Genomic DNA, 144,179 nt, shown 5'->3' on the forward strand with positions numbered 1-144,179 from the left:
TTATCAAAAAATTTGGCCTAGAAAACTCTAAACCAATGGGAACACCAATGCATCCTAACACTAAACTTGAAAAAGATGATGAAGGAAAAGATGTGGATGAAACACGGTATAGAGGAATGATTGGTTCACTGATGTATCTTACATCTTCTAGACCGGATATTGTTCAAAGTGTGGGTGTATGTTCAAGATTTCAATCTCACCCAAAAGAATCCCATCTTTCGGCTGTTAAGCGCATCATTAGATACATTAAGGGAACATGTGATTATGGCTTATGGTATCCAAAATCTGATGATTTTTGTGCAGTAGAGTTTTGTGATGCAGATTATGCAGGAGATAGAGTGGATAGAAGGAGCACCTCCGGCATGTGTTGCTTCCTTGGAAGCTCACTCAACATGTGGTCAAGCAAAAAATAAGCCACAGTAGCTCTATCCACAGCTGAAGCTGAATACATATCCGCTTCTGCATGTTGCTCTCAATTAATTTGGTTAAAAACACAGTTGGAAGATTACAAATTAAAAATCAATAGTATACCATTATTTTGTGATAACATGAGTGCTATAAATATTTCAAAAAATCTTGTTTTGCATTCAAGAACAAAGCACATTGAAATCAAATATCATTTTATTAGAGAACATGTGCAAAAGGGTACTATTGATATTCAATTTGTAAAATTTGAAGATCAACTTGCTGACATTTTTACAAAACCCCTCTGTGAAGACAGATTCTGCTCTCTAAGAAAAAGCTTGAGAATGTTTGATCTAAGTTCTGTTGAAAATCTGTGAAATCCTAATTCTGTCTGGTTTTGTCTCGTAGGAAAGCAGGAGACAAATTTCAGGATGTGTTGAACGGGCCATGATACAGGGGGAGACTGAACTGAAGTTAATTATTTTGGGCCCACCAAATCTCTTTTACCTCACTCTGACCCGTTCCTCATTTTTTTAAATTATACTTTTGGGAAGTTGTCAAATCAAATCTTTATTCTAGGAACTATTTTCACTTGTCTTGAATTAGTATGGACAGCATTGTTTTTTCCTCATCTTTTGCAGGGTCCTTCCTTGATGACAAAAGGGGGAGGAGAAAAAAAAAAGGCTGAATTGAAACTGTTATGTTTCAGGCTGAATTGAAACTGTTATGTTTCATTGATTTGTTGTGCTGTTTTGCAGACCTTTTTTCTCTGTTTTATGCTTTGATCTGGCTCTGTTTTGAGCATTTTGTGTTAGTGGATTGATTTCGAGTTGAGCTTTGATTGTCATTTGCTCAAATGCATGTGTGCTGACTGGACCATTGTGTTTTGGTGAAAAATAAATACTTTGCCTTTTGTATGTTGTTTTCATTTATTTTGCTATGCCCCTTGATGCCAAAAGGGGGAGAAAGTGCTAAAAATTGAAATTAACAAAACAGGAAAATTGAAATTAACAAAACAGGGATGAAATTCTTGTTTGGATTCATGACCTTCCTCGTTTTAAGTTTCAATATTTTGTTATGTGTTTGATGTTAATAACGCATCTGATTGATGCTTGCTGTTTTGAGTTGATAATTGAAGCTTTGAAGTTTGAAATTTAATTTTATCTTGGTAAAATGTTTACTGTGTTGAATTTGACTTACCTTGATAAAATGATTGCTGTTTTGAGTTGTCCTTGGCAGTTCCTTTACATTGTAATATAAACATGAAGTTTGAAAATTGTTATGGTTTGAAAGGATCAAGCTTTATTGAAAATAATTTCCTTACCATAATTACTTTGCTCTGATTTGTTGATTGGAAAATGTTTTTAAAACATATTGAACAGCAATTTATTTTTCAAAAATATTTTGGTTGATTGTTTTTGTGTGATTGAGCAGAAAATCAAATTAATGATAACAAATGAGTTTTGATTATCATCCAACTCTGCTCATAAATCAAGCATTCAACATTTCAAAATTAATATGTTGAATAACATTATTACTTCAAGCTTGATTTCAAAATTGTTACAGGTTAGTACTTCCCTTGGTAAAAATAGCATATATTAAGGGGGAGCTATGTGACAATTAGAAAGGAGGAGAAATTCAAGTATTCAAAGGGAGTATTCTTTACTCAAAATCTTAAATTTCTTTCCATTTCAATTTTAATAATGTTTGCCATCAAGGTAGAGATTGATGAGTTTGGAAAACTCTAAACTAATTTGATGATGATCAAATATTATTAAAATAATTAATTACAAAATTATCAATTTAATCTTCAAAGCTATATTTGCTGATTAATAATTTTGTTATTTTACAGGATATGTATATTGGGCTAAAAGAAAAATTTATAAGCCCAATGTGAAGTTAAAATTCAGCTTTGGTACAAAAATGGTTTAATATATGTAGGTGAATTTATGATGTGTTAATTGAGTCAGAATTATGTTAAACAAGCCCAAAATAATTGCTGCACCAAGTCCATTAAGGCTTGGATGAAAAGAGAAAGCAAATCTGCATGCTTTGTTCCGTTACCTCTCTTTCTCTTTAGTTGGAATTCAAATTTTTATGAAATAGCCTTAATTGCCTGATAAACCCCGTTTTGACGGTTTATCTTGTATTGATTTTAAGAGATTTTATCACCTTTTACCCACATTTATTCAATGAAATAGCATGGTTTTGTGATTGTCTCCTTATTTGTGCTTAGATGTGAAAACATGCTTTTTAGGCCTTTAACTTGATGATTTTGATTCACCTTTGATTCCACTAGATACCTTGATGTGTTTGTTAGTGATTTCAGATTGAAAAGACTAGGAATGGATCAAAGGAGTGAAGAGGAAAGCATGCAAAGTAGAGAAATCATGAAAAGGCAAAGAAGTTGAACTCGCCCATGGACGCGCGCGCGCACCTGGCGCTTGCGCGCACCTTGCGAATCACCCCATGGACGCGTACGCGTCGGTGCTGGTTTATGATTTTTTAATGAAAACATGACCAACGAATTCTCAAGGGTTGTGGGGCCCAATCCCAACCAACTTTGGCGCCAAAGATGCTATTTAAAGCCAAGGATTGAAGAGCAAAGGGAGATTAGTTCATTCCCACTCATTAGGATGAGTTTAGAGTAGTTTCTAGAGAGAGAAGCTCTCACTTCTCTCTAGAATTAGGATTAGGATTAGGTTTAGTTCTTAGATCTAGGTTTTAATCTTTGCTTTTTTCCACTTCTATCTCTCAATTCTTTGTTGCTACATTCATCTTCTTCTATTCTTTTGTTGTAATTTCCTTTATGATGTTCTTATACTTTGTTGTAGATCTACTATTGTTCCTTCCATTTTCTTTCAATTCAATAAGAGGTAATTCATAATAATTGTTCTTCTTTGCTTTTCTATTGTTGATCTCTTGCCTTTGTAGTTAGATCTCTCTTTAATTCTTGCAATTTATGTTGTTTACTTTTATTGCCTTTTATGTGTTTGTTGAAATGCCTCTTCTAGATATAGTATAGATTTTGTTCCTCTTGGCCTAGGTAGAGTAATTAATGACACTTGAGTTATCTAATTCCTTTGTTGATTGGTAATTGAAGAGATTGCTAATTGGTTTGGAGTGCACTAAAGCTAGTCTTTCCTTGGGAGTTGGCTAGGACTTGTGGCTCAAGTCAATTCATCCACTTGACTTTCCTTTATTTAGTAAGGGTTAATTAAGTGGTAGCAATGAACAATTCTCATCACAATTGAGGAGGATAACTAGGATAGGACTTCTAATTTTCATACCTTGCCAAGAGCCTTTTTATAGTTGTTAGTTTATTTTCATTGCCATTTACTTTTCATGCTTCTTATCCAAAACCCCAAAACACATTTCTAACCAATAACAAGACACTTTATTGTAATTTCTAGGGAGAACGACCCGAGGTTTGAATACTTCGGTTTATAATTTTAGGGGTTTGTTTTAGTGACAAACAACTGTTTGTATGAGAAGATTATTGTTTGGTTTAGAAACTATACTTGCAACGAGAATTCATTTGTGAAATTCTAAACCATCAAAAATTCAATCATCAAAATGGCGCCGTTGCCGGGGAATTGCAATGGTGTTGTGTTATTGGTTATTGTATATATGTGAATATTGTGAATATGTTTGCTTTTTGCTTCTTTCTTAGTTTTTAGTTTGTTCTCTTTATTTGTTACTATTTTTTTGTTTTTGCCCTCTCTTGCTATCATGAATTCTCATTTTGGCTATGAGTGTGATTACAACTATGTTGTAGGTGATGAGAACTATAATGAGAATGTGTATCAAGGATGGGATAACCAAAGGTGGGAGGAGCCATATGCTTATGATCAATCCTCATGGCAACAACCTCCACCAATGCACTATGAAGAATAGCCATTCTATGATGCATATCAATCAAATGGCTATGGTGAATCTCCTTGTGACTTTCAAGAACCACCACCATATGCCTATGAACCATATCCTCAACATAACTCTCAACCATACTCACAAGCCCCTTCTTACCAACCACCTTCATGTGACCCTAATCCATATCTATCCTACCAACAACCATATGAGCCATATGAACCACATATAGAGCCACCACCATTCCAACATCAATATTTTCAAGAGCCACCTCCTCCACATTATTACCAAGATGAACCACCTCCAATATATGAAAATTTTCAACCACAAGATGAATACTACTTTCCACCACAACCTCTCATGGAAGAATACTTATATCCATTGAACCAAGAGCCACATGATCCTAATCATATTATCCAAGAGGAACAAGAGTCAAGGGATCATCTCAAGAAAGTATTGGATCAATTTCAAGTAACCATGGAGTGCGTTGTGCAACAAGTGGAAAGAGTGGAAAACATTGAACCACCACAAATCTACCAAGAAGAACTACCTTCCTACTATGAACCCTTCTCCCAAAATGATGAACCCTTCCACCCACCCCAATATCTAATGGATGAAACCCTTGGTGTTCTTGTTCAAGGGCAAGAAGAGATGAAAAGGGATGTGCAAAATTTCATAGCCGCCTTGGATGCGGTAACAAATCAATTAGCCTCCCAATGCTTGAACACTCAAGGAACTCCCATGGCTACATGTGGAGAATCGAATAAAGAACATAGCATGAAGGAGAGATTGGAAACTCCGGTGGAAAATGAAGGAAGTTGCTTTGTATTGGAACAATTGGAGGAAGCTTTAATTGTTGAAGACACGGAAGAAGTGGTAGAAGACTTAGGAGATGCGGAGCCTCCATGGGAACATAGAGTTGAAGAAAACCCCTCCAAGATGATTGAAATTGATGCTAGAGAGGAAAGTGCACACCTTCCAAGGCATATTCCATATGAAGACTTGGATGGGATAGAGAAAGAATTGACTTCCCTTGGTGATGAAGATCAAGCATCAAGTCTTAGTGGTGAAGAATCCTTTGAGCATGAAGAACCTTCTCCGGTTGGATTTGAAAGCGTTGAGGAGGTAAATTTTTCTCACCCTCCCTATTATGATTTGAGTAAAGGAAAAAGTTTAGATAAAATTGTTGAACAAAGGATTGAGATTAAAAGATCTTGTGAAGCGGTGGAAGTCCCTAGAAATAGAAGAACGAGGGTTGGTTATGCTTTGTCAAGATCTTTGGAAGCATCTTTGCCTAGGTTGCCATCTACACCTTCATTTGAGTGGGTGAAATTCATTTCTATTAGCTTTATTATCCCACTTGAATATGGTTTGCTTGAAATGGATGGCCAACTTAGGAAAGTTTGTGGGATGAAGCGTAAGCGGAAAAGGTTTTATGGTGGGCGTTGCAAATCAAGGCTCATTTTGGTTGATACTTCAAGAGTTGAATACAAAGGTGGGAATAGTGCTCAAATAGATGGGTCTAGGAGGATTGTTGGGCACTTCATAGAGGATTCTTCTTGTTCACCACCCGGATGGACTAATAATGATGATCAACCTCAAGACGGGTGTGAAAATAAAGTGTGGGATCCCGGATTACAAGAAGAGGATCAACTTTGGGAGCCCCAAGCTTGTGAAGAACTCCATCAAGATTGGCTCAATCCATGAAGAATCTTGGGGCACAATGGAGAACCAAGCATTGGTGGGAGTTCCAAGATGAATACAAGCACAAGTCACCTTGATGAGGAGCTCCCCATAAGTCCAACTTAAGGACAATAAACAAAAGTGCTAGGTGGGAGACACCCCACCATGGTAAAATCCTTTCATTTTCTCTTTTGTACATATTGGTAGAACTAGTTTAATTTCATGTTTAGATTAGTTGGTTGAGTTTAATTAGTATTTTATCATGTTAAATAAGGTTTTAAGGTGTTTTGATAGCTGTTTGGAGGTTTAGAATGCTTGGATTGGTGCAAAAACGTAGAAAAATTTTGAAAAACAGAGCACCATCCACGCGTACGCGCACTGCGTGCGTATGCGTGCATCTAGCGTTTTGGACCATCCACGCGCGCGCGCCATGCGTGCGTACGCGTGGATTAAGAAGTCCCACATTCCATACATTTTCCAGAGAGTTATGCCTACGCCACGCCAACGTTGTGCCTTTGGCACAACCCCACTCGCGCGCACGCGCACATGACGCGTACGCGCCACTCTCGAAATAAACCATCCGCACGCGTACGCGCAGATTTCCTTCCTTCACCACATTTCTTTTCTTCTCCTCCTTCCATTTCTTTCCTTCTCCTTTCTTCTTCCCTTTCTCTACCCCTCATCCAACACTTCCAAATACCATTGATAACCATTTATTTTAGTTAGTTAATTAGTTAGTTAGTTAGTTTGTTAGATAGCTTTAGTTTAGTTTTCATTTTATTTTCTCCATTTTCATTATAAGTGTTGGCTTATTGATCTTGTTTACTACACATTGTTGCCTTTTATTGCGTAAATACTATTTTAGCATGAATGTTTTTAGATAATCTTTGTTGGATTCTATGTTTGAGGTTATATTTTGCTACTTGGTTTTGAGTTTTTTTTTTTGCTTACCTTTTGAAAAATACCAAGTGATGATAATTGCCTTCGAGCTTGTAACTCTTCTTGAATCACATGATTTGGCCACCATGTAATTTGAATCCTTTTCCTCGATTAGGCAACCTCTTGATGGATGATATTGTGCATTTACCTTAATGCATTGTATTTTATGATCATATGCATCCATATGTGTTTGACTTGAATGCTTTCATGCTTCTTTAATGCTTGTTTTACCTTACAAGTTCACTTAAAGCATCTCAAGCACACTAGGATAAGTGATGTACATGCTTCTTTTGTGACATGACTTTTATGCTAATGTGTGTTCTAAACCGCGCAATTTAGAATTCACACACCTACTTGTCATCAATGTCACACTAATTCACTCACTCATTTCTAGTGATTTACCTTATTCCAACAATGTATGCTTCCTTGCTTTTATATCTTCTCCTCTTATGGTGTTATATTTTTGTTTTTTATGATGAATGCACCACAAGCAAACATGGAAGCAAGACTAAGAACATGCAGCAATCCGGAGAGTCGCCGTACCCCCTTGCTCATCTTTGAGTGCACCAAGGACGGTGCAAACTTTTAAGTGTGGGGAGGTCGTCCGACCGGTCGGCGATTTTAGGTGACAAGTTTCTAATTCCAACACTTTTGCATTTCATTCTAAGATTTTAGGATTTTTACTTGCATTTTCTTAGTTTTGCATATATATACAAAATAAGCTTAGTCAAAATAATGAAATTTTTCAAGTATTTCTATCTATAGGGCACCAATTGATTTGAGTGAAAACTTTTCATAGAACTTGCTTGAATTATATATATTGTGAAACACGGTTTTTGAGCTAAGAACACAAGCAAGTGAGTTTTGAGCCTAATGGTGTGGTTACATCTTATAACCACTTATTTTCCATCTTGTGTGCATTATTCTCTTTCTATGAATGTGATCTTTGATTTGTTTGATTCTTTATGTCCATTATTTTATGTATTCATGCATTTATATGATTGAGGCCATCATTTCATTTAACTTACTTACCCAAATAGCCTTACCTTTTATATTCCTTTGTTAGCCAATTTGAGCCTACGATTAACCCACTTCGTTCTTATTTTAGCACATTACAAGCCATTAAGCGGAAAACAATAAATGTCCTTAATTTGGATCTTTGATTAGCTTAGGCAAGTGTGTGTGAGTATCATTCAAGTGTGGGAATCTTGGGACATTGGGTGAATAAAAGGGTAGTTTTGTATTTTTATTGAAAATATTGGGAATTGGATACATGCTCATGTATTGATCAAATGTATAGACCTTATGCATTGATGCTCTTGTATATAAAAAGAAAAAAATGAGAAAAACAAAAGAAAAAAAGAAAAGAAAAAAAGAGAGAAAAATAATATGGAAAAGAAAAAAATAGAAAAAGAAAGATAGAAAGAAAAAGAAGAAAAATAATAAAAGGGGGACAAAATGCCCCAAAGCGAAGCTCAATAAGATCAATGCATAAGTGTTGTGAAATGAAAAAGAAAATGCATGAGTATGTGAAAAGGTGAAAATTGGGTAGTTAGGTTAGAACTTAATTGTATAGGATGTCATAGGTTAGGTGGGAAGTCTAAGCTTATCAAAGATTCAAATTTCAAGCTCACTTAACCAAATATGCATCCTACCTTGACCCTAGCCCCATTACAACCTAAAGAAAAGACCTCATGATACTTGTATGCATGCATGAAATAAATGTTGATTGTTAGATGGAAAACAAATCTTGGAAAGCATGATTAGGGGAGAATTGAGAGAATCAACCCTAAACACTTGAGAGAATAGAGTGCAAATACATCCGGTGAGGGTTTGATGCTTAATTACATGTTTCCACCTACAATCATCACTTTTCATGCAAGTTTGTAAAAATATTTAATAACTCAATTCAATTGTGGATTAGACTTGCTAGTCCTTAGACCTTGTGCATATATGCTTCTTGGGAAATGATTTATTTTGACCAAGCAATTGCATTCATCTAGGTAGTTGCATATAGGTATATTGCATTTAGTTAGTTTCCATTTGAATAAACGCCATACCCTTACTTCATTCTTGGTTTAAGCATGAGGACATGCTTGGTTTAAGTGTGGGGAGGTTGATAAACCCCGTTTTGACGGTTTATCTTGTATTGATTTTAAGAGATTTTATCACCTTTTACCCACATTTATTCAATGAAATAGAATGTTTTGTGATTGTCTCCTTATTTGTGCTTAGATGTGAAAACATGCTTTTTAGGCCTTTAACTTGATAATTTTGATTCACCTTTGATTCCACTAGATGCCTTGATGTGTTTGTTAGTGATTTCAGATTGAAAAGGCTAGGAATGGATCAAAGGAGTGAAGAGGAAAGCATGCAAAGTAGAGAAATCATGAAAAGGCAAAGAAGTTGAACTCGCCCATGGACGCGCGCGCGCACCTGGCGCTTGCGCGCACCTTGCGAATCACCCCATGGATGCGTACGCGTGCTCTGCGCGTATGCGTCGGTGCTGGTTTATGATTTTTTAATGAAAACGTGACCAACGAATTCTCAAGGGTTGTGGGGCCCAATCCCAACCAACTTTGGCGCCAAAGATGCTATTTAAAGCCAAGGATTGAAGAGCAAAGGGAGATTAGTTCATTCCCACTCATTAGGATGAGTTTAGAGTAGTTTCTAGAGAGAGAAGCTCTCACTTCTCTCTAGAATTAGGATTAGGATTAGGTTTAGTTCTTAGATCTAGGTTTTAATCTTTGCGTTCTTCCACTTCTATCTCTCAATTCTTTGTTGCTACATTCATCTTCTTCTATTCTTTTGTTGTAATTTCCTTTATGATGTTCTTATACTTTGTTGTAGATCTACTATTGTTCCTTCCATTTTCTTTCAATTCAATAAGAGGTAATTCATAATAATTGTTCTTCTTTGCTTTTCTATTGTTGATCTCTTGCCTTTGTAGTTAGATCTCTCTTTAATTCTTGCAATTTATGTTGTTTACTTTTATTGCCTTTTATGTGTTTATTGAAATGCCTCTTCTAGATATAGTATAGATTTTGTTCGTCTTGGCCTAGGTAGAGTAATTAGTGACACTTGAGTTATCTAATTCTTTTGTTGATTGGTAATTGGAGAGATTGCTAATTGGTTTAGAGTGCACTAAAGCTAGTCTTTTCTTGGGAGTTGGCTAGGACTTGTGGCTCAAGTCAATTCATCCACTTGACTTTCCTTTATATAGTAAGGGTTAACTAAGTGGTAGCAATGAACAATTCTCATCACAATTGAGGAGGATAACTAGGATAGGACTTCTAATTTTCATACCTTGCCAAGAGCCTTTTTATAGTTGTTAGTTTATTTTCATTGCCATTTACTTTTCATGCTTCTTATCCAAAACCCCAAAACACATTTCTAACCAATAACAAGACACTTTATTGTAATTCCTAGGGAGAACGACTCGAGATTTGAATACTTCGGTTTATAATTTTAGGGGTTTGTTTTAGTGACAAACAACATTTTGTATGAGAAGATTATTGTTTGGTTTAGAAACTATACTTGCAATGAGAATTCATTTGTGAAATTCTAAACCATCAAAAATCCAATCATCATTGCCTTGGTAATATGAGAGAGAAAATGCAAATATGATTTGATGGCCATTAAATGTGAGCTACACATTACAAGGCAGAAAAGAAAAGGAAGTGGATTTTTAATTGAACATAATTGATTTTAATTCCTTTCTTTTTTTCATTTGGAAGCATTTTTCTTTCTTCTTTCTCATCTCTCTTTCTCACCTTCGGTCATATCAACACAGAGAAAGCATGGAGGTTATGGCTACACACCGAAGAAAAAGAGAAGAAGAAGCACACCTAAAGACCATCACAATGATGGCAAGAAAAAATAACAAAATAAAAGTATGTTGTGGTTGAGATTATCACCAAAAGTGGTAAGATTTTGTGAGATAATCTCGAATCCTTCATACTCAAAAAGAAAGAAGGAGATTCGGCCAGCAATGAGGAGATTCTTGGAGGCATGGCTTGTCTCTGATTCTGCTCAACCACCACAGGAAGTAGCTAGAGTGGCGAAGTGATGGAAGAGGCAGAGATTGGAATAGATGAAGTTATCATCATCATGAAGCATCAAGGGCCAGAAATCCATCTTGGAGAGCAAGCCAAGGATGGAGCGCTCGGATTGATGAAGAGTGATGACCAAGGAAGAACTAGAGGTATTTGCATGTTGGGTTTTGCATGAGTTACCTCTTCTCTCTGTATGGCCGAACTAGATCTGTTTTGAAGGAAAAGAAGTTAAGCTTGGTTTTTGTTTCAACTGTGAAGGCTTCACTTCTCTATAAAAGGGGTGAACAGTCATGGTTTGATGCAAGGAGAAAGTTTGAGAGTGCAAGGCACAGAAGTCTCATAGCTACCTAAGCTTACAGATTTTCTTCTCCTTCAATGTATTCTGTTTAGTATTTTTCTGTTTAATTTTGTCATGTCTTGAGTCTCATGAAAAAAGGCAAACAGTGAGGTTTGTAAGAAAAAGTCATAGAGCGGAAAAAGGCGGAGAGTGCAAAATTAAAAGAAAAAGCCATAGATGTCTTAGAGTTCCTTTGTTCATCTATGTTGTGTTTCATGATTCTGTGGGAATCCCCTTGTAAGTTGGGTTAGCACTTTACAATTTGTAATCTGGATGATTATAGTGAAATTCCATCATTGTTGTGATGGAGACTGGATGTAGGCTGCATTGCACTTAACAGCTGAACCAGGATATATCTGGGTGTAATCTTCTTTCTCTACCACTTCATTTCTGTTTCTGTTGCACAGGAGCTAAAATAAAAAATGTCTCATGCCAAGTGACGAGACAAAAGTAAAAAGTCTCGTGGCTAGGGACGAGACAAAAATAGAAAAGTCTCTTCAAAGACCAGAAAGTGTAATCAAGAAAAAGGGGGCTAAGATTCAACCCTCCCTTCTCTTAGCCACTAAAACCATCATTACTCATATTGAATTTTTTTTCCATGGATGAAACTTACAGAAACTATTATTTTGTAACTTTCAGAAGACCAAAGCTTTTGAGATGATATTGAAGAAGAACCAAGGTCTTTGGGCCCTCTTGGTCTCCTATAGATATCGAATCAGGATTGTTTGCTTATTATGTGGTATGTGGATGAATATTCATTGATGAAGTGATTAACTAATCACTAAAATACCCATTGCAAACTGGACAAAAATTGATGTTTTATATAAGCACCTTGATTCTAGAAAATATATGTGAGGTACACTATTGAACAGGTTGAAGCTCTTGAAAGGGTCTATGATGAGTGCCTAAAACCAAGTTCCCTTAGGAGGCAATGATGCACCACTAATTATGGGTACATCTTGTGCTTAATTGAGTGGATTTTATCAACTATTCTCACACTTATTCATACAATTTGCATGATTTTACAATTCCTTCCCAATTTTGTTCTATGATTGAAAACTCGCTTCCTAAGCCTTTAAATTATGTAATTTTTATCCCTCTATATACCATTCGATGCCGTGATCTGTGTGTTAAGTGTTTTTAGGGTTTATAGGGCAGGAATGGCTTAGAGGATGGAAAGGAAGCATGCAAAAGTGGAAGGAATACAAGAAACAAAGGAGATAGCCAGCGAGAATTGACGCGCACGCTTGGCTCACGCGTGCGCGTGATTTGGAGATTTGTATAGTGACGCATGCGCGTACCTGACGCGTACGCGTGACATGCGCCAGGTGCAAAAAATGCAGAAAATGCTGGAGGCAATTTTGGGGTGAGTTTTGACCCAGTTTTCGGTCCAGAAAACACAGATTAGAGGCTGCAGAGTGGAGGAATCATGGAGAGACACTTCTCATTCATATAATTTTAGGCTTTAGATGTAGTTTACTAGAGAGAGGCGCTCTCTCCTCTCTCTAGGTTCTAGGATTCATAGTTTTATACTTTTGAGTTGGATATTACAAGAGTTACTACCTTCGTTGAAGTCTTTATCATTATAGTTTGTTTCCTATTTCTTAACTCTTTTAATCTCCATTCATCCTATTCACGAGTTACATATGAATATTTCTGATTTTGGGATTTCTTAATGCAAAGATTAATTTTCCATTTAATTTCTTTATCTGTTGATTATTTTTAATTGAGTTTTATTATCATGTCTTCTTCCTACTCCCTTTACATGTATGCGAACATGGCATCCATATCAATGGAGTAGGCTTTCAACTTGACTTTGGAGTTAGATTAATATTTGGAGACCCTTGAGTTGGAAGACTCAAGAGTTAAATTGTAAGTGAAAGTTGTTGGCTAGCTCTCTAGTTGCTAACGCTAATCCTTCCGAAGGGAGAGGATTAAGACTTGTGAATAGAAGGTGGCTCAACTACTTGACTTTCCTTCATTCGTTGAGGGTTAACTAAGTAGAAACAACAACCTATTACTATTAATCTTGAGAAATCCAACAAGGATAGAACTTCTATTAATCTTCTCCTAGTCAAGGCTTTTTATTTTAATTATATAAACCTTTCGCTAATTTTGATTGCTTTTATTTATTATCATTTATTTTTCCATTCCTCAATTCCAAAATTTCTTAGAAAACTCACAACCAATAATAAGAACACTTCCTTGCAATTCTTTTAGAGACGACCCGAGGTTTGAATACTTCGGTTATTACTTTTTAGGGATTTTGTTACTTGTGACAAACAATCATTTGTATAAAAGGTTTTTAGTTGGTTTAGAAGCTATACTTGCAACGAGAATTTATTTGTGAAATTCTAGACCACACTAAAAATCGTTCATCAGGCAACAACTGATCCGAGAGTGTCCCATTCTTTCTAACATTGAACCAAAGCAAATCAAGGTTTGGTTCTAGAATACAAGATTTGCCTCAAACTTTTAGTTTAAACATCTCAATTATTATTTTTTTTATGTTGATTGTGGGGTGTTGTCATCTAATAATCTTAATTTTGTTGTATTTTTGGTTTCAAAGATTGTAACTTTTTGGTTATGTGAATTGTGGGGTGTCGTTGAAATGGAATCATAATGGTGCAGATGTAGGGAGAAGCAGAGAAAAGAAGCTTCACAGCTTCAAATTGTGAACCGGAAGCTTACAGCAATGAATAAGTTGTAGATGGAAGAAAATGATCGGTTGTAGAAACAAGTGTCACAGCTTGTGTGTGAGAATGATTACATGAGGCAGCAATTGCAAACTGTAAGTATATATGAAACACGTGCCTATGTGATTAACAATTTGTCACTTACCTTTTAAAAGAAGTTATAACACTTAAAATGTATTTTTTTATGCATGCTGCATGAAATTGTGATCATCAATGGCGCCATCAACATGGTACGCACAATTGCAATCTCAACTCTTTATCACAACTTCGCACAACAAACCAGCAAGTGCACTGGGTCGTCCAAGTAATAAACCTTACGCGAGTAAGGGTCGATCCCACGGAGATTATTGGTATGAAGCAAGCTATGGTCATCTTGTAAATCTCAGTCAGACAGATTCAAATGGTTATGAATGATTTATGAATAAAGCATAAAATAAAGATAGAGATACTTATGCAATTCATTGGTGAGAATTTCAGATAAGCGTATGGAGATGCTTTGTCCCTTCCGTCTCTCTGCTTTCCTACTGTCTTCATCTAATCCTTCTTACTCATTTCCATGGCAAGCTGTATGTTGGGCATCACCGTTGTGAATGGCTACAGTCTCGTCCTCTCAGTGAAAATGTTCAACACGCTCTGTCACAGCACGGCTATTCAGCTGTCGGTTCTCGATCATGTCGGAATAGAATCCAGTGATTCTTTTGCGTCTGTCACTAACGCCCCACAATCGTGAGTTTGAAGCTCGTCATAGTCATTCAATCCTTGAATCCTACTCAGAATACCACAGACAAGGTTTAGACCTTCCAGATTCTCTTGAATGCCGCCATCAATTCTAGCTTATACCACGAAGATTCCGGTTAAGAAATCCAAGAGATATCCACTCAATCTAAGGTAGAACGGAGGTGGTTGTCAGGCACACGTTCATAGGTGAGAATGATGATGAGTGTCACGGATCATCACATTCATCAAGTTGAGGAACAAGTGATATCTTAGAATAAGAATAAGCTGAATTGAATAGAAGAACAATAGTAATTGCATTAATACTCGAGGTACAGCAGAGCTCCACACCTTAATCTATGGTGTGTAGAAACTCCACCATTGAAAATACATAAGAACAAGGTCTAGGCATGGCCGAGAGGCCAGCCCCATGATCTAAGATAGCATAAGACTACTCAAAGATAGCTACCAAGATGATCTAAGAACTAGACGTCCAAAGATAAAAATACAATAGCAAAAAGGTACAAAGATGAGTAAATGACATAAAAATCCACTTCCGGGCCCACTTGGTGTGTGTTAGGGCTGAGCATTGAAGCTTTCATGTGTAGTGACTTTTCTTGGAGTTAAACGCCAGCTTTTGTGCCAGTTTGGGTGTTTAACTCCCATTCTTGTGCCAGTTCTGGCGTTTAACGCCGGGCAGTCTTGAGCTGATTTGGAACGCCAGTTTGGGCCATCAAATCTCGAAAAAAGTATGGACTATTACACATTTCTGGAAAGCCCAGGATGTCTACTTTCCAACGCAATTGAGAGCGCGCCAATTGGGCTTCTGTAGCTCCAGAAAATCCACTTCGATTGTAGGGAGGTCAGAATCCAACAGCATCTGCAGTCCTTTTCAGCCTCTGAATCAAATTTTTGCTCAGGTCCCTCAATTTCAGCCAGAAAATAACTGAAATCACAGAAAAATACACAAACTCATAGTAAAGCCTAGAAAAGTGAATTTTAACTAAAAACTAATAAAAATATAATAAAAACTAACTAAAACATACTAAAAACATACTAAAAACAATGCCAAAAAGTGTATAAATTATCCGCTCATCACAACACCAAACTTAAATTGTTGCTTGTCCCCAAGCAACTAAAGATCAAATAAGATAAAAAGAAGAGAATATGCAATGAATTCCAAAAATATCTATGAAGATCAGTATTAATTAGATGAGCGGGGCTTTTAGCTTTTTGCCTCTGAACAGTTTTAGCATCTCACCTTATCCTTTGAAATTCAGAATAATGGGCTTCTATAGGAACTCAGAATCCAGATAGTGTTATTGATTCTCCTAGTTAAGTATGATGATTCTTGAACATAGCTACTTTATGAGTCTTGGCCGTGGCCCAAAGCACTCTGTCTTCCAGTATTACCACCGGATACATACATGCCACAGACACATAACTGGGTGAACCTTTTCAGATTGTGACTCAGTTTTGCTAGAGTCCCCAATTAGAGGTGTCTAGGGTTCTTAAGCACACTCTTTTTGCCTTGGATCACGACTTTATTATTTCTTTTTCTCTCTTTTTTTTTCTTTCTCTCTTTTTTTCGCATGTACTATCTCTTTTTTTTAATTCACTGCTTTTTCTTGTTTCAATAATCATTTTTATGATTTTTCAGATCCTCAGTAACATGTCTCCTTTTTCATCATTCTTTCAAGAGCCAACATTCATGAACAACAAATTCAAAAGACATATGCACTGTTCAAGCATACATTCAGAAGTCAAAGTATTGCCACCACATCAAAATAATTAATCTGTTATAAAATTCAAAATTCATGCAATTCTTCTCTTTTCCAATTAAGAACATTTTTCATTTAAGAAAGGTGATGGATTCATAGGACATTCATAACTTCAAGGCATAGACACTAAGACACTAATGATCATAAGACACAAACATAGATGATGAACATAAGCATAAAAATTCAAAAAAATAGGAGAATAAAGAACAAGGAGATTAAAGAACGGGTCCACCTTAGTGATGGCGGCTTGTTCTTCCTCTTGAAGATCTTATGGAGTGCTTGAGCTCCTCAATGTCTCTTCCTTGCCTTTGTTGCTCCTCTCTCATGACTCTTTGATCTTCTTTAATTTCATGGAGGAGAATGGAATGTTCTTGGTGATCCACCCTTAGTTGTCCCATGTTGGAACTCAATTCTCCTAGGGAGGTGTTGATTTGCTCCCAATAGTTTTGTGGAGGAAAGTGCATCCCTTGAGGTATCTCAGGAATTTCATGGTGAGTGGGATCTCTTGTTTGCTCCATCCTTTTCTTAGTGATGGGCTTGTCTTCATCAATGAGGATGTCTCCCTCTATGTCAATCCCAACTGAATAACAGAGGTGACAAATGAGATGAGGGAAGGCTAACCTTGCCAAGGTGGAGGACTTGTCCGCCACCTTATAAAGTTCTTGGGATATAACCTTATGAACTTCTACTTCTTCTCCTATCATGATGCTATGAATCATGATGGCCCGGTCTATAGTAACTTCGGACCGGTTTTCCTCTTGAATCTCTCTTCCATTGAGCGCCCTCTTCACAAATGTCTATGAGGACTTGGTCCAACCTTTGATCAAAGTTGACCCTTCTAGTGTAAGGGTGTTCATCTCCTTGCATCATGGGCAAGTTGAATGCCAACCTTACATTTTCCGGACTAAAATCTAAGCATTTCCCCCGAACCATTGTAAGCCAATTCTTTGGGTCCGGGTTCACACTTTGATCATGGTTCTTGGTGATCCATGCACTAGCATAGAACTCTTGAACCATTAAGATTCCGACTTGTTGAATGGGGTTGGTAAGAACTTCCCAACCTCTCCTTCGGATCTCATGTCGGATCTCCGGATATTCACTCTTTTTGAGTTTGAAAGAGACCTCAGGGATCACCTTCTTCATGGCCACAACTTCATAGAAGTGGTCTTGATGCACCCTTGAGATGAATCTCTCCATCTCCCATGACTCGGAGGTGGAAGCTTTTGCCTTCCCTTTCCTCTTTCTAGAGGTTTCTCCGGTCTTAGATGCCATAAATGGTTATGGAAAAACAAAAAGCAATGCTTTTACCACACCAAACTTAGAAAGTTTGCTCGTCCTTGAGCAAAAGAAGAAAGAAGAAAGTAGAAGAAGAAGAAATAGAGGAGATGGAGGTGGCTTTGTGGTTCGACCAAGGGGGAGAAGTAGTGTTTAGGTTGTGTGAAAATGAAGGAGTGAAGAAGGGTTTATATAGGAGTGGGGAGGGGGTGTATGGTTCGGCCATATATGGGTGGGTTGGGGAGGGAGAGTGGTTTGAATTTGAATGGTGAGGTAGGTGGGATTTTATGAAGGATGGATGTGAGTGGTGAAGAGAATAGTGGGATTTGATAGGTGAGGGGTTTTTGGGGAAGAGGTGTTGAGGTGATTGGTGAATGGGTGAAGAGGAGAGAGAGTGGTGGGGTAGGTGGGGATCCTGTGGGGTCCACAGATCCTGAGGTGTCAAGGAAAATTCATCACTGCACCAAGTGGCGAGCAAAAATGCTCCCTTATGCCAATTCTGGCGTTAAACGCCGGGCGGGTGCCCATTTCTGGCGTTTAACACCAGCTTCTTGCCCTTTCCTGGCGTTTAACGCCAGTCTGGTGCCCCTTTCTGGCGTTAAACGCCCAGAATGGTGCCAGACTGGGCATTAAACGCCCATTTGCTGCCCTTACTGGCATTTAAACGCCAGCAAGTTTTCCTCCAAGGTGTGCTATTTTTCTTTCTGTTTTTCATTCTGTTTTTGCTTTTTTTTCAATTGATTTTGTGACTTCCCATGATCATCAACCTGTAGAAAACATAAAATAACAAAGGAAAAATAGATAAATATAACATTGGGTTGCCTCCCAACAAGCGCTTCTTTAATGTCAGTAGCTTGACAGTGGGCTCTCATGGAGCCTCACAGATACTCAGAGCAATGTTGGAACCTCCCAACACCAAACTTAGAGTTTGAATGTGGGGGTTCAACACCAAACTTAGAAGTTGGTTGTGGCCTCCCAACACCAAACTTAGAGTTTGACTGTGGGGGCTCTGTTTGACTCTGTTTTGAGAGAAGCTCTTCATGCTTCCTCTCCATGGTTACAGAGGGATATCCTTGAGCCTTAAACACAAGGGATTCTTCATTCACTTGAATGATCAATTCTCCTTTGTTAACATCAATTACAGCCTTTGCTATGGCTAGGAAGGGTCTGCCAAGGATGATGGATTCATCCATGCACTTCCCAGTCTCTAGGACTATGAAATCAGTAGGGATGTAATGGTCTTCAACTTTTACCAGAACATCCTCTACAAGTCCATAAGCTTGTTTTCTTGAATTGTTTGCCATCTCTAGTGAGATTCTTGCAGCTTGTACCTCAAAGATCCCTAGCTTCTCCATTACAGAGAGAGGCATGAGGTTTATGCTTGACCCTAGGTCACACAGAGCCTTCTTGAAGGTCATGGTGCCTACTGTACAAGGTATTGAGAACTTCCCAGGGTCCTGTCTCTTTTGAAGTAATCTCTGCCTGGTCAAGTCATCCAGTTCTTTGGTGAGCAAAGGGGGTTCATCCTCCCGAGTCTCATTACCAAATAACTTGTCATTTAGCTTCATGACTGCTCCAAGGTATTTAGCAACTTGCTCTTCAGTGACATCTTCATCCTCTTCAGAGGAAGAATACTCATCAGAGCTCATGAATGGCAGAAGTAAGTCCAATGGAATCTCTATGGTCTCAGTGTGAGCCTCAGATTCCCATGGTTCCTCATTAGGGAACTCATTGGAGGTCAGTGGACGTCCATTAAGGTCTTTCTCAGTGGCGATCACTGCCTCTTCCTCCTCACCAAATTCGGCTATGTTGATGACCTTACACTCTCCTTTTGGATTTTCTTCTGTATTGCTTGGAAGAGTACTAGGAGGGAGTTCAGTAACTTTCTTACTCAGCTGACCCACTTGTGCCTCCAAGTTTCTAATGGAGGACCTTGTTTCAGTCATGAAACTTTGAGTGGTTTTGATTAGATCAGAGACCATGGTTGCTAAGTCAGAGTGGCTCTGCTTAGAATCCTCTGTCTGTTGCTGAGAAGATGATGGAAAAGGCTTGCCATTGCTAAACCTGTTTCTTCCACCATTATTGTTGTTGAAACCTTGTTGAGGTCTCTGTTGATCCTTCCATGAGATATTTGGATGATTTCTCCATGAAGGATTATAGGTGTTTCCATAGGGTTCTCCCATGTAATTCACCTCTTCCATTGATGGGTTCTCAGGATCATAAGCTTCTTCTTCAGATGAAGCGTCCTTAGTACTGCCTGGTGCAGCTTGCATTCCAGACAAACTTTGAGAAATTATATTGACTTGCTGAGTCAATATTTTGTTCTGAGCCAGTATGGCATTCAGAGTATCAATCTCAAGAACTCCTTTCTTCTGATTCGTCCCATTATTCACAGGATTCCTTTCAGAAGTGTACATGAATTGGTTATTTGCAACCATTTCAATGAGTTCTTGAGCTTCTGCATGCGTCTTCTTCAGATGAAGAGATCTTCCAGCAGAGTTGTCCAATGACATCTTGGACAGTTCAGACAGACCATCATAGAAGATATCTATGATGCTCCATTCAGAAAGCATGTCAGAGGGACATCTGATCAATTGTTTGTATCTTTACCAAGCTTCATAGAGGGATTCACCTTCCTTCTGTCTGAAGGTTTGGACTTCCACTCTAAGCTTACTCAATTTTTGAGGTGGAAAGAACTTTGCCAAGAAGGCATTAACTAGCTTTTCCCAAGAGTTCAGGCTTTCTTTAGGTTGTGAGTCAAACCATATCCGAGCTCTGTCTCTTACAGCAAAAGGGAATAGCATAAGTCTGTAGACCTCAGGGTCAACCCCATTAGTCTTGACAGTGTCACATATTTGCAAGAATTCAGCTAAAAACTGATGAGGATCTTCCAATGGAAGTCCATGGAACTTGCAATTCTGTTGCATTAGAGAAACTAATTGAGGCTTAAGCTCAAAGTTATTTGCTCCAATGGCAGGGATAGAGATGCTTCTCCCATAGAAGTCAGGAGTAGGTGCAGTGAAGTCACCCAGCACCTTCCTTGCATTGTTGGCATTGTTGTTGTTTTCGGCTGCCATGTCTTCTTCTTTGAAGAATTCTACTAGGTCCTCTACAGAGAGTTGTGCTTTAGCTTCTCTTAGCTTTCGCTTCAAGGTCCTTTCAGGTTCAGGGTCAGCCTCAACAAGAATGCTTTTGTCTTTGCTCCTGCTCATATGAAAGAGAAGAAAACAAGAAAATATGGAATCCTCTATGTCACAGTATAGAGATTCCTTGAGGTGTCAGAGGAAAAGAAAAATAGAAGGAAGAGGTAGAAGAATTCGAACTTAGAAAGATAGAGTTCGAATTGTACATGTTAGTCCATAAATAGAAGGATGTGAGAAGAGGGGAAGAAATTTTCGAAAATAAATTTAAAAATATTTTAAAAATATTTTGAAAAATTGAAGAATGATTTTCGAAAAATATGATTGGGAAAGAGATAAAGTGTTTTTTTGAAAAAGATTTTGAAATTAGAAATCAAAAAGATATGATTGAAAACTTATTTTGAAAAAGATGTGATTAAAAAGATATGATTGAAAATATATAGTTTTAAAAAGATATGATTGAGAATATATGATTGAAAAACAATTTAAAAAGATTTGATTTTTAAAATCAATGATTTGGCCAACAAGAAAAGATATGATTCAAACATTAAACCTTTCTCAACAGAAAAGGCAACATACTTGAAATGTTGAATCAAATCATTAATTGTTAGCAAGTATTTTTTAAAATGGAAAGAAATTGATTTTGAAAATATATGATTGAAAAGATATGATTTGAAAAAGATTTGATTTTGAAAAATTTTGAAAACTTGAAAAAAATTTGAATTAAAAACAAAATCTTCCCTCTTGTGCCATCCTGGCGTTAAACGCCCAGAATGGTATCCATTCTGGCGTTTAACGCCCAAAAGGGTAGCATTTTGGGCGTTAAACGCCCAGCCAGGTGCCCTGGCTGGCGTTTAAACGCCAGTTTTCCTTCTTCACTGGGCGTTTTGAACGTCCAGCTTTTTCTGTGTAATTCCTCTGCTGTATGTTCTGAATCTTCAATTCTCTGCATTATTGACTTGAAAAGACACAAATTAAAATTTTTTTTGGATTTTTAATGATGAGGAAAAATCAAAATGCAACTAAAATTAAATAAACAATGCATGCAAGACACCAAACTTAGAAGTTTGTATACTACTGACACTAACAAATTGAGAATGCATATGAGAAACAACGAAACACTCAAGACAAGAGAATTTAAAGATCAGAGCAAGTAAATCATCAAGAACAACTTGAAGATCAATGAAGACACATGATAAATGCAAGAAGAACAGAAACATACAATTGACACCAAACTTAAAATGAGACACTAGACTCAAACAAGAAATATTTTTTATTTTTATGATTTTGTAATTTTTTGGGTTTTTTTTTTCGAAAATTATATGGAGAAGAAAATAAAGAGATTCAAAATTTTTAATAAGAATTCCAGGAATCATGCAATGTTAGTCTAAACCTTTAGTCTAAAGGAATTAGACATGGCTAGCCAAGCTTCAGCAGGACATTACATTCAAGAGCTAAATTGATGAAGATCAATCAGCTATGGTGATGATGAGAACATCACCTTGGAACACTAGAATTCATTCTTAAAAATTCTGAAAAATACATAATCTAAACAACAAGATGAACCGTCAGTTGTCCAAACTCAAACAATCCCCGGCAACGGCGCCAAAAACTTGGTGCACGAAATTGTGATCATCAATGGCGCCATCAACATGGTACGCACAATTGCAATCTCAACTCTTTATCACAACTTCGCACAACTAACCAGCAAGTGCACTGGGTCATCCAAGTAATAAACCTTACGCGAGTAAGGGTCGATCCCACGGAGATTGTTGGTATGAAGCAAGCTATGGTCATCTTGTAAATCTCAGTCAGGCAGTTTCAAATTGTTATGAATGATTTATGAATAAAGCATAAAATAAAGATAGAGATACTTATGCATTTCATTGGTGAGAATTTCAGATAAGCGTATGGAGATGCTTTGTCCCTTCTATCTCTCTGCTTTCCTACTGTCTTCATCCAATCATTCTTACTCCTTTCCATGGCAAGCTGTATGTTGGGCATCACCATTGTCAATGGCTACAGTCCCGTCCTCTCAGTGAAAATGTTCAACGCGCTCTGTCACAGCACGGCTATTCAGCTGTCGGTTCTCGATCATGTCAGAATAGAATCCAGTGATTCTTTTGCGTCTATCACTAACGCCCCACAATCACGAGTTTGAAGCTTGTCACAGTCATTCAATCCTTGAATCCTACTCAGAATACCACAGACAAGGTTTAGACCTTCCGGATTCTCTTGAATGCCGCCATCAATTCTAGCTTATACCACGAAGATTCCGGTTAAGAAATCCAAGAGATATCCACTCAATCTAAGGTAGAACGGAGGTGGTTGTCAGGCACACATTCATAGGTGAGAATGATGATGAGTGTCACGGATCATCACATTCATCAAGTTGAGGAACAAGTGATATCTTAGAACAAGAATAAGCTGAATTGAATAGAAGAACAATAGTAATTGCATTAATACTCGAGGTACAGCAGAGCTCCACACCTTAATCTATGGTGTGTAGAAACTCCACCGTTGAAAATACATAAGAACAAGGTCTAGGCATGGCCGAGAGGCCAGCCCCATGATCTAAGATAGCATAAGACTACTCAAAGATAGCTACCAAGATGATCTAAGAACTAGACGTCCAAAGATAAAAATACAATAGCAAAAAGGTCCTATTTATAGAGAACTAGTAGCTTAGGGTTTACAAAGATGAGTAAATAACATAAAAATCCACTTCCGGGCCCACTTGGTGTGTGCTTGGGCTGAGCATTGAAGCTTTCATGTGTAGAGACTTTTCTTGGAGTTAAACGCCAGCTTTTGTGCCAGTTTGGGCGTTTAACTCCCATTCTTGTGCCAGTTCCGGCGTTTAACGCCGGGCAGTCTTGAGATGATTTGGAACGCCGGTTTGGGCCATCAAATCTCGGAAAAAGTATAGACTATTATACATTTCTGGAAATCCCAGGATGTCTACTTTCCAACGCAATTGAGAACGCGCCAATTGGGCTTCTGTAGCTCCAAAAAATCCACTTCGAGTGTTGGGAGGTCAGAATCCAACAGCATCTGCAGTCCTTTTCAGCCTCTGAATCAGATTTTTGCTCAGGTTCCTCAATTTTAGCCAAAAAATACCTGAAATCACAGAAAAACAGACAAACTCATAGTAAAGTCCAGAAAAGTGAATTTTAACTAAAAACTAATAAAAATATAATAAAAACTGACTAAAACATACTAAAAACATACTAAAAACAATGCCAAAAAGCGTATAAATTATCCGCTCATCAATGCACTACTTTATATGTGTCATGGTTTAGATTGAATTAAGTTTTGTTTTTTATATCAACATGTGATGAGAATATAATCAATATATATAGAGTATTTTTGTGTTTTGGTCTTTTGAATGGTTATTTAAGTAATTTTTGTCCTTAAACACGGCAGACATCAATTGCAACTACTGATGCTAGTTGTGATTCGGTGGTTACTAATCCTCAGCATTCCATGGTTGAAAATTAGCTGCAATAGAATGAGAATGATTCATTATTGCTGGATGTTCATTTTACTAAGTATGCAGATGCTTATTTTCATTTTTAAGTGGATGTTTAGTTGATTTGATTGAATTTTAAGTAGATATAGTTTATTCAATCTTGAATTCCTAATGGATGACAAGGTTTTTTGTGACAAATTATTGAAGAATTTCAATTTTAGGTATGAACACATTTCCCCAACTCTGCACATCAAATTTAAGGCTCTTAACAGAATGAATGTTATGAGTTGTTGCAGATTGTGTGGATGAAATTGATGCACAACAAGTCTTTGGCTATGCCCTTTACAAAGATGAGAAAAATACCAACCTCTCTTATCCCTTCGAAAAGTTTAGTTATGATATTTCCCGTAAAAGCTTTCACAATGGCCGTTTCATCCAAAGAATGCGAGCAAAGGCTTCTTCTCCTCCCAAGTACAATTTTCTCACCAAGTTCACAATTTGATTATTGAATAAATAGCTATACATGAAGACATGAAGTTCATATTATCTTGTTTTTGTACTACTATGTTTTACAGTGTAAAGTTAGAACAAGGGACTGACACATCTCTATTAGAAGAAAATGGAATTGTTAAAGGAGTTCACTACAAAACTAAGAGTGGAGAAGAGCTTACAGCAAAGGCTCCTCTCACCATAGTTTGTGATGGTTGTTTTCCAACTTAAGGCGTTCTCTTTGCAATCCTAAGGTATAAATTCTATCATGTTAGATTTATATCTTTTTATTATATTGTAGAATAGAATAATGGTTCATAGTTCAAAGTGATTCAAGAGATTTTTTAACTTTCTTCTGGTTAATCTACCATCTTATTTTGTTGGTTTAATCATGGAGAATTTTAATCTTCCATATGCAAACCATGGACATGTTATCTTAGGTGATCCTTCACCAACCTTATTTTATCCAATCAGCAACACTGAAATTCGGTGTTTTAGACAATTAATTAATGATAATAAAATTGATGAATTCTCAATTCCTCGATTACAATTTTATTTATCTAAAGTAACAGTTTTTTTTCTTTTGGTATTTATTTTGGTTGTGCTTTCTTTGCAGGCAGCTAAAACAAGAAGAAAAGCAGTATATGGAAGAGTTGCATTGCAACATTGTTGTCATGAAACAATCTCAATTAAAAGTGTTCTGGTTGAATTTGAATGTTTGTAGCAGAGATTTTGGATTTTTTATGATTTAATAGATGTTTTTTATTAGAAATATTAAAGGTTTCTACCAACTTAAAATTTTATACGCCATTTGCATCACTACATGAATTAACGACCTTGTGTCCTTAGTGTTGCGAACAAAAGCAGAATGTCTCACATCGGTGTGCAATATTTTTCCATAACTCTCAAACCACATAACAAAAGAAATTAGTAGAGTATGTGCATGCAGAATCTAGCAACTTAAGCAAAAGACCAATGTTATAACTAAAATGAACATCTACTTTTTGAATTAGATTCAGTCTAATCAAATAAATATTCACTTTAACATAAAAAATAATTATCCGCCTACCTAGTGAATTGAACATCCGGTATATTTTAATTGTATTTACTTAAATCCAATCCAATCAAATAAATGTCTACTTAAGAATAAATATAACCATCCGCATACCTAATGAATTGAACTTTAGGCATATTTTAATTGTATCTTATTAAAATTTAATCCAATTAACAAAATATTCACTTAAAAATAAAAATAAGCATTTGCATACCTAATAAAATGAACATCCATCATATTATGGATTGATCACAATTTCTAATATGTACATTATCTTTCTCATTCATAGGCTCAGAATAATAGTGCCATATGTTTTCTTTGCAAACAGTAGCATTCCCATTTTAAGAACAATCATGAATAGAAGAGACATTGCAATAAGTAACAAATATGTACTTAATTCGTCATTGACCAAAATCATTCACTGACAAACTAAAATGCACTTGTCTCATTGAATTAGTGAACAAGTATGGGATTAGGATCATGAACATGAAAAGGACAATAAGTAGAAAGTATTGTCTAAGCTTGTGGAATCTGGAGTCTTTATTAACTTTCATAAAGTTGACCAAGTAATCAACTAACATTTCTTGAATTCCTTGTCAATTGCTATTTAAGCTTTCAAATTTGTTCAAGTGCCTGATTTCTGTATCCTCTCTTGGGAACTATTTGTAAGATGATCTCCTCAATGTTCATGTACCTTCATCAAAGACCAAGTCATTATCAATAAATGTAGGGATTTTATGTGCTACAGTAATCACTATGCTTTCACTAGTTTTTTTCTAATAGTCTTTTGAATTAAATTGTACAAAATTTCTGCACTAAAATAAAATTTAATGCAACCATCAACAGCAACAACATGTTCGATACGTTCTAATACATTCAAATTTTAACCATGGTGTTCTTAATTATGAACAATCAAATAACTCAGCAAGTTTCATTGCATGAACATCTAGTTCACACAGCGCAACAACATGGCAGCACCAAAAAAGCAATGTTTACAGCGCTAACATTAAATCAATTGCAACCATCTATACCACCAACAGCTTATTCTACACATTTTAATATATTGAAATTGTAACAATGGAGTTCTTCACTATGAACAGTCAAACATCTCAACAATATAAAATGTATCTACGATTAGCAGTAACAGAAACAGCAATCATGAAAATAAGAAATTAACCCACTAACCGTAGATCGTCGACGGCAGCTGTTAGGGAGCCTTAACACCAATGAGGCCGTGACCCGTCCAATGATCACGCTCTCACCTGGCTGACACAGGAGGCAGGACTTAGGCCGCAAGCGCACACCTTGCACGTTACTGGCGCTGAGATAGGTTGGTGGCGGAAGACGAGCTCGCGCAATGGATGAGCAGTGTAGGACCGGGACCGACCGACGCAGTTGCTGCCAATGAAGAAAGATGCACGCGAAGGAGGTTGGGCGCTGCAGTTCTGATCGGCACTGTTGGAGGTTCTAGGTCACGCGGCACCGCGGTGGTGGGATGTTTAGCAGCGACCGTCAGGATTTCGGGGGTAAGGATACCGTCAGTGCAAAAAAGGGGAATGCAAGAAAATTTGAATTAGGAGTTATGTGGTGGTGGTTAACACAAAACTGAACAGCACTTTTGGAATTAGAGTAAATATGGATAATTTTCATTTTTAACTCATATTGGACCAAATAAACAATCTATTGTACACATTGTATAGATATCTAATTGGCTTTCTAACAAGATTCTTAACGTTTACACAACTTTCTCCAAGAAATTAATGAGAATGCATATTTTTTAGTTTAAAAAATTTAGTTGGTCATTTATTAAAATAAAAAATTAAATTAAATAATAATTTAAATTTCATAGACCATTTTAGCTATTTTAGCTATTTACTCTGATATGTATAACCCAGTATAGAGTATTTATTTTATTAATTTGAGATTCAAAGTATCTCGTACAGATATTGTTTTTGCTGAACAAACTCAACTTCCATTGAAAGAGTTATACCATAAAAAAGTTTGATCACATATGAATATTACATTTATTATTTTTAACATGTCTTATGTGCGTGTGTATTACAAAAAGATGAGGTAGAGAATATGATTTGCACTGCTATGAGGGTGGAGACACCGATTATCTTTTTGGTTATACCGCCGTACCGTGGTATTCAAAAATCGTACCCATTGATTTACATTGTTTGAACTTCATATAGAAAAATTAGAAATTATACGGTTCGATTTATATTTTTTAAAATAAAAAATAATTAAAATTAAATCCTTCAATTTCTAATTTATCTTTTCTCCTGAAACAAATCAAATGATTTGATTTGATTAATATAAATTTTTTAAAAAAATCTATATAAAAAAATTCGTGTTTCCAATAACAATGTACTTCACACATATTTGATCCGTATTAAAAAATTTTGCCAAAATATTACTGTTAAAAGGTTTAATTATTTTACTTGTTGTCGTTATAACTAATTATTTGCTAGAAAATTGAATAGAATAACATGTACAAAATGGAGCATAATTTATAAAGTAAGCTAGTTGACCTTATAAATATTTTTGGTTAGGTAAAATTTTTTGAAACACTTCGTTTTATATTTGATAAATTAAAAACTCATGTATTTATATTTGTAGCTTTTAAAAATCAGAATACTTTTGAAAATATTTAAAAAAATATTTTTTAAAGTTAGTTTGTATTTATCAAAATTAAAAAGTCTAATATAATCTCGTACATTAATTAATATTTAAATTTAATTCTTACGTTAATGTCTATTATAATATTTTTAAATTTTAAAAATTATTTTATTAAATAAATTTGATGTTTCTTATGTTTATTAAAAATTATTTTTAATTTAATTTATTAAACACAAATACTATAACTTTTAAAAAATAAAAATTTTACCAAATTAACTCAAAGATTAATGCTTTATTGATATACTCTATCTTCTTTTTAAAATGAGATTTTCAAAAGAAAAAAATGCTTCAAATATAGTATAAGAAATTTACTAGAAAGAATCAATTTTAAAAAGAAGACAGTACCTTCTCACCTAGCCAATTACAAGTTTACAACTAGTATTTCGGCTCTTTCAGGGGAAAAAAGGTGAGTTCCGAAATTAAAATTAGAATAAAAAGAAAATTAGGTATTTTAAGAATTTTGTGATGAATTTATAAATTTATCAAAAATTATTAACTAAGTTCGTAAAAATATTAAATAAGTTCTAAATAATTATCATGATAGATTTATAAAAGAGATAGAAGACTAAAAAAATAATTTTATTCAGTATTATAATTTGATTTATCCTTAAATATTTTTATTAAGTAAAAAATATTGCACTCCTAATTAATTAAATAAATTTTAATTTTATATTTATTATATTTTATATTAATAATTTAGATTTAGAGTTTATAATTTATAGTTTATAATTTAAAATTTATAATTTATAATTTATAATTTAAATTAAAAATTAAAAATCATGATTTAAATTTTAGAATTTAAGAAACAGTACATTCTTTTTTTTTCAAAGTGCATTAGGATTAGTTTTATACTTTTTCAAGAATTATATAAATTATAATTTATTATATGAATACTAAAAAAAGATGAATTGTATTAAGCGTTATAGTTTTCCAAGATTTTTAAATTTGTTTGTACAAATTTTTTAGAATGTACATAATATATTTATTTATTTAAAAATTCAGAAATTTATCAAAAAAGTTTCTAAGACTTACTTGATAATTTATTATTGAAAAAGTCTAGATAACTGATATTTTTTTTAGTCTTTAGTCAGTTTTTTTTAATATTAAAATTTAAATATAGTTAACAAAAATTAAACAAAGAGATTTTATCATTTTTTTAAAATAATATTATGTGTATATTAAAATTAATTATTAAAATTATTTATTAATATAAAATATATATTAGAATATAAATATAAATTAAAAATAAAATAAATTATATATATTTATATATAAATATATTAATAACTGATTTTTTATTTGTTGTACAAATAATATTTTTTTTTGTAATAAACTAAAAATAATACGGCAGCAACTGGTACCTGGTAACTGACTGGTAACCCTAAACCCGCAAGGGAAACTTCTCTGATTTTTTTCTTTCTTTCTCTCTCTATCTCTCTCTCTCTCTCTCTCTCTCTCAGAATCCTGTTGAACCGGAATCAGAGTTGTCGTTCGTTAATTCAGGTACTTTACTTTCATTCCTTTCTGCTGCTTCAATTGCATTCGACATTACAAACCTCTATTTTTTTAAGAATGGTGAAATGCTGAAATGAACTAAGATATGTTTCAATGGATACATTGTGTTGTGGAGATAGAATGTCACAAACTCAATTCAAATTTGAAGTTTTTTTTATGTATGTAATGCACTACTTTGGACACAATTTGGTTGGCTTAATGTGCTAGAAAAATTACTAGGAGAACTGTTGCAAAGTTTTGTTTCCAATGAATATGAACAATGAGCATTTGAATGTACCGTTTCTGATTTTTGAAATGTAAACAGCCCTGAAAATATATATTTTCGGAGAAAGGTGCATGGAATTCTTTACTGCTTTAGGTGGTATCTCGTGATTTCCGGAGAAAGATTATTGATTAATTTGATTTGTGGATGCAGTCATGGATTGGTATATGAGGCTCCTGCAATAGCCAGTTTGGGAGGTACTGATAAGTTCAAAGGGGATAAATTTATCAGAGAAGCTGAGTTGTGAGAGAAAGAAGAGACTAGATAAAATCCGTTTGACATAAAGTTGTCGTCCTTGTTCGACGGTTTATTCTCCTCTGAAGACTAGTGCTACTATGGAGGAATTAAAATTACCATTGAAGCAGAGTCTGGAAGGAAAGGAAAAGGAACAAGGTGAAGCTGCTGAACATTCTTCTGTGAAGAATGATACTACTGCAAAAGAAGTGAATCCATCACGGGATCGGAAAAGGCGGAGAAAGAAAGAGAAGAAACAAGGTGAAGCTGCTGAGCATAAAGGTTATCAGATTTCAGTGGATAATTGTTCGCGGCAGACTGATGCCCCTTCTGAGAAGATAAATTCATCACTGAAGCCAAAAAGGGAAAGAAAGGAGAAGAAACCGGTTGAAGCTGTTGAGCATAAAGATAAAGATCCTGATGTTTCACTTGGTAAATCTACTCCAAATACTGATATGCATAATAAATTTTCTAATATTGATGCTACTAGAGAGGATGTAAGTTCATCATCAAAGCGGAAAAAGAAGAGAAAGAAGAAGAAACAAGAAAAAGCTGTTGAAGATAAAGGTCCTCATGCTACACCGGATAAGAATTCTCGGAAGATTGATGATACAGCAGAGGATTCGTTACACATATCCCCAGCTTTACCTAATCCGTTAGGCTCCCAAGATATTGTAGAATGTAGTTCTAAGAAGAGAAACAAAAGAAGGAAACGGCAGAAGACAAAATATAATGCTGTTGAAAGCATTGTCAACACTAATGATGTGCCAAAAGATACCTTTTCATCAAAATTTTGTACACCTGCCTTGCATATGCCTTCAGAACATCCAATTCAATTTGGGTCCGCTGATCCTATAAGAGGACAATCTTGTGCGGAGACAAATATTTGTCAGCAAGACAATGACAAAGGGGATCAGCATATACCAATAAAGGAAGCGGAAAACACCAGTGGGGAGTATGTTGTTAAAGACATAAGCCGGTCCTACAACTCAAAGAATAAGCTTCTTATCCTTGACATGAATGGACTTCTAGCTGACTTTGTCAAAAAGGTTCCTCAAGGAAGTAAAAGTCCGGATTTTAAAATTTATGGGGGAAGAAAAGGGTCGATAAAAGGTGCAAAGATCAACTATCACGATTCTTTATTTATGGTAATTTATGTGTCATATGAATTTGACTGACATGTGGGCTTTGCTCTCTGCAGTTTTCAAGAGGCCCTTCTGTGATGAGTTTATACAGTTTTGTCTTGACAGGTTTCATGTGGGTGTTTGGTCATCTAGAAAGAAGTATTTTGCCACTCCATGACTGTTCTTATCTCGTTGCATATGTTTATTCGTTTGAAATAGGGGTTCGTTATGAACGGGTTGGTTGCATTTCAGCATTAGAAAAAGTGGGCTTCATAAATTCTTTATGCTGTCTTGATAATTGTATGAAATTATTGGCAGGAAAAATCTTGGTAGAGCAGTCAACCAAATTTTTGGGGAATCAGCATCCAAACTGCTCTTTCAATGGGTAATCTATTCTCCAAAAGTACAATTTTTAGGTGCTTTTGATTTGGCAAACAAGTCAATTATGAATAATTTCTTAACATAGTTGTAATGCATCTTCTATCAAATCGTACCAGATGAACATTTTTAGCTTTTACGTTTACTAGCATTAGTCATTCCTTGCATTGTTGGTTAATATCTCACATCTCTGCAGTATACTTCGCTAACTTGCATGTCTTCCCTTGTGGAGGATATTCCACAGAACTAATAGTTTCTTTTCTTTACTTAGTTTTTATCACTGAATTATTGTTATATTTCTAGGGTTATTTTTGGATTTTTGTTTTTTTTTGGGGGGGGGGGTGATGAGGAAAATGATAATACAACATTGGAGGATAAGAGTCCCCTATACAAAAGCAAAGCAAAAAGATTTTAAAGGCCATGAACTTTACACCAAATTGGTGGTTCTAATCCTATCCCATAGAGCCAGCTTGTCAGAGAATCTGCAGTAGTATTATTTTGTAAAAATATAAGTATTTCACTCTTTGCCATAATGGAACTTCAGTCCTATTTGAAATTTCTTTAGATGGCATTCAATCTTTCTATATTGTTTTATCATATAGGATCGGTCCCACTGTACGAAAACAGGATCTTGTACCCTTGAGGACAAATTCAAGCCAATTGTGTTCAAGGAACTTCGAAAGTTATGGGAAAAAGTGGATGCCAGTCTTCCATGGAAGAAGGGAGAGTTTAATGAGTCAAACACATTATTGTTGGATGACTCCCCTTACAAAGCATTACTGAATCCTGTAAGTTTTGTTCTTTGGTTTTCGTTTATTTCAATAAGCTTTCTTTTTTGTTGGTGTTCTGTTAATTTCTTATGCAAATTATTTTCAGAGGAACACAGCAATATTTCCCAATCCTTACCATATTGATGATGTTGATGACACATCACTAGGTGAGACATGCTTCTGCCCATTTTCCTCTCCTTTTCACATCCTTTTATATTTTCTCTTCTTATGCTTCTCCATTGATAAATATATTGAGTATTCTTTCAAATTAATGATACATCACAGGGCTGGGAGGTGATCTTCATATGTACCTTGAAGGGCTGGCTGGGGCTGAGAATGTTCAAGAGTATGTGGCATCACATCCATTTGGCCAAAAGGCCATAACCGAAACACACCCGTCTTGGGATTTCTATCGCAAAGTTATTGAAGCAGTTAAACGCAACAAAATTGCTGCTCAGATGCGGGGTAAATGTGACTGAGATTATTCTTGTCATATTGATTCATTTGGCATGCATGGTTTATTTTAATATTAAGTCACTTCGATGATTGAAATGCTGTTGGGTTTTGCTTTAGAAAGATGTCCGAAATAAGATTAGTTATTTATACTCCTTGTAAGGTTAGGAATATAGTTTCTCTTCGTCATATCTCAACTCTTGTTAACGAGTGTTACTCAGTGGATGGATGTTTTGAAAATTGCTTTATTCAGTTATTGAGTTTACAACTTTCCATGATATGGCACAATACAATAACGTCAGTTGATCCATGTAGCTGACCCTTCTTAGTGGGGATTGGATTCTGGTGTTATTGATAATGAATTTTTTGAACATTCATAGTGAAAGGAAATTACTTTTCATCAAAACCATGTCTTGCCATTATTTCTCTTGGTCATACATTACTAGCTTAATTCGAGTGAAATGTATCGCAAGTATCAACGATGCCGATAATTTATGATGCTCCAATTGAAACTCTATAGCTAGAATGACAGGGACTGTTTAGCAAATATCATTGTTGTTGTTGTCGTTCCTGTTTAGTATTTGCTCTAAATCTGGTTGCTGCAGCTATGTCTAGGGGACAATTGAAGAGCTCCACCGTAACAGGCGAAAATACTGTCCATTTGCTGCCTGCTGCCGGCGATCCTCCACAAGAGCCCACAGCACTTGTTGCTAGTGCCACCGGTGATCCTCAGTTGACCAAGGCGCCACCACCTCCCACTACCCGAGATACACTACAATTGACTGATCCAGTGCTACTTCCTTCCACAGCCACTGCGGCAATGCTTCCTTAATGCTGGTCACCAGACAAAACACAGCTGAAAATTCCAAAGCCGCCGGCTGCACTGTTCCCCTTAAAGAATCCCTGCACCGTCTGGTGTCATGGTGAATGTTGTCTGCCTTTACGAGAAACCACTCGCCATGTTGCCAAATGACCCGTCGCCATTCTTCGTGCACATCAAGCCACCGTGCACCTCCTTTGCATTGTGCTGCTGCTGCCTGCTGCTGCATATCTTCTTTGGTTCACTCAAAATTTCTGCGCTTTGGGTCTCGTTCTATTATCTGGGTCCTGAAGCCCTGATTATTGTTGTTAGCATCATTCTGATTACTGTTCCATTGAAACTAAATTTTTTGCTGTAATTTTTAGGTGATTTTGAGTTGTTATATTAGTTTCCATGCATTTTTGTGCACTTTTTGTAGTTTCAAGAAACTTGTCTATTAATGCTTTCAAGATGTAAAGCAGAGGCCTAAGGGTTGTCATGAGCCAAGTTATAATGTTATTCTGATTATAGGGCAACAAAATTAAATGAGCTACTTTTGCCATTCCAAGTCCCAGATTTTAATTTTATTTTATTTTTCTATTATCCCTCTTCATGTGAGTACTTATTAATGGTTTGGTTTGGTTTTTTTTTTTTTTCTCTTTAATGGTTAGTGATAATAATTGAACACATATGTTGTAAGTTGTAACCCAACCACCATTTATTTTTGGCAAGTGCAAGTCATGAATAAGATTGCATGTGCTTCATAGTGTTGACATAATATCATGCAGCATGTAGGAATAGATCACCCACCAACCATTCAATGCTTCTAATTTCCATCTGCATGCAACAATTTAAATAAAAATTAATTTAAAAAAGAAAGATGCAATTCATTTATTATCAACAATATTACTGTTTTAATGTTTTGGTCAAGACTCAACAAGAAGGATCCTTTGCTTTGGACCACAAAGTTTTGAATTATCCCAATCAATAAAAAGCTCATCTAATATCTTTAAAACAAACAAAAGAAAAAACAAAAAAGTAAAAGGCCCATAAGTCCAAACTAGAATTGAGTATTGACTCATGCAATGGGTGCGCGTGCAGATGAAAAAAGTTTGAGGTTTTGATATCTTAACTCTCTCGTCATTAGCATCAAAATATTGAAAATGATTTAGAAACTCAACAAGTCGGCAGTGACTATTACAGGATTTTTTTATTTAAATTAAAAAAATATAATATTTACCGATTTAAATAAATCTGTAATTATTTATCAAAATATATTTCTAGTCATATCTCAGATATAGTGGGAGAAACAAAAAAACAAATATATTTTGTGATACGGAGTTTGAGAGTCATATCTCGAGTGCACCCGAAATATAAACATGAGCGCATCTCGGATACACTGCATCCAAGATATGTTTATATTCTGATATGGATCAGTGCATCAGAGATATAATCAAGATCTGATATGCTTATAAAATTTCTTCTCTTTATTTTAAAATAATTAAATATTATATTTTATATATGTTTTTAAAATTAGTTTGATATATTAACAATTTAAAGAATATTAATAGGTAGATAATATTTTTTTATCTTAACTAATTTTTGAAAAAAACTAATAATTTCATTTATGTTTAGGCAATTAAATTTTAGCTTAATAATTAATTAAGTTTGGTTAGTTTTAAAAAATATATTATATATCAATATTTATTAATGTTAAATCTATTTATTTATTTATTTATTTTTGATACTTATAATAAGATAAATATTGTTTTATGTTAAATTTAATAATATATTTTTTTAACATAAATTTCAATGAAACAAAGATAATATAATAATAGAAATAAATATATTAATCTATATGTGCTTATTAATTTATTTCCAAACTTCTAATAGAAATAAATACCTCCATTTTTTTTATCTTTGTTGTCTCTTCTTGAATTATAAATCATAAATAGGATATAAAAGTATTGATATGCTCTTAAATTTTATACATAACGGTATTTAAAAGAACTCTCGTATTAAAATATTTAATAAATTCTCTTGAGAGGATTTAAATTTACTATTTAAAAAATTATTTAAAAAGTTATGTTAACACAAATTTAATTCATTAAATAATTTTTTATTTATTATGCTATTTTTATTTATATCATAAGCATATCGAATCTTGACTATATCTCGGATGTAGTGCCTTCGTTTTGTAGTCTTGCACGTATCTCGAATGTATTAGTTTATATCAGAATATAAGCATATTTCGGATGCAGTGTATTCAAGATGCGCTCATGTTCATATCTTGAGTGCACTCAAAATATGACTCTCAGACTCTATATCACAGAACGAAATTTGTGCACTCAAAATATATTTATTTTTTTGTTTTTTATACCGTATTCGAGATGTGACTAATTACGCATTTTGATAAATTCTTTCACGTTTATTTAAATTAGTAATATATTTAATTTAAATAAAAAAAATCCATTATTACAACTTAAATAAATAAAATGTTAATTATATAACTTATATTGATAGCTCAATTTTTTAATCAATATTTTATTCAATAATTATGATTGCTTAAGTATACATTCTATTAGATTTCTAAGACTAACTCCTAATTAACTTTACTATACCTATTGCTTGAAAAACAAAAGTAACAACATTATTTCTAGACTTCTCTCAATTCCAGTCATTTAGATAGCATTTTGTTTTCCAAAACTAGAATTGAGACTTGAGACTGAGACTTGTGTTTGATTTTTGAAGATTAAGATTAAAATTTTAGTCTTTTTAATATTTTTAAAAAATAAAAATTAACGACTAAAATTTTTAAAAATAGAAAATAAAATTTTAATAATATTTTTTTAAAAAATATTTTAATTTAATTTTTAAAATTTTAAATTTAACAAAAAAATTATTGAATATTTTCATGACCTGAATTAGGAGATACCAAAAGGAAAAAGAGACACCAAAGAATATAAAGGGAGAAGAGGTGACGCTAAAAAGGTTAAAGGCTGTTATCATCGTCGAAGAAAGAGAGAGAAAGAGAAGGGGAAGGAACTGCTCCTACTGTGAAGAGACTTATTGGAGGAGGTTGCTGCAAAGAGAAGAACGCAAAAAAAGGAGAGGATTTTGAGACGGTGACGAGAGAGTATCTTTTTTCGGTAGTGTTAGCAAGGAATGGAGCCATTCAAAGTTGGGGCAGGTGTTGCAACTTCATTCTGATGATTATCTTAGAGTAAAATCTTTTTTCGATCCTTGTCTTTTTTCAATTTAGACAATCTGTAGTTTAATGGTTAAAAAATAACAATCTGCTCATCCTTTTTTTTTTTGTCAAACGCATGAGCCCTTCTATGAGAATTTCTGGTAAAAATTAGCATAAAATACTTACGTATGACGTTAGCTTATAAGATTTGACTTTCATCACCTGTCTTATATGAATGATAACTATTTGATTTGGATTGTTTATTGTCTATACAGTCATTAAAATAATGCTGCAAAGGGATGATAACCATTTAATTAGGACATCATTTTGATGATTATTGATGGAGGAAAAATGTCGATAAAGATTTTCACAAAAATATCACGTTGCAAGTATAGTTCTAAACCGACAATTAAACCTCAATCAATATTTAAATTGTTTGTCACTTAAGCAAACCCAATAAAATTATCCGAAGTATTTAAATCTCAGGTCGTCTCTCAAGGAATTGCAAAGAAGTGTTTATTATTGGTTATGATAAAGTATATTTTTGGGTTTTATGATAAGAGACAAGTAACGTAAATAACAAAGAAATAAAATAACAACTAAGAAAAGTCCTAACAAGGATTGAGAATTGGAATTCCTATCCTTATTATCACCATCAATTGTGATGGTAATTGCCTTTTGCTCTTACTTAGTTAACCTCTAACAATGAAGGAAAGTCAAGTGAGAAAAATCAACTTAAGTTCACAAGTCCTAATTAAAAACTAGATTTAGTGAAGTCTAAGCCAACTAACAATTTTCAATCGCCAATCAACAAAAGAATTTTGATAACTCAAGAGTCTCTAATTGATCACTCCAAGTTAAGAACATAAAAATATAATTCAAAATCCAGCCAACCATTTTATCAAACATTTGGAAGACATAAAATATAGACATAGAAAAGTAACAAGTAATATTAAATCTAAACACCCAATTGAAACAAATTAACAATGACAACCGAAGAAAGCAATAACAATATGAATATATAAATTGTATTAACAAAGATCCAAAGCATCAAGAGTGCATAAACATAAGGATAACAGGGTGAAGAAAATAACAAGTAGAATTGAAAAACAAAGGTGATAGAATAATAACTTGCAAGGAATTGTAAATAAAAACAGAAATTAAATCTAAATCTAAGAAGAAATTGGAGTAGAAATCCTAAAACTTAGAGAGAGGAGAGAGGCAAACAACATCTAAACCTAAAATTATGTGAATGAAAGTTGAATGATTGATTTTCCCCTTCCAGCTCCACTCTACAGCCTCTAATTAGTATTTTCGGGCCTGAAACTAGGTCAAAAGCATCCCAGAAATCGCACCTAGCGAGTTCTGTAAATTGCAGCATGTGACGCTCGTCACGCGTACGCGTCGGCAACATGTACGTGTCGCTTGAATAAATTTCTGGTCACGTGTACGCGTCATCCACGCGTACGCATCGATTGCCTCTTGCACTGGTCACGTTGATCCTGCGACGCGCACGCATGAGCGACGCGTACGCGTCACCTAACTGCAAGGCAACTATGACAAATTGCATATCATTTTGAAGCCCCGGATGTTAGCTTTCCAACGCAACTATAACCGCCTCATTCAGATCTCTGTAGCTCAAGTTATGATTGATTTAGTACGAAGAGGTCAAGATTGACAGTTTAGCAATTCCTTCAATTTCTTGTGTTCCTTCCACTTTTGCATGCTTCTTTTCTATCCTCTAAGTCATTCCTGTCTTATAAACCCTGAAAACACTTAACAAACATATCACAGCATCGAATGATAATAAGAGATGATTAAAATTAGTAGGTTTAAGGCCAAAAAAGCATGTTTTCAATCATAGCACAAAATTAGGAAAGAAAATGTAAAATGTACGAATTCTATGAATAAATGTGAAAATAATAGATAAAATTCACTCAATTTAGTATAAAATAAACCGTAAAATAATGATTTATCAATTATGTAAGAACTAAATAATTTCGATCAAATGGTTATCATTCACATAAGAGTGATGAAGGCCAAATCATACAAGTTACATCACACGTAAGTATTTTTCATCATCTTTTGTCGAAAATTCTTACAGAATGGCTCATACGTCTAATATAAAAGAAATATAAGAGGCTCATGCGTCTAATGAAAAGAAAAAATAAAGAAAAAACTGTCATTTTCAATTATTAAGTTACGATTTATTTAAATTGAAAAAGAATAGAAGTCAAAATGAAATTTTACTTATTATGTTATGATGATGATGATTCTCAAAGGGAAGGGGAAAGGAAAGAAAAGAAAGGAGGGGGTGATTATTTAGGCCTTTTGTTTTTTTTTTTAATTAATAAAAATATTTAAGTAATTTTATTTATTTTAATTTTTATATTTATCTTAAAATAGATATAATAATTTTTTTATTAAAGATAGAGAAATTTAAATTCATAATCTTTAATATTAAAATATAATAATTTAGTTTTATATATTTTATACTAAATATAATACAAAAATTTAATTTAATTTTTATTTCTCATTTCTCATCTCTTAATATTTATTTTTCAGTCTCAATCCATTTTTTAAATAAAGCCTTAAAATTTGTTTGAATTTTTACAAAATATTATTCAAAAGGTCAAATTTTATGTGTATATATATCTCACGTATCGAATAAATAATTAAATAAATATCTTTTTTTAAAATAAAAAAATATACCATCTTAACAAGTAATTACCTACTCGTGTTACATGACTTTAGAGCATCATGTTTGATTTTAATTTAATTTTATTTTGAGTTCTATACAATGCCGTAAATATTTATAGGACTATATATCATTAAAATTAATTTAAAATTTAATGTGAGATTTATTATTTTAATGTTTAATTTTAATTTAATTTAAATTTTATATTATTTTTAATTATTTTATTTGATGAATTATATAAGTAGTAATATTTAATTAGTCTTTTCTTTTTAAATGTTATAGTCTTTTATTATTGATATTGGTCTCATTTCAAATATTATATCAATACAAGTTTTAATTTTAAATAAATTTAATTATTGTAAATATCAGAATTGATATACAAAAAATATTTTTTATTAAAATTTATCTTGGACACCCAACCATATATATATAATTTTTTGTTTAATTATATTTTTAATCCAAATAAATATGGGAAGAAAGAGGGACCAAAAATTGAAATAAAATATTTTGGAGACACTAAAACCCAAAAAATGACAATCTATCTTAAAGTTCTTAATTGAAAATCATTATTGCTGACGTGACCTTAAATTTATTTAAACCCTCTAAGTGGTAAAATAAATGTCTTGCCCCTTTTGCATTTCTTTCTTTAATATTTCCACATTTTGATATAGTTAAATTAAATTGAAGAATACATCATTATAAAAAAAAATTGTGAAGTGAAACATACAATTTTTTTTATAAAAGATACTCAATTACAACGTTGGAAAAAATTAATAAAAAAATATTAAATATACACTAAAATTAGTTATTATAATAAAATATATATTAAAATATAAATTATATATTAAAAATAGATTAAATTATATATATTTATACAAAAATATATAGTACTTGGTTTTAATTTTTGTGTACAAATAATATTTTTAATAAAAAATTATTATTACTAGCAGCTGACTCGTGTGATAAATTAAAAATAAAAATTAAATAATTTTATAAAGAAGATAGATAATCGTCCAAAATAAAATAATTGAAGATGTGATGCGAAATTAATTTTGCTAGGTACATAATAACGAAGAATCTGAATAATGTAAATAATAGGTTGGAAAATTGGCCTAATAAAGTTAAAAAAAAAAACATTTTATCTAAATTATCTAACTAAAAAATTCCATTTAATAATTCAAAAATTTTAACCATCCATTATATCCTAATTTATCAAAGCACCAGCTTTTCCTCCAAATCTTCTGTCGTTGCTTGGTCGCCAACCAGCCTCCATTGTTACCACTGGGATCCTCCTCACCACCGCTGGTTCGCCAATAAGGGCCCTTATTACGCTTAAGGATAACTATCAACTTAAGGATAAAAATAATCATCTACATGCCTAGTAAAGTGAACATCTAGCATATTTTAGTTGTATTTAACTTAACTCATTCCAACCAAATAACTATTCACATAACAATTAAAATAATCATTTGCATACTTATTAAAATAACCATATCCGGCATATTATATATGGATTGACCACAACAAGGTGGAAATAAGAAAGAGGGAGAGTGCTGCAGTGATTGGTAGCACAAACAATAATGCTTGCAATCATGAACATGTACTTATTGAAAACCTTATTTTCAAACTCGAACATGTGCCTCTTTTTGTGCACGTAATGTCATATTTCTATGATCATCGTCAAGAAGAAAGAAGACACAATTGGCATATAACCTCCTTCTATAAACTTTATTAACCGAGATGAAAAATAAATAGCTTCTATGCAGCCGAATACCAATAAAAAAAATAGTAGCTTGCTATATGCTCATCTTTTTATATAATTACTATTATCAATGAAACTAATCACGTTGTGATCAGCATATCTCCAATAACTACAATCTCGCATGCTTGATTTATTTTTTCTATGGTCTTAAAAGCAGCATGCATAATAATGCTTGCAATCAGGATAGTGGGGTAGGTAGCGTTCAGTGGCACAAGGAAGACGCCACGATAGTGGACGGCGTTCGGTAGTAGTTGCGGTGCGTAAGGAGAAAGTCGCGATGATGGACAGCATTTGGCAGCGCTGCATGTTACGGTGGTTGAAGCTACAGTACTATTTTCATAGTGGCATAGTAAAAGGAGAAAATGTAAATTGGAGGAGGAGGATGATTGAAATAGAATGAGAACGTGATGTGATGGAGGAGATTAGGGTACTTAACCTTAATAATTTAATTTTAAAAATTAATTATTTTAATTGTGAATCTAATTTTAATAATTAATTTATCTTTTTTTTAAATTGTTATTTACGTTGTTTAACATTTAAATTATCTCCCTGCATTTTTCTGTAAATATATCATATATACACATAATTTACTTCAAATCTAAGCATGCATGTAACTAAAATAATATGCCAATTTAATTAATTTTTTCGTCATCACATGAACTGCATTTAATTTTAAGAATGGGATAAAACAGAATACTAAAATATAATACAAAGAATAAGAATATAAAAATTAATATTTTTATATTTTGTTTAATGATAAATTGAATATAAAATTAAATAAATAACAAAAATTTAATTTTTTTTACATAAAATAAAAAAATTAAAATAATAAAAAATATAATTATAAAAAACTAATAGTGACAATAAAAAAAGAAATAAATTATATTTTTGTTTAATATTTTAAAAAAATATATAAAATATATTAATTTAATATTTTAAAATATATTACAATTTATATTTTATTTCTCAAATACAATTTTATATTTTTATATCTATATTTTAGTATCCTATATTTATAAACAAAACACACCCATGCGTATCCTTAAAATAACATAAAAGAAAGTATAAAGTAACTTGCATCTTGCCTTAAGACAAGCATGCACACCTGAATAGGTCTTCAAGAATATTATGGAATTTGCTTTTTGGAAAACTATTGGTGTCATGATGACAAATTTTCACACTCTAAATAATTGGTTATATATATAAACTAATTAGTAATTATTATTCATATATATAGGGGATTAGATCTCCACCTTATATTTGATTGAGGTGAATCTATTAATCTCAACAGATGATATGATTATGATGAGTGAATGGAATGCTCTCTTCCAAAAAGGTGGGGCATATAATAATCATGTTCCAATAATCAAAAGGGGTTTATGACTTGTGAGTAATGTTTCAATATATGTATTAGGTTAGGTACTTAGGTTAGTTGGTGCTGCCCAAAAGAAGAGGGCACAATCCATGTGACTTTCATTTTGCGCTCTGCCCTGTGGGGTAACACAATAATTTATATTTTCATTTATTATTAGTTATGTAAATAAATTTTAAAATAGTACAAACTTTTATATTATTCTTTTTCTACTAAAAATATTTTCTAATATTTCTCTCATATAATTTTTCGTATTAAATGTATTGCTAGCTAGGCCTAAACAATCTGTGTCCCCATATATCGCTATCACTTTCAGTTTGTAGCAGATAACTAGATAAGAGTGTGTGACATTGATCATACACATTTACACATACATACATGATACATAGCATGAAATAGTCCAAATTAAAGTAAAAATTCAATTGCAGTCGACTTCAAATACAGTCGCTAAATGATTTGACTGATTTGACTAAATTTTCATCCAACGACTTTCGACTATCAACTTTATGTGAAGTCGACTGCTCCACCTGAGTTTTTACCCAGATTAAACTATCTCGGGCCATCTTCTAATTACCATAAGCTCAATTCAAGTTCATGAAAATAATTATCTACCCCATCAGAAAATAATAATGGGGCAAAATTAATTCATTTTTATAGAATGAGATTATCTTTTATTGATTAAAATACATTAGTAATTTATATGTAATTATGTATACACTCACTCTCTCTCCCTATATATATATGTGTGTATGTATGGGGTAGTGGCAAATAATTAATTTAAAAAAAAGAAAGTGGCAACTATTATTATTAGTACTCCTAGCTAGTGGGGTGAAATGTGATTTAAGAGAATCAAAGGAATAAACAGTAAACACTTATTAATTAGGAAACAACTACTAATTTTATCTTCGGAAATATTTGATAATAAAAATATTAACAAAAAATAATTAAAATTTATCTTATTTAATATTTATTAATTCTAATAATAATTAATAAATATTAAATAAATCAAATTCTGTCCTTTTTTTTTATCTCTCTAACCTTTCTGTTTTATCTTTATTAAAATTCTTTAAAGGGAGGAAAAGAAAGGTAGAGTACTTGTCCTTAACATTAATATCAACGACCTTTACGAACATTGATTACAGGGTTGTTGAATGAACTTTATTCCTACAATATTCATTATATTGTGTGTGGCACATCATTATATCAGAAGCCGAATTAGATTAAGAAAATAATTCAGGAATAAAAATCAAATACTACAATATTCATTTTTGAGGTAAATTTTATTGAACAATCTTACATGACCAACATTTAATTAGAATTATTTGTATTTATATTTATAGAAATTTTATATATAAAAAATATATAATTTATATATATATATATATATATATAAATTAAAATTTGTACATATAAATTAATATAATTTACATTCATATTTTTTAAAATTTATATATATAATTAATAAAATTTATTTATTAAAAATAATTTAATAGTTATACTGATTAAATAATTACCAAACATACTAAAAATTATTAGTATCCAAGAGTTTCTTAATTTCATTTCTTGTACAATGCTGCCACGTATTAAGCATTTTTAAAACCACCAGACGCTCGTATTTGGAAAAACATGAGTCATTTATTTTTTCATGTATATCATCATCATTCACCATGTTAAAATCGAAGATGTTGCTCAAAGCTACAAACATGTTAAATATTTGAATTTTTTTCTTTTTCAAAAGGCATTGGACCCATCATGCATGGGAGCGTCTATTCATTCATAATTCTTTAATGCACTTAAACTTGACTTCAATTCTTAATTTTTTTCCCCTTTTAATCCGTTGGTACTTTATTTACTTATGCACAAAAGTTTAGATAATTTTGAGACACCTCAGTTAGCTCATTAATATTATTAGAGCATATTTTTAGATTATTCAACATACATTTAATTTACAAATAAAGACATTTATAGAATGTGTAAATTTAATTAATTATTATTAGTATTATTATAAAATACATTCCTATATATTTACTTTATCAATAAATCTAAGACTAAAAAATTTAGATATAGAAGTAATAAGAGTGATACACTTTAATATGGTTATTTTTGGTGTTTTTTAAAAATATGGGAGATACACAAATCGGACTCTCATAAATCAGACGATTCGATTTCTGTATTTATAACAAATTGGACAATCTAATTCTTACTTTTTTAATTAAACGATTCTACATTTTAGAATAATACTCTAACATTCTACATTTCAAAAAAATACCACTGCAAAAAAGTGTAAATCTAATGCGTAAAAAATACAATTTTAATTAATTAAATAAAAAGAAAAGCAATAGTGGGATGAAAAAGAAACATGCATAATAGATAGAGACATAGCTAGTATATAGGGAGAATTTTTTATACAATAGGGCGAAGCCATGTGCCAAAGCCTTTTCATTATTTTATTCCTTTTATTTTGGGGTACCCTCAAATAATAATTCAATAATCATCTTAGATTGATATTGATATTGATATTAACAGGTGGTAGCTAGTGTGGCCTTATTGGAACATGTATTTTTGTAAATAATTCGTGTGTATATATATTTGTACATAAAATTTTCAGTATATATATATAGTAGATGCATGTACCGTTCACATTAAATTAACATGAGGCTATATAGTATCAACTATCAACATATATATCATTGTCAAATTAAATTCATGGTTTTATAATGTAGCTGAAGACCCTTTTTATTTAGGCTTTCTATGGTATTTATTTCTAGAAATAATGGCCTCCATTTATGGTGATGTGTTTTCATCAATAATAATAATGAATATGACCTAACCTAATGTAGTGATCATGTGACATTGGCATGATTTACTATAAGATAGTAGGAAATTTTTTTGGATAATTGAAGAATGTGAGAATAAAATAAATTAAACCATTTTTTTATAATTTGTATTATTACATGTGTATGATATGAAAGATAGAGTGAATGTGAATATTTGTACAATAAATAACTATTGTATGACGTGAGTAATACTTCTTGTCTTGCTGAGTATTTCCTATGTTATTTTAAATCTATGGATCTTGTCCAAACATAAATTCCCTAATATTTCAGTTTTAATAACGGAGGTGTTAATGTTGCAAGTATGATGACTATATGAAGTTAGTCTCACATTAAAAAAAGTAAGAAAGAGTGAAAAATTTATAAGATAAAAGACTTATTAACTTATTATTTTAAAGTTTTGAGTTGGATATAATATCTTCTTATCTTATATTTTTTTATTTGATTCTTTTTCAAAATTTTTTCCGTGATCGAGAATTTCCATAGTTGATCCAGCAAGAGAATTTGTGTTCCATAATTCCCCCTTTATTTCTGCTTTTTAGTTTTGGCCAAGTAACAAAAAATATTAATCAAAATAGCTAGAATTTACTTTATTTAATATTTATTAATTTTAATAATAATTAATAAATATTAAATAAAATAAATTTTAATTTTTTTATCATTCTAATATTACCATAATTAAGTAGGTTACGCTGATATTTATTCGTTTAATAACTTGAAGTTTCGGTTTAGTGTTGTAATAAATAGGAAAAAAATGCACCAAACCGAAATTTAAAGAGCTTTATGTGTTTTAAATTTCTAGTGTGGAGTATATATTATTATTATTATTATTATTATTATTATTATTATTATTATTATTATTATTATTATTATTATTATTATTATTATTATTATTATTATTATTATTATACGGCAGAAGTGGTTATGTGGTTTAGTTGAAACTTTACAACTTAAATCAAAAACATTCACTTTACAATAATATGTTAATTTTAAATCTTATTATAAACGGCAAAAGGACATGACACATAAATAAATAAAATTAAACTTTGATGCAAACACAAGAAACACCCGTTTTAGAAAGACAAACAATAAATAAAAAAATATATAATTAATAATGGTCAAAATATATATATAGCAATTATTCTATATTCTAATTGAGCCACGATTTATACATGGAAGCACGAAATTTATTTGAGAAATCTTAATTGTGCACATTATTAAAAGGAAAAGAAAATATTTTTGGTCATTGTCGTGTGGGTGATATGAAACTTTTTGAGGGTTAAGTAGGATCCGAAAGGAATAAATAAATAAATAAACAAATAAATAAAGTAAACAGCATAACAATAACAATAACATAACATGATTCGCTACCTGACAACTGTTTGAAAAGGAAAGGATGGAACTTTTCACTTTGCAGCTGGTACTACCTACGCTTTGAATAATAATATAAAGTGAGTAAATTATTAAATTAATCTCCGAAAAATTACGTAATTTTTATTTTTATTTGTAAAAAATTTTTATAATTAATTTTATTTTTAAAAGATTTTAAATTAGTTACATTAGTCTTTCTATCACTATTTTCACTAACGCCATTAGCAAAAACTAATTTAACATGTTAAGTCACACGTCACCATATAAAACGATGTTATTTTCACCTAAGAAAAGCTGATTCATGAAACAGCATCGTATGGACTAGCAACAAAAACAAAGGATCAATTCCTCGCACTTCAATCACACCTCCCTTCCCTCTAAGTCAAAAAAAAAAAAAACCTTGTTCTTTGTTCTATTCTAAAGTCTGAACTTAGCAATGACGGTCACCAGAAGACAAACGACATTGATTTCGACGAGCAATTAAACGGTAAGTGTTATGTGCGTCTTCTCCGGCGAGGGTCGGCTACTGTTGCAGTCACACGACAGCAATGGTTCGAGCTTTTTGCTGCGACGATAAATTCGATTACTATGACGACGACAACGATGAAAACTTTGAGGACGATAACGTCGTTTTGGGCGACGCTAATGAATACTACGACGACAACAATGAAAAAGACGAAGAAGGTGGAGATGAAAAGGGAATGATGCCATTTGAGAAGATGAGAAAGTGGTTGAAGCACAAACCCAGAGGGTTCGGTGAAGGGAAAGTGTAACACTTTCGTTGAAGACAAATTGCTCGACGAAATGTATCAAAGCAGAGAAGTACAACTTGCTAACTTGAAAAAGCTCAAGAGCGGTGTTGTTAACCCCAATAACAATGAAGAAAAGAAGAAAGATTTAGTAACATTTGAACACTGATTGAATTTTATTCCATAGAATGATTATTTTTGTGCTATTGTTCACTTGTTTGTGTTTCATGTTATTATGTTTGTTTTTGTTTTATTGTTCACTTGTTTGTGGTTCATGTTATTATGTTTGATGAAATAATACATGCATTTTAACTTTTATATGTTTGATGAAATAATACATGCATTTTAACTTTTATGCAAATTTTGATGTTTTCTTAATTTTTTTTATCCTGAATTCTTTAATTTTTGTTGATTCAGAAGTAAAGATTTTATGGAGTCTAAAAAGAATATGGTCAAAGAAAAATGCTAAGGTCTAGTGTTGTTTATATTTTGTTGATGTTGTTGTTATTGTTGTTTGTTTGTGCTTGGTCTTTGGATGAAACATGACATTGTTTTTTGCCACTGTTTATTTCTAGTATCTGCGGTACAGTGTCTACAATTTGGCATTTGACTATTACTGTTACCATGAAATTTGAAGACACTTTAGTTGTTCTTATTGGTGGTCAAGTGCGCTTGATGAACCTGCCGAAAAAGAAGAACATTCATAGGGATTTGAAATCTGCATTCAAAGGGATTTCAGGCATAATGAATATAGTTTCAGCAGTTAGGTCAAAAACAATGATGTTGTCGGACTATACTATAGGTTGCTGTTCAACACTTTTTCTTCTTTGTAGTGAAATAAGGAGAGGTTTTGCTCTGAGAGAATGAAGAATGAATTGGAATGAGTGAGTGTGAGGAACTGAAGAGGTGATGTGAGTAATAAATGTACTTTGGGAGAGAACGACGCCGTTTACTAACATGTCAAGCTAACATACCACATCAGCAACACTTAACATTGTTAGTGACAAAAAAGATAGAAGGACTAACGTGATCAATTTTAAATTTTTTTAGGACAATTTTAATTATTTTAATTTATCAGGGATCAATTTGGAGATCGTCTAATTTTTTAGGGACTAATTTGTCCATTTACTGATAATAAATTAATAAAATTATTGATATTATATTAATCCCATATACGGACTCGATGAGACCCAAATGACAGCGGGTTAAGGGTTCACTGTCTTGCGTGCTTCTAGAAGGTTCACAAATCGGTGATAAGGACGGAGAGACTAGAAGGGGAGGCACGGCGCGCCGACCTGCTCACATGCTTCTCCCATTCAAAGTCGCCCTAGGAGGTGCTGGTGGAATTGAAAGAGTTGCCGATAATTTCTCTGTTTAATGTATGATAATTTCTCTGGTTTTTGCTTTCTCGGCATGGATGGCTTGTGATCCATCAAATTTAGTTGAGACATTTTTACAAATACCTCAATTGCACACTTTCACTAGTCTTGCTGTTGTTAAAGAGGGAGAGGGCCTTGATGGAGGATTTGCAAACCTCCCAGAGGCGAAGGTAGTCGCCGGAGGTGGCGAAGAAGGGAGGAAAGGGTGGAGGGGTGGACCATGAACTTTGCTCTTGTTTAAGGCTCTCAAAGGTCGATTTGTCCCAATTTTAGAGGAACAAAATTCTTCCACTGACATGTCAACACTCTACCATTTTCCAACCGATTACAAGGGGCGTAAAGACCATTTTCTTAGGTGGATGATGATCGCTTGAGTAATTTTCAATTGTTGGGAGGCGCTTAGTCCCTCGTCCAAATGGTTAGGGAGCGAAATGGATATTTACTCTAAAAACTAAAAAGTATCTTGACGTGACGTTACATAATTGAATGTATTTCTAAAATTACTTTAACTTAATCAAAATTAAATTCTTAGATACACACTTAAGTTTAAATTTTTAAAAATTTTATTTTGACCCTTGAAAAAGATGTTATTTCCTCTTTGCTGTAATACGCGGTGATGATGATGATACCCGCCATGGATGTGTGGCATTCGAAGCACCAACATCATCATTGGCAATAATAATGCATTGGGATCAGAACTGGGAGGTGGCTATTTCCACAGGAATGACAACTTCCATCTCATTTGTGTGTGGCCACCATTGACGAAGTTGAAGGAGTGGTCAGAGGAAGAAGGTCTTGCTGTGGAGAATCCTTACACTGTAACTCTAAGGTACCGTTTGGAAGGAAATCTGAGATTGAGAGATGAAGATTAAATTAAGTATCTATATTGTGTTTAGTGTAAATTATGTCTTAAGTAAAAAATATACTTGTTAATTAAAAAAAAAAAACTTAAATCCTAATCCCTCCTTTTCTTCATCATCGTCATCAGAAAAGTTCAAATTGGCTCCAATGAACTCAACTAAAGTAACAATCATGTACAAACTCTATTTTTCTTTTCTTTTCTTTTTTTTTCCCTAGAAATTCAATTCATGTTAATGAATCAAATATCTGCAACCTTGCCAGGAGAATTCAAAAGAACTTGTCTTCAACCAAGGAGGATTGCCAAGCACATTTGTTACTCACCATGACAAAGCAGAGCTCAAAGACCTTCAACCCCTCTGGAATGGTGAAAAGTTTGAATCTTTCGGGGGTTTGGGTATGGTGGATGGTGATGAGAAATTTAGCAACAATTGGTCCGACGAAGGAGATGGTCAAAATGGCGTCGCAAAAAACGTGGGGGCCATGCTTGGAGAAGAGGCGGCAAAAGTCGTCATGGTGGGTCTTTCCGGTGGGGAACATGGCAATGCGGACGGTGACAATGTCAGGAGGGTCGGAGAGTGGTGGATGGTGGTAATGAATGAGTTGGAGAGGGGACGTCGTCAGTGAGGGAAGGAGGAGCCGTGCTCGCTGCCGTCGTCGAGAAGAATGACAGATAAGGCTATGACAGAAGAGATGGAAAGAGTGCAGGATGAGATGACAGAAGGTTGGAGAGGTGAAGATAGATCAGAGAAGGTAGAATGGAAATTTAAAAAGTTAAATGAGAATATTTTCGAAAAGAAATGTTATTAAAGTTGTTGTCCGCATCTCTAAAATTTTAGTTTTCTTATGTCCCCACTTTTTGAAGGTCCTGAAAGAACTGAAATTTTGTGTTCCTGTATTGAAATTTAAGTTCCAATCTTTAGCCACAAAATATAATAATGAATCCCAATACTCCAAAACAAACTCTATTTAATGGAATATTTTTGGAATATTTCAAGAAGTAAACTGATTTAAAATTAAAATTTGTATTAAAATTGATAGATGAAATGAGACTGATCTTACATTAAAAAATAATATCATCTTAATAAAGAACTAACAAAATTTTATAATTATATAACTATCTTAATAAAATAATTAAAAATATTAAAAAATAAAATTAAACTGAGATAAACTTTGAAATAATAAATCTCATTTTTAATTTTAAATTATTATTTATAACATATAACTTTATAAATATTGGGGCTGATTTTTTTAGTTATGGAACATATGAGTGTGTAGTGCTTTGTTATGGGGTATGGAGGTGCTACACCACAATGTGGGGTAGCTTTTTATGATTTTTGATGTGAGCAATTCGGACCATGCGAATTGTATATTGAATAAAATATAAGGGGCAAATCGGATAGTCCGATTTGTAAGGAGGGAAAATTTGAATTTTTAATGGTGCAAATCGGACCGTCCGTGTAGGTGTTTTTTTAGTAATAGGAAAAGCAATTCGTAGGGTCCAATTTGATTATTAAAAGAATTTTTGAACGAGTTTGAACAACTCGTAGGGTCTGATTTATGGAGCTATATGTATATAAAAATGTGTAACACATAAACAAGGCAGATAGTGTCTTCTTCCTCACTGTGTTCTTCTGCGTTTTTCTACTTCTCCTGGTTCTTTTTTCTTTGTTACGAGGTTAAAAAAATTGATTGTGAGGGTTCTGTTTCTGTTTAGGTTGTTGAGGGAAATAGATGATAGAGTTCTTTTAAAAGTGTATTATTTTGGTCAGATTTTGTTAGAAACATCTGAAGGAGTAAAATTTATTTGTGAAAATCCATTGGATGTTGTTATTCCCTTCACAATCTCATTTGAAGAGCTCAAATGTGTGATATATGAGAAGATAGATTCTGCGATGTCAAGGAAGATATCATGTATTTTATACAGATATCCCATCTCAGTATTTGGTGGATTCATTCAATTTCAAACCAAATATATAACCGACGAAGCGAATACGCAAGAGATGTTTTCAATGTATATTGAAAGTCGTGCCCAAATGTCGTTCATTGAGTTGTACATTGAATTCGAATAATCTGAGGCCGACCGAAATATTGTACGAGAAGATTACAATAGTGACAGTGAGGAAGAGTTCGAAAGCAATTATGAAGTTGTGGATCCAAATGGAGATGAAGATCAAGGTGACGGCACTATGGCTCCAAATGTGACAGACATGGCAATTCACTGGCAAATGAAGTGTTGTTCGAGGAGCCATCTTTTATGCGAGTGTTGAATTTGGAAGCCATGCATGCTTCGGAGTTTCCAGATTATATGAGCGCCGGTACGTAATTGCCTATTTTTATAAGACGGATTAGAATTCTGTAATAAATTATATTGAGTGATGGAGCAAAGAGTTAAGTGACATGTGAAAGTATATTTAATTAGCATTTGTTTATGTGTTGATGTAGTTAAGTGTAGAATAATAATATTTTTTGTTAGTTATTGATGGAGCAAATAGTTAAGTGACATGTGAAAATATATTCAATTAGCACTTGGGAAGGTGTTTATGTAGTTAAGTGTAGGATAATAAAAATTTTTGGTTAGTCATTGATTTAGTTAAATATTAATTACTATTTGTTAATCAATATTTATTTATGTATTTATGTTTTCCTTTTTTGTTAAGATTGAGATAATAACCTGATGTAGAGTTTAATAATATCACCATAGATGTATTGAGTGTATTTGATTTACCTTTAATTTCGGTTATTAAATTTTCATATGGTTGCCGTCGTGGCAGAAGTCCTTCTTGTTGCAGATGGTGAATTTGCTGTTGGGATAGAATTCAGTTCAAGGGAAGCTGTTATTAGGGCGATGAAAGAGTATGTAATCCGAAGAAGTGTAGACTATCGGGTGTATGAGTCGGAGCCGTTGACATTTTATGCCAATTGTACACATTATGGGGAGGGGGTGTGATTGGCTTATCAAGGTTAACATCATCAGCAGAAAGTACTGTTGGGTTATTAGGAGGTATAATGGTAGTCACACCTGTACCAGAGCCACCATTTCTCAGGATCATTCGAAGCTGGATTCTAACACAATTACAGAAGTAATAAAGCCGTTGGTTGAGGCTGACCCCTCGTTAAAGGTAAAATCAGTTATTGTAGAAGTGCAATCGAAGTTCAATTACACTGTAAGTTATCGGGAAGCATGGTTGGCTAAGCAAAAGTCAGTAGAAAAAATATTTGGAGGTTGGGAAGTATCGTACGAAGCATTGCCGATATGGTTTGAGGCCATGTGTCATAAAGAGCCATCAGCTATCGTCCATTTTGAGACTATGCCTACATACCAAGGCGATGACTTGGTAAATGATATCCGGGGTATTGCATCGGGTCTTTTGGAGTTATTACTCCTGCATTAGAGCATTCAGACATTGTAAGCCAGTTGTCCAGGTGGATGAGACTCACTTGTACGGAAAGTATAAGGGTTGTTTGTTAGTGGCAGTGTCATAGGATGGTAACAACAATATCTCCCCAATTGCATTTGTTATTGTGGAGGGAGAGACTTCTGATGCGTGGCACTTTTTTCTTAGTAACCTACGACAACATGTTGTGACTCGGGATGGTGTGGGGCTCATATCCGACAGACACGAATCCATCAATGCAGTTTTGGCTTGCAGTAACGGAGCATGGTCACCTCCTAGAACTTTCCATATGTTTTGCATGAGGCATATAGAGTCGAATTTCTTGAGAAAATTTAAGGCACCGTACCTGCAAAAACTTGTCGTCAATATAGGTAACATTGAGTAATTCAAAGTTTGTTATCAATAGAGATACCTTCAATAAGTGTTTGTTAACCCATTTTTTTGTTGTTTGTTATTATGTAGGATATTCGAGGACGGTGCGCGAGTACGAAGTGCGTTTTCAGCGGTTACGAGAACGGGGCGAGACTTACACTAACTGGTTAAATCGAATCCCCCACGAACAGTATGCGTTAGCATTTGATGGTGGCTACCGATGGGGTCACATGACGACGAATTTAGTAGAATGCATCAACTCAGTCTTGAAGGGCGCATGCAATCTCCCTATTACTGCACTTGTCAAAGCAACATTCTACAGCATACTTAAGTCAAACTGTGATTGGCCTGCATCTGCAGCCATGAACCCAAGCAACTGGCTAAAAGAACTACCGTCTCCTAAGTCAAACTGTAGCACACTCCAATACTCCTGATGTATTGGGTATGATGAGGTAAATTGTGTTTATGGTACATATTGGCTTGCACACTGAGGTTGTTCCTGTGGAGGTGGAGGCGGAGATGGAGGTGGCAGTGAGTGTGTCTCCTGCTCCTCAGCCTCTTCATTCTCTTGCACCACATCATCCATACCCTGATCACCCCGTCATTCTCTTGAACTACAAGATCGGACAAGTTCAAATGGTTGCCATATTTTGTATGGTACCAGTGCATGTAAATATCTAAAGGATGATGTGGACCATCAAGCTCAGTCAGAACGTGATTATACCTATTATCCACTGCATCACCCAAAATGAATGACTCGTGGCTATGACCCAATTAAAATTCTTAGGACCAGTCAGGACTTCTTCGTGTGCCTTGTCTAGATTTCGTTCCTGATGAGGAACTCCCTGCACAAAACCAAACTGTCGCCTACACCGATCGGTTGCATGCCACTCAATGCATTCAAAAGATACCAACGGCACCGTAGCACTCCACACAACTGAGTGCATGTAGATGTCTGCAGAAATTATGTCCGGGTCCACACGATCCACAGAATAAGCAACCCACATAAACTGTGAAAAATAAACCACACTAGTGATTACAATCGGAATAACAATAATGCTGCAACCCCCAAACCAACTAATTCTTTAATGAAAATATACCTGGCCTTCCTGAAGATCATCCAAGGCCTTCCTAAAGTGAGCAAGTTTCATATACCTAAAGCGTTGGTCTCCACACTCCCAGTTACGCCACCTAATATCGCTTAATTCATTAACAGGACTGGATTCTAAATATGAAGATACGGAGTAAATGTAAGATAATGTTACCTGTTTGCAAGCGAAAAACTACGAGGTTCCCTATGAACCGGCGCTAGAAATGGAAAGCGGGTCCAAGCCCAAACGAGCAGCAGTGTTAGCGAACCGTCGATCTCCTTACAGTCAAAACGAGATGCCCTGCATAACGCCCTGTACAGATGTGCGAGGCAAGCCAAACCCCAACTGAACTGTATGATACTGCCAAAATCACAAAGTAAAGGCAGAAACTTCCAGTGCACAAATGTCCCAGACTTGTCTCCCAACAATATCGTACCTATGTGGCACTTCACGTACCTCTGTATACTTTCTTCATCAGTCAACTGTAACTGTTTTTTTAGATCCCGTAGCCACGTAAGCTTTATACCGCTTCCTCTACATTCTGACTTTCTCGGTACAACCCCAAATTGGTGCAAACACTCCGTCTCTAAGGCTTTAAAACTGCTGATAGTCATCCCTATGACTAGAAGACCATCCGTCGGAAGACCAAGAATCATAGCCACATCTTCCAGTGTCACAGCACATTCACCAATCAGAAGGTGAAAGGTATGTGTGTCTGGATGTCACCTTTTGACTAAAATATTTACGAGTGCTTTCTGACACTGCACTATTCCAATCTGAGATACATGATAAAAATCAGTAAAACGTAAATGCTCCTCTACCCTATCATCGTACCGATCCAGAAGGACAGTAGGGTGATTACACGTCAACATCCATAAACTCTACAAAAACAAAAATTATTAATCAAACTACCAACAATTACTAATTTGCTACTGACATATAATAAAAAAAACTAGAACAACCAATATTATCAACAAATAATTACTACTAAATACAATAGCATACTTAAGTCAATTAAAAACGTAACAGTAAACAAATAATTATTATCAAAAACCAAATACATTATATTATTATATTTTACGAAACTTAATTATTGATCAAAATCAACAACATTAATCCAAAAATGTATTTTTTAAACATATATTTTTTACTAAGAATATTACAAAAAGTTCTAAACATGTTCCTTTTATTAATTTATCATATTAGTCTAACTCAGACATCACCGTTGAATTAAATTTTCTCTAACTATATTTATATATATATATATTTTCTAACTATTATTTAATTATATATTCTTAAATTTCAAACAATAATAATAATAATAATAATAATAATAATAATAATATCACTAAGATATGTTTCCTAAATTGACCTAACAAGAACAATTATAATATAACTAAATTAACAACAACAATTTTATTTCTGAATTAATAATAATAATAATAATAATAATAATAATAATAATAATAATAATAATAATAATAATAATAATAATAATAATAATAATAATAATAATAATAATAACATTCTCATTGGAACGTTGAGCTAGTAACAGCAACAACAACTATTATAACTCTCAAATAATAATAATAAAAAAATAAAAATAATAACAATAAAAATAATAATATCACTAATATGTTCTTAACTTGAGCTACTAATAATAACAACTATAATTAAATTTTTGACAATATTAATTATATTTTTAAAAATGCTAATTAATAAAATTAATAAAAAAATTAATATAATTAGAATGGCTGAAATATCTTATAATATGAAGATCAAGACCATCAACATCTTTATTTTTTTTTTGACATTATATATATATATATATATATATATATATATATATATATATATAGCAACTTTGGAAAGAAGAAAAAGATCTGGATGAAGAAGAGGATGGAAGAATGATTGCTGGTGGAATAAAAATGAAGCTCATTTCGAATGGTAAGAATACATGCAGTAAAGGGAAGCTAGGGTTAGAGAACACCGTTGTGGGGAGGATCGTTGACGCGACACATGGGGGGGGTTACAACTCGGACTCTCCAATCTGTGCGCACAATGCAAACCGTTCGATTTGGCATGAGCAATTCGAACTGTCCAGTTTGTCCTTACCTGATCCCACAACGTGGTAAAGCTCACACGCTCTCCATATCGCCGTCCTACCTCCAATCCCTTCTCCATAATAAAAATAAAGGAGAATGCTAGATAAACAATGATTATTTTGAACAACATGAACAACCATCAATTAAATAAAGATACATTATACCTTAATTTAATGTTATTAATTTAAATTTACTCTTTTAACCTTTTTAATTTACATTGTTCACATATTATTCAAAAATATTGTTAGTTATCTATACTTTTCCAAAAATAAAAAGCGAAATATTGATGTGTTGTTTTGTGAAATCTAAAAATTAAAGATACTCTTAAGGCATGGCGGTCAAGGCTTCCATGTTGATCAGTTCCTGCGAGATGTTAGCAAAAAAAGAGGGCCAATATAACAAATTAGAAACCTGTGTTTGCAAATATAAATAACAGAAGGAATATTTGGCCAAATTACTCTCTCTTTCTTTTTTCTTTTTGGTAGATTAACCTTGATATATTAGCAATTAATAAAACAAAACAACACAAAAATATAATGAATTCACTCCACAGTTCACAGTCCACCATTCACATTGTTTTGTCATGATCTTAAAAAAGTGATTAAAGACACCTAAGCTGCATATATATATAAAACATTACGTAAATTTGTTTAGATTTATAAAAAAGTTAATATTATTAAAATAGAAATAAACTCATAATATATTAATATATATAATGTGCACATAAAAAAAATAAATATTAAATTAATTACTATGTATTTATATATAAATAATTAAATGCATATACTATTTAATTTATTTTTAATATATATTGAATATACAAATAATCGATTTAATAATTAATTTTTTAAATGTAATGCTAAAAATCAACACTATAGTAATTAACTTTAATCAGTATCATAATAAATTGTCAAACAAATCTAATATTAAATTTTCATTATATTGGCATTTCAAATATTTTTATAATTAAATTTTAAATATTTTATTTTTTAAAAAATAGAGTTTTTTATATTAGTATTACTATTATATTGTCCAAAAAATATTGACTTTGGTAAAAAAAAAAATTAAGATTTTATGTAAAGTCAAAAAGATAAATTAAATAAATAATATATAAAATCGTAATAAAATTTAAATAGTAAAATTATTTGACATAGTAAAAATTTTATAAAATTAATTAAAGTTATAATATTAAAAAAATTTTAAAAAATAAATGAAAATTTGACTGGGAACGCTTTCTGGATTTTTAACATGCAAGTAAGATAATAGTGAAGATGCATATTTGGTATTTTAAAGCGGTGAGTGGTGACAAAATCACATGCAGATGCAGAGACAGCTCCACACACACACACCCCACTGATCCCTCATCCCACATGATTTCTTTCACTTCTCCCCCAATCCCCCTTCTTCTGTTTTTTCTTACTTACTAAGCAAATAATTAACATGTTAATTAAATAATTAATTACAAGAAGAATAAAACTTTTTCTGCCAGCTCTAACCAGATAGCATTACACAATTTTATGACACACCACCCTTTCTTTTTGTTCCCTTCTGTCTTTATCCTTCCATTTTCATTTTGCATTCGTTTGTTTCATTTTTGGTGTTCTCAGAAGAGGCTTGTTCTTCTTGTTAACTGCTCCTACATCTTCATTTGCCTTGTTTTGTGTCTCATTGTTCTGTGCAACACAAGAAGATTTTTCTTTGAAGCACTGATTCCAGTTTATTATTATTGTCATTATTTTTTTTTTTTTTGCCTTGCAGTTTTTCTTGAGTTGGGAAAAAAAAGCTGTGACCAAAAAAGGGAAAAAAAAAAAAGATGAAGTGTTAGTCGGTTAGTCTTAACTGGAAATCTTGGGATTGGAGTTTCAGTAGAATGATAAAGTTTTGAACTTTCATGTTTTTAAGAAGCCAAATCTGAAGGATTTGATGAAACTGGCTGAAGGGTATTTAGTTCCTGTTTCATTTCATCATGAAATGTTGAATTGTAGCCAGCAGCACTAGGTAAAGAAGAAGAAGAAGAAGTGGTGCATTTACTTATCTTGATGATGATACTTTTCTAGAAGGGGTTTTAATTCTGAAGTGTTGTGGTGTGAGTAGATTTGAGAGTGTTGAAATGATAAGTTATTTAGTGATTGGTTAATTGTGGGGTTGTAATTACCAATTATAGGGTTGCAATAGATTGATATGGCTGCAAAGCTTCTGCATTCTTTGGCAGATGATAACCCAGATCTGCAGAAGCAGATTGGATGTATGACTGGGATTTTCCAGCTCTTTGATCGCCACCATGTTCTTGCGCCTCGCCATAAGAGGATTTCTGCTGGTATATCAATATTGGAACATGGAACTTGCTCAATTTTTACTCTCATTTTGTCTAGTTGTGTTTGTTGAATTTCTTTTCCTCATATTGAAGTATCTGCAGCTAGTAGAATTTTCTGTACAATTTTGTGAATGTTTACATCACATCAATGATGCATCTAATGCTTCTGCTTTTCGTATAGGCAATCCTCACTTCGGTGATGGCAGCTTGGAAACAGATTCGAATAACATGCTCCATCAACAGACAACAATGGTAGCAAATTTCTTTTACTTGTCCTCTTTCCATGAATTGTTTTTGCTGTTTTTGCTGTCTTATCAATTATGCATATGCTGATTATGTGATGGTGTTCACTTGTTCATATCTTGTGAATGAAGTAAAATAAGATATATTGGAGTCAAACATGTCAATATTTGCATGAAACTGGATTTGAAAAGCATGGTGAATTCATTGCAGGATATGAACTTCAAGAAGGGTGTGAATGAAAAACAGAGAACCTCGACTGAATCGTCAAGACCATCCTTCTCTTCTTGTTCATCATCACTATCCTCCTTGGATTGTAAGGCCGAAGCTGAAGCTACCTTCGACGGGATTGTTTTTCCTGAAACTCTTTCAACTATCTCTCCCCATTTAGCACGTCACACACTTGACCTTAGGGATGTAGTGAAGGATTCAATGTATAGGGAGCCCCGAGGGCTGTCGGTTAAGACTACTGCCAAAGAGGAAGCTGCCTTTCATACTATGAAGCACAAGGATTCTCCGCGACCTTTTCGTCCGTCGAAAGCTGTTGATGGATGTTATGGAGTTGGAATAGATGGGAAACATAGTGTGCCTGTTGATCTAAATGATTCCATGCGAGTGCTTGCTAAACTTAGAGAGGCACCTTGGTATTATGGAGAAATGAGACCGTCGCATGAAGTGAAAGACGGAAAATGGCATTCAATCTCAAAGGATTCCCCTCGGTTTGCTTATGACAGAAGGGAAACCAGCCGTTTTTCTTTTGAATCCCACGACACTATCAAATCGACACCAAAGATAAGAGAATTTCCAAGACATTCACTAGATAGTAGGGAAGGCACGTGGCGCGGTCACAATGCCGAATCAAAACCAAGTCACCACTCAAGCAAAGCTTACAGCTGCACCTCCACCTCAAATAACAAAGTTTCTAGCCCACAACAGTCTTCGACTATCCAGAGCCGGCCTCCGAGTGTTGTAGCAAAGTTAATGGGCTTGGAAGCATTGCCGGATTCTGCTTTGGCCAGTTATACTCAATCAAGTCCAGGTGAGACTTACACAGCTCAAGATAATGGTCAGTTTCCAATATCAAGAGATGGATTCACCTGGCCACTCCGAGTTTCTAGTTCCCCGAAAATCTCATTGAAAGACCCAACATCCCCTCGGCGGAAGAATGCTGATCTGGTTATGAAACCCATCTCAAGTGCTAGAGTTCCCATTGAGCCTGCACCATGGAAGCAGCAGGATGGAAATAGAAGCTCTCAGAAAACAAGTTCAACAGCAACAAAAGCTCCCGCAAGAACACCGGATTCATTTACCTCGGTTTATAGTGACATTGAGAAGAGATTGAAGGATCTTGAGTTCAAACAATCTGGAAGGGATCTCAGAGCATTAAAACAGATACTAGAAGCAATGCAAGAAAAGGGACTATTAGACAACAGAAAAGAAGAGCAAGCTCCAAATGTTGCTCGAAATCAAAGAGACTATGAACCAAAAGTTATCAATTTAATCGAGAATTCTACATCGGCAAGGCATCAAAATCCCCAAGGAAACAATGCTCTGTCGTCTACAATCAAGGGATATGACTCGGCAAGAGCGTTTGAATCCCCGATAGTGATCATGAAACCTGCGAAATTTGTTGAGAAAACCAGGATTTCTGCTTCTTCAGTCACACCAATTGGTTCCCAGAAACTCCAGAGCAGTGGTGCATATGTAAATAAAAATGCTCTGTCTTCAACCGGGGAAGTGAAAGATCAGCCTTCTAACACTAGTCACTGCAACCGTGATGCTTCTACGAGTGCCGTCGATAAGAAAGCAAGAAATGGGAAGACTATGAAACAAGCACAAACACAAACAAGGTCTCAACAATTTCCAAGAGAGAATAGCCCGAGTTCGGTAAAGCACTCCAGATCTGTAAGCCCAAGAATGCAACAGAAGAAGTTGGAGTTAGATAAGAGAGCTCGTCCGCCTGCGCCACCAGTGGACTCGAACAAACCAAGAAGGTTAACTGGTAAGAAGACGGCAGAATTAGGTCCCCCGGCCGGAAAAATAAGGCCAAAAGGCCGCAACTCACGGCCTGGTGACGAGCAAATGAGCGAGGCAAGCACTGAATCAAGAAGCTTAAGTTGCCAAGGGGACGATGTTTCTCTGAAGTCCGATGGTATCACCGTCGATTCAAAGACGGATATTGAATTCACCAGCAGTTTAAGATCTGCTGAAATTGAAGATGGCCAGAGCCCATCCTTGAAGGCTATGAAGCAATTGGTTTCACAAACAGTGCAAGTATAAATCATTATTATCTCCTTTAATTCCAGTTTTAATCATAGCATAAACATATTCTTAATTAGCTGATTATGATAATTATATTTTGCTTGTTCTAGAAATCATCTGAGAGGTTGGATCAGGATGAGACAGTTGCTGAACTTGCAACCGTTGCCCCGGAGAATCCAAGTCCTATGTCATCTCCAGGAAAGAAGACACCGGAAGAGCGAAAAGGTATAATTACAAACATAACCCTTAATCTGTTTAGATGTTTCCTCAAGAGGTTAAAATTCACCAATCTTGTTCAGCAGATAATGAGAATCAAGATCTGTGGAACACTGCGGATAGCCTTTCTTTTAACAGCTCCGGTGAGATGAATCGCAAGAAACTGCAGAGCATAGATCATCTTGTTCAGAAGCTCAGACGGCTAAACTCTAGTCACGACGAAGCTAGAATCGATTACATTGCTTCGCTATGCGAAAACACAAATCCAGACCACAGATACGTATCTGAAATACTGTTGGCCTCAGGTCTCCTACTCAGAGATCTGAGTTCTGAATTGTTGACATTTCAACTGCACACGTCCGGTCATCCGATTAACCCGGAGCTTTTCCTTGTACTGGAGCAGACGAAAGCGAGTAGTTTGCTTGCGAAAGAAGAAAGCACTGGAAAAGTTGCCTACCCGAAGCTAAATGCCGAGAAGTTTCACCGGAAACTCATCTTCGATGCTGTGAACGAGATCCTCGGTGTGAAACTAGGCTCCTCTACTGAGCTATGGTTTCAGCCCAGCACAGTCAATCTCGCGAAGAAAACCGTTGGCGCGCAAAAGCTTCTCAAAGAACTATGCTTCGAGATAGAGAAAATGCAAGCCAAGAATCATGATTGCAGTTTAGAAGAGGAGGATAGTCTGAAAAGCATGCTAATGGAAGATGTCATGCATGAGAGCTGGACCGAATTCAACCGCGATTTACCCGGGGTTGTGTTGGATGTTGAGAGACTGATATTCAAGGACTTGGTCGACGAGGTTGTGATCGGCGAATCGGTTGGCTTGCGAGTCAAGTCATCGGTGCGGCGGCGGAGGCAGTTTAGGAAGTAGTTTTGTTGCATTCCTCCCTTTCTCATTGATACTAAGTTCACTTTGTTCCTATCATTTGCATATAATTCTTTTATATTGCATACAAGTTTGCTTGTTAGATCTTTGATTATAATTATTATTATTTTTTTGGCTAAGATGTAAAGAAAATAATATGACTTATCATGGGTTTATTGTCATAGATATATATACGTAAAAGGTAAAAACTAGTTATGTGAAACTCTTCCTCATTTTTTACCAATGATGATTTGCATTTGATTTAAGATTGAAATAGTTGGTGAAACTATGTTGAAAATGTTCAGAAAGAACTAAAGTTTCAAATAAATAAATAAAACTTAAATCTGAATATTGATGATACAGCTTGTGTGTATAATTTCAATTCTTATAAATAATGTTACAAAAGTATAAAATTCTAACTAAAAAGCAGTCTATAAAAAGACAAGAATAAATAAAGATACATAATACTAAAATGTAAACCAAGAAATTCAATTAATCTAATATTAGTATATTTTGTCAACTAATCACTAAGGAAAATTACTTGTAAGAGCCATTATATAACAAATAAGTGTAAAACAACGAATTGACGCAGTTGCCTTCGTAGCATAGTGGTACTGCGTTCGCTTCGTAAGCGAAAGGTCGCGAGTTCGATTCTCGCCGGGGGCTATTATCTTTTTCACTTTCATTTTTTCGTTAATTTGGGCTTCTGATATTCCTCATGGATATTATAGTAAGGGCCAAAATTTGGGCTAGGCCTTAGTACTAATTTCAGCCGATTAAAATGGTAGAACCCATTCTTCTATTCTCATTTCTCAAAGTAAATAAAATATGAATGCCAAAAACCAAATATATATTGAGAATTAAAAAAAGGTTACTTGTTTTTCTTTGTAGCTACTATCAAATATCAATGATTAAAAATGGAAAAAACACACGTGATACATGTTAATTTGTTTCTGTCAAAGAATGCTGCACCTAAACCTAAACCAATACACCGACCAAATAAATAAATAAACTAAAAGCTCTCTCTATATATACATACATAGCTTTTAGTTAGAACTTAGAACCACCCATGTTTTCTCAATCACTTAGTCAGTACCATTGTTTTCCAATCTCAGTTAGTCAGTTCTTCGCTGTGTACACTTTATTTTCAGGTATGCTGCATTTTTAGTTTTTCTCATATAGTATAAATTTTATATATGTTTATTGACAATTTAAGTATGTTTAGGACGACATAATTAAGTTTACATAAAATGAATTATTATAGAAAGGATACGGGATATTATTATTAGATATTATGTGTCTATTAATCCATATGCATAAACCATTTTTTATAAATTTTGTGTAATAATAATAATATATGTGAAGTTAGTTAAGATAATAAATATTTTATATTCTATTTAAGTGTTATAAATATATGTTTTTTTTATAGTAGATATTACCATGCATTGACTTGAGTGTTTGTGTTTCACGAGCATATATAATATTTTTTCGTTCGTGACCACATTTTTTTATTATCATGTTTAGTTGTTAGTTGTCAGTTGTCACATATGCTATGCCTGCAAAGGTGAAAATTCTAACCATTTTGATACCTTATGACATTTAATTTTAAGTTTTTACATATTTATTTCCTGTCTCTTTTGCTAGTAATGCTTTGGGGACCAATTATATTTTACAACAAGTACGTACATCAAAATTAATTAGCATGGATAACTATGAGTCCATGACTGCCATTTTTGGTATAGATTTCTTTTTTCTATTTAGCAAGACTAGAAAAAAGTTTGGATCACCATTGAATTTATAATTTTTATTATATGTGAATTTTATTTATTAATTTTATTATGGATCGAGATAGAGTTAGTGAGGAGTCACAGCATTGAATATATAAAAGGGGAATGCATGTTGAATATTAATTTTTTGATGAAAAAAAAAACCCAAAAACATGCTTCTCTAATTTTCTTTCATTTATTAATATCTTTTATCATTAGATTTCAACATATCTTTTAATTTGGTAGGCTAAAAATTAATTTATCGCGGTATTAAATTTCATTTAAGGGTTTATCGCTAGTCAATGAATTGTTACATGCACAAAATGAGATTCGAACCCTAACACTTACTTAAACAGACTAATAAGCTAATCACTATATTAACCCAAATTAGTTTTAAAAAATGGGATATATTTGTGTACCTTTGAATTAACCAACTTGAAATTTTTTGTTTTTGACATTGATGACTTAAAGATTTCATGTATATTATTAATCTTCTTCACTACTAAACTAATCATAGTCTGTATATTATCAATAAAAGCAGTGTTAAGTCTCGTGTATTTTTTTTAAATAAGTATAAAAATTTAATTTTTAATTAATCAACGTTAGTCAATTTTTTTATTAGAAAATTATTTTCGTAATTCTTATTTTTTTGGAGGATTTAAGGTTTATAATTAACATTTAAGATTTAGAATTTAAAATAAAAGATAATTTCAAAATATGAACTGATATTTAAAAAAATTCTTTCATTAAAATCTTTAAAAAAATAGATAAATAAAAGATGTATTATGCTTGAATATATAATATGAGTTTAATTTTAATGTACTAACAATATAAAATATTTTACACAATTATTTAATTCAATTATTAATATAAAAATTATTTTTTAATATAATATTATAATTAAATACACAAATAAAATTATTTTACATTAACTATCAAAATTAAATTTATATAATATTACCTCAACTTGTTAGCATCATTCTTACCCGGTTACCCCAACAAGCATAGATGTGGAGTGTGGAGAGTGGAAGATTCTTAGTAACCACCCATTCATTATCATCTTCACTCTCTCATCACTTCACCACATAGTCAACACAAACTAGTAGCAACTAACTAGGTAAAAATAATGCCACCACATCCACATATAATAAGAAAAATTAATAACACTACATAATAATTCATCTATCTTATTAAAAAAATGTATTTAAATCAATTCAGGATAGATTGCATTATCATTCTTGAATTTACCTTATTAGAAATAACTTGCTCTTATATTATTCACCTTTTTGGAACTCATAAACATTCAAATTAAAGTCTATCTTTCTTTTCCATTATTATTGGCTATTTTATAAAGTCATTGTTAATATATATGTATGGGTCATTTTTATCCTAATTGTTCCATCTTGATGAGAAACTCTAAACCTATTATACCTATTATTCTTAAGAGTTTAGTTGTTCAGTTCACTTTGGCTTCAAAGAATAAAATTTAATATTATACATAACAATATGTCTATCTTATCTAAAAATATTAAGTACATCTACATAATATGTTCACAGATTTGGTTTATAAAGAACAATGAGAAAAAACTTTTAAAATACTATAAATAACAAAAAAATATTGAATACTGTTGAATTTAGCATCGCACATTAGCAATGATTTTATCATCGAATTTATTGACGATTGAAACAATAAATTTGTCCATGCAAAGTATTACCAACGAATTTTTTTTCTAAAAATAAATTCAATGGTAATAATTTGAGTGAAAAAAAACGCAAAAATTAGGGTCAAATTACACAAATTTACCAGAGAATTAGCTGGTAATCATAATTAGTGGAATGTTGTGTTTTGGTAACCACTACTATACTACTAATTTATTACTATCAGATAGATTTATCTACCAATAAATTTGATGGTAATATTACTCCAAATTCAAAATACGCAGCCTTCTCCCCTCACTTTCAAAGTCCACTACTAATTTATTACTATCAGATAGATTTATTTGCCAATAAATTCGATAGTAATATTACTCTAAATTCAAAATACACAATCCTCTCTCTCTCTCTCTCTCTCTCTCTCTCTCTCTCTCTCTCTCTCTCTCTCTCTCTCTCTCTCTCTCTCTCTCTCTCTCTCTCTCTCTCTCTCTCTCTCTCTCTCTCTCTCTCTCTCTCTCTCTCTCTCTCTCTCTCTCTCTCTCTCCAATTCTGCTTGCCAACCTCTACTAGCGCCAACCACCTTTAATCTCCTCCAAAGACTGCACTGAATTTTAATAAGTCTGAGGATCACCAAGGAGGGTTAGGGTAGTTAGAGAAGAGAACATGAAAGAGGTGATTTAAGAGGATAAGAAAGAGAGATACAATGAGATGATATTTGATGCAATCAGTGTTAATGGCATGAAAAATATTAAAGAAGAGCCTTACCTGGGGGTAAAGAAATTTTATGATCTATTAGAATTTGTCGTGCAACTGTTGTTTGAGGGATGAATTCACTCAAAATTGTTTGTCTGTATTAGAATAAAGAGATTAAATCTGAGTTAAATCGCACCTAAGAATCTTTTAATAAGTGGATCATCCTTTGTAATAAATTAGTACTAGCCGGGACAAATGACATCCTTTGGAGCCATTATGAGACAAAAAAGTTATCTTCAAACTTAGCTTTAAATTTGATAAAACTTGATTGTTTCTTGAATGGTTGTATGCTGTATTACAAGGGGATGTAGACATTACTGCTTGTAAATCTTGTGATGCATCAAGGTATCAAGTAGAGAGAGAATATATTGGTAAATGGAGGTTAAAGAGAGCTCCAAAGAAAATGATGCACTACTTATTTTTAGTTCCTAGGCTAAAAATTAAAGATTGTATGCCCCGATGAGTTCAATCCCCACAGGACATGGTATAGTAGTAATAAGAGAGACAATAATTTTATGACACACCGGTCACACTTAGAAGCTTGAAAGCACTTTGATCAGATCTATTCTATATTTGCGAACAAGTTTAGAAATGTTAGATTAGTTTTGTGTTATGACAGATTTGCACCGAACTCTAATTTTAGCAATGCGTACTCTTGTTGGCCTTTTGTGGTAACCCCTTATAACTTACCTCATGAAATGTGTATAAAGAAAATATATATGTTCTTATCTTGTATCATACTCGATCCAAGCAACCAAAGGTAAAAAATGATGTGTTCTTGTAACTCCTTGTAGATGAGTTGAGTAAGTTGTGAATTGATAGTGTAGAGACGTATGATATTTCAACTAAAATAAACTTTCAAATGCATGATGTATCAATGTGGACTATCAAAGATTTTTCTGCATACAAGATGTTGTCCAATTAGTCCACTCAGGCAGAATGTTGTGTCACATTTGTATAAAGGATACAAAATCATTTTAGTTGAGTAATGAGATAAGAATTCGTGGTTTGATTATCATTGAAGATTTTTCGAGTTTGATAATCCTTTTTGGTTTAACAAGAACTTTTCTAGGAAGAATAAAACTAAACAAGAAGAGGCACCCATCAAGATGAATGATTTAGAAGTGTAGCATCATATTATATTAGTAGTATCCCTAGGATCGTCGATAGTGGGACTAGGTTGAGACCTTCAGGATATGGCAGGGAGCATAATTGGACGAAACAAAGTATATTTTGGGAGTTAGTCTTACTGAAAATACAACTTAATTTGTTATTGTCTTGACGTGATGCATATTGAAAAAAACGTGTTTGATGATATCATGCACATGGTAATCAGCGATGAGCGAACCAGGAAAAATGTTTAAGTTAGGTTAGATTTTGTTGACATTTGCAAGCAGCCAGAATTAAACCTAAAAAGACTTGACAGCGGACGACGGTCTAAAGCAAAGGTTGTGTTAGCTCTAACGAATGATCAGAGATCAAATATTTGTAAGTGGATTATAGGATTGAGATTTTTCGATAGTTACACATCTAATTCAGGTAGTAGATATGCAAACGTCTCATAGAGTATACTTACGAGTTGAAGAGTCATGATTGTCATATATTTATGGAATCGTTGTTTTCTGTTGCGTTTAAAAATTTTTTCAATGACATCTGAAAATTCCTCACAAAAATAAATGAGTTCTTTAGGAAATTATGTGCGACAAAATTTAGGATTGATTATCAGGACCCATAATGTTGGTTAGGATTTTGTTTTAATTTATTTGATAGTATTTTATTTCTTTGAGTGCTTATTTTGTACACTTGTTATTTAACATTATAAAATACTACTTGATTTTCATTAATTAAGATTTGACTATTAATTGTTGACATATTGATTATGAAGTTATGTTTTAACAAGTTCAAAAAATAAAATAACATAAAATAAAATATAAGATTACTATCAGTTTTTATTGTTGGTGAATTTTTTGATAAATTGTAATTTAATTAATATAAAAATAATAATATGTTATCGTCAAATTTATTAGCAGATAAATATGATAATAACAAAATACAAAACTAGAATATATGATATTAAAGTTATTGTCAAAAAATTTTCGACCATAACTATCTCCATAATTTCACCAATCAATAATTTAAATCTTTTGCTAATTTCGTAAAAAATTACTGTCAAATTTTATAATGCTACAGCAGTAATAAATTTATCAGTAATTAATTTCAGTGATAAAGTCAATGGTATTTGACAAATTTTTGTAGTAAAATTTCGAACTTATGCTTGAGTTTTATTTATTCTTGGATTGGGGTGGTGTTGTGATATCAATTAAAGTGGTTGGTTTGATAAAAAGTATAAAAGGGAGATGATGGAAATTTAATTTCCATCTACTCATTATATATGAATAAAATTTTTAACTATGCATATATAGAATAAGTAGTATTGCAAGCCCTGTTCTTTTCTTTTTCTTTTTTTATGGTAACTAATAATAAAAAATATCTTTATACAAAAATAATAAATAAAAATTATTAAATAATTTAACATATTTAATTAAATTATTTAATATAATATATTTTAATATTTTATTTATTATTTTTACATAAAAATATTTTTATACGAATAAGCAATACTTTCTTTTCTTTTATATTGACTATTTATATAAAAATATCTTTATATAAAAATAATAAATAAAAATAATTAAATTATTTAATATATTTAATTAAACTATTTAATATGATTTGTGTTAATATTTTATTTATTACTTTTATATAAAAAATATTATATGCATATAAAAAATTAATAATTAAATAAATTATTATATATATATATTATTTAATTTATTTTTAATATATTTTTTATATTTTAATATATATTTTATATTAATAATTAATTTAGTAACTTATTTCTAGTATGTATTTAGCATAATTATTTTTATATAAAGACATTTTTATATAAATACTGATTTTTTTCTTCATCTAAGCAGGCTGTACTATATAAGGGCATTTATTAATTTACCTCGGGTAATTGCAGCGTCCTCTGGTCTCTCTGATACATATGCATGGTATGTATGCTTTTAGTTACTAATTAAATAAAAAAAAATTAATAACTAATAAACACCTAACTCTAAAAAGAATACAAAAGTTTTGAATAATTCCTTTTTCAACTTACAATAAACTACTTTAAAGCTTACAACTTCCAAAAAAAAAAAAAGCTAGGGTTAGTAATTCATAGCATCTAAGTCTTCTTATTATTATTTTTAAGTCGTCTTCTTCTTATTATTTTTAGTTGACTGTATTATTAAATATGATAAAGTATTATTTTAGTTTTTAATATTTAAGTTGAATTTTAATTTAATTTTTGATATTTTAAATTTTTTTATTTTAAAAAATTTCAAATGCTGTTATCTCATAGTTAAATTTAATACAAAAAATTAATATATTTAAGAGATAATATAACATTCAACTTTAATTTAGTATATAAGTAAAATAAATACATCAATAATTATTAATATATAAAAAATTGTTAATTATTCGAGTTAAATTTATTAGTAGGATAATAATATTGAATTCATTTAAAAAATTTTAAAATATTTAAAATATTAGGAACCAAATTAAAATTTAATTCAAATATTAGAGACCAAACAATATTTTACTCTATTGAATATAATAACTAATATCTCTTACTAGCTTATCTTTATTATAATCAAAACAAAAATCTAACTGTTTTTATGTGGATGAATTTTTAAGGTATACCGCGTGTTAGAGAAAATTGAACTTATCTCTTCGTCTCTAAAAAATGTATATTTTCACAAGAAGAACATAAAGGGTAGGTACTTATAAAAGGCACTCCGACACTCAAGTCAATAAGTATTTAAGAATTATATAATAATTCTATGAAAATAGAATGTTAGACATGAAATAAAACGAATATTTTGAGATATAGAAATAGGCGTCTTTATAAAATAGAGTTGATGAATAGAATTAATGTTATAACCGTTCGTCATTCAATTAAAATAATGATTATTAAAATCGTCCGTTACAAAATTAAAATGAATACAAATAAAGTCAAGTTATAACTTATAATGCATTATATATAAAAATCGAGTCATAAAGTGATGGATCACAAACTATAAACACATAATTAAAAAACAAATTATTTGGCTCAATCATATATACTGAACACACTTTTCGACTATATCCAAGATTATTAACTATTAATCTATGATTACAAGAACTAGATCGAATTGACTTATTTGACTTGGTTATTAATTGAGAATTTATTACTAAATCAGTTCGACTTAAGATAAAAATGGTTTGAAATTGATTTAATTAAAAACCGAAAAAATCAGTTTCAAATTTGTTAACAAATATAATTTTTTAATGATTAATTAATTTAAAATAAAAAATTATAAAAAATTATATATCTTATTATATCTAATTCAATTTCAATTAAATCTAAATTAAACTTTTAAATTTTTAATTCTCTAATTTCATGGGATTAATAGCCGGTTTGATTTTTAAAACGTTGGCTTAAACTACTGCCTATTGTAATGGAATATACATAATGAAGTGTGAATATATATTGTTTGTGTATTTGAATTTGCATGTATATGTTTTAAATAGTTTGTTATATATAGAAGAATTGGACCACCGGCAAATAAAACTTTTGGTCATTATCTTTGTTGCCTTTGGAAGTCCAAGTTGCGGTAACAACTGGGACTCATATATCAATTTTAATTTAATTTATCTTGGATCCTGTGTTTCATGCAGACACTGCTTTCAAATTCAGTCTCATTTTATGTATCTTCCTTTTCATCGTCAGAACGAACTGCAGATTCGAATACCCATTTTTTTCTTTTTGTCTTTTCTTTTAAATCTTTGTGCTTTGAATTACATGGATGGTTCTATAATAATAACGCTAACAATAATTCATGGCCTTCATAATCAAGATGCTGTATGTGAAAGAGGATACAAAGATGAAGATAGACAATGAAACTTGTTTTCTCATTCACACACATCTATGCATTATTTTCAGACACACACTTCTTTGGGTACTATATCAACCAATTTCACATGCTATTACCTTCTTTTTCTCCTTTCCATCATTATTTCAAGATTTATATGTTGTAATCTTTTTATTTTCTTAGGTAAAAGTTTGAGTAAGTTGTTACACATCAATTGGTCTGCTTAAATTTAGGTATATACACTCCAATAATTTAAGGAACCTTAGGTTAGATTAGATATGTTTGTATCAACTAATTATAAAAATGAACATGACAACCAATTATTTTATGATATGATGTGATATTAATCTGTTATGTCATTGTATAACGTAATACTTAATGGGACATCATTATTTGACGAATACATAAAAAGATCAGTTTGACTTATAATTATATCTTTAAGAGATTAATATAACTAACAAAATATTTTAAGGACTAATTTAAAAAATAAATTATCTTTTAAAATTAAATTTAAATATTAACCCATAAAATTTTTTTTTTGTGATGTTGTCTTATTTAATTTTCTGCTTTGATTTTTAGTCATATGTACCTAATTAGTTCAATTCTAATAGGAGGATAACAAAAACCAATAAAAAAGATGCACATCCAAGAGAATTTATTAAAATTACACATTTAAAATTTACACATTTAAAATTACCTATATTTTATCAGTAATATTACAAAAATAATATCTAGAATTATTTTATATAACACAATACTCACAAGTATATTTTTTGTTCTTGAAGTTTGACAAAAGTTTTAAAAGTACCCCAATTTTATTTTGTTTCAATTTTATCCCAAAAATTTTCGATTTACATCAAATATATCCCTAACGGCTAATTTTTCAAAAAATTTAAAACTAATTCAATAACAATTTCATAAGAACAACCCTCAATACAAGAAAATCAAACATAATTTTCATGCATTATTGTTAGATTGGTCTTAAATTTTTTAAAAATTTAGCCGTCGAGGGTATATCTGATGCAAATCAAAAATTTTTGAGACAAAATTAAAACAAAATAAAATTTAGAGATATTTTTAAAATTTTTGCCAAATTTTAAAAATAAAAAGTATACTTTACCATTATATATATATATATATATATAACATTCATAATTAAATATTTATTATATATCTCAAATTACAAAAATCTTTTATCAATAATTAATAATATTAAATAAAATAATTTTAAATTTATTAAACTGATCTTTTATTAATTATATCTCAAATATGATGATATTTTGTTATTTCTCTAAATTTATCCTATATATAATTAACTTCTTTCTTTGTCTTATCCTTCTTGCTATATATAGAATAGCTATAACTGGTTAATAATTAGTTGCATATCGCCCAGAGCTTTGTCCATTATATGTACTTCTCTCAACTTATATAGACACAGTAGTGCGAATCATTTATCAACATTTCTGATAGATATATTATTTAATTTAAATTAAGAAAAAAAAAAACAAAAGCAGGTTATTAATGAACCGATTTTTAATGATTAATCAGTTAAAATAATAAAACACACCAAAAAATATTTTTTTTTAAAAAGATAATAAATTTTATATATAAATATATATTTTAGAAAAAGTATGAAAAACCAATGTAATTGGTGTATAATGTGTACAATAGTAGTTAATAAAAAAATGAACAGCACTTTTAAAATTAGAGTAAACGTGAATAATTTTTATTTTTAATTCATATTGAGTCAAATAAACAGCTTATTGTATACATTGTATTATTGTACAAATACTCTATTAACTCCCTAACGAAATTCATTTTATTATATTCAATTCAATATCAACTCTTAAATTTTTAACCCTATTATTCTTCCCATTGAATTACCAGTTTGGTTTTTACAATTTTGATTTTTCTTAAAAGAGGTTTCCTCAACAATAATTAAATAATAGAAAGTAAAGTAGAATGGTAAATTATTAGGAGAAAGAAGAATGTAAGAGTGAAATAGTGAGTTGTATAATCTGTAGTTGTATATAGGTAGGTTTGTGGCAGGGATTCACATGCAGCACTTACTAGGCGTCGGCATGCATGTGATCTGAGGGAAAGATCAGATTCTCCTGCACCAACACATTAATTACCTAATTAAGCTCTCCTAACCTTCTTTTTAATTTCTTTCCATCATTATTCTTCATTATCATCATCATATATATAATTTTATTTCCAAAGATACACATACACGATACATGTGTTTAATTAATGTTTAAAACTCACATACATGTCAGTTATGAGTTTAATTATTGCGAAATGATATAAAACCACATAATTAGATAACAAAAATGTTTGGTAATAAAAAAAAATATATACCTATTTTAATCCTCAAAAAATTTTAAATTAGATATTTTAGTCTCTAACTAAAATTAATTACTCGATTGGTCCTTAACAATTAATTCCATCAGTCATTTAGGTTCTTGATTCCGTCAACTCTAACGGAAAATAAAATGGTCCCTGACAACTTTAACAGAGGACAAAATGATCCTTGACAATTCTAACAAAGGATAAAATGATCGCTGACCCCTTTATTCGAAAACGACACTGTTCTTCCACAATTTTTATCATATCTCGCATAACCCTAATATTTATACTCTCCTTCTTCACTTTCAGAATCTTTTTTTCCATCTTTTTTTTCTTCCTCTTTAGTTCCAAGATTAAGCCATAGTGTAATTGTCACACGTGTCGTACCTACCTCAACATGTCATTGATCACACACTTCCTAAATCTTTGTGACTGGTACATCCACCTCCTCTGCACTTCACAACCAGAAGTATCCACTTCCACATCTTCGATAACATCACCTCCAACCCCCGACAACGTCCACGGCATCCTCAAGACCAAGTTCCACAGCTACCTCAAGGGCATGCTTTTCTTCATTCTCCGACAAGCAATATAGATTGTTGGGCATTAAGACATCATGAGAAGATTTTTTTTCGACATCATATGTAAATTCTCATTTGAAATAGATACCGAATGCTTCATTCTATCTTTTCCGGAATTTAAGTTGGCAAACAGTTTTGACCTCGCATCCAAGCTATCAGTACAACGAGCAATGTCGTCGTTGTCGCTCATATGAAAACTGAAGCGATTACTGAACATTGGTTTAGAGAAGAAGTTGAAGGAAGCGATTGGAGTGGTGGACATGTAGTGTCATGGAGATGATAGGGCAGAGGAAGAGGGAGATGACAACAACGATGACGAGTTTTAACAAATCATACTTGCTGTCTAGATTTATAGGATCCATCGAAGACGACAAGTAGTTGAGAGATATAGTTATTAGTTTCTTGAGTTTGAATTGGTTGAGAGCAAGCTGATGATTTTTTTTCTTTATGAACATTAAAGTTATAGAGTGTGCATTGTGTAACTTGAAGTTACACAGTGTTAAACTGTTAGTGTTATGCGAGATATGATGAAAATTGGGAGAGAATAGTGTTCTTTCTGAACAGAGGAGATCAAGAACCATTTTGTCCCCTGTTAGAGTTGTCATGGACTATTTTGTGCTTCGTTAGAGTTGACGGAGTAAAGGACCTAAGTGACCGATAAAGTTAATTGTTAGAGACCAATCAAGTAATTAATTTTAGTTAGGAACTAAAATGTCTGGTCTGAAATTCTTTGAAAACCAAAATGGGTATATACTCTAAAAAAAATTAACTAAAATCGACCAGAACTTACCTTATTTAGCAATTAATAAATGTTAAATAAAATAAGGTTTGACTGGTTTTTTTTATCTCTCTAATATTACCATTATTATAAAATCATTCATCCTAAAAGTTTAAACTTTATCCCCTTAAACAATATAATATAATCATTTGTTTGATTTTTTTTGCATAGACATTCTTTTTTCATTAAGGATCGAACTTTAAATTTTTTGGACATAAAATTCTGATATCATGTCATGAAACCACTCATCCCAAAAATTTAAGTTTTAAGTTGATGAAAAAAGATAATATTAATAGTTATATCTCTAACAATAATTACAAAAATCTTATTTACACACTAAAATTAACTACTAAAATTTGTCACTATGTATTTATATATAAATACATGTATAATTTAACTTATTTTTAATATATATTTTATATTTTAATATATATTATATTCAAATGGTTGATTTAATATACATTTAACATAATTATAAAAATTATAATAATTAAAAATCGTTAAATAATTTAAAACATTGTAACACTGCATCTTAAAAATTACATTATTTGTAGTTTCACTTCTGCAAAAGCAACAACAATAATCTCTCAACCTTGCCTAGACCAGAATTGCAATTTAAAACCTTTGCAAGTGCTTAATTAGAAAAACATATATGCGAAATTAAACATGGTTTTAATTGGTTGAATATACAATAATAATGGGTACGCCAACATAAGGAACAAATTAGTTGACCTAGTTATTGAATTTCCTACATTATATATACCAAATATCTTGGAATGCCTTTCACACTGTTATATATATATAATGTATAGTGACATTTAGATAGCAAACAAAAATACAGAAGAATCTGTGACAACATTATTAAGCACACCAGACATATTCATCATGAAACCATAACAACAATTCATGCATCATGCTAGCTTTATAAAATCAAATAACATAAGCAGTTGTTTCCCACTTTCTCTTTCAGAAAAATCTAAAATAAAAAATAATCTTGTTACATGAAAAATAAAATCTTTTAATATATATGATTAATTACATACTTTTCTAATATATAAATCTCTTCTTTTTATTCTTTTTACGATATTTTTCGACTTGACAAGTTAAAGACTAATTCATCCTAAATTTGAATTTCATCTCTGATCAAAGAATTATTGCACGTACAAAACAGAATTCAAATTCACAAAATTTAGTTAAGTTTGCGAAACAATATCTCAACCCCGCAAAACCTGTTTGTGTTTCTCCATAGTATCAATTAAAGCACCAGGCATTTAAGAGTAGAATGGAAACTGTAGCAATGACTTGATGACTGATGATAACATTGTACGAGGTTATAACTTATTTTTTGTATTAAAACCCTACTTACTCATAATATTATAGCCTCTTCAGTCAGGTATCATATACCTAGCTCATAGCTTAATTACTATCAAGCTTGAACAAACCCATGCCAAAACTTAACCAATGCCCAATAAAACTGCTTATTATAGAAAAAATCTAGATAGTCTTATCAAGAGGTTTAGCACATTCAGTAGTAGTTGGATTTCTTAAATATCAAGTTAGTGATTCAAACCCTAACATACACTACTCTATACATAGAGAGGATTTCATTTTTTGGCCAATACCTATGCCATTTGAAAAAGTTTTGGTGCGAGATAACTATATAAGTCCTTTAGTATTCTAGATAACACATATGTGTTATCAAATAAACTCTCACGAAATTTAATTAAACGTTTTTCGGGTTAAATTGATCTACTTCAATATAATATGTGAGATTTAAGCATAGCATGTGATTGTTAATAATTAAATCAGCCACATATGTGTAAGAGGATGTATTACTACAACAGAAATATTTTCATATTAATACTTTTTATTAATATAAATTAATATTTTAAATTACTATTTTATTTTTATATTATATTAAAATTTATAATTTATACTTTAGAATTTAGTATATAAAACGTTAGTTAGTCAAATATGAATAAAATATTGAACAAAAATAATACATTTTATTCATCATATAATATTACTCTTAATATAAATTCTGTGTTTCTAAGAAAAAACTGAATAACTTTTATAAATTTATTTGTACATCCTTCTTTTTCTCTTTCAAAGAAATAAATTAGAAAAATGTTAAAGCTAAGAGTGGATAATTGTTTATGAAACCATTAATTAGAATAATATATATCAACTATGTTAGATGTACACTAAAAATCAATCACTCATATAAAATATATATTAAAAATTATTTAACCAATACATATATTTATAATAGTTAATTTGAGTACTGATTTTTCATATATATACACATACGGCAAAAAGAAGAAGGTCAATCTGATACTTGAGTCTTTAACTAGCAAAATTAATTCTGAAATTTGATAATAACCGCTGCTTAGCTCTGAGGCTGCTAATTAATTAGCAAATAAGAACTGCAGAGAAGAGCAACAAAAGCATCAATTATGAAGTTCATTATTGTTTATATAGAAAATGTTTGATAACAAAATTAGTCAAAAATAGATATTTATTCATTGTTGTTAGAATTAATAAATACTAAATATGATAGACTTTGATTAATTTTTTTTTTCTTCCTAGTGTTTATATTTAGATTCAGTTTTGTAATTTGGACAAATTAAACAACAATGTGTGTTCCTTCTCTAATATATATATACGTAGATGAAGAAAATAATATAATGAGGAAGAATAATTATATATTTGAATTAATTACTTGTACACACATTGTGAAGAAATTGAAGTAGATTGTATAATAATTAAGATTGAAAGAGAAATATATGTATATATAGCGTTGCCATACCTACAAATGTGCGGTGCATGTGTTCATCATCTCTTAGCTTTCTCAGAATATAAATTTGGTCTACATTCATTCTTGAATTATAGTAGTAGTAGTAGCAGCAATTGAAGATCAAGAACGACCTGAAGTAGTAGTAGTAGTGGTACCCTTATTATTATTATGATCTGGTTGGTGGCCTCCATTACGATCTGACGAGGAAGAATCTAGAAGCTTGGAACTGAAGGGTGTAGGGAAGAAGGGTCTGACAGGTGATGATGAACTGAATAATGAATGATGATGGTGATGGAGAAGAAGGCTTGTTGATGATGATGATGATGATGATGATGATGTGGATGAGGAGGATGAGTTCAAGAAGTGATGAATGTGACTATTGATGAATTGATGCTGCTGTTGTTTTATTGAATCTGCACCGCCATTATTATTATGACTACTACCTTCGAGAAGAGATGATGGGGTTGTTACAAATGGTGCATAAGGTGTGAAAATCTGCGGTGTAGCAGTAGCAGAAGATAAAGGACCAAACAATAATTGTGAGGAAGCAGATGGGCCTACTTGCAAAGAAGATAAATGGTTCAATTGCATTGGATAACTACCATAATAATCTCCCACTTGATGATGGTGATGATAAATACTTGTAGATGAAGAAGAACAAGAACTAGAAGGAAACAACAATCCATGGCTTCCCAAATTAGAAGCCTCAGGGGTAGAGTTGTTGTTGAAAAACAAACTCTGAAAGGGATTATTATTATTGGTAGTAGTCTCCATTGGGAAAAGCCTCTGAGTAGTGTAACCGCCTCCGAATTCTTGATTCTCATGATCCGCATTGTTTGGTTTGAAGATCCACTTGGCTTTATTATTATTATTATCGGAGGGCATGGTGGTCATTAAGTCCTTCCCTTTGAGAAACCTGGAAGAAGAAGAGGAGGAAGCGGAAGAGTCGAAATCCCAGAACCTGGGTTTCCAGAAAGAGGAAGGGTCATGGAGAAGATGAGGGAATAGGGTTTGCGGCGGTTGGAAGCAGGGTTGAGGGAAGTGAAGAGGGGGAAGCTTATCGATATCAAGTTTAGTAGCATCAAGAAGCCAATCGATGACTTTGCTTGGTTGAGAGAGTCCCAACTTGTCTTGCAAGTCGTACAATTGAATGGCGGTGGGGACTGAGAGCCTGATCCGACGGTCACGAAGCCCTCTTATGGTGCAAACCTTGCTGTGCCTGTCTTTTCCCCCAAATGACCTTGATACCCTCACGATTCTTGGATTCCGAAACGCCGACCATTGCCTTGTTGATGACGACGCCGCCGCCGCCGCCGATCCCTTCAGGGTAAACTTGTCATTTTCATTGCTCTTCTTCTTGTTCTCTTCTATTATCATGCCTTCTTCCTTTCTTTCCATCATCATCGTCGTTAGATTCATTTTCACAGCTTTCTCAAATTCTTCTTCTATTTGAAAGCATACAGAAATTAAAATGATAAACTGTGTTATGTGCAAGTGAACTAAGTTACTAGCATGCATTTAGATTGAGAAGCACATAGAGCTTGGGTTAGTTTAATTTAATTTGCTGAGATCTCGAGAACTAGACTTACGTTACGCGCGTGTGAAGGGAAATTCGATCTTCATATCTGATTATTCTGCTGCTCTATGCTTTAGTTTTTCCTTCACCATACCCTTCAAAGAGAAGAAACAAATGAAAAAGGAGAAGAGAAGCTTCAGCACAAAAACAGTAATACCCTAAAATTTTAGTCTTCACAAAATGGCCACATAAATCTTATTTATTTTAGCTCATCACCCAAAACCTTACACTTTCAAACTATTTTATGCCTGGGGAAAACATATTCACAAATCACTTTTAAATATTTACTATCTCAATATTTGTTTGAGATATATTAAAATTAGTTATGCAATTATATTATTAGTATAAAATATATGTTAAAATATAAGTTAAATAGTATATATATTTATACATAATAATTGATTTTAATAACTGATTTTAGTTTATAAACAGTATTTTATTTTAAAAATATAGATATAATTAAATAATTATTAAAACAATTAAAATAAAAAATATATTAAAATTAATTTATATATTAAAAGTATAAAAAGTTATGCTAATACTTAGTTATATATTCTTTAAATAGCAAATACTTGAATCAAAATATTTATATTAATTTAATAATATTTTATTAAAAGCTCTGCTAAAAGAATTGTATTGTATTGCATTGTATACAAATTAAGCACTTTTTTGGTAAAAGTCGTATATGTATATACTTTTGAGGCAATGCAACTACACTTGATTATTTATAATAAAAAATATTATTTATATATTGAAAGTTAATTATCATAAATTCATGTGTATTATATGTGTTATTTTATATATTTTTGATATATAAATATTTAATTAATGATTAATTTTTTATGTAGATATATAATTCAGAATTCTTATAGAAGAAATGATTCTTCCATAATGGATTTTTTGTATCGTATACTCAAATCTAAATTGAAATTACTTATTAAAATAGAAAAAGAAAATTTCATATCCGTATGATCATGTGCTTGTAGAATTTTAAAAGGTAAATAAATTAAAAGAAATAAGAAATATATATTATGCATGGTTTTAACTGCAATTATGTGACTCCTTATGGGATGACACGTCAAACAAACTGGAGTAATGAATTACTCGATTTGTTCATACCACATACTGAACAATCACTGACTTAATGATTAACTGTTTACAATATCAATATTAATATAAAATAATTATTCATTATCAATTGAGTGTACATATATGAATTATAAAAAATTGTTATGTTTACATAAAAAAATATTAAATTATTTATTATATATTTATGTATATTTATATTATTGTTTTATATATTTTTAAACATAAATTTCATATAAATAGTTAATTTAGTCATTATTTTATATATGTATATATATAACATGTTTGATGCATTTATTATACGGGTAAGACTCAGTACTAGACATTGTGAATTTCATACTGGACTTGCCTGCCCAAAGAGAGAAAGATTAAAAGAAAAGAAGGGGAAAAGGGAAGACCTTTAATCCATTTATATCTTTATTTTTAATATTAAAACTTTCCAAAATAAATAAATAAATAAAAATATAAGATACCAATATATTATCTGTCAACTTATTGTTACTAATAATTAATTATTATTTTTTAAATATATGTATATAAAGAGATACATCTAAAAAATATATTTATAAAAATACTTCTATTAGATACAATTATAAAAAAGATATTTTTATTAAACACAATTATAAACAAGAATTGGTAATGTAGTGAAATTGATAAATAAATAAGAGAAAGAAGGGCATGCTCTTTCCAAGCAACCACAAATATCTTTATCAAGAAATTCCCCACCAAAGGAAAAAGGAAAGAAAGAAAATTCCACATAGCGTTAATAATTCACATGCATGGTATGGAAGAAGAAGAAGCAGCAGCAAGCATACATGAAAGTGATGAAACCTAAGAATTATTAAGTGCTTTAATAATATCTAAAAATGAAGTATTAGAGGGTAATTAAGTAAATAATAAAGTGGGATATATATGGTGGAAGAAATTTGATTGATCAAGTTGATATATAAGTCATAGTCAGATTCAAAAGTTGTGGTGTATGCAATTGGAGTGTGTGATGAGTTGGGATTAGATCATATAGATATGTAGCTGCTGCAATATATAGATGAGGGACCAACGTAGGTTCTTAAAAGCATCCACTCAACTTATAGAAAATTAGGGACCACATACATTGCAATAAACACAGATAAATGGCAGTGAGATTTGCACGGCATAATATATATACATCACACTATATTACATAACATGTAAACTCTCAATCTTTCATTCTCTACCATTTAATCAATTTTGGTTAGTCACTAAACATGTTTTAACTTTAAACTTCATCTATATTAGAATTTACCGTTTAATTTCGATGCACTGACAGTACAAAATATTTTATACAGTTGTGTAATCACATATATTTTTTTATATGATTATTCACGTGATTAATGTAAAATATAGTTATTTTTATTAATATAACGTTACGTCTCATTAAACTTAAATTTTAGAATTTATTATAAAAATATTATGTGTATATAAAAATATGGTCACTAAATTAATCACTATATGTATTAATGTTAAATAAGCAACTCAAATTTTAAATTTAAATTTAGGTGATAACAAATTTATTATATATCTTTTAACAATTATTACATCATCTATCAATAGATGTGTGTGTAAGTATAATAATAGTTATAATATTTCATATGTATATTTATAAGCTAAGTGATTAATAAAGCACCAAGTTAAGACTTTTCTATGACTATATATACATATACTCTATGACTTGAATAATTTGTACTAGCTAGGCTAGTTTCTTGCCTAATTGCCTACTAAGTAAACTGTTGTATGTCTTGCATAGATAGATGATAGAGATTTAAATATATGTAGTACTTTATGGCTTGCCAAACAAGTAACCCTAAGAGACAATTATTGCTAGGCACTGAAATATATATCTAACACATAATAATAAAAATAAAAAATAGGTGAAAATGGGTGTTTGCCAGATTAATGTTTCAAGCTTCAACAGTATAGTATGTGTCTAGTGAATTAGGTTATTGCTGAACAAGAAACCCTAGCTAGTTTCTCACCAACACCACTACCACTTTATCTAAGTTTGTTAACTAAATTAAATCCATTAATTAAGATTGATCGAGTGGTTAATTTACTTATTTGTTTCAGTAAGTGTCGGTATTCGAATCTTGTCTTGTGTATGTTGTGACTCATTAACCCGTACAAACTCTTAAATAGAATTTCGATCCACAATAGATTAATCTGATTCTTAATCTGTCGAATTGGGTAATACCGTAAAATATTTTTTAAAAAAAATCGTTTAAGAAAACTCAAAAAATTAAGTTAATTATGTTGATGGATGAAAATTGAGGAAAGTGTATAAATAGAAAGTAGGCTTGTGAGAGTGAGAGTGAAATAAAGGGGGATATATACATAGCACTATAGTAGAAGATTTTTCCTTCAAAACTAAGCAATACCTAGAAAACAGGAATCTTCTTCACCCCAAAAATAATTGACAACTTCATCATCCGGACACTGCACAAACTGCAGTTATACATTGTCTAAAGCTGCACCCTACTTTATAACATTTTTTTTTTCTTTTTTCTTTATTTTGTTTTTATCCTAAAAAGAAAAAGAAGTTAAAAAACTGAATGAATTAAAACCATATGAACCCCAGAAACCTACCAACAATAAGTACTCAATTCAAGGGTGAAAACTCATTACTGATCCCAAGGCTCACCCTAGATCTCCCCCCACAAAAAATAAAAAGCTAAAAGAAAGAAAGAACTGAACTTTGTCCCCCAAAAAAGGAAAAAAAGATTTAATTAATTAAATGGATATATTTCTTATTTTTTATTTTTTTATTTTTCAGAAGCAAAATGATTATGAGTTTTGGCGTATTTGAAGTACTGCAGTCTTTTACTCAAGAAAGAGTGGAGAATAATTTTTAAAAGGGTATCACAGTTTCTAATTTTGAACGTGATTCTGATTCAATCTATATATTAATATATGTATCTGTGAGTTTGTTGATTATTATTATTATTATTATTATTATTATTATTATTATTATTATTATTATTATTATTATTATTAGAAAAGTTGAAATATAAATTAAAGGATGGATGTAGTAGTAGATACTATTACTGATGAGTGAATTTAGAAAATCTACTGTACGGATGTAGTAGGTATAGTATTATATGCAGCTCTCTTTATAATTATAACAATTTATATGTATGTTGGTAGTTGATAAGTAATAAGGTACCCAGAATTGTATTTAGAAAATTCTAATTAATGAGTTAAGATTATAATTGTATATATTATGATCAGCAAAAATTTAAAATTAAAGGTAAGGCATCTTTTTATTAGCAAAAGTTCCAATATCTCAAAGTAGAAATGATTGTATTATTACAAGTGTCTCACATTTTTCATGGAATAGTTTATAAATGAGAGATAACTAACCTTCACCTTAGGACCTAGTTTCCAGAGTTCATAAGTTAATTCCACTCAATTTTAACATTTCATTATCATAAAATCTTTCTAAACAACTTGCTTCATAATGTGAAATTGCTTGAATTTAAAAAGACAAATTATAGAGTTTATGTTAAAGATAGATGGTTAGCAACTGCAAGATCGAAGAATAGCAATAGAATTTTTTAGTTTGATTAGATGGGTCTGATTTTCATAGGCTATGATGATATTAAGAGTGGCTGAAAATTGCTCGGCCATGCAATTGTGCAGATGCTATTAAAAATTTCTTCAATTATAACATAGTATCATATATTATGAGTTGTTAGTATTTTTGTATGGAGTAGTATTTGCGTACCTTGGATGTTGAGGTAGTAAGATGCAATTTTTATGACTTAAGTAATTTTTTTGTGAGAGTTTTGTACAAGAGTAATGTTATATTTTTTTGAGTATGTGATCAACAATAATTTTTTTAAGTTAAAGAGTGAAATTTAAATTTGTAATCTCTGAAAAAATTAGCCATTTGAATTATAATTTGTTAACGATCAACAATAATTTATATTTATAAAAGTTTTATACATAAAAAATATATAATTTATACTTATATTTATCAAAATTTTATACATATAAATAATATAATTTATACTCTTTTTTTAGAATTTGTATACATAAATTAATAAAATTTATTTATTAAAAATAATTTAATGTTGTCTAAAATTACTAAAAATTACTACCCAAATTTCTCTTCATATAAAAGACTCTTTCTCTCCTGTTTATAAATTGAACTTCTAGAAAGAATTTAAAAAAATAGAATATAATTTTTATTTTAAATAAAAGTCATTCTCGATGTTTAATAATATTAATAACAACAATAATAACATAGGATTTAATTATTTTTGTGTTAATAATATATTTTAAGAATATAATAAAAAATTTAATAATTTTTTATAAAATATTTTTTATAATATTATTAAAATATTAAAAAATATAAATATATTTTTTATCATAAAGTTATTATTCTCAAAAAGTTAAATATATATATATATATAAAACCATTTTAATACGCAGTTAGATGATAGTTTTGATTGACATTCTCTATGCAGATAATACAAACTACCATTCAATAAGAAATCTAAATTATATTAAATTTTGGATTACCAATAATATAATTCGGTCAAAGAAAGTAATACTATGAAAATCCGTCAACAGCTGGATATGTTACCCATATTAAATGCCTTTGAAGTTGCATTATTTATCGTATCTATTAGATATATAGTTCTTCATATGTTTTTATCGAATAATTTGAACTTTTAGAATAATGAGTTAGTTTCATAATAATATCATTAAATTTTTTAAAAGAATACAATAATATGGTCATTTTCTTGTAAAATTTTTTTCCCAAATACAGCTAGATTAAATATTAATAATAGTTCCAATGCAAGTACTTGAATTTAATTAATCGTTCCACCATAATTCATATTGCATTACATTTTTTAAATTAGTTTAACTATGGAGCTAACCTTTTTTAAAATAATATCAGCCAAATTTTTGAAATTACTTTTTTATCCTAAATTCTAAATCCTTCAACAATTTAGAATTAAAAAATAATTTTGTAGAAGATAAAAAATTAATAAATATTAATTAATTGAATAAAATATACTTTTGTTGCTAATATTTGTAATTTTTTAAAATATTAATTAATTAAAAGTGGATTCCCTATTCATGTTCTTTTGTAATATATGAAGCACCAAGCTAATTATTGTGGTCTGTTAATTTCTACTCCTTTTTCAATTATTTTTTAACAACTAATGAACTAATTATTTTTCATTCAATATTAATTAATTCTTTTTAAAATTATTTTTAGTTTTATCTTAAATTCTAAATACTAAATCTTAAATTTTAAATTCTAATTCTAAATCATAAAATCCCCAGAAATAAGGATTATATTTATAATAAAAAAATAGTTAATATTATCTAATTAAAAATTGATTCCTTATATTTATTATTATTGTTATGAAAGATTTAGGCTTAAATATGTTAGCAATCCAAATCCAAAGTATAATTGAAAAATGCTGCTTGTAACATCTTTATTTTGGCACTCTTGAACTGGCTAGTTTGGTCTCTTTTAATATATAGCTCATAATCTTTGCTCATTGTGCAAAGTACAAACATAAGTAGAGCATTCTTAATTTTGTCAAAATTCTGATTTCATATTTATATAATTGTTTAAATGGCGTTATTTTAATTAATAAAATTCCTTTAATCATAATAGCAATAATGTATGTGTTTAGAAAAAATGCAAGGTTAAATTTATTTTAGTTTAATAAATAATCATTAATTTGTATAGTATTTAATTTAATTTATTATTTAATATAATCATCAATTATTTATGTTAATTTGAATATTTTATTAGGTGAAAAAATGATAATATCATTTATTTTGAATTGTATAAAACAAGTAACCTCTGTATGAACAAAAAATTACTAAAAAAGCAGGGATGTAGAACGTACAATTATTTATATTATTATACAGTAATAATATAGGAAAAGCATAATACCATGTGTGTATGTATCATCTATCATGGGGGAAAAAGAAAATTATTTTTCAAATAATAATGCTCAAATTTGGGTTTGATGAAAGGTGAAAATTCAGATGCAGTCGACTTTACGTGAAGTTGATAGTTGAGAGTTGTTAGATGAAAATTTAGTCAAATCAGTCAAATCATCTAATAGCTCTCAATTATCAACTTCACGTGAAGTCGACTGCACCTGAGTTTCTACCTTGATTAAAAGTTCAAAATGAAACAGATTAAACTTTACTTTTAATTAATGTTTATAGTAATCTAGATGTATGTACAAATTAATTAAAATGCAAGCATATCCAGGAAACACAATCCTATTTTTCAATTTAATTACCGTGGTAATTAAATTCCATAAAAGAAAATGGTTTAATATATGGAAATAATAAATAAAAAAATATATGTGAATATGTGAAAAATGAAAAAAGAATATTGATGGTGGGTTTGAATGGTACTAGGGAGTTGATAAAAATGATGAGTAGAATCAATCTCAACATATCCAAATTAATGCTTGCTATACATAAATGTTGAGCAGAGGGGGAAAAAAGTAGAGACGAATTTTCCTTTCATGTACTACGAATTTTATTACTTTTTTCATGAAAGATGCAAAATGAAAACGCCATATCATTACTATAGCACTGATGGTTGTGAAGAAGCTAGTAGTGTGATGAATGAGTAGTTATTTATACCTTGTCTAAATTGAATGAATTGTTTATTTATATCTATCTTATTATTCATATACACCATCACCATCACTCACTGTAATAACTAAAACACATGTGACCCAGTTATTTAATGTCATCCGCATTAGTTGTCAAAAGAGATTCAAGGATTCATCATTTTCATTTTCATTTTGAGTGTAACAAATAAATTCCCATTGTCGGTTGGGGACATGAGCTTATTATATATGAAAATCACTCAATTCAATTTAGTTAAAAATAATCAACGTTGCTGCATGCATGCCTAGCTATAATCAATTATTCAGGCTAAGTTTAATCACAATTAAATTACATTAATCTTCTCTCCTAAAATTTGGCCACATTATTTAATATCGAAAAGGTTTGGTAACTCAGGAAAATTACCCAGAAACAATCATAAAATAATTTTCCAACATTTTAAGCGATTAAGTAAAAGTACATAAATAATCATAAACTTAATACGACCTCTCGTACAAAAACAAGTTATATATATATCATATATATATGTTAAAAATTTATTTATTCTAAAACTTTAGATTATTAAGTAAAAGTACATAAATGACTTTGTATCTAACGGGTTTAGGATATGTGTCATTATTGCATTTATTAAGAAATTTAAATTGTTTAAATGCAATTAGCAAATTAATAAAAATTAATATATAGGATAAAACATATTTTTTGTCTTTGAAGTTTATTAAAAATTTTAAAAATATCCCTAAATTTTATTTTGTTTTAATTTTGTTCCAAAAATCTCTGATTTACATTAAATATACTCCTAACGGCTAATTTTTCAAAAAATTTAGAACAATTTAACAAGAACAACTAACCTTTAACACAAGTAGATTAGACACATGTGTCATTATTATTACTAAATTGGTCCTAAACTTTCTAAAGAATTTACTGGTCACAGATATATTTGATTCAAATCAAAAACTTTAAAGATAAAATTGAAATAAAACAAAATTTAATGATATCTTTTAAATTTTTGATAAACTTCAAAAATAATAAATATATTTTATTATAATATATATAAAATTTAATTTTAATATATTATTAATATAAAATAATTTTATATACATCAAATTATGTAATGTCATATAATAAACATAATTACATTTTATATTGACCATATAAATATTTATCCTAAAAAATGGACGTAATTATATTACTGTATATAATGCTTTACATTGTGAATGTGAAAGAGAAAAGATTATGAATCTATTTGTTAGTGAGTTAGTGTCTTTTTTTTTTGTGTGTGTGAATAGCTTGAAGATGTTTGATTTGCATTTTCTATCTTGATTTTATCCAGAGAATTTGTATCACATGCTGAAGAAGCAGTTAATGCACTGTGCAAAAAGGGTAAACTGAGCAAAAGAGACAGCAGCAGCAAACCCTAGAGAAGATGAACAGTGTGTCAGGATGAAAAAACGTTGAGAAGTATAGTACATAGTCAAATATTACTATTACATTATTACTATAAGTTTAGCAGATAATTAAATGCTTATTATTACTACCATCTTAATTACTTGTAAGACATTTGGAAGAATGGGACACTCTTCACTGGGACAAGCTGGAGAATAAAATTTTGGAAAGTTTACAAGTATGTTTTTCTGTCTTAAAATATTTTAAATATGTTTTTGTTATATTTTTTAGAATTAACGATGTTGGGGTAATAAAAATACTGACTCATAATTCTAGAATTACAATTTTATGTAGTTATACAAATAAGTATTTAAAATTGTAATTTTAGCTTTTAACATTGTTTCACCCGCAAATAATTATTCTCTGTTATTTTGTGCTTCATTCAAATCTACATTATTGTAGACAACTTTTTTTTGGGAAGCAGAGCACTTCTTGGAGAATTTGAATAAGTTTGTTTGTATTAATTATGTTAACTGTATATAAAAAATTAGTGGTTAAATGAGTTATTTAATTTATACCTATTAAAATATAAAATATATATTAAAAATAAATTAAATAATATATTATATATAATAACTAATTAGATTATTAATTTTTTGTGTGTATATAATTTTTTTTATTAAATAATGCTACATGATTAATAATAATTTATACTTACATTTGTAAGAATTTGCTTATAAAAAATATATATTTTATATTTATATTTATTAAAATTTATACACATAAATTAATATAATTTTTATTCAAATTTATTAAAATTTATACATATAAAGTTATAAATTAATAAAATTTATTTATTAAAAATAATTTAATATTTATGCCGATTAAATACGGGTCAAAATTGCTAAAAACAGAACTTCCAAAATTTTCTGTTTTTTATCTGTACTATATATGATTCTTCTGAATTTTTTATAATAATAGAGATTTAGACACTGCTCCTTACTTAGTCGATTGTAATTCTAGCATTCTGAACATCACGCGGTTAATTAAGTATATTATGGATAATAATGATGGTTTCTTCCACATGCTCTCTACTGGAGCCTGATTTTGTTATTGAAGTTTGTATGTTTTAATTAGTTAATTAGCGTCTTCGATCGCTACCCATTTTCAAGGTGATTAATAAGGATTGATTTAAGGATAAACTATCAACAATATATTCGAATTATTTTATCGTTAATAAAAATATTCTCAAATTTTATTATCAAAAAAATTAAAATATTTTTAAATTATTTAAAAATATAATAAAATGCACATCTATGAACTTAAATTAAAAAAAGTGATGGATCAAACAAAATTTTTTATGTGATAAGTAAAATTTTGATATTGATAAATAAGTCATATCACGATTTTTATTAACGGAGTAGGTATTTGATTTCGATTGGATATTTTTGATATATTTTAAAATTATTCAAGAACAATTTTATTAATAATAAAATTTAGAGATATTTTTAGAATAAAGTATTATTTTTATTTCTAACATTTGGAGTAAGTTTTAAAATTGTCCCTAACGTTTCAATCGTCCTATTTAAGTTTCTAACGTTTTAAAATTGGCTCAATTAATAGAATTGACGGTAGGACAAAATTGAGACAATTTTAAAATGTTAGGGACTTAAATAAAACGAAAACGTTGGGGACAAAAATGATACATAGAAATAAGTTTTAATTTTATCTTTAATTAATATCAATTTTTGTAATGTACATAATATTCAATTATTTTTTAATCATATCTAAGTAAATTACACTTAATCACATTACTTTCATTCTAAATAATTTTTTTTATTTTATTTTAACTTATAACTTTAAGTATAAAATTATCAAAAAATAAATTTATTTAAAATTAAAGTAATGTGATTAAGTATAATTTAAATAATTGAATACTATTTACAGTAAAAAATTGATATTATTGAAGGATAAAATTAAAATTTATTTCTATGTATCGTTTTTGTTTCCAACATTTTTGTTCTATTTAAGTCCCTAACGTTTCAAAATCGTTTCAATTTTGTCCTGCCGTTAATTCTGTTAACGGATCCCTAACGGCAGGACAACATTGAATCAATTTTAAAATGTTAGAAATTTAAATAGGATGATTGAAACATTAAAAGCAACTTTAGAACTTACCTCAAATGTTTAAGACAAAAACGATACTTTACTCATATTTTTATCAACGTCAAAATTATATAAATGTATTTTTAGTAGTTTATCCTTGATTTAATTCTTGCTTTTGTTGATTGGCCTTTAAATGGCTAATAATATTTAGGAGATAACAAAAATCAACCTAAATCAATTTAAAATTATTTTATTTTATATTTATTAATTATTTCTGAAATAAATATATAATATTAAATATAATAAATATGTAATTTTAGATACTATATATTCATTGTTTCCTTAGTATTAGTGTATTACTATAAATAGGTTAGATTTGCTGATCTTATCATCATTATTCTCTCAACCAAATATAACATATATTTCGATAATCAGTTTTAACATCTTGAAATAAGAGATGAACTTATATTTAATTTAGGTTTTTTTTTGTGTAAAAGTTGTTAATTTTTTATTATTTCATTGTTTATTTTCTTATCTAAGAATAGATTGAATTTGAGTTCTTTTAAGTTTATGAATAGACTAATTAATAACTTTACAAAATATTTTATACATATACACAAAAAAATTAACTATCAAATAAATTATTATATATTTGTTTATATTTTAAAATATATTTTATACGAATAATTAATTTTAATGAACACACATAACATAGATGATACATTTATATTTGCAATTTTGCATTATGCTTTTTTACTGATGAATACGGTTTGTTAACGAATTTTGTCGAACAAATTAGTTAATAATACATAAATACTATGATGCACGGATACTGACACAGACACGGAATACGACATGACACGGGACACGTCGACACGCATATATATAAAATATAAAGTATTTTTTAGATGAATTGTAATGATATTTTGATATTTTATTGATATTAAAATATAAATTAAAATTTTTAATTATTTTTAATGTCCTATTTTAATTATATCAAGTATTTAAAATATTTTTTGTTTTAATAAATAATAATATATACTATATCTAAATTTATTTTAAGAATATATGTTAAGAATAAGACTGAACACGCGGACACGTGATGGTATTTAGGTGTGTCCAAGCGTGTCCAGAGAAAAAATTTTATTTTTTATTAAGACATGATTGGACACGGCAGATACACGTGTCGAACAAATGTCGATGAGTGTCGTGTCCAAAATGTATCCGACACGCGGATACGATAACTCAGCGAAGTGTCTGTGCTTCATAGCATAAATATAATAGTTTCTTTTTTCAAAATTTTACTCTTTTCAACAAATTAAAGACTTAATCACTTTCATGTTTCTAAGATAAACCTTTTGTTAATCAACTTTTTTCTTAAAATGGTAAGCAAAAAAGGAGAGTGAAAATCAAACACAAAACTGCAAAGTAAAAAATACGTTAAGATTTAATTGCTAATTGTTTTCGTATCTCCCTTTTTCATAGTGCATGCTTAGTATAAGTATGGCTGAAAATGAGAAACTTGTGATGTACTCAAAATATTCTATTCATTATTGTTGAAGGCCCTCTCAGCTTCCATTGAACAGCACAAGGCCCGTTGGCCACAAAAATAACATTACAAGAATCTGATTGGCTGGGCCTCATTTAGGAATCCCTTAGTTTCCACTGAAAATTTGACTTTTGACTTTTGACTTTTGACCAACCAATTTCTCAGAAATTTTTTTGACCAAAGTCACTTTAGCTATATGCATGCGCAATCTAACAAACTTTATTCAACATTTTGCTTCAAAATACTCTTTTCTTATTATGGTTGGTTGTAAATTAGTTATATATATAAAATATTAAATAAAATATAATATATATATTAAAAATAAATTAATTAAATTATATATATTTATGTATAAATACATAACAGTTGATTTTAATGTATAAATAATATTTTTAAAATATGATTTTTTAAAATCTATTCTTTTTAGACAAAAAATTGAAGAGATAATAATTTTTATCTAAAGTTTTTTTTTCTATATAGAAGAATTATACAATAGAATCTACTTAAGTTGGTCAAATAATTAATTTATTGTTTATTTAAGTAAGTGTAAAAAAATTTGAGTTTTTTTATATATAATAATTTATTGATTAACAACAAATTTTAGAAAGAAATTCGTGATGAATTAGTTCTTATCCTTATAGATGGAAAGATACTATGAAAAATAAGAAAAACTATATATAACAATTTTTTGAAAAAAAATTAGGATGACATTATAAATATAAATATAAATAAATGATATAAAGGGAAAAGGAAGAGGAATAGCGGAATGTGGATGTATGTGGTCCAATTTTATATGGCGTGCAAATGGGAAAAAAAAAGAAAAAAAGAAAAAAGAATAATGAAAGTTTTATTTTCAGTGTGGATGAAGCTACTACTATGGTCCAGGCTCCACACCTTTTAATTTCGTCACACTCTTAACCTTATAAAACTTTCATTATCAATTTTACCACACCAGACGAGTTGCTTCTTTTGGTGCGAGAACTGAGAATGACACTACGCCCCAAAAGTTTTAAGACTGTGTAATCGTAATGGTGTATTCATATTCATTAGCTCTCAGTTTGAAATTTCATCATTAGTGTTAAGGAGTTAAACTCCAAAATGTTTTTAAAATTCTAATTACACTAATTACATTTTTAAAATGGCAGAAATTGATTACGTTAAACTCTAATGACATGATGAGTCAACTGATGAAAAAAGGTTGAGAAATTAATATAATGTACTTCTGTCAAGAATATAATTAATGTAATTGAAATTTGGAAGACTATCTTAGTGTACACAATTAATTTTCGAAATTACTTTGTGACTTAACTCATGAATTAATTCATTCATGTGAGCATTTTTTTTTTTCTGATAGAAAAAGAACAACATTTAGAAGGCATTCATTGATTCATTGATTCTTGCATTAAGAAGGCATTCATGGAAGTTGGAAGATAGGATCATTGCATGTGGTTGCAGATTGATTTGAAGCATGCTAATGGTAGTTTTAGACTAACTCAGCTATCAGAAAATTCTTAAAATGATCAAAATTATGTCATGAATTGCGAAAAACTTGGCTTAAGATTATAAATAGAGTTAGCATATTGGAAGAGAAATCCAGCGTCAAAGGTGATCAAATTCATTTAGATTTTTGCAAATTGGATACAAAATTTGATGCAGCAAAAGCAGCAGAGCCACCTAGTACACATACGAGGGCGACTGCGAGCTGTGCGGCCACCTCGCCGAGGTTGTCTTCAGGCACAAGGTAAACAAAGAAAGGTCCCAAGAGAAGCAAAGCAAGGCTGAGTGTTAAGAGTGTCCCTGGTGTTCCGGGATCAGTGGCAGCAGACAACACTCCAAACTCCTCTGCCTTTGAGAGGAGACCAAGCTGCTCGATTTTCGAGAGGGAGAACCCCAAATTCTCTGCTGCAGACAGAAGCCCTGCTTTCTCTGCTTTGCTTAGAAGCCTTAGCTGCTCCATTCTTGTTAGGAGCTTTACCGGAGGCGAGCTTGTCGCCGGGCTGCTCCGTGGTTGTTCCCCAATTGGGAACACAGTTGAATTCTGTACACAAGATAGATAAACTCTCCATTTAACTCCAGTTTTTCAATATTATTATCTTAATCATTTCAATTGATTTTCATCATTTCTATTAAAATGATTTTATTATTTAAATCTTTTCTATTTTAAATTGTGTGTGCGCATTTAGACTGCATTTGGAAGAGAGACTGAGACTAATAGATAGAAGATATAAAAACTAAGTATTGTGTTTGGTGTAAAATAAACTGAGATATCAGATGTCTCAATATCATATTTGATTTAAGATAAATATAGAGATTAAGCGATAAATTTAAAATTTGAAAAGATATATGAAAATATTTCTACAAAGAAATATTATAAAAATTTCAGTTTTCATCTCTAAAAAAATTCAATCTCTTATATCCTTACTTTCTAGAAATATAGAAGGAACTAAAACTTTTTATGTCAAAACTAAAATTTTAGTTCTAGCCTCTAATTACTAAACACAATATTTAGTCCTAGTCTCCGAGTGTCAATCCCATTCTTAGTCCAAGAGAAAACAAATGCAGCTTTAAGGACATGTTCCAAATCATGTCTTACTTTAGGGATTCTAAGTCCCATAGCGCAATTGGAATCGATCATTATTTTAGTACACATGATGAGTCTGTGGGACTATTTGGAGCTTAACTCACCTAAAAGGCTAAAACATTATCCAAAATAATCCTCATAAAAACTGAATTCCATGTCTCTGTAATATAAAATAGGTTTAAACAACATTAAAGAATGTTTTAAGACTTAATTATCACTACAACGTTATCCAACTCTTTTTTTTTTTTTTTTGTTGCCAACAGAAACTCCTAAGTTCACTTACTTATAACTAATTGTTTTGTTTCCATAGCTAAAGTTTCATGACAATCAACTTAATTAGGAGATAGGGCAAAAAGAAATGAAGTTTAGACTATGATCCAATATTCAAAATGAAAAAATAAAACAAGGTAGACTAACCTTTCTAGAAGAAACAGTTTTAGAGACTAATGGAAGGGGCTTCTGAGTAGCCATGGATTTGACAATCAAAGGTGACAAATAGTTTCTTTCAGAAGAAGAAGAAGAAGAATGGCAGAAGAAGGGTATTCCTCTGCTGTTGCTGCAAATGGATGCTGTGGATTCCATAACCATTAACCTTTCCTTATCGCCTTGTCTCAAGATTTGGTGGCTATGGAAACAACAAACGAAACCACTTTGTGGATGATACTCATCCTCATCATCATGATGCATGAACAAGATTCATCATCATTGGTGTTCCACATTTTACATCTCCACGTGTTTTGATATGGTTGGTGCTTTTCATCTAAGCGACTTCACCATTACCACTATTTTTTTGATTATTGGGTAAATGGGCCGAAGCCCATACAAATTTTTTATTGGTTTTTCTTCTTTTTTGGAGAGAGGAAACTGAATTCTCTTTTGAACGAAAATGTACGGACTAGCCCAGAATAAAGAAAATATAAAGAAAAAAAAAATACAGAGAAAACTCAAAGTAAAAAGTAAGGAAGAATTCTTCCCAATAGCAATTCAATCGTTATAAGCTAATGGAAAAAAAAATTCAATCATTTATTAATCATGTAAAACTATATGTTTAGTGTTTATAAAAATTTAATTATATTAATGGAATAAAGTTTCATATTTTTATTCTCATATATTTAATTTTCTTTTGTGAAATATTTTGCTAAACAAATATATATAATTGCATATAAATAATATGCACAAATATATAATTATTGGTTATTAATCGTTTGGGACTCTGAGAATATCAAATTGTAACAAATTGGAATATTGGATCATGATTCATACGTGTAGCAGGTTGTGTTTCATTCTAAATATGAATTCTTTCAATTATATTGTATAAAGTTTGGTCCATTGTGAATATGCAGCAGTGATATGTAATTAGAGAATTAGAGAGTAAAAAATTAAAGAAAAGAGAGAAAATATAATTGATTCTTATTATTTTTTTAGTAGCTAAAAGAATTATTTATAGATTCATCAGAGGGTTATATTACAAGTTTCAAGATTAAGAAAAGTGAGGCTCTAACTACTCTTTAACTGCATCAGTTTCAGGCCCTATATTAAAAATGGTACTCTTCACATCCTCCTTCAAACTCAGTGTAGAATTAGAAACCACCTTGAGAGGAGCTTAGTCAGCACATCAGCTATCTGAGAATCAGAAGGAATATGAACAATAAAAAGTTGGTGTTTTGTAACATTATTCTGTACAAAATCAAATCAATTTCAAAATGTTTGCTGCGACTATGAAGAATTGGATTGGCAGCAAGCATAACAGGACTCAAATTATTGCAGAAGATGGTTAGGGAGACAATTTGAGGTATGCCAAGTTCCTGTAAAAGCTTCTGCACCCAGAGAACTTCAGCCTCTGCATCTGCTAAGCACCTGAATTCTGCTTCAGTGGAGGATCGACTCACTACATTCTGTTTTCTACTGCACTAAAAGATGGGATTACAGCCAAAGTAGACACAATAACCACTGGTACTTCTTCTATCCTCTAAGTCACTAGTCCAATCAGCATCTGCAAATACCAGAATACAAATATCAGTAGATTTGGAATCTACTAAACTATGATGATACGTACCTAAGAGATATTTGAGTATGCGCTTTAGAGCTTTCCAATGATGCTCCTTAGGATTCTGCATGAATTGGCTAATCCTGTTTACTGAAAAGAAAAATTTCAAAATGGGTTAAAAGTAGCATACTGAAGGCCTCCAACCAGTGAGCGATATTTAGTTGGATCTTCAAACTCTGGTGAGCCTTGAAAAATGAGTTTTAGAGAAGATAACATAAGGGTATGTACAGTTTTAGATTCATGCATCTGAATTTTGTGTAATAAATCCAGAATATATTTTGACTGAGATATGTGTAGTCACCATTAGGTAATTTATTGAACTTTAAGCCAAGGAAGTAATTCAGGCCTCCTAAATCCTTGAGAGACAATTTATTGTGAAAAGATTGAATGAGAGTTTCTATTTCAGATGTATTGTCCCCTGTAATAACTATATCATCAACATAAGTTAAAAGGTAGATAGTAGAAGTGTTAGTGATTCGAACAAACAAAAAGTTATCAGCCTTAGTATTAGTAAAATCATAATGAAAAAAAGTGGAGCTAAGAGCAGAAAACCAAGCACGAGGTGCTTGCTTCAAGCCATAGATTGCCCTATCTAACTTACATACTAAAGTAGAGTTAAAGAAAGTAAAACCTGGTGGTTGCATCATATAAACATCCTCATTCAATGTGTCATTTAGAAAGGCATTATTGAAATCGAACTGCTGCAGAGACTAGTATTTTGTCACAACAATAGAAATCACAGTCCTAATAGTAGAGGGTCTTATAACAGGACTAAAAATATGGTTAAAATCCAAACCTTCAACTTAGTGACATCCCTTAGCTACTAGTCTTGCCTTATATTTTTTAATTGTATTGTACGGAGCTCTTTTTATGGCAATACACCTACTTGCATCCAATGACTATAGCGTTGGGAGGAGGTGTAGTGAGATGCCAAGTGTGGTGTTTTATTAAGGCATTATATTCTTCTTGCAGGCCCCTAGCCAGTGAGAAGATTTCAAGGCCTATTTCAAGGATGTTGGTGGATTTTGGAGAAGATCATGGGAAGAGACAGCAGTATTTAATACTTTTGGTTTGTAAATGCTGGATTTTGACCTGGTAACCATATTGTATTGGTTTTGAGTGACTTGGGAGGTGGGGGTCTGGCGAAAAACAGGAGCTCCTGAGGGTTCAATTTCTATCGCTTGAATTGGAGTAGCACCAGAAACATTTAATGAGGAGTTGGATCTTGGATTGGAAGAGGTTGATATGAGGGGAGAATTGACAAGGTTCACAATCTCAACAGTTGGAATATGAGGAGGTAAAATAGGAGAAGCTGAATCTTTGGAGGAAGAACTTGCATTATGAATGCTAGAAACAACAAATAAAGATGAAAAGGGAAATAATTGTTCATCAAAGATAACATTTCTTGCAATATATATTTTTCCTTGAGATGTAAGACATTTGAACCCTTTAGACTGAGGAGTATAGCCCAGAAAAATACATTATTGAGACTTATAGTCCATTTTATGAGTGTTAAAGGGTCTGAGATGAAGATAGCATGCACAACCAAAAACTTTGAGCATGTTGTAATTTGGTTTCACATTATGTAACATCTCATAAGGTGATTTATAATTCACAACTTTAGTAGGAAGTCTATTGATAAAAAATGCAGAGGTTAAGAACGCATCTTCCTAGAAAGAAAAGGAAAGTTTGGCAGTGGCAAGAAGAGATAAATCCATCTCAACCAAGTACCTGTACTTTCTCTCAATAACTCCTTGTTGTTGATGGGTGTGTGGACAAGACAAGCGATAAACAATACCATTTTCTTGCACAAAAAACTTGAAAGAAGATGACAAGGATTTTTTACCATTGTCTGTTTGCACTTGTTTTAAAGAAAAACTAGTTTGTTTCTCCATTAGGGTTTTATACTGTTTAAAAATTTCAAACACTTGGGATTTATTTTGAAGCAAATATAAACAGGTGTATCTACTAAAGGCATCAACAAAACTTACATAATACCTAAAACCAGATCGAGATGCACTAGGAGCTGGACCCCATATATCAATAAAAACAAGTTGTAGAGGAGAAGTATATATAGTGACAGAATCAAAAAAGGAAGCACATGCATTTTATCCATACAACAATGTTCACAAGTAAAGGAATCAGAGTTCTCATTATTATCAATTGGAATATTACATTGTTTTAGGACAGTTTTAACAACAGAGGAAGAAGGATGTCCAAGACTTCTATCCCAAAGAGCAAGATTAAATTTGCAGGTTACCCAAAAAGATTGAACCATATTTTAATGATTTAAAAATTGTGGAATACACAGATTTTCAAAATCATACAATCCGTTCTTAAGGATTCCCTGGAGAAGAATTTCTTTGTTGACCTATGATTTCACACAACAATGAAAAGGGTAAAATTCAAAGAAGACATTTTTATCCAAACAAAATTTAGAGACGCTCAATATATCTTTAAGAAGAAAAATTCTTTTTGAAGTTGGATGAGCTAAAACCGAATTTCCATATTAAGAAATAGCAATACCAGAACCATTGGCAATGTATAATTGATCTGGGACGGTGTATTCAGCAGATGAGATGAAATTTTGAGAATTAGAGGTCAAGTGATGATTGGTACCCGAGTCTGGGTACCAGGTACTATCAGCAATTGAAGATGTTGAAGCAGAGGTCAAGTACGATGTTGGACGATGGAATGCTTTAGATGGTGGTGAAGGTTGATTTTCACTATTAGAACTGAAGGATGATGACTGATTTCCATAGTAGACATGATCAAAACGATAGAAACATGTGAGTGCAGAATGACCAGGTCTATTACACACTTGACATTGAAGACGATTTTCTGATTGTCAAGAGTTTCTACCTCCTCTGCCAAATCTGCCTCCACGGCCATCCTGTCGACCATTGAAGCCTCTCCCAGAAAATCTTAAATTAGAAAATTGAGAGTGAGCAAGTTGAGCCTGTGCTGTCCTTAAGGATAGTTGTTTAAATTTTTCAATGATTTTTTTATGAGAAACCAACAAGGGCTCAACTTCACCAATACTGAAAAACTCTGACTTTGCTTGTACAAGAGAAATAAAGCTCGAATAATCCTCTAAGAGACCATCACAAATTGCTTCAATGTGTGTTTCTGTAGTGACATCATAATAACCAAGAGAGATGAGAGAATCTATCAGTTTCTTGATGTTTTTGAGGTACTATGATATAGTCTGAGCATTCTTTTTGGTATTCTTTAGCTGTGTCTTTATTTGCTTGATTTTTTATTTTGTAGATTCTTCAAATAATTAATGAAGCCTGTTCCAGATCTGAAGAGCAGATTTACAACCTACCATTTGTTCTTATAAGAGCTATCAATGGATGCAAGGAGCCACGGACTTAAATTGTAATCATGTAGAAGCCATTTTGAATGCTTTGAAAAAATTGTACCAGCTACTTGAGCTACATCAGATTCATATTTTGGGGGTTCTTTTCCCTCACTAATATGGTCTTCGAGATTTTGACTCTTGATGGTGAAAAGAGCCAATTGTTCCCAGGTAACAAACTTGGTGTCATCCAATTTGTCAAGAATAGGTTGGAGGAGAGATTTATTGTTGTTGGTTGAAGCATTCGAAATAATCAAAGCCATGGGTTAGAACCTTGAGAAGAACGATGATGCTGAAGGATATGAAATTGTGCCTTCACCCAAGAGTAAAGATGCGACCCAAAATCCGAAGAATAAAAAACGTGGTGTTGTTGTTGATGTTGCAGTTTCAGAATGGGCGCTATGGATCACAATGTTCCAATTGAGAAATCAAAGAAGACCCGAGATTCAAAGAAAAAGAAAAATGTGGAAGGCTCGTGATACCATGTGAATATGTAGCAGTAATATGTGACTAGAGAATTAGAGAGTAGAAAATCAAATAGTAGAGAAAAAATGTAATTGATTCTTATTATTTCTTTTAGTAGCCAAGAATGTTATTTATAGATACATTAGAGGGTTATATTACAAGATCCAAGATTAAGAAAGGTGAGGCTCTAAATACTCCTTAATTGTATCAGTTTCAGGCTCTATATTAGAAGTAGTACTCTTCATATCCATAGAACTTTATGTACTTTCTAACTGTGTTGTTGAATCAATTCTTTTATGTTTCTTTTTTCATTTTTAGAAGCAGAAATTGTTGCACACTTTTGTACATTTTGTAGGAACAATATTTATTATGCATGTTATGGTGATCTTATAGCAATGTAAAGGTAGAATAAGAAAGCTTTAATTTTGTAATGAGCTTTCATGGTTATCTAATTCGTAATTTGCAGTTTCTTTTAGTGAATGAGCTTTATCAATTTAGTTTTGTTTTTTTTTTTTTTACTTAAATAAGCTAAATAAGAAAAAAAGAAAAATAAAGGAACTGTTTAAACAGAGAGACAATTTCGTTTAAGACACTCTTAAACTTCTTCTAAGGAGAAAGAAGTTCCACTTGATGAAGTTGTAATATGTCATCTTTGCCATGGTGTCTGCCATCGTGTTTGTATCTCTCATAATTAAACAAAAGTCAACAGGCCAACTCCAGTGCATGATATCCTTTATTTTGAGCACCAACAGAACAAAAAATCCAAAACCATCTTGATGATTAGTAACAAGATTAAACACTTCCACATAGTCTATCTCACAAATAACATCTTGTTGACTCACATCCCAAGCTAAGAGATATCCTCTCCAAATAGCAAACAATTCTCCTTGAAGAATACTATTAGCATCACAATTAATCTTGAAAGTACCATTGGATGGGGATTCCAAGAACCACTTAGAATAGAGGGGAGGGACATATATTGTAATTCAAAAAATACTTTTTTCGGAGGCCAAGTCTCGTAAGAATTAAAGATGTCATTATTCCTTGCTCGCCATATCCACCAAAGTCTCGAAAAGAACCTGAACGAATGCTCTCTGCTATAATACAAAAACTAGTTCTTCAAATCCAAAGGATGACAAGAAATATCCAACCTATGCCATACAAGCTGAGCTTTTAGACAATCCTGAATATAATCTAAAACTGTATCTTGGCTAGAAAGGCATCTTGAGCACCTATCCGATGACGACATCTCTCTTCTAAAGCGAAAACTTGCAGTAGGAAGAGCCTCCTTAAGACACAGCCAAGCCAAACACTTGTGCTTTTTCGGAACAAGCTAGCACCAAAGCCAAAACCAATTCTCCCGCTCCTCGCAACTAAACAGCTGCTTACACAACCACAAGTAACCGTAGCATGAGTCATAGACTTTGACAGCAGACCCAGACCAATACCAACCCATTTCTGGACCTACTTGTACATTTGGATTGTAAAAAAAGGATATTACCCATTGTTTTGAAAACTGAACCGGACCGGCCGGTTCAACCGGGTTAACCGGAAACTAGTCATCTAGCCGGTTCGATTGAAGTATAAAACCGTTTGACAAAAAAAAATGATAAAAAACCGGTCAAACCGGTAGTTAACCGATAAACCGTTTGAACCGAACAATTTTTTCTGAATTTTAATTTTTAAAAAATGAACAAAATAAAAAATATATAAAGTTATAAACCCTCCCCTCACTCACATACGAAATCCAGCCCCCCTCTCTCTCTCTACACTCCACAAAACCCTAGCCCCTTTTTCTTTCTCTCTCCCAGCCAACAGCAGCAGGAGGCCAGGAGTCACCGCCCAGTGCCCAGCACCGTCGTCACCGACAAACTCGTCTCCTCAGCCAACATCCAGCCTCGTCATCGCCGATCCTCTTCTCCTCGTGTCGCTAGGTCTCATCGTCGAACCGGTGGACGGTGCTGTCGCCGCCGGATGGCACTGACCGTGATGGCATTAGGAATCATCGCCTTTGGAAGCTCAGTCCTGCAGCCCTGTCGCCTATGGAAGCTCAGAGCCATTGCAGGAGCTTTACATTGTCTCCTCTGTTCGAGTGCGTTCTCTGTGTTCACCGTGCCTCCGTCACCATTATCGTCACCGTTACCGTCACCGTGCCTCCGTCAGCGTCTCCTCATTCTTGTGATTACAGGTTCTGAAATTTTTGATTTCATATTTTTGTTACTTTTGGTGTCTTCGTTACCATGTTAATCACCTTTGTGATGTTATATTATATCTTATCTTCTGTGACTAGGAATCATTTAGTTTGGTTAATTACTTAATTTTGTTCATAACTTTTGTTAGCTGGATTTTGAATTTTATTTGCTGTGACTTAGAACCATTTTATTTGCTGTGATATTGAACATTTTCCTCTGTTAGATACTTTGGTAGTTGATAATTATGCCAAGCTAAAATGATCAGGGGGAGATAATGATCAACATTCCAATTTGAGGTAAAATTCTACATTTTTTATCTATGTCAAATATGGTGACCTTGCCCAGTGACTTCAAGGATCTATGAAGCCATTACAGTATTTGTTGCTTTCAAGATGCATCAATTTTGTGGTGCTTCTTGAGTGGCTCCTAACTATGGATTCAATTCAATTTTTGTTGCTGATGTATATTTTGATTAAAAAAATCAAGATTATGGGAATTGTTGCTGATTTTTTAGTTTTGATGATTAGTACTTATTATTAAGTTGAAAACTTGATTGTTGATTTTGTTTTTTTGGTAGAACATTATGTGTGTTATTTAGGTGCATCTTGATCTATTTTAGTTATAAATTTTGATATTTGAAATTGTTTATGAATTTTTATTGATAAATTATGTATAATTTATTTTGTGAAATTATGAAATTTTTAATTTTATTAGTTTATAAATTATTGAATTTAAATATTTAAAATTATATATTAAATTTGTAATAGTTTTATTTAATATTTAATTAAACCGGTTAAACCCCAGTTGAACTCCGGTTGAACCTTTAAACCAGTGAACCAGTCACCTTATCGGTTCATTGACCAGTTCGATTCTCGCAACCTTGATATTACCTTTTAGATTTTGAGATAAAAAGGAATAAAGAGTATCCAAATGCCACTTACCAACCGACCAGATATCCTGTATCTAGAGGTTCGAATCAGAAATGTGAACATAATCCATCTCATTAGATAACGGCCTTTCTCTCCTCCAACTAGAAAACCAAAAATTTTGGTTCAAATTCCCAATAAACCAAGCAAACCCATCCTTCAACACTTTCCAATCCTTGCAAAGACTCTTCCAAAAGAGAGCCCTCTTTCTTACGACAACCAAAACAGTGATATTGAAATGATCGGTATTTGACATCCAACAATTGGACCCATAACTTGTTTGACTGATGGAACAAAGTCCAAACTAGTTTCCCAAGAATAGCAATATTCACACAATAAGGATCTCTAATCCCAAACCTCCATTTTTTTGGAGTAACCAATACCTTCCAACTAACAAGATTAAATCCTTTTCCATTAACTTGTCCTTTCCAAAGAAAATTCTTCATCATAAACTCCAATTTACTAATGATCCCTTTTCAGCTTGCTAGTTTATCCCGAATCTTATTCAGGACACCATTAAAAGTTAAACGGGTCACCCTAGAATGGCTAAGGGTAACCCCAAGATACTTGCCCAAGTTCTGGACAAATCTGATAGAGGACACCCAAGTGAAAATCTCTTCCTTGTCGTAGAGACATTCTTGGAGCAAAGCGCTTTAGACTTCTCCACATTAATCTTCATCCTAGATGCTTTGTAAAAAGTCTCTAAAACCACCATCACAATTTGCACTTGTCTCATTGTAGCTTTACAGAATAAAATCAAGTCATCTACAAACATTAAGTGGGATATTTTTGGTCTCCCTCTAGAAATAGCAACCGGCTTCTACAAGTCCAAATCAACCTGATGACTAATAAAACATGCCAATTTCTTCATACACAACACAAAAAGATAGGGTGACATAGGGTCTCCTTGTCTAAGACCTTGGCTAAGAGTAAAGTCATTCAAACGATTCCCATTTCAAAGAATAGATAAAGAGAAAGCAGTGCCACAATTCATAATCAAATTAAATGTAGGACTGGGAAAACCAAAGCTCTTAAAGGTATGGGCCAAAAACCTCCAGTCAACTCTGTCATAAGCTTTCTCCATATCAATCTTAAAAATTAGTGTGCCTTTGATTTAGTCTTCTTCATAAAATAGAGGACCTCTTGAGCAATAATGATGCTGTCAGGAGTTCTTCTTCCCGGAATAAATCCTCCTTGAAGAGAGCCAACAATCTCCGCAAGATGAGGACGGAGCCTATTAACAAGGACCTTCGTGGTGATCTTGTAAACCACATTGCAGAGAATAATCGACATGAAATCTTTCATAGATACCAATGTTTCAACCTTTGAAAAAAGAACCAGTAAAGTTTCCAACATTTTTGGATCAAGAGCAACACTGGAGAATGTCTGCTTAACCATCTTCCAAACATAAAGACCAATGATCTCCTAATGTTTCTTGAAGAAGAAAGCTCGAAACCCATCAGGCCCCGAAGCTTTAAAAGAGTTCATGTGAAAAATAGCTGTTCTGACTTCCTCCATAGTAACTACTGCCGTAAGATCATTGCAAGCTTCCTCATTTAGAGAAGGAAAAGGAACATTACCAAGGCAACCCAAATCAACATCATCCAAATGGCAGAATAAGCTTTTATAGAAAGACTCTACTTTCCGACTCAGAACCTCTGGATTAGTTTTCCACACTCCATCCTTGAGAAAAAGGCTATGAATCTTATTATGCTTCCTTCACACAAGAGTTTGAACATGACAGAATCTTGTATTCCTATCCCTGAACCTTACCCACTACTCTCTGGACTTTTGGAACTATAGGAGCTCTTCTTGCATTAGATTATTATTCCTATCCACCACTTCTAAACGCTTTTGCAAATAAACAATATGCTGCTCTAATTCACATTTTTTAATAAAAATGTTACCAAACACCTTCGAGTTAAACTCTAAGGAATTCTTCTGCACTTCCGAAAGCTTTCCATGAATCCTTCTATTACCAGACCACCATGATTGATTCACAATAACCTTATACCCAGGATGGGTAGCCCAAGCAGCAACAAATTAAAAAGTTCGATTCTCTTTAGGCTAAGAATGACCTTTACAACGCACCAGAATAGGGCAATGATCATACTGAAGCCTATTTAAAATTTTGCATAAGCCTCTAGAAAGATAGATAACCAACCACTATTTATATAGACTCGATCAAGTTTTTTTTTCCACGTCAACATAATTTTTCACCCTCCTGTACCAAGAAAATCATCTCCCAATAGTCTTCAGATCAAACAAACCACTATCCCCTAATGAAGTAGCAAACTTTTCTACTGTTTGATGAGAAAATTGACAGCCCTTAGATTCATGAAAAAATATGACTTCATTAAAATCACCAAGAACAATCCATGGTCTTTGGAAAATATGGAGTGTGCAACAAGATAATCTCAAAGGAGAACTCTTTTGTTAAATTGAAGGCTATCATAAATACCACTACACCTCCAAATCAAATTATCAAGTTGAACCTCAATAGTAACACCCTGTTCAAAAGTATCAATGAACTTACAACAAACATCTTGCATTGAGGATAGAAACTAAATACCCTCTTATGTCCCTCCGCTTCCACTAAATCAACATAGTGATATCCCAACGTTTTCCAAAATAATTTTAAATGCTGAAAAGGGGAGTGAGTTTCAACCACAACAAAGAAAACAGGTCTAAATTTTCTAACAAGTTTCTTACAATGCGACCGGGCTAACTTATTAGAAGCACCCATAATGTTCCAAACAATCATATTTAAACTATCCATAAATAATAGGGACAGAATAAATAAGAACTTAATACTCTAAATAGAATCACCAACCTCAATAGGTGGTTTGTCCTACAGTACTGACGCACTCTGATCCTCAATAATTGCTACCCTTGGGCCCTCCGACGCTGCACCCACCATGCTTCCATCTACTAAAGTTCTTTTCGTTGCATCGCCATTTTTATCAATCGGCAAGTTCTACAGGGAGGAAGGCTGCAGATGCTTTCGGAGAGAAATTCCACGACGTGCATGAGTTCTGTGCAATGGAGATGGCACAAATTCATATTTTTCTCGCTTCCCCATCTTAATGCCAATTGATTTGCCTCCATCACCATGCAAATTGGGTCTTGGGACCCTTCTCGAACCATACTTGTGCTGCTTTTTATCTTGGTCGTTCAAACCTGACGGATGGCCCATTGTGAATTTTTTTTCTTATGCAGCACTTGTTGCTAGCCCTCTCCATCATCCATGCATGCCTTATTAACATGACCACCAGGCATGTGAGGAGTCAATCATTCCGTAACTGCATTCTTCTCTTTAACAACTCCTAATTTCTCCCCCAAATCACAAGAATCCTCATCCAAATCACAAGCTTCTGATTCAACCTCTTTTTGAATTTCATGATCATTGTGTGGCACTAATATCGGTGCTTCATAATTCTTTCCATCATCGAAAGAATCACCTTCCCTTCCAAGGACTCTTTCTCCATGCACAATGATTTATCATGCCCATACCGTGCACAAGTAGAACAAATTAACTATAAACTCTTATACTCCACTTCATGAGTCACGCCCTCCACAATAATATGTTTGATTACCAGCAACCCAAGATTAATCTGAACACAATCTCGGACATATTTTTCTCTCTCTGCAAGCTTAGTGGCCAAGTCTACTTTCACCAGAACCTCTATTATAGAAGCAATTTGCAGTATTACTTGTTCGTGGTAGCACCAAATCAGAAGTTTCGAGACTTGAATCCATACTAGCGTTAATTCGAATGATTGTTTGCATGGCCTAAAACCCACATCCCATAGATTTACTGTGATATAGTGATCGTCTATTAACCACTGGCCACCAAGCATGACTTTCTCACAATCTGCAGTAATATCAAATTTAACCAAAAAATACCCAAATCCCTCATCCAACAAATCAAATCCTCCTTTGATGCGCCATACCATCCGAAGCTTATGCATAAGAGCCGTATAGTCATAATGCTTATCCAGCACCTTGATCACGATGACTTTCTTATATAGTTCAGCTAGGCAGCTCTTTGCCTCTTTCGTAAAACTGACACTTAGGGGGCCAAAATCACCCTGCTTACCTGTCACCGTGATGATACCATCTTTAGATAAAGACCCTATTAATGCAAAAGCCTTAAACTTCTCTGCACCAATGACCTTATCTCTAAAAAATACCTTCGGTGGCTTTCTTAAACCCTCTCAAGAAGAACCCTCCTTGACACCAAATGCACATCCTCTCATGCTCTCTCTCTTATCTCTTCTAACGGCATGGTCATCTTCCTCGCCATGTTTCATCCTCAAATGCTCGCTCCCGCTCTGTCCTTTTCTCATTCTCCCAAGGTTCTTTTAATTACTAAATTCCTATGTTTCTACTACTTCGATTTAATTTAGTTTTAGTTTAATTACTTTATTGGTTCTCATAGTTTTATTAAATTTTCAAGTAGGTTTCTATAATTTTTTTTTCAAATGGATTTCTATGTTGTTTTTAATTTTGCATTAGGTCCTTTTCATATAAAAAATATTAAAATTAACATAATATTTTTTTTAAAAATACATGCTATCAAAGATTTAGTTAGGTTTTTAATTATGAATACTTTCATTTTGTAAAAAAATATTAGTTAATTCTAACATTTTTTATATTAAAAAGGACCTAATTATAAAATTAAAAGCAGTGTAAAGATTTAATTAAAAAAATTATAAAAATCTCATTAAAAATTTAATAAAATTATAAAGATCAACACAATAATTAAATTTTTATTTTTTGAAAAGTCATCAGAATTCTTATTCCGATAAATTATTCTAGTCCATTGTGGTAAAATTTTTAACTTGTTAAGATAGTTTGCAGCATGGGCTGTATATAGTATGAGGCTAAGCAGTAGTAGGGGAAATAATATAATGCAAAATGTTTGTGACTAATTTATTTCTTTATTTTAAAGAAATTTAAAATATATATAATTTGAGACTAATCTATTTCTTTATCTGATCATGGACAAGTATGTCTAATACTCTAAAGATTAAGAAATAATTCGTCAGTATTATTTTTTTTAAGACTAATTTTTCTTATACAAAGTTTATAAAATACCAATTTGGAGGTTTATTAAAAATTAAAATAGAAAAATAAGGAAACCAATGGATGTGTGACGTAATCTTTTGATAGGAAACTTTGTTGGTAAATTTTATAGCACAAAAGTATAATTTGTTAATTTCATTAACTAGTATTCTTGTTGTATTCTAACGAAGGAGAATTATATTGACTAAATATGATTGTTGATATTACAGAAAATAAATTAAGAAGTGGATAAAGTAAAGGAAACTAAAACAATAAGTGTGACAAATATCTCGAAAAGTATTTGGGAGTTTCTTCGGGTCATACAAAGACTTTTAGAATTACTTTTAATTATGTGACGGATAAAATTTTGAATAAATTTGTATCTTAAAAATGTCATTCTTTCGGTGTTTGTTTAAGTGCTATTATTTGGTTAGAAAAGATTTTTTTTAATGAATTTTTTTTATTTTTTAGTGTGTTTGGCAAATTTTTAGTAGTAAAAATAAAAATATTAAAAAAATAAAAAAATCTTTTTTGAGAAGCTGTAATTTACATCTTTTTTTAAAAAATTTTTTCTTTAAAAAAAGATGTTTTTTATGTAATAAATAAACAAAAAAGTACTTTTATATTATTATATCCAAACATAATTGATAAATAAAAAGATCTTTTTGCATGAGATATCCAAACATAAAATTACTTTTACTTCTCTATAAGATCTTTTAAAAAAAGATAATTCGAAAAAAGATCTTTTTTTAAAAGCTCACCCAAATAAGCTCTCAATAAAGTAAGAAGAATCTGTTTAGCTAAGTCATTTTTTTTTCATTCTAGTATATAGGATGTAGGTGAGCTTTTTTATTTTTTTGGGATATTGTTCTGATATTGATAAATTAATCTGTCAGTTTATTTGGAGTTAAAAAGTTTAAGGCTCAGTTTCAGTAACCAACTTAATTAAGTTCATTTTGATAAAATAACTTAAGCAATAAATAACTCTGTTAAAAGTAATTTATAAATAAGTTATTTTGTATTTGAATTTTTAACTCTAAAAGTACTTATTTTATAGAAATGTGATGAAAAGTAGAAGTATTATGAGAGAAGTAATTTTTTTAACTTCTCTATAAACTCCTAAATAGCTTCTTAGAAAGTTGCAATTTAGTTTTGAAAATTATACCAGACATTAATACTACTATTTTTCATAAGTCAAAAGTTAAAAAAAAGTTACTTTTAAAATTTTCCAAACGAGCCTTAAGTCTAGAAGACTTTATCTCATATCTTAAAAATAGATGATTATTCTAAAAAAAATTTTGAAAGTATTGCTTACATGGATTTTACTCTGGTCAATATGACATTATGACTGTTTTGGGTAAGTTAGTGTAGTATCTCATCCATTCTCCGCACGAGTTGTGGGTTCAAGTTATGACTAAAAAATACTTGAAAGATAATAATATTTTAATATTGAGGCAAAGGCAATTAATTTTTTAGTATGAAAATCAATAGTGAAAGTTGCTGAAACGTTGTTGGGAGACTTTATTTGCGGCACAGGTGACTTAAATAAGTCATTTTGGTATGCGGAATGGATTCCTGTGAGAACAATGGGTCGTAGAGTGAGCTTTGTTGAGATTATGGAGTTTGATTTTTGTCTGAAGGATGTTTATTACAATGGTACTTGGATAGCTTATACTCTCGCATCCCTAATGATATGCGGCAAGATATCCTAGAGATTAATCCCGAGTTATTCCAGGATTCTACCTCAAAAATTTCATATGTTTTCTAAAAAAATAATAATTTTTGTAAATTGATATATGTATGTGTAATAGATAAATGTTAAGACAGATGAATCAATATAACATTAGGTTAGTTAGTTAAAAACCACGTTCGATCAACTAAGCAAAATGATCTTTGTTATTTGATGAACCAAGATTTAAACTGTTATTCTTCTCCTAATTTTTGGTTCAACCGAACCAAACCCTTTTTAAGCCAAACCAAGCAACAGATAATCCTGATTAATTTTTTTCATTCTTTCTCTTCTCAGCAACGCAACCAACCTTAGTTTCACCTCCTACCGGTAGAGCAGTGCTTGCGTGTTGATTATTGAGATAATAGTATCGCCAAGATCCAATCTATTATGATTGGCTCTCGTGCAAGTGGGAGATTGTTGGGAATAAGGAATATGACCACAATCCAATCAATCATGGGTCAAATATATATATATATATATATATATATATATATATATATATATATATATATATATATATATATATATATATATATATATATATATATATATTGATCTTGACCAGCCTCTTGCCAATGCAATGGAAAGTATTATCCAAATGGATGTTGGCTTGACTACTGGACTGTATGTCTCAGTGAAGTCACAACCTGGTCTCTGGGAGAATCCCTGAGCAACAAGTCTTGCCTTGTATTTCTGCAAGCTCCCATCAGCATTATATTTGACTCTATAGACCTACTTGCTGCCTATGGCTTTCTTACCAATTGGCAGTGATACCAGTTTCCAGGTGTTGTTCCTTTGCAAAGCTTCAAATTCTGCATCCATTGCTTCTTTCCACTATTGATCATTCAGTGCCTGTTGTACACTCTTGGACTCCATACTTGCATGAAAGACCTTTGGTTTCAGTGAACCATTTTTGCTTCTTGTTATCATAGGGTGAGAGTTTGTTACTGTATCACAAGGTTCAATAGAGGTTGAGGTTTAATCCCAAGGAACCACAACTTCAAAGTCTGATATAGGAACAAGGACAGGTGTGTCAGATGTAACACCCTACCATACAGAGTCTTATGCTTAAGTCATAATTCAGAGATGGCAAGGTATTACAACCTCTAAAATAAAAATTAGTACGTATAGTAGTATGAATGATTGATTATAACTAGGAGCCTTTGTAGAAAAAGGGGTAAACAAAAATCGCAACTCTAAAGCGCAACACTCCGATCGATAACGTAACGAACAAGGTTAAACCAACGCGAGATTATATATATACAAAGGAGTGTCAAAAACAGGAATATCAAGACTCAAAATCTGGCTGCGAAGATAACCAGTTTGAGCATAGCAATATATACATATGATAAAGATAAGGAAAACCCCAAAGGAAACCCAAAGGGACACAAATACATAAAACTTATTCTCCAAAATCTCCCATAAGAGGAGTCATCACAGTTTGTATTATTTAATGGATATAAAAGTATCTAAGCAAAACATATAAACCAAAACTTAGTCCCGAGAACAAAGGATCTTCGCAAATCTAGAAGTCTCCTGCATGCCTCAGCGGGAAACCTCACGTCCTGCATCTGAAAACCACAAAATTCGCATGGGTGAGAACCAGAGGTCCCCAGCATGGTAACAACTTCCACATATATAATACATAATAATAGAGGAAAGTCGAAGACAATCCTAGAACTTCCTCCAGATAATATCAAAGCTTATAAACAAGCTAAACCATAAAGGGCATCTGACTAAGGATACTTCAATCTAACTAATACTTCCCTTTTCAATTCCTTCAAACCTCCCAACCACCAGCAGGAGTATAATGTAGCAAACACAGTTATATCAAACAAGAAATATACAATTAGGAACAAGTAAGACATTTAGACAATTAGCAAGTAATATGCAGTCAAATAGGCAATCGCAAACAATTCATATAGTATGCATATGATGAATGCCTGTCCCTAGTAGCTGATGATATCATCTGTCGGTTATAGAGCCAACCTAACAAGTCCTGGCAGTTAACCATTGGACTGTCCCTCTGTCGTGTCTCCCCAACTTGAGTCATGCTCATTATAACTTGATCATAATCATGATCCATATCCATCACCTTCACTGGTGAATATTTATCCATCACCATCACTGGTGAATATTTATCCATCACCATCACTGGTGAATATTTTTGGGGGTGAGCTCGTCCGGAAATTTCACAGTGCCCGGCCACCCTGATGACATAGGGTCAACAGAGCTTCAAGTCTCGACCTGGAGCACGTGGTGGCTAGCCACTGCTTTCTCCCAGGGAAACTCTCATCTCCGATAATGGAAGTGCAACTTTCACAATTCATTCAACAGCATATATATGCGTTTATACATAGCCATAATCATGGCCCCGCCATAATACGGCAATAATCCAGCCATCTGGCTCACGATTAAATCCATAACCAGCCGTTTCATTAACAATTACAGCCTTTCGGCCTATGGCATAACAAGCACTTTCACCACCATCCTCCGCCTCTCACATAATCATGCTTGATCCCCATTGATCATCCATTTTTCCCTTGCTTTACTCGCAAGTTGCCACATTCACTAGCCCTTCTTCTCATAGCTAGACATATCATAATGATTTAAGACATAAGTGGTGAGATCGGAAGCTTAGAAGTATAAGATTTGGCTTTTAAAACTCAAAAATCAACTTTGGGATGAAAACAGGGCCACGCGTACGCACTCCACGCGCACGCGTGGATGGCCTCGACAACTCATCGACGCGTAAGCGTCATGCACGCTAACGCATGGATTGAAAACTAGCCAAACGACGCGCACGCGTCAACCATGCGTACGCGTGGGTACTCTCGTGCCCCAGGCACAAAACTGGCACAGTTCTGGCATAACTCTCTGGAAAATGGCTGGGCATTGGGTGCAGCACATCGGCGCGCTCGCGCACATCACGCGCACGCGTGGATGGCGCTTTCGAGAAGAACGGCGCGTACGCGCCAAGTGCGCCTACGCGCGGGGGGTCATTCTGCTAAAAAATTTTCTAAGTTAAAAGCTGCAGAATTCACAATTTCAACCCCCAATCGGAAGACGGACATAACCTCCTCATTTTAAATCGTTTTTCACCCGTTCTTCGAACGGCAGGGACATCCCGAATCCAATTTCATTTCTAAACAGATTTGGTACAAAACAGAGATCCGTAGTCCAAGTTATGTCCCATCAAAGTATGCCCAAAAACCATGTTTTTCATACAAAACCACAACATGCCATTTTCAAAACAAGTCATATTCAACTCTTTTCAAAATCAATCAAAACATGTCATTTTCACCCCTTTTCTTTGAAATCAATCAAAATATATCAATTTTCAACATCAAGCCTCCTCAACTCACACATTGACACTTTACCACAATTTATCAAAATCACTATCTCATCATTTTAACCCACTTTACCCAAGTGGCTCACACTCAAATATATTGACATATCATATACTCTTCCTCATGCCAATTCTCAACAACCTCAATTCCACTAAATCATCATTGTACACAATCAATATCATACTCACCATCAATATGGTTCAACCCTCAATTCAACCGTAACCAATCATCAAGCATATATCACAACATGCATATTTCTCATACATCATACCATCAAGGCATCATTAATCATCATCACATATATGACTACATCATATATATCAACAATTCAACAACATCAACAATTCAATGCCTATCTTAGGGCCTCTAGCCTAAGTATTTCCTACCACATTACATATTAGATAGGGGAAACCGAAACCATACCTTAGCCGATTTCCCAAGCTCAACCGGAGCACTTCCAAACCACTTATCCACAAGCTCTCAAGGCCTCAATACCTCCAAGAACAGATTTTTCACCACCAAATCCCTTTTTCAAGCTTTTCAAAATCACCAAACAAGCTCCAATATTCACATATACACAACCTAAGCCACAATCATCATACCCATATACAACATCTCAATACCCAAACATCATAGAATCAACAAATTACACTAGGGTTGAGAATCTTACCACACCCAAGGTCCAAGGAGACAAGATTAACCTTCTCCTTCAAGAGAGTTGGGTCCTATAACATCAAAGAGCCCAAAATCTCAACATTTTTGCTCATAAAACTCGAAAACAAGGCTGGAATTTCGAAGAGCAAAACGTGGCTTACCTCAAGATTAATTGTATGGGTTTTGTAGAGCTCTCCGCGGTGAACGCGTGACGTCAAACGGAGCGGCAATCGGAGCTCTAGATCAAAAGTTATGGTGGTTTGAAGATCAAGTGAGAGAAAGAACTTGAAAGAGTGTTCTTCCCTCCATGGCCTCCATTTTCAGCATGTGAATGTGTTTAGTGAGGAGAGAGAATGCTGAAAACTAGGGTTTTGGTCTAGTTATGTTGGGCCAAGGGCCCACTTTGGGTCCGGTTGGCCCGGTTTGGCCCGTTCGGTCCAATCTTGGCCCGAATTCTATAAAATTGGTACTGAAATTCTCGTCTCAATCTCCTCTATCATATTTAGCCACAAAAATCACATTTTGGGCTATCTAGAATAAATTCTCATTTATAGGCTAATTAGCCGTTAATTAACTGGGTTTTACATTCTACCCACCTAATTGGGAATTTTGCCCACAAAATTCAAATGCAATTACCTGAGAATAAATGCGGATAATCCGTTCGCATCTCCGACTCAAGTTCCCAAGTGTGTTCCTCATCACCGCCTCGACTCCATGCCACTTTGACTAATGAAACCTCTTTTCCACGCAACCGTTTGATACTAGTATCATCAATTCTAACCGGAGCCACTGGAAGCGTCAAATCTTCCCTTAACTAAACCGACTCAGGTTCTAACACATGGCTAGCATCAGGAGTGTACTTCCGAAGCTGCGACACGTGAAACACGTCGTGCAGATTCGAAAGATAAGGTGGTAGAGCCATTCGATACGCCACCGGTCCAATCCTCTCCAGGATCTGAAATGGACCAATGTATCGAGGATTCAACTTCTTTGCTTTAATCGCCCTACCTACTCCCGTGGTCGAAGTAACCTTAAGGAAGACATGGTCCCCTTCCTCAAATTCTAAGGGCTTTCGCCTCTGATCGGCGTAACTCTTTTGACGACTCTGCGCCGTAAACATCCTATCTCGGATTTTCTTGACTTGTTCAGTGGTCTCAGCTATCATTTCTGGCCCTAACAAGCTTTTCTCTCCAGCTTCATACCAACATAGCAGAGATTGACATTTCCTCCCATACAAGGCCTCATACGGAGCCATTCCAATGCTCGCATGATAACTATTATTGTATGCAAACTCCACTAATGGCATATACCGATTCCAACTCACCGGTTGGTCCAAAACACAAGCTCTCAACATATCCTCTAGTGTTTGGATCGTCCTCTCAGATTGACCATCTGTTTGAGGATGGTAAGCCGTGCTCAAGCTTAATCGGGTTCCAAAAGCTTTCTGAAATGCATCCCAAAACCTTGAAGTAAAACGAGAATCTCTATCAGAGATTATAGTAGCAGGTATACCATGAAGTCTCACAATCTCCTTTATGTATAACCGTGCTAGCTCCTCAAGGGTGTAAGTCATCCAAATGGGCAAAAAGTGAGCTGACTTCGTCAGTCGGTCCACAATCACCCAAATAGCATCAAAACCAGCCCTAGTCCTTGGCAATTCCGACACAAAGTCCATTGCAATACTTTCCCACTTCCATTGTGGAATCTCTAAAGGTTGCAACATCCTGGAAGGTCTTTGATGTTCAATCTTTACCTTTTGACAAGTTAAGCACTTTGATACATATTCCGCCACATCATTCTTCATACCCGGCCACCAAAACATCGCCTTTAAATCATGGTACATCTTAGTACTTCCCGGGTGAATGGAGAATCTGCTTTTGTGTGCCTCCTTTAAAATATCTTGCCTCAAAGTGCCAACATCCGGCACAATGATCCTACCCTTGAATCTCCATAACCCATCTTTTTCTTCCGACACTCTCCATTGTTTTCTTTGCTCAATAGCCGGTAACACCTTCCATAACGCTTCATCATTTTGATGAGCCTTTAGGAGTTTGGACTTAAAATCACTTGAGATCTCTAATCGGCTCAAACACAAAGTTCCGGATACTTCTCGAGCACCAATTTTCAGACTCTCAAATCCTTTAAGCAACTTCTCCTCTTGAAGCATCATCCAAGCCGCATATAATGACTTCCGACTCAACGCATCTGCCACTATGTTCGCCTTTCCCGGATGGTAATGCAACTCAAAGTCGTAGTCCTTCAACAATTCCATCCACCTTCTCTGCCTCATATTAAGCTCTTTCTGATCAAAGAGATACTTCAAGCTCTTATGATCAGAGAAAACTTGGAACTTAACCTCATAGAGGTAATGCCTCCACACCTTCAAGGCAAACACAACCGCAGCGAGTTCCAAATCGTGCGTAGGGTAATTCACTTCATGCGGTCTCAACTGTCGTGAGGCATACGCCACCACGTTATGATGTTGCATCAGCACGCACCCTAGACCCTTCAATGAGGCATCACAATACACCTCAAATGGCTCATTCGGCTCAGGTAACACTAACACAGGTGCAGTGGTCAACTTTTTCTTCAATGTCTGAAAGCTCTCCTCGCACTCAAGAGTCCAAACAAACGGAGTGTCTTTGCGGGTTAACTTTGTCATTGGCAAAGCTATCTGTGAAAAGCCCTTAATAAACCTTCGGTAATAGCCAGCTAAACCCAGAAATCTCCTTATCTCTGTTACGGTGGTTGGTTGCTTCCAATCCATCACAGCCTCCACCTTAGTTGGATCTACGGCTATTCCCTTCTTACTCACCACATGGCCCAAAAACTTCACCTTACTCTTCTAAAACTCACACTTAGACAATTTTGCATAGAGTTTCTTCTCCTTTAGAATCTGCAACACGGTCCTCAAGTGTTCCGCATGCTCTTCTTCAGTCTTGGAATAAATTAGTATGTCATCAATGAAGACAACAACGAATTTATCCAGAAACGGACGGAAAACTCTATTCATGTAATCCATGAATACCGCAGGAGCGTTCGTCAACCCAAAAGACATTACAGTGTACTCGTAATGACCATAACGAGTCCTGAAAGTGGTCTTAGGGATATCCTCACCCCTCACCCTTATCTGGTGATAACCGGATCGCAAATCGATCTTGGAGAAAACTCCAGCTCCTTGTAACTGATCCATGAGATCATCAATTCTCGGCAATGGGTACTTATTCTTTATTGTAACCTTGTTCAGCTGCCTGTAATCCACACAGAGCCGCATACTCCCATCCTTCTTCTTCACCAGTAACACTGGAGCACCCCACGGAGAGACACTTGGTCGTATAAAATCCCAACAAATCCTCTAACTGAGACTTTAGCTCGTTCATCTCTAACGGTGACATCCTATAAGGAGCACTTGAGATTGGTCCCGCCCCGGGCACCAATTCAATAGCAAACTCAACCTCTCGGTTAGGTGGAAACTCATCAATATCATCGGGAAACACTTCCGGAAACACACACACAACCGGAATCTGTTCCAACCTTTGATCATCACCCGAAACGCCCGCGGTTAACAACATGATACCCTGACATTCGGTTCCGGAACAGTTCACCATCATCGAATTCAAGTAATAATTATTCACCACGACCGGCCCTTCAGTATCTTCCGGCATAAAGTACACCGACTTTGTAGAACAATCAAGCAGGACATGGTTCTTAGATAACCAGTCCAATCCCAAGATAAGATCAAGACCGATCATCGGCAAGCAGACTAAATTATGAATAAAATCACGCTGCTTGAACCTAAAGGAAACTTCCGGGCATCCTGGCCTAGTTACCGTGGCTTCATGGGTAGCATTATACACTCTTAGATCATAACCTAAGGTTACGATCTTCAATCCTAGCTCATGGGCTTTCTCAAATGCAATGAATGAATGCGATGCTCCCGAATCAAATAAAGCATTTAAAGTTTGACAAGCCATTTCACAGTTACCTCGAATAAGTGTCTCGGATCCCTTGGCACCTATAGCTGAGGTGGTGAACACCCGACCAGTCTGTTGTGCTTTCCCAGCACCTTGTTTCTGCTTCTCAGGACAATTTGCGGCTTTATGCCCCGCCTTTCCACAATTGTAGCACAAACCCCATCCGGCCTTGCATGGTACTCCCGGATGGTGACTTCCACACCTAGTACAAGCTTGATCATTCTGAGGTTGCTTCCCATACCTTTTTCCTTGGGAGTTGTTGTTGTTGGGCCTCTTGAAAGAGCTTCCCCTCTTGAAAGACGGACCTCTAGGTGCAACGCTCTTCCCTCGGTTCTGTAGGAATGATCCTTTGTGACTCCCTTTCTCAACAGTTGCCCTTTTCACACATTCTTCAGCAACCCTACACTTGTTCACTAATTCGGAGAAAGTCCTAATCTCCATTGGTCCCACTGAACTGAAAATATCGCTCCGGAGTCCTCCTTCATACTTAACACACTTCCATTCCTCATATTCCACCGAAGTCCCTTGGCACATACGAGAGAACCTGAACAGCTCCTCAAACTTGTCAGTATACTCTGATATAGACATAGTACCCTGCTTCAGCTGTAACAATTCAAGTTCCTCAGCCGTCCTAGCAGAAGTCGGAAAGTACTTCTTATAGAACTCCTCTTGGAAGACATTCCAGGTGATATAGTCATCACCCTGCTGCAGAAGACGTCGGATACCTTACCACCAATGCGACGCTTCACCTGTGAGCATATAGGTAGCAAACTCGACACGCTGTCCTTCAGGTACCACTTGTGCTTGCAGTGCTCGCTCTATAGCCTGAAACCATGTATCAGCCTCAGTCGGACTAGTAGTTCCCTTGAACTTAGGCGGATTAACCTTCAAAAAGTTTGCTAGTGTCATCGGGCCCTGAACTCCACCTCCATCATTACCATGGTTGTTCATCTGTTGACCAAGAGCCTCAGCAGTAGCTTGCATAGCAGCAGCCATGTTCTCCAACGCGGTCATAAAGTTCACCGGGTCATTAGGGTTATTCTCCGGCGCACGAGCATTCGTACGACCTCTCTCACTACCTCTACTGCATCCACGAGGCACCATCTGGTTCCTATACATACCAAACAATCGATATTAAGTTGATCAGTCTCAATATCGGAAGTCTAGTACTTCAAAGTCCCAAATGCATGCTCATGAACATTTATGCCAATTATATCAAGCAGATATACTAATAGCACATAACACACAGAGAGAGAATGCACAGAAGCATAGTCAGTCCATTCCTCAGGCTCTACAGGAACGAACTGCTCTGATACCATAATGTAACACCCTACCATACAGAGTCTTATGCTTAAGTCATAATTCAGAGATGGCAAGGTATTACGACCTCTAAAATAAAAATTAGTACGTATAGTAGTATGAATGATTGATTATAACTAAGAGCCTTTGTAGAAAAAGGGGTAAACAAAAATCGCAACTCTAAAGCGCAACACTCCGATCGATAACGTAACGAACAAGGTTAAACCAACGCGAGATTATATATATACAAAGGAGTGTCAAAAACAGGAATATCAAGACTCAAAATCCGGCTGCGAAGATAACCAGTTCGAGCATAGCAATATATACATATGATAAAGATAAGGAAAACCCCAAAGAAAACCCAAAGGGACACAAATACATAAAACTTATTCTCCAAAATCTCCCATAAGAGGAGTCATCACAGTTTGTATTATTTAATGGAGATAAATGTATCTAAGCAAAACATACAAACAAAAACTTAGTCCCGAGAACAAAGGATCTTTGCAAATCTAGAAGTCTCCTGCATGCCTCAGCGGGAAACCTCACGTCCTGCATCTGAAAACCACAAAATCCGCATGGGTGAGAACCAGAGGTCCCCAACATGGTAACAGCTTCCACATATATAATACATAATAATAGAGGAAAGCCGAAGGCAATCCTAGAACTTCCTCCAGATAATATCAAAGCTTATAAACAAGCTAAACCATAAAGGGCATCTGACTAAGGATACTTCAGTCTAACTAATACTTCCCTTTCCAATTCCTTCAAACCTCCCAACCACCAGCAGAAGTATAATGTAGCAAACACGGTTATATCAAGCAAGAAATATACAATTAGGAACAAGTAAGGCATTTAGACAATTAGCAAGTAATATGCAGTCAAATAGGCAATCTCAAACAATTCATATAGTATGCATATGATGAATGCCTGTTCCTAGTGGCTGATGATATCATCTGTCGGTTATAGAGCCAACCCGACAAGTCCTGGCAGTTAACCATTGAACTGTCCCTCTGTCGTGTCTCCCCAACTTGAGTCGTGCTCATTATAACTTGATCATAATCATGATCCATATCCATCACCCTCACTGGTGAATATTTATCCATCACCATCACTGGTGAATATTTATCCATCACCATCACTGGTGAATATTTTTGGGGGTGAGCTCGTCCGGGAATTTCACAGTGCCCGGCCACCCTAACGACATAGGGTCAACAGAGCTTCAAGTCTCGACCTGGAGCACGTGGTGGCTAGCCACTGCTTTCTCCCAGGGAAACTCTCATCTCCAATAATGGAAGTGCAACTTTCACAATTCATTCAACAGCATATATATGCGTTTATACATAGCCATAATCATGGCCCCGCTGTAATACGGCAATAATCCAGCCATCCGACTCACGGTTAAATCCATAACCAACCATTTCATTAACAATTACAGCCTTTCGGCCTATGGCATAACAAGCACTTCCACCACCATCCTCTGCCTCTCACATAATCATCCTTGATCCTCATTGATCATCCATTTTTCCCTTGCTTTACTCGCAAGTTGCCACATTCACTAGCCCTTCTTCTCATAGCTAGACATATCATAATGATTTAAGACATAAGTGGTGAGATCGGAGGCTTAGAAGTATGAGATTTGGCTTTTAAAACTCAAAAATCAACTTTGGGATGAAAACAAGGCCACGTGTACGCGCACTCCACGCGCACGCGTGGATGGCCTCGACAACTCATCGACGCGTAAGCGTCATGCACGCTAACGCGTGGATTGAAAACTAGCCAAACGACGCGCACGCATCAACCACGCGTACGCGTGGGTACTCTCGTGCCCCAGGCACAAAACTGGCACAGTTCTGGCATAACTCTCTGAAAAATTGCTGGGCATTGGGTGCAGCACATCGGCGCGCCCGCGCACTTCACGCGCACGCATGGATGGCACTTTCGAGAAGAACGGCGCGTACGCGCCAAGTGCGCCTACGCGCGGGGGGTCATTCTGCTAAAAATTTTTCTAAGTTAAAAGCTGCATAATTCATAGTTTCAGCCCCCAATCTTCTGACGGACATAACCTTCTCATTTTAAATCGTTTTTCACCCGTTCTTCGAACAGTAGGGACATCCCGGATCTAATTTCATTTCTAAACAGATTTGGTACAAAACAGAGATCCGTAGTCCAAGTTATGTCCCGTCAAAGTATGCCCAAAAACTATGTTTTTCATACAAAACCATAACATGCCATTTTCAAAACAAGCCATATTCAACTCTTTTCAAAATCAATCAAAACATGTCATTTTCACCCCTTTTCTTTGAAATCAATCAAAATATATCAATTTTCAACATCAAGCCTCCTCAACTCAACATTGACACTTTACCACAATTTATCAAAATTACTATCTCATCATTTTAACCCACTTTACCCAAGTGGTTCACACTCAAATATATTGACATATCATATACTCTTCCTCATGCCAATTCTCAACAACATCAATTCCACTAAATCATCATTGTACACAATCAATATCATACTCACCATCAACATGGTTCAACCCTCAATTCAACCGTAACCAATCATCAAGCATATATCACAACATACATATTTCTCATACATCATACCATCAAGGCATCATTAATCATCATCACATATATGGCTACATCATATATATCAACAATTCAACAACATCAACAATTCAATGCCTATCTTAGGGCCTCTAGCCTAAGTATTTCCTACCACATTACATATTAGATACGGGAAACCGAAACCATACCTTAGCCGATTTCCCAAGCTCAACCGGAGCACTTCCAAACCACTTATCCACAAGCTCTCAAGGCCTCAATACCTCCAAGAACAGATTTTTCACCACCAAATCCCTTTTTCAAGCTTTTCAAAATCACCAATCAAGCTCCAATATTCACATATACACAACCTAAGCCAAAATCATCATACCCATACACAACATCTCAATACCCAAACATCATAGAATCAACAAATTACACTAGGGTTGAGAATCTTACCACACCCAAGGTCCAAGAAGACAAGATTAACCTTCTCCTTCAAGAGAGTTGGGTCCTATAATATCAAAGAGCCCAAAATCTCAACATTTTTGCTCATAAAACTCGAAAACAAGGCTGGAATTTCGAAGAGCAAAACGTAGCTTACCTCAAGATTAATTGTATGGGTTTTGTAGAGCTCTTCGCGGTGAACGCGTGGCCGCAAACGGAGCGGCAATCGGAGCTCTAGATCAAAAGTTATGGTGGTTTGAAGATCAAGTGAGAGAAAGAACTTGAGAGAGTGTTCTTCCCTCCATGGCCTCCATTTTCAGCATGTGAGTGTGTTTAGTGAGGAGAGAGAATGCTGAAAACTAGGGTTTTGGTCTAGTTATGTTGGGCCAAGGGCCCACTTTGGGTCCGGTTTGGCCCGTTCGGTCCAATCTTAGCCCGAATTCTATAAAATTGGTACCAAAATTCTCGTCTCAATCTCCTCTATCATATTTAGCCATAAAAATCACATTTTGGGCTATCTAGAATAAATTCTCATTTATAAGCTAATTAACCGTTAATTAACCGGGTTTTACATCAGATGGAGCTATGTGAGGGCTGGAGGTGGTGGTGGGTGAAGGTTGGCAAGGATCTTGACTGGAAACTGGAGAGGGAACATTTGAGCTGGAGGGTATAGTAGGACATGTGTTTTGTTGATGCTGGCTAGCAGAGCTGCCTCGGGGTGGGGATGCGTTGTTGGACCAGGCTGGAATAGGTGGGGGTTAAGGTGCTGTAGGAGGTTTGGGTATGACTTGTAGTGGTGGGAGCATAAGATAGAATGATTGTTCTTGAGGCTACTGCATTGCTTTGCTAAATTCTGAGTGAGGGTCCTTGAAAGGGAAGTTGATTTCATCAAATACTACATTTCTTGTAATCACTATCTTGTCTGAGCTTGTGAGACATTTATAGCCTTTGTGTCTAGTGCTGTATCCAAAAAACACACAAGGTGAGGACCTGAACTGGAGCTTGTTCTTGTTACAAGGCCTGAGATGTGGAAAGCACGTGCAGCCATACACTTTTAGGCTGTCATATTGTGGTTTCTTGTTAAGCAATCTCTCACTGGGTGACACACCATTCAGCACTGATGTGGGCAAGATATTTATGATTTGTGCAGCTGTTGTAAAGGCATCCCCCCAAAACTTGATAGGCACTGATGATGCAGCAAGCAATGTTAGTCCCATTTTCACCACATGTCTATGCTTTCTCTCAGCCGTGTCATTTTGTTGATGAACATGTGGACAGGAAAATCGATGAATGATACCTTGTTCTTATAGTAACTTTAAGAGGCTGGTGTATTTTGCTGCATTGTCACTTTGAAACACTTTCAATTTATCATTTAATTGCAGTTCAGCCATGTGTTGGAAATGTAAAAATATGGATTTTAACTGAGCTCTACTTCTAATAAGATAAATCCAGGTAAATTTAGAGTAAGTATCAATAAAATTGACAAAGTAGTTATTGCCATTTGAATCAGAAAGTGGGGAAGGACCCCAAATATCAGAGTACACGAGTTCTAAAGACTTATTGTAAACAGATTCAGAATCAGGAAAAGGTAAGACATGAGACATTCCAATGCAACAGGAGTTACAAGGAGACTTATTTCGTGAAAAAGAAAGATTACAAGACTTTAGGACTTTGGAAACAACAGTAGCTGAGGCATGTCCAAGTCTGGCATGCCAGAGCATGTACTTGTTAGTGTTTGTAGTGTGCTGGTGAGTGCAGAGGGTGAGTTTTCAGGACCAAAATTGAGAAGCCTGTACATGCCTCTTGCAGGATTACTTCTTTAGTATCCTGAGATTTGACATAACAACCGTGAGAGTGAAATTCAAAGAATACATTATTATCACAACAAAATTGATAGACACTGAGTATATTCTTTGTAATATCTGGTACTAATAACAGTTTTTGCATTATTAGTTTCTTTGAGCTCAAGTTAGTTTTAAAAAGTGCTTTTTCAACACAGTGAATGGCCAAACCTGTACCGTTCCCAACTACAACTTGATCTGGCCCCTCATAGCTTTGCTTCTCTGCCACATTCTCTGGATCTACAGTTATATGGTGAGTAGTCCCAGAGTCTGGATACCAGACTACATCTTGAATTGTTGTAGAGTTTGCTAGGACACTGCTCATGTTTGCTTCTGGTTGCTCATTCTTCTGTTGCCTGATGTCATACCTTTCTTTGTGTTGAGGCTGAGAATAGTTGATTTGTGCATCATCATCTTCATACCTATACCAGCAGGTTCTTGCAGTGTGGCCAAGCTTGTTACACAATTGACATTGGGGCCTGGCCTGTTCTTGCATCCTTTCTTGACCTTGTGGTGATCTTTCCTGACTTTTGTATCTATCTGAGTAATTTTGATTTCTGGACCTGTCTGAGTAAAATTGCTATGACTGCCTTCCTACCCTAAAGCTTTGGAATCTGCCTCTACCTCTGAAATTGCTTCTTGAGCCACCTCTTTGAATGAAATTTGCCTGATAGCTTTCTTGAGGATACTGACTTGAGTAACTTGATTGAGCCACATTCACTTGTACCAGGTGATCTAATTCAGGCCTTCTGAACCTCTCTAGCATGCTTTTATGTGCCAAAAGAATTGCTTTTAGCTCTCCAACTATGATTCCTTGAGATCTTGTGAGAATTAAGGTGAGGACTGGTGCGTACTCTTCAGTGAGGCCGTGAAGAATTGCATTTACATGCTCACTTTCACTTACCTTTTCTCCTACTGAGATTAATGCATCAATTGTGCTCTTGATTGTTAGCACATAGTCACTCACTGAGGCACCAATTTTTGTGCTGCTTAGCTTGTTTCTCAACTGAATTACTTTTGCTTTGACCTGCGATGCAAAGTGACTCTCCAACCTATTCCAAGTTTGATAGGTGAAGACACAGCCAACCGTTCGAGTTGTATACGGTTTTGACATTGAAGCCAGCAACCACGATTTCAGCAATGCATTTTGCTTCTTCCATCTTTGAAATTCTGGATTGGCTTCTCTGGTTTCGAGAAACTTCAGTGGAAGGTTTGCTCCTGTGATGTGATCGAGTAAATCATTTCCTTTTATTGTGCCTTCTACCTGATATTTCCATCGGAAAAAGTTGTCATTGTCAAGCTTCATGTATATCGAATTTGCTGTGAAACTAGGTACACTCGCTATTTGAGCTAAGTGTGAATCAATGGTGGGATTCTGTGGCGTAGCCATAGTTTTTGAAGGAGCCAAGCTTTGATACCATGAAAGGTATCAAAAGCTTGTGATTCAAGGAAGGAACTGGTGCTGTAAGTATGAGTGAGATCAGAGAGAAGAAGAACAAGGAAAGACTGTGATTCTTGTGTATTGCTTCAATATGATACAAGGTTTGATTTATATACAGGGAAGTGCAGGGGAGTGTGGTCAATTAGTTGCTAACAGAATTTACAGCTCGTCATAACAAAAATAACAAAAGGAGAGAGGAAAACGTGCTGCATAACAAACTTCACCAATCTTGCTGATTGAAGTTCTAAGTGAAGCTCTTGAACTTTCACGTGTCTTCATCACCATTCCTTCTGTCAGCGCCCACGAAATGGGCGTTTCATGGCCAGCTTCCACGAATTGATCATGACAATGGTGGTACACGCGAAATGAAAGCAGAAAAATATTGGCACCTAATTTTCATTTTATAACAATAAAGATAAAGATGTATCTATACATTAATTCCAACGATAATATAAAATTAAACAATATAATATAAAACATTACAATAATGATTAATTAAGGTTAATAATTAATTTAATTGATTAAGTTATTTGAGCAGTAATTTTAACCAATTGATTAAGGTTAATAATAAACATAAGATTATTAAGAGTACTTAAAAAGAGTGTTAAAAATAAGAGTATTAAGAGTAAATAAAAAGAGTACTAAAATATGTTATTTTATATATTATTTTTAATTTTATAAATAAATATTAATTTTTACTAAAAAAATATTTAAAAAATTGGTAATTTTTATATGTTATTTTTAATTTCATAAATAAATATTAATTTTTATTATAATAATAAAAAATTATAATATACTAAAATAAAATACTATAAAAAATACTAAAAAATATTAAAAAATAAATATACTTAAAAAAATAATATTATAATTAAATATTATATTTTTTAATAATTAATTAATTATTTATGTATAAGTGATTTTAACTAATATTATTCAAACAATATTTATTTTATCAAAATCAATTTTAATAAAATTGCCAAAATTGTCTTGCTATTTTATCTTCGTTCTTACGATGTTATAATTTATTTATCTTGTATAATATAATTTTTTTATTGTTAAAATAAATAAATAAAATGCATCCCTTTTTGCTGATGCTATTACTGAGACATTGCAAGACCTGTCTCATTTATTGAGTTTAGAAAACATATTAGTATTTAACAATATTTCATTTAAATTAGATTTTTACTTAAATGAGAATAGTAATTATTGAAAGTAAATTAGTATGTGTTAAATTTAAAATACTAACAATGAAGTAGCCTTCATCAAATGATATTATATGCCTTTTTTTAACAAATGAAAAATGTGTTTCCTTTATTAGATCCAATTTTACATGTCTTAAACTTTATATATATATATATCAAAGTTTTGTAGTTTATATATATGGAAATTATTTTTTGTATGGAAACATTGTTGGTGTATTGGTTCGATATGGGTGAGACAGATGTTTTGCGTGAGGGTGGTGTCAGGGACAATACGTCAGGGGCGTGATGGCCATGCAACGTCAGTGACGTAGCGGAATCCCTGCAACACACAGGGAGCGTGATGAACTGGCGACACTGACAACATGGGGGGCGAGAAGCGGTGTAATCCGTGAAGCTTGCTGGGTACCGAGGAATGGCAGAATCACGCGGGGACGTGTTGCAAGCTTGCCTGCATACAGGGAACACCCCCTTCCCCGGTATCCAGTGGCCAGCCCCTATAAATTCAGCTTCCTCCTCCATTGAAGATCAGAGAGTGTGGCATCAGGTTTTGAAGGAAGAAAGGGAAAAAAAAAGGCGGTGTGTTCGAGTGAGTGAGTGTTAAATTAGAAAGTGGATAGCTTGAGTAATAGTAGTAGTAGTGAAGGTGTAATTAGTTGGGGAAAAATTGTAAAAATTTAAAAAAATGGTACGTAATTATGCAGTGCCTGAAGAACATATTATCAACTATTTGGAGCATCCAATTTATGTAAGTTGATAAATTTTAATTTTTTATATACTGAAGTTTTTTAAATATTGTTGTTATTAGTATTTTATAAATATATAGAAAAAGGCCCTTTTTTTTATATACTGTGTTAGAATAAAATTTGAATCTGTAAAATATAATTATATTTTTTTTGTATATAATTTTTTTTAGTATTATCATAATTTTTTTTAATTTTTGAATATATAAATTTTGTTGTGATTATTAACGAAAGTAATGCATAAATAATAAATATTTGAATTTTTTAAGACTAAATAATTTTCGGTATTTATAAAAAAATTAATAAAAATAAATAGATAAATAAATATGTATGAAGTCGGCTCTGTGAACTATCATTGAAAAAAGAAATACTCTTACAAATACGTATTTTAACAAATAAATAAATAAAATTAAAAATATTATTTATTTATGTAAAAAAAAAAAAAAGAATTATATATTTATTTATTTTTAAAAAAAAATGTTTGACAGTAAACAAAGAAAATTAGTAGTTCAGTGAATAGTTTAATTTAATTTATTTATTAATATTTATTTATTTATTTATTTTAATTCAATAATTTTTTTACAGTAGGTAAAAAAATAAATAAATGTTAATATATAATTTTTTTCATTACTTTTCTAATAATTTGAATATTAATAATTATTAATAACAAATTTTTTTATGTAGCCTAACAGGAATTTGTTGGTGCGTAAACTGGATCTGCCACAGACGTGTAATCCGATGGTGGAAAACTACCTACGCACCACGGGATTCTACCACGTCTCTAAAATTGGGATAATACGTGAATTTTACCCGTTATTAGCTGCTCTGGTCGAAAGGTGGAGGCCAGAGACTCACACATTTGTGATGCCGGTGGGTGAGATTACAGTGACGTTGGAAGATGTCGCTTATATATTTGGCCTACCCATTGACGGAGAGGCTGTGAGTGGATGGACAGATTTGGGGCGACCTTTCGACGTTCGTCTCAAGGCGGGATTAGCGACCAATGTCGGTCCCTCATATGCGGGCCATGTATCGGGATCACCTAACGGTGTGAACTCAAATCTATATACCTTACGAATCTCTGTCATCTTGTACACATCGTGCACATACAGCTGCCAATCAAGACGCTGGTTAGCACAGCAAGCAATAACATGGCGACAAGGTAGTCGTTCCACCTGAAAGTGCCCGCAGTCACACGTCCGTCGCGCAAGGTCAACAACTGACACCTTCCCGCTAGCCATGTCTCGCACCTCAAACACCTCATTTCGTCTGTCAAACTGGTGCACTACTATATTCCCAGCTTGTTGCATATTTGTCTCTATCCGTTTTTGTGCAAATACGGAGTATGTAAACCCAGCACGCTTGCGTTCGTGAGCCTCGGCACTCTTCCGTGTAAAAAGTTCATTTAATCGATAATATGTTGCTCGGACCAGCGCCAGCACTGGTAGATTACGGGCACCCTTCAACACTGAGTTAATGCACTCGACAAGGTTGGTCGTCATATGGCCCCATCGATGTCCCTCGTCGAATGCCAACACCCAATGTCTGAGTCCAATGTCATCGCACCACCTGGCATATGCCTCGCCTCGCTCTTCCAGCCTCTTATAGTTGATGTTGTACTCCTCCACCGTTCTTGAATACCCAATGTTGACAACAAGCTTCTGCAAGTGAGGGACTTTGAATGCTCTTAGGAAGTTGCTGCCGATGTGCCTTATACAAAACATCCATCATGCTCTTGGAGGTTGCTACTCACCTCCGGAACGATTTACTGCTGTCCGAATTGACTTATGCCGATCTGAAATCATACCCACACCGTCTTTTCTGACAATATGCATTCGCAGATTTCTGAGAAAGAAGTGCCACGCATCAGCTGTCTCCCCTTCCACTAGCGCAAAAGCTATAGGCACAATGTTCTGGTTCCCATCTTGTGCAACAGCGACCAGGAGTGTTCTTTTGTATTTTCCGTATAGGTGTGTGCCGTCCACCTGAACTAGAGGCTTGCAATGCCTAAATGCCCTAACGCATGGATTGAAGCTCCAAAATACGCGATGAAATATTTTTACACATTGCGCCTCCTCATTCCCGTTGTACAGTGGGCGTGTTTCTATTTGCCCAACTGACCCACGTATCTTCTGAACCATGACCGAGAGCCACCATGGCAAGGCTTGGTAAGAATCCTCCCAACCACCAAAAACTTTCGCTATGGACTTCTGCTTTGCCAACCAAGCCTTTCGGTAACTGATGGTATAGTTGAACCTTGACTGGACTTCCGCTATTATAGATTTCACCTTGATTGACGGGTCAGTCTCGACTAACGGCATTATACTATCAGCAACGGTATCCGAGTCCAACTTGGAGTTATCCTGTGAAATCGTTCCCATTGTGCACGTGTGCCTTCCATTGTATCTGCGTATCTCCCAACAATCTTTTTTCCGTATCAAGCTGGCTCGGATAAGCCAGTCGCACCCACGCCCATACATCTTGCATTTTGCATAGAAGGTCTGTGGCTCAGACTCATACACATCGTAGTCAACTCCTCTAACGATAGTGTATCTTCTAATTGCAGCCACCACCGACTTTCTGGAACTATATTCCATTCCAATCCGGAACTTTCCGTCCTCAGGATCAGCAACGCCTACATAAAGTGGAAAATCATCGTTCATTAATCATTCCAAAAGTATCAATTAACAAAAACGTATTATTCATGCATGACGTACCTATGTTTGCATATTTCGGAAATTCCGGTGCATGCATGGCGTCGAGATCCAACTCACGCATGAATGGTGGCACGTTCATCGGTGACTGCTCGAGGGATGAACCACTATATTCTCTGTTGCTGTCTCAACTTCCACATCACCATCCTCGTCTTCATCGCCGGCTTCATAAGTGGCTTCAAAATCCTCTTCGCTGTCACTATCTATTCCCTCGTACACTGCAGCTCTATCATCCTCTATATCTAAAACATTTTGAATCCCTTCTGTCTCTACGCTTTCAAACTCAACATATAGCTCAATCTGTGACTGTCGCATCTGAGTCTGCCGATAAATTTGAAACATATTCTGCATACTCCCTTCGTCAGTGATTGGCATGGTATCAAATTGTATTAGACCACCAAAAACTATAACTGGATTTCGGTACAAAATTCTGCTCACTGTCATTAACATACCGTTCTCCATACTTTGACAGAGACCGTTCTGAAGCTCCATTAACGTCATGGTGCATGGAACCACAAACGAAAACGGATTCTGGCAGACAAACCTCACTCCCTCATGAGTATTGCGTATTATTTCACCGTTGAGATACACCACCAAGTTTGCGGTACCCTCCATTGCACTACCAATACTCACAAAACACTCAAAGAACACTCACACACTCTTACTTAGAATGAAAATAAAGTCCAGCTCTGCCTATATATAGATGGAGCATTCACCACGCCCCCCACGTGCTGCCTGCCGCAGCCAATCAAGTGTTGCCACGTGTCATCACACCCCCCCCCCGTGCTGAGTCAGCACGCCCACCACGTGCTAGTTCTACGTCAACAGGCCCCCTCGTGCTGAGTCAACACGCCCCCGGCGTGATTCCAGCTCCGACCAATGACATTGCGCCACGTCAGCACGCCCTCTCCGTGCTGAGTCAACACACCCCCGGCGTGATTCCAGCTCCAACCAACGATGTTGCGCCACGTTTCTTCACGCCCCCCAGCGTGTAGCAGGCAACACGCCCCCCACGTGTTGACCTTGCATTACAGATGTCCACAAAACAGTAATACACATGGTTCTCCCATTTCTAGCCAAATCACCACCAGCTTTTCCATATCCACATTATTGAGCCTTATATATAATTTATATATATAATTAAATTTTGTCATACAATAAAAACTAGGTGCCAATATCCCTCAAATTTTATTTTGTGTGTACTATCGTTGTCATGTCTAATTTGTGAACGCTGGTCTTGAAATGCCCATTTTGTAGGCGCTATCTAAGAAATGGATGCCTAATCTATTTCGTGGGCACTAAAATTGAATTAGAGTATATATCCACTTCGTGGATGATAAACCTGAGATAGAGGTGCACATTTTAAAAATTATTTACAGTCATGCGTATTTAAAGAAATAATTTTTTTCTTTATTTATTTCAATAAAAAACCCCATCAAGCTAACATTATTTTTTCCAAAATATATATGTTGAGTAAGACATATATATATATATATATATATTAAAAATTATAATTTTCAAATAAATATCTTTTTTTATTTTTATTTTGTTATTTATTTTATTTTTAATTTTATTAATTTAAAAGTTGACATTTAATTTGTGTGTTAATATTTTTAGATATTTATGAGTTATATAATATATTGTGATTTAAGTTTAATGCGAATCATAAAATAATTTGTGATGTAACTAAACTTTTATATGTATTTATATTATGCTATGTTTTTGTCGATTAATATTAATTATGTAATTTTATATTTTATATTAATCTAGCTAATTAAAAAAAAAAACCTAATTTTTACTGTGTTTAAGGGTGTGTTTGAAAAATCCGTTGGAAGGGAAGAAGCACGTTTAAATTTTTTGAAAGTTTCAACTTTTGGTTTGGCAAATTTTTTTCTTATGAACGCAGAAGTGATTCTGCTGCCAAAACCAGCGTTTACAAGAAGCAACTATTTTTAGCTTCTGCGTTTTCTTAACGGGCTTTAACCATAGATACTAACCTTTTATTTACTTTTTACCAACTTTATCCTTTGTATATGTTATTGTATTATTTATAAAATTCTTATTATTTCTATTTATATGAGCTCTAATTTTCTATTATTTATTATTTTTATTTTTTTAACTATTTGTTTGACATTATACACTTTTATAATCGTGAATTTTATGTATTATGTTTGTTATTATCTTTTTATAATATGATTTATTAATTCTATTAGGTAAAGTAAATTAAATAAAAAAATTAACTGTAAATAATAATAATAGTAAAAAATTATAACATACTAAAAAAAGAGTACTAAAAATACTAAAAATATATTATATAAAAAGATCATTAAGAACTCTTAGATTTGTTTCAATCACTTAATTTTTTTTTATTATTTTTAGTACTATCTTTTATAATTGTAATTCTCCTATACTATATTTTAGTGTAATTTTTTATAATATAGAGTATGATTCCATTAAAAAAGATAAATTAAATAAAAAATTAATCATATATAATAATAAAATCATAAACATTGAATTTCAAATTAATATTAAGAATAAGATTATTGAGAGTACTAGAATAAGAGTACGATGTAAAAAATACTAAAATAACATTTAATACTTAAAAAATGTAACATATTTGATTAAATATTCTTATTTATATATATATATATATATATATATCTAAAATATATAATTTTTATTTTTATTTAAAAAAATATTTTGTCTATTTTTATATGTTATTTTTATTTTAGTAAGTAAATATTAATTTTATTATAAAATTAACTAATAAAATCTATTTAAATATATAAATTAAAACAATAGGATAATATAAAAAAATCTAAATTGATGTCCATTTTAATAATTTTTTATCTAAAAGTGATTTTGAATGGTATAAGCCAAACAACATTTATTTTACTATAATTCATTTTGATACAAAAATTACCAAATATAAATCACTTTAACACAAACCTACTTTTGACTAAAATCAAATTTGCAAAATCAATTTTATGCAAACTCCCATTTAAAAACTGTAATCCAAACAGACACTAAAGAATTTGATTAAATAACAAGTTAACAACTTTTATTTAAATAAATAATAAAAAAATAAACGTTTTTCCATTCGTCCGCATTGAGGGGAGGCAGCTAAGCTGAGTTCAGCAAAAAAAGGTTGGAAACTGAGGGACGTCAAAGATGTCAAGATGTCATATAACTGGATTTACGTTTATGTCCTCAATACTTGACACGTTATCATCTTAACTCTCTCAGAGTCTTGGGAACCCCGCCAGTGATTTGAACACGTGGCTCCGCATCGCTATTATCTCTCTTTTTGACACAAAACAGAAATGTTTGTTTGGAAAGCGTAACCTTCATGGCCCCACTTTGTTGCCACCTTTTAGTGTTACATCAAATCATTCATTCTCATATCTCCACGTTGCTACCCATGCCACACGCCAAACAGTTCAACCAGTTTCCCTTTTAAGTAAAAATTATTATTTTAATTTTCTAAAATTTAGATTTTGATAAAATAGTTCCTAAAATTAAAATTTTGATTTTTTTAAAATAATTTAAATAGATCAAATGTGTCTTTTTTTATATATGACAAACGATTAATACATTTAATTCAATTTTTATTAAAAATTTGAAACATTAGAATTTTAAAAACCTTTTACTCACTTTTAATATGTCGTTGTTGTAAATATCATTTTGTTATTGGTCATTATATTTTTTTATTCTCTAAAATATATTAATTAATATGTTTATTAAATTATAAAAAAATAAGCTATTTTTTATTTTAAAGACGCACTTTTAAAGATAATAATAATTTTTTAAAAGCCTTTTTTTATTTAACGTCTTAAAAATATAAATTTTTTAATAAAATAATTGTTATAAAATTTTTAAAATATGTCTTTAACACACGTTACCAAATTTTTCTTTTAATATTCGGGCTGCATTCATGTAATCCATCAAAATGTCAAAAAAATCGCATTTAACACAATTGTAAAGATTTTTGACATTTTAATCGAATTATATTTTAAAACACAAAATGTCATCGCTGTTTTCAATTTTTTTTTATTAAAAAAAAATCAAAAAGCTCAAAACCTCATTGCCGTTTTTCTACTTCCAATTTTAAAAAATTATCACATGCAAAACAGTCTTATCGTTTTGTTAAAAAAAATTTTCTTATTTTTAAAAGGAAACGGCGCCGCTATTTTGTATTCAATGAATTTAAAAAATATTTTTAAACATAAAACATAAATGACGATTTGTGTCTTTTAAAAAATAAAAAATATCCTATATCAAAGTAAAACTTACATACCCTAAAATATTAGGACCCATCACATAATTTATTCCAATATAAAAAAAATCAGCCTTACCAAAACACGACCATAAATCATAAGCTAGTAATTTAGAACATTAAAAAGTTCCAAATGGTGGTGTTAAACACATATTTAGTTTATTTTAAAAATTTAAATTTTTTGTTTAATTATTTTTTCTCTTATTAGAAGAGTTTTACACTGTTGTAACAGTGTTAAGGTGTTGGGAAGAAATCAGACGGTCCGATTTCATGCAGGTGAGAGAGAACATAAATTGGACCGTCTGATTTGTGCCAGATAGTGATTCTGTTTATAAAGAAATCGGATCGAGAGATTTTATGAACGGAGATAAAAAAATTTTGGGTCAAAGAAATCGGATCCACCAATTTCAAGGTTGCAGGTGAGAAATTTTTGATGGCCCAAAAAATTGGACCCAACGATTTTTAACAATCAAAATTTTTTTGGCGGCCAACCACTAAACAGATGGTTCGATTAAGTGTTTAAAAAAATTTGAAATTGGAGCAAGCGGTCGGACGGTACGATTTGACCTTCATAAATACCCAAACCAAAATCGAGCTACCAACTTCTTCGTCTTCTTCTTCTCACACAATGTTGAGTTTTCTGAAGTTCGAAGCTATCTTTCTCTTCTTCTCTATTCCATCATGGATGATAGAGTAAGATTAAAAGTGTATTATCATAGCCAAATTTTATTACAAACATCTGAAGGAGTGAAATTTGTGTGTGAAAATCCATTAGATATTGTGATTCCATTCATACTGTCATTTGAAGAATTAAAAGATGTGATTTGGGAGAAGATGGATTCTCAAATACGTAGGGGAGTGTCATGTATTCTGTACAGATATCCTGTATCTGTATTTGGTGGGTTCGTTCAATTTCAAACGAAATACGTAACCAATGAAGCAAGCATGCAAGAAATGTTTTCAGTGTATCTTGAAAGTCGGTCCCGAATATCGTTCATCGAACTGTATATTGAGTTCGAGCAATCTGCAGCAGACCGAGATATTGAATTGGAAGATTACAACAGTGATAGTGAAGAAGAGTTTGAAAGTAACTACGAGGTCATTTATCGGGGTGTAGACGAAGATCATGCTGATGATGCTATGGTGGCAGATGTGGTGGATGTGGCAAATGCACTAGCAAACCAACAGGCGTTTGAGGAGCCGACTTTCATGCGGTCATTGGATTTGGAAGCCATGCATGCACCGGAGTTTCCTCAACATGTAAATGCAAGTATGTCATCATTTTAAATTAAGATTTGTTAAACTATGATTTGTGCATAGGTTTTGAGTTTAGGACAAATATTTAAAACAACGATAAATAGACAAAATATAGCATATAATTAGTAATTGTTTAATGTTTAATTATCAAGAAAACATGTATGTTGAGAAATTTAGTATTTTTCATTGTTGTGTGATTATTAGTTTATTAAATATCGTTTTTAATGACCTAGTTGATAAACTTATTAACTTTGGTATGATTTATTCTTGATTTACGGATCATAGATTTTATTAATGCGACACATATTTAACAATTATTTATGGAATTATAAAATTTGTGACGTGATTGCAGCAGAGCTTCCTGTTATGACGGATGGTGAATTTAGCGTGGGAATAGAATTCAGTTCTAGGGAGGCAGTAATTAAGGTGATGAAAGATTATACCATTCGTAGAGGTGTAGATTACCGGGTGCATGAGTCAGAACCGACGACATTCTATGCTAAATGTACTCAGTATGGCGCATGCTGTGATTGGCTGATCAGGGTGAGCAAAATGTCCAAAAAATACTGCTGGGAGATAAGGAGGTACAATGGCAATCACACCTGCACTAGGGCTACTATTTCTCAAGATCATTCGAAGCTAGATTCGAACACAATTGCAAAAGCAATAAAGCCATTGGTAGAAGTTGACCCATCTATAAAGGTGAAAGCAGTGATTGCGGAAGTACAGTCGGCGCAAGGAATGGTAGCCGAATCCAAGCCCAGGTAAGCAAAAGTGTCAGCGGATCAATAATCTCCTTAAGTCGACTCGAGTTGTCCTACACAACACTCTATAAAGATGTGCCAGGCATGCCGATCCCCAACTAAACTGTATGATCACAGCAAAGTTATGGAGTAATGGCAGAAACTTTCAGTGCACCCTTGCTCCAGACGTATCCCCAAATATAACGGTACCAAATAATAACATTATGTGGCACTTCACATACCTCTGGATCTAAAAATCGTCAGCCAACACTAAATGATCTTTCAGTGCTCGAAACCATGTCAACTTGATGAAACTTTCACTACACATTGTCTTCCTATGTGCAATACCAAACTGATCCAAGCATTCAGCCTCTAACGCCTCATAACTGTTGAGTGTCGGTCCTGTAACTGGCAAACCATTCGTCGGAAGACCAAAAATAATCGCCACGTCCTCCAACGTCACCGCACACTCACCAACCGGTAAATATAATGTATGAGTCTTAGGGCGCCATCTCTCGATCAGAGTATTAATCAATACCGACTGATATTGGACAATTTCAATATGAGAAACGTGATAAAAGCCTGTCTCCCATAAATGTCCATCTACAATCTGATTGTACCGATCTGACGGTATGTAGTAGTCACATTGCAACATCCGTGAACCCTACAAAACATAGCCATAGACTACATTTAACAAATATAACCTTATTTAATTAACAAGTTAAATTTATCAGAGTCACATTTTCATTATCACATAACCAGTAAAACATAATCATGTTAACAACTATATTATTAACTACTCAAAATACACTAACTTTATTTTACAAAAAATTCACATCTATATTTTTTACAATCTAATTGTTATCAATAAATCTTAAATATAAATAATTATTTTTAGATGCATTAAAATGACCTATTTTAATGTTTAAAATAATATTATTTTATCATAACAACTCTTATTTCTTATTTTATATTTATATAGCACTAATAATAATAATACATCAATTAAGTAAGTATTTATTCTATTCTATTTTATATATCTTTTACATTATACTCATAATAATTATTTTATTATCGTACCTAGATCTTAATAAAAATTATTACTACAATAAAATTATTTATTACAAACAATTAACACTAATTAATTTATTTATTATCACACGTTTAATCATAATAAAACTTATTACTATATTCTTATAATAATTAATTCACTACCACACGTGTATAATCTTAATAAGAATTATTACCACAATCTATTAATAATAATAATAATTAATTTATTATCATGCATCCATAATCTTGAAAAAAAATTGTTATTACACTAATCTCTAACTAATAATATTACTAGAATTATTTTACTATTAATCTGTAAGATTATCACTATTATTTTAATTAAATTAAAATATTTAAAAATTATTACTACGTTATTTTCTAATATTATCAACATAATAAACAATTAATCTAACATTATTACTATTATTTTAGTTAAATCAAAATGATTAAAGATTATTACTATTACACTAATCTCTAATATTTTTACTATAATAAACTACTAATTTCTAATATTATAACTATTATTTTAATTAAATCAAAATATTTAAAAACAAAAATTTACATAATTAGAATGATCAAAATAATTAACAATGTGGAGTTTCGAATAATTAACATCTTTTACTCTCCTTCTTCTTGACATTGTTAGGCAGTGGTCTAATTTTTTTTCTTTGAAGGTCCGATTTGGATTCAACAATGGAAAAGAATGAATGAAAGTGAAGGTGGAAAGTTGGAGTATTAAGGTTGAACGAAAGTGAAGGTGGGGAATGATGTATTCAGTTTCGGATATATACAAGCAAGAGGGACCATAGCTTGCATGCTTGACGCTTGGGTGGTGGAGCACAAATCGAATGGTCCGATTTGTGTATCTACCCAACCTTAAATTGAACCGTTTGATTATTGATTTTAAATTGGACCGTCCGATTTTTCGATCATAGCCGTCACATTTGAGTGAAATACCCTACACTCCCATAACCCTGTTATACACCTTATGTCTCCTAATATCAAAAATAAAAAAGTGTCAATTCTAGACTTCTTTGTTTGTATGATAAATTTTATTTTATTTTTTATAATATTTTTTAATATTCTCTCATGTATATTATTATTTTCATAAAATTTTTATTATTTTTTGTTTATATAATTTTTTTATTATTCTTTTTGAATATAATTTTTTTACTTTGTATTCTAATTCTATTAATCCCATTTAAAAGACTAAATTAAATTAAAAAATTAGCACAAAAATAATTTTAGAATCATAAATAATAAACAACTATAACTAAAAGAATATTAAAAAATATTGAAAATATTAAAATTTATTTAAATATTTAAAATAAAATAATAAAATAATTTAAAATAATTATTTAAATTTATATTTTTTTCAATAATTTTTTATTCATAAATAATTTTAAATAATATAATTCAAACAACATTTAATTTATTATAATTTTTTAATATAATAATTATTAAATATAAATTACATTATCACCAACTTATTTTTAATTAAAATTATACAAATTTCTATTTATAAATTTTAATCCAAACACTTATGTACATTGAACATGCAAAACGCGTCCCAAGGTGTAGGTCTGTGGGTCAACTTTCCTAATGCCTAGTGGGATTGGGGTGAAAGGTGAGAAAAGAGTGGAATGATACTTTTATGGCAAGGAATTTATAAAAAATATAAAATAAATATTAATTTTAAAATTTTAAAATATTATAAATATTAATTTTTAAAAATTTAAATTTCTTTTATTCATTTTCTGAAAGAAAATATTTAAAATACTTATTGACAAATTTTTTAACTTAAATTCACTATCATTGATTTAGTACATGGCAAGTTGGTGAAATATTCCACCAGTTTTGATGTCTCTCTCTAATAAATGCGTTGCATTTGACATTGCCACGTGTCCTTTCTAGCACTGTCGCAGGTATAAGGTTAGGGACTATGACTACCATATTCGCAATATCAAAAAAATAAAGATTCAGTGACAATTAATTTTATAGGAAGGAGGAGTGTTAGACAAAAAAATAAATAAATTTTTGTCTAATTTTCTGTCTCACAATATTTGTTATTATCATTCATTCTAAATTTCTCATTTTTTATGCAAAGTTTGTTATTATATTCCCGATTATATTCTTATTACACTGATTATATCTTCTTAGTGAAGGGGAAAATTTTGTATTTTGATAAACAAGTGAGAGCAAATGTATATTGAAATAGTAATATATGATTTTGTAAGTTTTTTATGCATATAATACAACAAATTAAATCCTAACCTAACTATCTATCGTGACACTAGAAACATTTGACATTTTGTCATGAACAAGTTTAAGGTTGTAATAGCATATTGTTGAAAAAAGTATCGTAAACCTTTTTTATTGATCAGAATCCAATCTGGGGTGTATGACAATTATGTTCAATACCCTTGTATGAATGGGTTACTTGATAATCGATATTAGGAGAGGAAAAAAAAAAGGTTTTATGGAACCCTCTAATTAATATGTTTAAACATAACAAACAATCCTTCCAGCTCGATTCGAACCAAACCACATTTTTTCTGGTCGATTCGGATTAGTGGACCAATTAGTTAAATCTGTTTGTATATCAAGTAGTCGGAAAGTGGTAGATACTAGATAGTAGATATCAAGTTTTTTTATATAAATAAATATTCAAAAAATCTTAATTTCAGATATATGCACAGCATCAATTTATTTCACAAATATGTCAATTTTTGGGAGGCGCTTGCGAAATGATATTATACTACAAATCATAGATGATGACAACGAAATGGAGCTGACACCAGCAGCCATCAGTATTTTGCGGCTGACATCCAGGAAATGACATATTTCAAGCATGGCGAGCACGAATTGAAGCACCTCAAAGTCAGCGCTAACAAAATGGCCCATTGTGCATGTGGGACTAAAATAATTAAAGAAATTAAGTTTAGACTTTGATAATACAGTTAATAAATAAGTTGGTAAAGCACTATCTTAATTTTTACATTCGAATTCAATTTTAATTTTGTGTTTAATATTTAAAATTTTATTTTTGTCTCAAATATTTTATATTTTATTTTTTATTTTTAATCGATATTAAAAAAATTTAAAATTTTGAGTTTTTATTATTATAAATTTTTGATATTTTGTGTACTTATTTTAGAGATTTTTGATATTCTTGTACTATTAGTACTCATATTTTTAGTAAACATATTATATATACATCAATAATTAAATACTAAATTAATCAGTATGCAATTATATATAAATATTATTTAACTTATTTTAAAGTCTAAATTATAATTTTAACTTAATTTTTTATTTTAAATACTTATATAAATAATATTATTTCTACTTATTATCACTATTTTTTTATAGAATAGAAAATTTATAAATTTAAAATTGATATAAATTATGTATGACAATTATGTTCAATACCCTTGTATGAATGGGTTACTTGATGATCGATATTGGGAGAGAAAAAAAAGGTTTTATGGAATCTCTAATTAATATGTTTAAACATAAAAAGCAATCATTCCAGCTTGATTCGAATCAAACCACATTTTTCTGGTCGGTTCGGATTAGTGGACCAATTGGTTAAATCTGTTTGTATATCAAGTAGTTGGAAAGTGGTAGATACTAGATAGTAGATATCAGGCTTTTTTATATAAATAAATATTCAAAAAATCTTAATTTCAGATATATGCACAGCATCAATTTATTTCACAAATATGTCAATTTTTGGGAGGCACTTGCGAAATGATATTATACTACAAATCATAGATGATGACAACGAAATGGAACTGACACCAGCAGCCATCAGTATTTTGCGGCTGATATCCAGGAAATGACATATTTCAAGCATGGCGAGCACGAATTGAAGCACCTCAAGGTCAGCGCTAATAAAATGGCCCATTGTGCACGTGGGACTAAAATAATTAGAGAAATTAAGTTTAGACTTTGATAATACAGTTAATAAATAAGTTGGTAAAGCACTATCTTAATTTTTACATTCGAATTCAATTTTAATTTTGTGTTTAATATTTAAAATTTTATTTTTGTCTCAAATATTTTATATTTTATTTTTTATTTTTAATCGATATTAAAAAAATTTAAAATTTTGAGTTTTTATTATTATAAATTTTTTATATTTTGTGTACTTATTTTAGAGATTTTTGATATTCTTGTACTATTAGTACTCATATTTTTAGTAAACATATTATATATACATCAATAATTAAATACTAAATTAATCAGTATGCAATTATATATAAATATTATTTAACTTATTTTAAAGTCTAAATTATAATTTTAACTTAATTTTTTATTTTAAATACTTATATAAATAATATTATTTCTACTTATTATCACTATTTTTTTATAGAATAGAAAATTTATAAATTTAAAATTGATATAAATTATGTATGACAATTATGTTCAATACCCTTGTATGAATGGGTTACTTGATGATCGATATTGGGAGAGAAAAAAAAGGTTTTATGGAATCTCTAATTAATATGTTTAAACATAAAAAGCAATCATTCCAGCTTGATTCGAATCAAACCACATTTTTCTGGTCGGTTCGGATTAGTGGACCAATTGGTTAAATCTGTTTGTATATCAAGTAGTTGGAAAGTGGTAGATACTAGATAGTAGATATCAGGCTTTTTTATATAAATAAATATTCAAAAAATCTTAATTTCAGATATATGCACAGCATCAATTTATTTCACAAATATGTCAATTTTTGGGAGGCACTTGCGAAATGATATTATACTACAAATCATAGATGATGACAACGAAATGGAACTGACACCAGCAGCCATCAGTATTTTGCGGCTGATATCCAGGAAATGACATATTTCAAGCATGGCGAGCACGAATTGAAGCACCTCAAGGTCAGCGCTAATAAAATGGCCCATTGTGCACGTGGGACTAAAATAATTAGAGAAATTAAGTTTAGACTTTGATAATACAGTTAATAAATAAGTTGGTAAAGCACTATCTTAATTTTTACATTCGAATTCAATTTTAATTTTGTGTTTAATATTTAAAATTTTATTTTTGTCTCAAATATTTTATATTTTATTTTTT

The 144,179-nt window shown here is 32.5% G+C and overlaps 7 protein-coding genes and 1 non-coding gene across 10 annotated transcripts; 3 read left to right on the forward strand and 5 right to left on the reverse strand.

The window, feature by feature from the left end:
- Nucleotides 1–29,887: 29,887 nt before the first annotated feature.
- LOC112716269 (uncharacterized) lies at nucleotides 29,888–34,683 on the forward strand. The gene is made up of 8 exons (XM_025768140.3): nucleotides 29,888–30,089; nucleotides 30,517–31,710; nucleotides 31,799–31,880; nucleotides 32,040–32,106; nucleotides 32,702–32,887; nucleotides 32,976–33,036; nucleotides 33,155–33,334; nucleotides 33,928–34,683. Exons 2-8 carry the CDS (start codon nucleotides 30,699–30,701, stop codon nucleotides 34,152–34,154), a joined length of 1,815 nt encoding a protein of 604 aa, XP_025623925.1. The 5' UTR covers nucleotides 29,888–30,089; nucleotides 30,517–30,698; the 3' UTR covers nucleotides 34,155–34,683.
- Nucleotides 34,684–54,811: 20,128 nt separating this feature from the next.
- Nucleotides 54,812–55,851, reverse strand: LOC112717879 (protein MAINTENANCE OF MERISTEMS-like). The gene is made up of 4 exons (XM_025769805.1): nucleotides 55,652–55,851; nucleotides 55,370–55,555; nucleotides 55,205–55,295; nucleotides 54,812–55,114 (listed from the first exon to the last, which is right to left on the reverse strand). Exons 1-4 carry the CDS (start codon nucleotides 55,849–55,851, stop codon nucleotides 54,812–54,814), a joined length of 780 nt encoding a protein of 259 aa, XP_025625590.1.
- A 2,762-nt stretch (nucleotides 55,852–58,613) lies between these two features.
- LOC112716271 (protein LONGIFOLIA 1) lies at nucleotides 58,614–63,420 on the forward strand. 2 transcript variants are annotated; one of them, XM_025768142.3, is made up of 5 exons: nucleotides 58,614–59,617; nucleotides 59,796–59,866; nucleotides 60,068–62,128; nucleotides 62,227–62,341; nucleotides 62,419–63,420. In XM_025768142.3, the coding sequence occupies exons 1-5, from the start codon at nucleotides 59,482–59,484 to the stop codon at nucleotides 63,201–63,203; spliced, it is 3,168 nt and encodes a 1,055-aa protein (XP_025623927.1). In that variant the 5' UTR covers nucleotides 58,614–59,481; the 3' UTR covers nucleotides 63,204–63,420. The 2 variants fall into 2 exon arrangements, with proteins under 2 accessions (XP_025623927.1, XP_025623926.1); XM_025768141.3 differs by having other exon boundaries at nucleotides 58,616–59,617; nucleotides 62,416–63,420.
- A 371-nt stretch (nucleotides 63,421–63,791) lies between these two features.
- TRNAT-CGU (transfer RNA threonine (anticodon CGU)) lies at nucleotides 63,792–63,863 on the forward strand. The gene has a single exon. It is a non-coding gene; the product is annotated as a tRNA-Thr (tRNA).
- Nucleotides 63,864–78,243: 14,380 nt separating this feature from the next.
- Nucleotides 78,244–81,096, reverse strand: LOC112716272 (uncharacterized). Of its 2 annotated transcripts, XR_011866859.1 has the most exons (3): nucleotides 80,419–81,057; nucleotides 78,842–80,274; nucleotides 78,244–78,458 (listed from the first exon to the last, which is right to left on the reverse strand). XR_011866859.1 is itself a non-coding variant. In XM_025768143.3 (2 exons), the coding sequence occupies exon 2, from the start codon at nucleotides 80,246–80,248 to the stop codon at nucleotides 78,950–78,952; it is 1,299 nt and encodes a 432-aa protein (XP_025623928.1). In that variant the 5' UTR covers nucleotides 80,249–80,274; nucleotides 80,419–81,096; the 3' UTR covers nucleotides 78,718–78,949. The 2 variants fall into 2 exon arrangements, 1 of the variants encoding a protein (XP_025623928.1); XM_025768143.3 differs by lacking the exon at nucleotides 78,244–78,458 and having other exon boundaries at nucleotides 78,718–80,274; nucleotides 80,419–81,096.
- Nucleotides 81,097–94,721: 13,625 nt separating this feature from the next.
- Nucleotides 94,722–96,526, reverse strand: LOC112716273 (uncharacterized). The gene is made up of 2 exons (XM_025768144.3): nucleotides 96,182–96,526; nucleotides 94,722–95,221 (listed from the first exon to the last, which is right to left on the reverse strand). The coding sequence occupies exons 1-2, from the start codon at nucleotides 96,449–96,451 to the stop codon at nucleotides 94,799–94,801; spliced, it is 693 nt and encodes a 230-aa protein (XP_025623929.1). The 5' UTR covers nucleotides 96,452–96,526; the 3' UTR covers nucleotides 94,722–94,798.
- Nucleotides 96,527–129,953: 33,427 nt separating this feature from the next.
- LOC112717880 (uncharacterized) lies at nucleotides 129,954–130,772 on the reverse strand. The gene has a single exon (XM_025769806.1). It carries the CDS (start codon nucleotides 130,770–130,772, stop codon nucleotides 129,954–129,956), a length of 819 nt encoding a protein of 272 aa, XP_025625591.1.
- A 21-nt stretch (nucleotides 130,773–130,793) lies between these two features.
- Nucleotides 130,794–131,844, reverse strand: LOC112717881 (uncharacterized). Its single transcript, XM_025769807.1, has 2 exons — nucleotides 131,766–131,844; nucleotides 130,794–131,683 (listed from the first exon to the last, which is right to left on the reverse strand). The coding sequence occupies exons 1-2, from the start codon at nucleotides 131,842–131,844 to the stop codon at nucleotides 130,794–130,796; spliced, it is 969 nt and encodes a 322-aa protein (XP_025625592.1).
- Nucleotides 131,845–144,179: the final 12,335 nt, after the last annotated feature.

The sequence above is a fragment of the Arachis hypogaea genome, chromosome 10 (genome assembly GCF_003086295.3).
Source record: "Arachis hypogaea cultivar Tifrunner chromosome 10, arahy.Tifrunner.gnm2.J5K5, whole genome shotgun sequence".
NCBI lineage: Eukaryota > Viridiplantae > Streptophyta > Magnoliopsida > Fabales > Fabaceae > Arachis > Arachis hypogaea.

What these genes read in the sequence shown, in the direction of transcription:
- LOC112716271 (XM_025768141.3), top strand. Translation starts at nt 59,482, where the DNA reads ATGGCTGCAAAGCTTCTGCATTCTTTGGCAGATGATAACCCAGATCTG. An exon ending in CCATAAGAGGATTTCTGCTG is followed by an intron (nt 59,618 to 59,795) that starts GTATATCAATAT and finishes CTTTTCGTATAG; the next exon opens with GCAATCCTCACTTCGGTGAT. An exon ending in TGGTTTCACAAACAGTGCAA is followed by an intron (nt 62,129 to 62,226) that starts GTATAAATCATT and finishes TGCTTGTTCTAG; the next exon opens with AAATCATCTGAGAGGTTGGA.
- LOC112717879 (XM_025769805.1), bottom strand. Translation starts at nt 55,851, where the DNA reads ATGATTCTTGGTCTTCCGACGGATGGTCTTCTAGTCATAGGGATGACT. An exon ending in AGTTTTTCGCTTGCAAACAG is followed by an intron (nt 55,296 to 55,369) that starts GTAACATTATCT and finishes AAGCGATATTAG; the next exon opens with GTGGCGTAACTGGGAGTGTG. An exon ending in ATGATCTTCAGGAAGGCCAG is followed by an intron (nt 55,115 to 55,204) that starts GTATATTTTCAT and finishes TATTTTTCACAG; the next exon opens with TTTATGTGGGTTGCTTATTC.
- LOC112717881 (XM_025769807.1), bottom strand. Translation starts at nt 131,844, where the DNA reads ATGAACGTGCCACCATTCATGCGTGAGTTGGATCTCGACGCCATGCAT. An exon ending in TCCGAAATATGCAAACATAG is followed by an intron (nt 131,684 to 131,765) that starts GTACGTCATGCA and finishes CACTTTATGTAG; the next exon opens with GCGTTGCTGATCCTGAGGAC.
- LOC112716273 (XM_025768144.3), bottom strand. Translation starts at nt 96,451, where the DNA reads ATGCATCATGATGATGAGGATGAGTATCATCCACAAAGTGGTTTCGTT. An exon ending in AAACTGTTTCTTCTAGAAAG is followed by an intron (nt 95,222 to 96,181) that starts GTTAGTCTACCT and finishes TCTTGTGTACAG; the next exon opens with AATTCAACTGTGTTCCCAAT.
- LOC112717880 (XM_025769806.1), bottom strand. Translation starts at nt 130,772, where the DNA reads ATGTTTTGTATAAGGCACATCGGCAGCAACTTCCTAAGAGCATTCAAA.
- LOC112716272 (XM_025768143.3), bottom strand. Translation starts at nt 80,248, where the DNA reads ATGAATCTAACGACGATGATGATGGAAAGAAAGGAAGAAGGCATGATA.
- LOC112716269 (XM_025768140.3), top strand. Translation starts at nt 30,699, where the DNA reads ATGGAGGAATTAAAATTACCATTGAAGCAGAGTCTGGAAGGAAAGGAA. An exon ending in CCAAACTGCTCTTTCAATGG is followed by an intron (nt 32,107 to 32,701) that starts GTAATCTATTCT and finishes TTTATCATATAG; the next exon opens with GATCGGTCCCACTGTACGAA. An exon ending in AATTGCTGCTCAGATGCGGG is followed by an intron (nt 33,335 to 33,927) that starts GTAAATGTGACT and finishes TGGTTGCTGCAG; the next exon opens with CTATGTCTAGGGGACAATTG.